Source organism: Lepidochelys olivacea, assembly GCF_965140295.1.
Source record: "Lepidochelys olivacea isolate rLepOli2 genome assembly, chromosome: 19".
NCBI lineage: Eukaryota > Metazoa > Chordata > Testudines > Cheloniidae > Lepidochelys > Lepidochelys olivacea.
The window spans coordinates 13,766,172-13,910,350 of NC_140429.1; positions in this window are offsets into that span (position 1 = coordinate 13,766,172).

A 144,179-nucleotide genomic window follows, 5' to 3' on the forward strand; every position below is an offset into this window, starting at 1 on the left:
TGCTCATTTTGGACACTGGTAAACCCATATGGGTGTACAGCTTAATGAGAAAACCTGGGGGCTGAGGGAGCTGTGTATGCAGATGCAGATAGTCATACAGAGGTGTGTGATCAAAATGAAAAATGTCTCTGAGATTCAGGACCGGGTACACTATGGCACCAATGGCCCTGCCACACCACGCCCACACTCGGAGCCCACGACGACTACATGGGGGCCACAAATATGTTTGGTTCCAGGGCCCACAAAAGGTTAATCTGGCCCTGCAGCTATTGTAATGCTGATGTTTTAAAAAGGCTCCAGAGATGATCTTGGCAATTACAAGCTGGTAAACCTATCTTCTGTACCAGGCAAACTGGTTGAAACTATAGTAAAGAAGAGAATTATCAGACACATGGATAAACATCATTTGTGGGAAAGAGTCAGATGGCTTTTGTAAAAGTAAATCATGCCTCACCAATCTATTAGAATTCTTTGAAGGGGTCAACAAATATGTGGACAAGGGTGATGCAGTCAATGTAGTGTACTTGGACTTTCAGAAAGTCGTCTTCCCTTGGATGAACGGATCAGTAACGGTTAAAATACAGGAAACAAAGGTTAGGAATGAAAAGCCAGTTTTCAGAATGGAGAGAGGTAAATAGTGGTGTCCCCCAGTGATCTGTATTGGGACCTGTGCTGTTCAACATATTTATAAATGATCTGGGAAATGGGGTAAACAGTGATGTGGCAAAATTTGCAGATGATACAAAATTACTCAAGATAGTTAAGTCCCAAGCAGACTGCAAAGAGAACTAACAAAACTGGGCAACAAATTCAATGTTGATAAATGCAAAGTAATACACATTACAAAACATAATCCTAACTATACATTGCAAAATGATGGAGTGTAAATTAGCTGTTACCATTCAAGAAAGAGCTCTTGGAGTCATTGTGGATATTTCTCTGAAAACATCTGCTCAATGTACAGAGGCAGTAAAAAGCTAACAACGTTAGCGGCCATTAGGAAAGGGACAGACACCAAGACTGTAAATATCATAATGCTGCTATATAAATCCATGGTATCCCCACACCTTGAACGCTGTGTGCAGTTCTGGTTGACCCATCTCAAAGATATATTTGAAATAGAAAGGGTACAGAGAAGGGCAACACAAATTATTAGGAGTATGGAACGGCTTCCATATGAGGAGAGATTAAAAAGTTTGGGACTGTTCATCTTGGAAAAGAGACGACTAAGGGGGGATACAATAGAGCTCTATAAAACCATGAATGATGTGAAGAAAGTGAATAAGAAAATGTTGCTTACCCCTTTACATAACACAAGAACCAGGGGCCACCCAATTAAATTAATAGACAGTATGTTTACAACAAACAAAAGGAAGTACTTCTTCATACAACCCACAGTCAACCTGTGGAACTCATTGCCAGGGGATGGTGTGAAGGCCAAAACTATAACTGAGTTAAAAAAACTAGATAAGTTCATGGAGGATAGGTCCATCAATGGTTGTTAGCCAAGATGGTCAGGGATGCAACCACATGCTCTGGGTGCCAGATACTGGGGCAGGATGACAGTGGATGGATCACTTGATAATTTCCCTGTTTTGTTCACTCTCTCTGAAGCATCTGGCACTGTCCACTGTCGGAAGATAGGATACTGGGCTAGATGGAACATTGCTCTGACCCATTATGGCCATTCTCATCTTCTAACCTAGCTTGCTTTTGGATGTGCCTTTCATTCTTCAGTTGCCTCATGGGCTTTCAAAACTCATGTCCATGTTTAGGTGGCACCCAACTCTGCCAAGAATCTACTCTGTGTGTGTGTGTGTGTGTGAGAGAGAGAGAGAGAGAGAGGGAAAGAGGCTTTTAATCTGAGCTGGAAAGGTGACTTGTGCTGATTTGCATGCAGTGTAGATGAGCATCATCGGGCTGCAGAATTCAGCCGAACCATTTTGGTGTTCAAATGGGTATTCAGGGCAAATTCAGACAAGAGGCTGCAGTATATTCCCATTGACAGATGTCAAACCCGGCCCTTGCCTTCCACATTGAAGCTCTAAAAGCCATAAAACCATAGTGTCCCTGGTGCCTGATTTGCAATTGCCCCACATCTTGGGTCCTCACCGGTGCTTAGGGGCTGCTATGATTTAGTATCAGTTTATATCCGCTTTGCCTTGGCATAAATGACTAGGCAAGGTGCAGGGGACTGGAGAATCTGGTCCCTGTGTAAAAAGAACAGGAGTACTTGTGGCACCTTAGAGACTAACAAATTTATTAGAGCATAAGCTTTTGTGGGCTACAGCCCACTTCATCAGATGCATAGAATGGAACATATAGTAAGAAGATATGGATATAGATAGATAAATACAGAGAAGGTGGAAGTTGCCCTACAAACTATAAGAGGCTAATTAATTAAGATGAGCTATTATCAACAGGAGAAAAAAACTTGTAGTGATAATCAAGATGGCCCATTTAGACAGTTGACAAGAAGGTGTGAGGATACTTCACATGGGGAAATAGAGTCAATATGTGAAATGACCCAGCCACTCCCAGTCTCTATTCAAACCCAAGTTACTGGTATCTACTTTGCATATTAATTCAAACTCAGCAGTTTCTCCTTGGAGTCTGTTTTTGAAGCTTTTCTGTTGCAAAATTGCCACCCTTAAATCTTTTACTGAGTGGCCAGAGAGGTTGAAGTGTTCTCCTACTGGTTTTTAAGTGTTATGATTCCTGATGTCAGATTTGTGTCCATTGATTCTTTTGCATAGAGACTGTCCAGTTTGGCCAATTACATGGAAGAGGGGCATTGCTGGCACATGATGGCATATATCACATTGGTAGATGTGCAGGTGAACGAGCCCCTGATGGCGTGGCTAATGTGATTAGGTCGTATGATGGTGTCACTTGAATAAATATGTGGAGAGAATTGGCATCGGGCTTTGTTGCAAGGATAGGTTCCTGGATTAGTGTTTTTGTTGTGTGGTGTGTGGTTGCTGGAGAGTATTTGCTTCAGGTTGGGGGGCTGTCTGTAAGTGAGGACTGGTCTGTCTCCCAAGATCTGTGAGAGTGAGGGATCATTTTTCAGGATAGGTTGTATGTGTATGTCACTTCTCAGGTTCCTACAGGAGAACAAGCTCACAACATGGATCACATATATATAGTGGCAACACTTAAATGCTTCCGCAGGTTTACAGATTCTGTACTGATTTCTTATCCCCATAGGGTTAGATTGTATCCAGGCTTGTGTCGTGGCTGCACAAAACAGCAGGAAGGAGTAACATTTCCTATCCCCTCTTGCATGGATCCATGACGCTGGGCACCCAGAGATGTATAGGAGCTCTATATCAGATACTGCCAGCTGGAACAACTGGGTGGGGAGGGCCTTAGAGTAGGCAACGCTATGACTCCACCCACCTCCACACTGGCCAACAACACTGACTGGTCCATATGGAAGGATATGGTTGCCACCTGTCCAGGTTTTTCTGAGGATTGTCCCTTTTCCGAGATAGCTGTCTTGGGAAATCTGTAAGGGTGTTCAGTGCACAATGCTGGCCTGCACTATGGGCTCAAGATCATCCTGGCTGTCCATGTGACCTGGATAGTCTCCATCCAAGAATATTAAAGGAACTGGCACATGAAATTGCAAGCCCAGTAGCAAGTATTTTTAATGACTTCATAAAATCCGGCATCTTACTCTATGACTGGAGAATTTTAAATATTGTACCAATGTTTAAGAAAGGAAAATAGTGATCTGGGAAACTACAGGCCTGCTAGTATGACCTCATTCGTATGCAAGGTCTTAGAACAAATTTTGAAAGAGAGAATAGTTAAGGACAGAAGGGTAAACAATAACTGGGATATTCCACAATATGGTTTACAAAAGGTAGATTATGCCAGAACATCCTTATCTCTTTCTTTGAGAAGATAACTGATTTTCCAGACAAAGGAAATGAAGAAGATCTCATCTACCTGGATTTCAGTAAAGCATTTGATATAATTCCACATGGGAAATTATTAGTTAAATTGGAGAAGATTGAGGTTCATACAAGAGTCAGAAGGTAGGTAAGGAACAGGTTAAAGGGGAGACTACAATGGCTCATGCTGAAAGGTAAATTATCAGACTAGAGAGAGGTTACTAGTGGAGTTCCTCAGGGATTGGTCTTGAGACCAATCTTATTTAACCTCTTTATTAATGACCTTGACACAAAAATAGTGGTAGTGTGCTAATAAAATTTGCAGAAGACACAAAGTTGGGAGGTATTGCCAATACAGAGGGGGACCGGAATATCATACAAGAAGAGTTGCATGATCTTGAAAATGGGAATAATAAAAATGGGATGAAATTTAATAGTGCAAAGTGCAAGGTCATGCACTTAGGAACTAACAACAAGAATTTTTGTACAAGCTTGGGAGTTATCAGCTGGAAGCCACAGAGAAGGAGAAACACCTGGGGGTACTGGTCAATCACAGGATGACTATTAGCTGCCAATGTGATGTAGCCATGAAAAAGGCTAGTGCAATCCTAGGATGCATGAGGCGAGGTATTTCCAGTAGAGATAAGGAAGTGCTATTACCTTTATACAGGGCACTGTTGAGATCTCATCTGGAATACTGTGTGCAATTCTGGTCTCCCATGTTTAAGAGAGATGAATTCAAACTGGAATAGGTGCAGAGAAGGACTATTAGGCTGATCAGTGGAATGGAGAACCTACCTTACGAGAGACGACTTAATGAGCTTGGCCTGCTTAGCCTAACAAAATGAAGGATGAGGGGAGATATGATTTCTCTCTATAATTACATCACAGGGATAAGAACCAGGGAGAGAGAGATGACTTATTTAAGTTAAGGCCCAATGCTGGCACAAGAATAAATGGATATAAACTGGTCATCAATCAGTTTAGGCTTGAAATTAGATGAAGGTTACTAAGGGCACATGACTTACGAGGAGAGGTTGAGGGCACTGGGCTTATTTAGTCTGCAGAAGAGAAGAGTGGGGGGGTATTTGATAGCAGCCTTCAACTACCTGAAGAGGATTCCAAAGAGGATGGACCTTGGCTGTTCTCAGTGGTATCATATGACAGAACAAGGAGTAATGGTCTCAAGTTGCAGTGGGGGAGGTTTAGGTTGGATATTAGGAAAATCTTTTTCACTAAGAGGGTGGTGAGGCACTGGAATGGGTAACCTAGGGAGCTGGTGGAATCTCCTTTCTTAGAGTTTTTTAAAGCCTGGCTTGACAAAGCCCTGGCTGGGATGATTTAGTTGGGGATTGGTCCTGCATTGAACAGGGGGTTGGACTAGATGACCTCCTGAGGTCTCTTCCAACCCCAATCTTCTATGATTCTATGATTCTAACCATCAGAGGGATGAAGTTCTGGAACAGCCTTCTGAAGGGGAATAGAGAAGGCAAAAAAACTAACTTGTTTTAAGACTGAGCTTGATAAGTTTATGGAGGAGTTGGTATGTTGTGATTGCCAACAATGGCACACGACCCACCGACACTTGCGATTAGCAAATGTCTCCAATAGCCAGAGAAGAGACACTAGATGGGGAGGGCTCTGAGTTACTATAGAGAATTCTTTCCCAGGTGTCTGGCTGATGAGTCTTGCCCACATTCTTAGGGTCTAACTGATCATCATATTTGGGGTCAGGAAGGAATTTCCCCCACAGTCAGACTAGCAGAGACTCAAGGGTTGTTTTTCTTTTGCCTTCCACAGCAGCGTGGGACATGCTGGTTTGAACTAGTATAAATGGCAGATTCTCTGTAACAAAGTCTTTAAATCATGATTTGAAGACTTCAGTAACTCAGCCAGAGGTTCTGGGCCTATTGCAGTAGTGGGTGGGTGAGGTTCTCTGGCCTGCAATGTGAAGGAGATCAGACTAGATGATCATGATGGTCCCTTCCTGTCTTAAAGTCTTTGAGTCTGCGTCCCACCTTTTTATACCTCTGAGGTGCCAACCCTGTGGAAGGGGAAGTATGCAGCATCCTATCAGCACATTGCATCAGTGCAATTAAAGGGCTGGGGGAATTCTGCCTCTCTGAGATGCAACCGCCTGGGGTGCCCCTTAGTCTCTAAGGTGCCACAAGTACTCCTTGGGAATAGCATGCCTGTATACCACCCTTACTACAGGCAACAGCTCTAGCACATAATGACGAATACCAGTGCAAAGCCATAGACATGTGTGAGCCATGCATGTGCCTTGCACTGCAAGTCCTATCAGGGTAGGTTGTGGTAAAAACAGATTGGTGGGTTGTTGGATGAATGGATTAACCAGCAGATTAAAAAAAAAACAGCTGTTTTTGGGTTTTTTTTTTAAAGGTGTGTTTGGTCCTCTTTAATTATAAAAGATTATAAGGTAGAATCTCACCAGTTTGGCCTAATGACTGGAAAGCCCATTGGAAAAGGACTAAGTCTGCCAAATTAATTATATATATCCCTGTCATAAATATAAAGGGAAGGGTAAACATCTTTAAATCCCTCCTGGTCAGAGGAAAAACCCTTTCACTTGTAAAGGGTTAAGAAGCTAGGATAACCTCGCTGGCACCTGACCAAAATGACCAGTGAGGAGACAAGATACTTTCAAAGCTGGAGGGGGGGAGAAACAAAGGTTCTCTCTGTCTGTGTGTTGCTTTTGCCGGGACCAGAGCAGGAATGCAGGTCAGAACTTCTGTAAAGGGCTAATAAGCAATCTAGTTAGATATGCGTTAGATTCTTGTTTGTTTAAATGGCTGATAAAATAAGTTGTGCTGAATGGAATGTATATTCCTGTTTTTGTGTCTTTTTGTAACTTAAGGTTTTGCCTAGAGGGATTCTCTATGTTTTGAATCTGATTACCCTGTAAGGTATTTACCATCCTGATTTTACAGAGGTGATTCTTTTACTTCAATTAAAATTCTTCTTTTAAGAACCTGATTGCTTTTTCTTAAGATCCAAGGATTTTGGGTCTGTGTTCACTTATGCAAATTGGTGAGGATTTTTATCAAGCCTTCCCCAGGAAAGGGGGTGTAGGGTTTGGGAGGAATTGAGGGGGGAAAGACGTTTCCAAGCGGGCTCTTTCCCTGTTCTATATTTGTTAGACACTGGGTGGTGGCAGCAATAAAGTCCAGGGGCAAAAGGTAAAATAGTAACCTAAGCTGGTAAGAATAAGCTTAGGGGGTCTTTCATGCAGGTCCCTACATCTGTACCCAAGAGTTCAGAGTGGGGAAGGAACCTTGACAGGCCCCACAATAAAAAAGCGAGGCTACTGCATCCTGCAATGTACTTTGCTCATTTATTTGACAAGTATAATTTAGTTTCAATATTGATGCTAATGATTAGTCACATACGAGCAAAAGTCCTGTGCTACAGTTTGCAAAAGTAATGAAACCTTAGTAATAGGACACATGATTAGTTCTGTGCTCTTACATCTTTGCTGTGGAGTGGGAGAGAAAGAGGCCAGCATTTCTGGTGTGTGTTACAATGATCAGGTGTGCAGATTAGTAAAGCCTCGTTTTATCTTTTACAGTCACAAGTGTTTTGCGAGGTTAAAAAGAAAAGGCTTCTGTAGATCAGTTTCAAATCTATGGCGTCTTTTTTTTAAGGAAAAGAAAAAAAGAAAGGAAGAACTTAAACAGAATTGAAATTAAATAAGTTCCTAGACTGCTTAATAAGGGGTTCCCTCCCCTCTCCTCTTGCCCATTTGAAATACCCCACAGGAGATCACATAGACATAATAAGCATAAGGGATACTGAACTGATGATTGAATCACCTTCATAAAAACAAAAGTTGGTTGGGGCTGTGCTAGCCTAGAAACATATTCTAGCTGTTTAAGACGAGTCTTTTTAATCCACTCATGAAATGGAAAAAAGAGAAAAGAACAGGGAAATCTCATTTGTAAATATATATATATATATATATAAAATCAGTGTGGTAGAAAATAGTCTGGTCACTGCATCTAACTACAGAGAAAAGCAATTCACAACAGTATTTAACTGGTGAATATATAATAAAGAATCAATAACTGTCAAATGGAAGATTTCAGAGTAGCAGCCGTGTTAGTCTGTATTCGCAAAAAGAAAAGGAGGACTTGTGGCACCTTAGAGACTAACAAATTTATTAGAGCATAAGCTTTCGTGAGCTCCAGCTTATGCTCAAATAAATTTGTTAGTCTCTAAGGTGCCACAAGTCCTCCTTTTCTTTTTGTCAAATGGAAGGAGACGCTCATGGTAGTTTGAGCACATGGCTAAAGAAACAGAAAAAGTCCAGTTGGGCTACCCAGCGCAGAGGAACATCACAGGTCTATGTACCAGTTAAGTCTCTCTCAACCCATATTTCAAGGGCTTTCGTGGGACTTAAGTAGTACCTAGGCCTCGCACTGATTTTCTGTGCAGGGGTGAATTTCACTCCTTGTGGGAACCGCCCTTTGAGGCCTTGTCTAAAGTAGGAAAGTGGGTTATGTTTGGAAACGTACTAACTAGCATGATTTTAAGCACACCAGTGCAAGTGCACCTACATGTAGGCACCGGGTATGTTTACCCTGGAGCTGGATGTGTTATTTCCAGCTTGGGAAGACATAGAGGCCATAAGTAAATAGCTAGGATTTCCAATGGGATCATATTAAGAATGGCTAACCTGTCCCATCGCTTCTATTTTCATCAGGCTAGCTTGATTATAGCTAGCACAGGTATGATCCAAACTGGAAATTACACCTCTGGGTCCAGTGTGATATACTCGCAATGTAAAACGTTTAAAACCATGGTAGCTAGGCACAGTTGACTCTGTGGGAGCTGAATTAAAGTCAACTAATTTAAGCAATATTTAAACCAATTTAAGCGGGGCTACAATTGGGGTAACTAGATTTATTTTAAATCTATATAGTTAAATCAGTGCAAGTTTCCAATATAGACAAGACATTGAAACAAACTCTTAAAAACAAACAAGAAAAGGACCCTCTGAGGCCACTCTCTGCCTTCCTTCAGCTGGGTGTGTCATTCTCCACCTCCGAGGCCTTCTCTGTCCTTCTTACTACCTGGTAGCTGTTTTGGTAGAGTTTCCTGTGGGCCTTACAGGCCCCATCACCTGCCTTTGTTGTGCCAACATGAGAGCAGTGTGGCCTAGTGGATATACAATGCTGGACGCAGTACTGCTAGGTGACCTTGGGCAAGTCAGTTCAACTCTCTATGCCTTGGTTTCCCTATCTATACAATGGGGATAGTGATACTGACCTCTCTTGTAAAGGGCTGTGGGGTCTACTGATGAAAAGCACTCCATGAAAGCTTCGGATGATGATGATTACTCACTCCTCTGTGCGACCTAATATAGGAGTTAACTCTTTGCTTGCCTGAAGTCAAATAATGTCTCTGGTCCTGATTCAGCAGAGCATTGGAGCACATGTTTCATCCCAAGCATAGGCTTAAAGTTAAACACTTGTGCAAGTGCTTTGCTGTCTGCGTGTGTTCTTAGTGAATGTGCCTTTACAACCCTAGGGGCTGGTTTCTCATGGCCTCCTATTGCTTGTGTCATTATTTTCATTGTGCAAAGTAGGTGCAAGAGGGTATTCAGTCAGAAGCTTTGCATTTTGCACTCGCTTTGCACAAGATGCACATGATGACACACATTGATAGGACACAGTAGGGAATCAGGCCCATTGATCACATTCCATCTAGTCTCTGGGAAAGGAGTGACATATTTATGCAGGAGCTCAGTGGAATCCATCCTACAGGCCCCAACACCCATCACTGCCACAGAATTCAAGACATTTCACAGGCAAGAGATGGGAATCTACATACCAGCTGTCAGTCCTCGCCAGCAACCCCTGTATGGGTAAAGAATGCTATGGCACAGTCCCCACCTCCTCTGCCTTCTTTTTATTTGCAGAGTGGGACCTTCCACTCACTGTGTGGCTGAACACCCTGCATACGGATTATAATTATACACTGTACACGGATCTGCTAGGGCACTGTCGACAGTGACGAGGCCTTAACTTCACTGCCTCTGCAATAGCAGGGCCCACAGGTGGGCCCCCGAGCAATGGAGACCATGCAGCGGCCTCATCTATTAATCTGTCCGCACTATTGGCTGGAGACAGGGAGATACACTCAGCCACAGGTTGGAAGCCAGGAAGAACTGAGAACAACGGGTGTGATTTTTCCAAAGTACATCTACACTGCAGTCGGAGTTACATACACGGGCTAGAGTCCATCAAGCCAGCGTGCTAAAAATCGCAGTGAAGCTGCAGTTTAGGCGGCAGATGGGCCATACCTAGGGTCTCAGATGAGACTATATTTGGATGGCTAACTCATCCCGTCCCCTACCCCCACCCCGCCAAGTGCTGTTTTGGCATGCTAGCACATGTACACCTATCCAAGCTCGCAGTTACAGTTCCAGCTGTGGCATAGACATGCCCTAAGTGCAGGACTGCTGGAAGCTACCTGGAAGTGGGCAGGGGGCCACCGGAGCCCGAACCATGGTCCCGCTTCCCCCTTTCCCTCCGAGGCCCTGCCCTCATCCCACCTCATCCCTCAAGGCCCAGCCCCCACCACGCCTCTTCCTCCTGAGGCCCTGCCCTCTGCTTACTCCTCTCCACCCCCATCGCTCGCCCTTAAGGCAAATAAAAAGTGGGAGGGCGTAGCCATCCCAGCTTTAAAAAGGGATGGGGCCAGGGCCTCCTGGCTCCCCCTGTTCTGGTGCCCCTGCCTAAGTGTCTTAGCAGCACAAGTACCATGATCTTTCAATAGGACTAGCGATCTGAATGCCAAATCACTTAGATGCCTAAATACCTTGGAAGATCTGGACTTGACTCCCATTCATCAGTAATACTCATAATAATGGGAGTTAGGTGCCTAAATTTCTTTGAGGATCTTGGCCTTAGACACATTTGAAAAACCCACCCAATATCTTTGCGCTGATTTATGCTTGAGGACAAGGTAAAAAGGAGCCCCCCAAAAGAGTACTCACAAACCCGCATGGCAACGCTGCGCTCTGGTGTGGGAAGCCAATGGACACTGCCATCCCCTCTGTCTCAGCTCTTCTGTTGCCTCTGTGCCTCTAGCTCTCCTTGCAACAGATTGTGAGACATGATTTATGAACGCGGTTATGAATTCTCATGATCAAATAAGTTTTGCTCTAATGTCAGAAAATATGTGTTACCAGACAGCTCACAGAAGCCATTCTTTGGGGAAATCTGCCTAAGTGAGAACTCAGCTGATGTTCGTGAAGTCGTTTATATTCATTCTCCTGTCGCTTAGAGTCAAACACAAGCTTCTCAGAAGATAGTTGTTGTAAATGGCTGACCTTGGCATAAAAATATAAAAGTTGTTTTCAGCAGTGGAATGGGAAGCCATATGCCTATGATATGTTGGATCATTTCTGCTGCTTTATTTCTATCCAGGAACAATGTCAAAGCACTTTTATTTCATGCAACCAAATAGCAAGCTATCTTCCATGCACTAAAATCAAGCCAGTTATAATAACAGTGATTTTTTCTAGCTACGTTTTCAAGAAAATATTTGGATGTCATGCTTCTCTCAAGGGCACTGGTGCAAATCAGAAGCAACTCCAATGTAGTCAATAGATGTAAAACTAGTGTGAGTGAGACCAGAAGCAGGATTTTTTAATTGAGGTGGGTTAGAACCCGCATTTCAGACACTCCAATTTAGTATCATCATTACAACAGTGCCTAGAAGCCTTGATCAGATCCAGGACCCCATTATGTTAGGTGCTGTACAGACAGAGATTGAAATATTGGCTTCATTTATGTCAATGGCAAAACTCCCACTGATTTCAATGGGGCCAGGATTTCACCCGTACAGTATAGCATGACACAGGGGTTCCCACCCCTGCAAAGAGCCTGGGGAATTAATTACATTCTTCCTACCTAAAATTCCCCTTGTACTTTCAAGTGGCTAAAATATTCTTCCTCGATCAAGCTTTTGTGCGATGTGCTGTTAAATGGCTGCCACTCCCCAGAGGGGGTTGCATTGAGTGGAGGCTAAGGGCTTGGGAGTCAATCCTGAATCTGATTAGTTCCCTGTGTGGATGCTCTTCTTCCAGAATAAAATGCCTGATTCTGAGTTAGCTTAATCTACTCCAAATTCTTCTTTAAACTCACACACTGCCTTTATTCTGGATTAATTGTCATGCATAGATAAAGCTTAAAGTGACTTCTGCACTTAATGCTTGATCCTGCAAATGCTTACTCATGTGTAGGGCCCGACCAAATGCACGGTCCATTTTGCTTAATTTCACAGTCATAAAAAGAACAGGAGTACTTGTGGCACCTTAGAGACTAACCAATTTATTTGAGCATGAGCTTTCGTGAGCTACAGCTCACTTCATCGGATGCATTCAGTGAAGTGAGCTGTAGCTCACGAAAGCTTATGCTCAAATAAATTGGTTAGTCTCTAAGGTGCCACAAGTCCTCCTTTTCTTTTTGCGGATACAGACTAAGGCGGCTGCTACTCTGAAATCTTTCACAGTCATAGGATTTTTAAAATAATACATTTCATGATTTCAGCTATTTAAATCTAAAATTTAACGGTGTGGTAATTGTAGGGGTCCTGACCCAAAAAGGGGTTGTGCGGGTGTCACAAGGTTCTTGTAGGGGGGTTGTGGTACTGCTATCCTTACTTCTGCACTGCTGCTGACGGCGGCGGTGCTGCCTTCAGAGTTGGGCGGCTGGAAAGCGGCAGCTGCTGGCTGGGAGCCCAGCCTGGCACGGGATTGCCGCCCTTACTTCTGCGCTGCTGCCTGCAGAGCTGGGCCCTCAGTCAGCAGCTGCCGCTCTCCGGCTGCCCAGCTCTGAAGGCAGCAGCGCAGAAGCAAGGATGGCCTGGTATGGGATTGCCGCCCTTACTTCTGCGCTGCTGCCTGCAGAGCAGAGCCCTCAGTCAGTGGCCGCCGCTCTCCAGACGCCCAGCTCTGAAGGCAGCAGCGTAGGCGTAAGTGTGGCATGGTGTGGAATTACCACCTTTACGTCTGCGCTGCTGCTGGAGGGGCGCTGCCTTCAGAGCTGGTGCCCAGCCAAGAGCCACTGCTCTCTGGCCATCCAGCTCTGCAGTCAGTGCAGAAGTCAGGGTGGCAATACCGTGCCCCCCCGACCCCCCAAATAACCTTGTGGCCTCCCTGCAACTCTCTTTTGGGTCAGGACCTCCAATTTGAGAAACGCTGGTCTCCCCCCATGAAATCTGTATAGTACAGGGTAAAAGGCCAGATTTCATGGCAGGAGACCAGATTTCACAGTCCATGAATCATTTTTCATGGCCACGAATTTGGTAGGGCCCTGACTGGAATCAGTGACACTTTTTAGGGGTGAGATTGTGCAAGTATTCATTTCACTGAGCACGTGCTCCACAAGTAATCTCATCAACTTCAAAGAATGCTACTGGGTGCTCAGCACTTTTTAAATCCCACCACTTATTTAGGTGGCTAACTATAGATTTAGAAGCCTAACTTTTCCCACTTGTTTTGAAAATCTCCATCAACAGGCCTGATTCTTCACTCACCTTCATGGCTGTAAATCACCAGCATCAAGAGGTAGTCAAAATGCTTTCATCGAAAAATAATTTTGAAGAAAAATAGCTTTTTTCCTTAAAAAGCAAGACTTTTCATGGAAAAAAATAATTTCTTACTATATTTTCTGTGGCTTTTTAACCAAGAAAAGAAAACAAAAATTGGTAAAAGTTTTGGCTTTTGGTAAAAATCTTCCAGTTTTGGCATAAAAAACATTTTTAAAATCAAAAATTGTTAACTGTTTTCAGTTAATAAAAACTCATATCAAAAACTGAAAGATTTTAGGTTTCAGTTCAGTTTGGGACAAAAAAGAAACATATTTTTAAAAAAGAAATTCCATGAAAAATAAAAGCCATTTTTCAACCAGCTTTTCTAGTAACTCCATTGAAGTCAAATGTAAAATTAGTATAAGTGAGAGGTATATCAGAGCCTGTGCTGTACTCCAGCAAATCCAGAGCTATCTGTTGATCATGAACAATAAAATATTCTGTCCTGTTCAGGTGGCAGACAGGGATTCAGGGGTGAGAGGGTTAAACTCAGCTTATTCAGTGGCTCAAGGATGGAAATTCACTCCTTTCATTTCACTACTGAATGAGAATGGCAAAGTGGTTTATTCGAACTCGCCTTTATCAAGATGTCTTCTGCTTGACAATCGGTTAATGACATCTTGATAGGGGTTGACTGCAGCCAAGATGTTGATGGGCTCTCACATGCATTGTGCTGACCTGTAAGTAAAACTGAAATAATTAATGGATTTTTGTTCCTGAAGTGTTGAACAATTTCCCCCTGGGATTCAATACAGCATTTCACTGTGGGCGCTGCCAGGGAAGCGCTGGACTTCATACCTTCATCACAGCAAATGCTTGTATCCCTCCAACTCTGTGAATTTTCCTTATGCATTTTTTGTGATAGTATCCAGGTGAACTCTACCTGGGAGCACCGATGAACATTTCTTAGGGTCAAAGGGGCAGATTCTCAGCTGGTATAAATTGTCATAGCTTCACTGTCTGCCCCACACTGTCAAGTTAAAAATCAAAGGAAGGGGATGACTCTGTGTTTTAAGGGTAACATTTTCAAACGGGCCCTTAGGGTATGTCTACACTGTAATGTAAGCCTAGGGTTCAAACTCAGACTCAAGCCTAACCCCCACTTCTGTCTACACACAAATCCTGATAACCCAGGGCTCAGACCCAGGGTCCCAGGACCCCAGGCAGGGTGGAGGGTCTGAGCCTGAGGCAAGCCAGACTCAGGGTTCAAACCCCTATTGGTTTGCAGTATAGATGCAGCCCTGCAGGCCTCATGCCCTGGGAGTCTGCCAAAAGTATCCCACAATCTCCTAGGGTGATTTTCTTTGTCCTCTGGGCAGTCAAGTTTGGTGGACAGTCAAGTTTTCCCACACTGCACAACAAACAAAGAGCTAGAGCGGCTGCATTTAGGGAGTGCGCTAGGAAGACTGGGATATGGGTGGTTGGGCAAGGGCCTGCAGAATGTAGTGTAGACACCAGAGCCCCAGGTTGGGACCCAGAATTCAACAGTTCCAAACGTGGAGTTATAAATGCATGTAGATGCTCAAGCCCTAGGTAAACAAACCTAGGGTCTGCTAACTTGAGTTCTACTGACTCTAGGCTTACATTGCAGTGTAGACAGACCCTAAATGACTTAGGAGCACACATCCCATTTTCAAAAGCGATCAAGGAACTTAAGTCCAAATCTTCAAAGATATTTAGGTGCCTAACTCCCATTGATATCTTTGGGAATCTGGACCTAATCTCTGAAAGTCAGTGGTACTTAGGCTGTATCTACACTTATGGCGACATGCCAAGTACAGACACTGTGCGCCCAGCTAGCACACGTATAAATAGCACAGTGTAGACAGTGAGGAACTACTTAAATGAGAAGAGTACAGACATGCCAGGCTCTTAAGGTCTATACCCTACATGCCCAAGCAGTGCCTACCACGTCTATGCTACTTTTTCAGCCACAGGGAATGACTCCAGCAGTGGTGACCTCCCCTCTCCCGGAAACTTTCCTCGCTGCCTTTCCACTACCAGAGACTTTCACTGACATGTCAGGTCATTTTTGATTGGAAGGTTTCTAAAAATGCTATGGTGTTTGGCTTATTCTATTGTATTATGAAAATGTTTATAGAAAATTTTAAATGACAATATTTTCTTTTTCTGTTACATCTGTTTTCCCTTTCCCTCCATTTCCCACTTCTTTTTCCCTATTCCTCTTTGCTGCTGAAAGGGAGGAGGCGACAGACAGAAAGAGTGGAAGAAAAGAAAAACAAACTGAAACAAAAAAGACAATTTTTTCATTTTTCCAACTTTGGCCAAAAAAACCAAACACTACAATTATGATAATTTTTTTATTCTGAAAAAAAGCTGTTTTGTCCACACACAAAAATTCAACCTAGGGGCCAAATTTTCCTCTGGTGTTGCTTCATTGATATCAAGGGCTAGAGTAGCACCAAGACCTGATCTAGGCACTGTTTTTGGATTGGTTAGACTATTTTGGTTAGGGGGTGTGATTTTTCTAATGAAATTATTAAATCGGCACAACTCCTAAGCCAGGCCTACACTGGGGGTGAGTGCACTCTACTGGCAAAGTGTTCCTAGTGTGTACGCAGCTTATACCAGCAAAACTGCTTTAGCCAGTATAGTTTATTCCAGTTCTCCCCACAACCACCCAAGTGAAACAAACTATGCTGGCAAAACTGCATTTTTGCCAGGAAACTGCATCTGCAGTAGGGCTGTTTGCTAGCACAGCTACATCAATCACAAATCTTACCTCATCGCCCACCTCGCCCACATAGCTGGGCTAAGAGAAGTCTGTAGTGTAGACCTGGCCCTAGTGTGGACACAGTTATAAAGGTGCCTTACACTAGTATAGCTTCTTCCCCTTCCCCTACAGGAATACATGATATTGGTATGAGCACCTACCATACAGATATAACTGCATCCACACTGAGGGACAGTATAGCTTTAACTCTACCAGTATAGTGTAAGTGGTGCAACATTTGCATAGAATCATAGAATATCAGGGTTGGAAGGGACCCCTGAAGGTCATCTAGTCCAACCCCCTGCTCGAAGCAGGACCAATTCCCAGTTAAATCATCCCAGCCAGGGCTATGTCAAGCCTGACCTTAAAAACCTCTAAGGAAGGAGATTCTACCACCTCCCTAGGTAACGCATTCCAGTGTTTCACCACCCTCTTAGTGAAAAAGTTTTTCCTAATATCCAATCTAAACCTCCCCCACTGCAACTTGAGACCATTACTCCTTGTTCTGTCATCTGCTACCATTGAGAACAGTCTAGAGGCATCCTCTTTGGAACCCCCCTTTCAGGTAGTTGAAAGCAGCTATCAAATCCCCCCTCATTCTTCTCTTCTGCAGGCTAAACAATCCCAGCTCCCTTGGCCTCTCCTCATAAGTCATGTGTTCTAGACCCCTAATCATTTTTGTTGCCCTTCGCTGGACTCTCTCCAATTTATCCACATCCTTCTTGAAGTGTGGGGCCCAAAACTGGACACAGTACTCCAGATGAGGCCTCACCAATGTCGAATAGAGGGGAACGATCACGTCCCTCGATCTGCTCGCTATGCCCCTACTTATACAGCCCAAAATGCCATTGGCCTTCTTGGCAACAAGGGCACACTGCTGACTCATATCCAGCTTCTCGTCCACTGTCACCCCTAGGTCCTTTTCCGCAGAACTGCTGCCTAGCCATTCGGTCCCTAGTCTGTAGCGGTGCATTGGATTCTTCCGTCCTAAGTGCAGGACCCTGCACTTATCCTTATTGAACCTCATCAGATTTCTTTTGGCCCAATCCTCCAATTTGTCTAGGTCCTTCTGTATCCTATCCCTCCCCTCCAGCGTATCTACCACTCCTCCCAGTTTAGTATCATCCGCAAATTTGCTGAGAGTGCAATCCACACCATCCTCCAGATCATTTATGAAGATATTGAACAAAACCGGCCCCAGGACTGACCCTTGGGGCACTCCACTTGATACCGGCTGCCAACTAGACATGGAGCCATTGATCACTACCCCTTGAGCCCGACAATCTAGCCAGCTTTCTACCCACCTTATAGTGCATTCATCCAGCCCATACTTCCTTAACTTGCTGACAAGAATACTGTGGGAGACCGTGTCAAAAGCTTTGCTAAAGTCAAGAAACAATACATCCACTGATTTCCCTTCATCCACAGAACCAGTAATCTCATCATAAAAGGCAATTAGATTAGTCAGGCATGACCTTCCCTTGGTGAATCCATGCTGGCTGTTCCTGATCACTTTCCTCTCTTGCAAGTGCTTCAGGATTGATTCTTTGAGGACCTGCTCCATGATTTTTCCAGGGACTGAGGTGAGGCTGACTGGCCTGTAGTTCCCAGGATCCTCCTTCTTCCCTTTTTTAAAGATTGGCACTACATTAGCCTTTTTCCAGTCATCCGGGAGTTCCCCGGTTCGTCACGAGTTTTCAAAGATAATGGCCAATGGCTCTGCAATCACAGCCGCCAATTCCTTCAGCACTCTCGGATGCAACTCGTCCGGCCCCATGGACTTGTGCACGTCCAGCTTTTCTAAATAGTCCCTAACCACCTCTATCTCCACAGAGGGCTGGCCATCTCTTCCCCATTTTGTGATGCCCAGCGCAGCAGTCTGGGAGCTGACCTTGTTAGTGAAAACAGAGGCAAAAAAAGCATTGAGTACATTAGCTTTTTCCACATCCTCTGTCACTAGGTTGCCTCCCTTATTCAGTAAGGGGCCCACACTTTCCTTGGCTTTCTTCTTGTTGCCAACATACCTGAAAAAACCCTTCTTGTTACTCTTGACATCTCTCGCTAGCTGAAGCTCCAGGTGCGATTTGGCCCTGCTGATTTCATTCCTACATGCCTGAGCAATATTTTTATACTCTTCTCTGGTCATATGTCCAACCTTCCACTTCTTGTAAGCTTCTTTTTTATGTTTAAGATCCGCTAGGATTTCACCATTAAGCCAAGCTTAATTCGCAAAAGGAGTTACATACTTAATTGCCACTTTGTCGACCTAAATCCCAGAATCAGGCCCCACTGGGTTTAGAAACCCACTGGGTTTCACAGAGGCCCTGCTCAGCTGTACCCAAACTCTGGAGGTGCCTAAAGTCACTTGGCTCCTTCCTTTGTGCAGTAAAAGTTCTCCAGGTGCCTACATTTCTGCCTTTGTGCATGAACACTGCAGCCCCATGCCAGGTGTCCAGATGTTTAAGTTCCAGAGCAATGCACAAAACAAGGGGAAGAATGGCATTCATCCACTCAACTTGACTGCAGCACCCAACCAGTAAGCATGCACAGAGCTCACCTACTTGATCTGGCCCTTATAGAAATGCTTACTCAAAACACCAGCAGGGGAAGGAGGAAACCCTCCCTCATAACTTTTAGCCTAGTGATTAAGGGGCTCACCGGGGAGGTTCATAATTCAAGACTTCTCTCCATCTGATGGGGAGAAGGGATTTGAGCTGGGCTTTGTCATCTCCTAAATGAGTGTGCTAGCTACTGGGCTATGGGATAATGTGATGGGGTGACAGTCTGTGTTCTTATGTTCACCCTTTTTACAAGTCTATGATACATTTTGTATGAAGTACAGCATGTGAGATATCATTTGAAAACTCAATCTGCTGAATGTTATTGTCCTGGTAAAATGTGTGTGGCAACATTGTATGTAAAGTTATGCAATTCTGCTGTATAAGGCATGTTCCGAGTCTGGGTAAACAGCTTTTGACCAGTTCCCCAGAGACAAAAGGCTAGCCAACACTTCAGCCAGGTGTCAACATAATCAAATGAACTATCACCTGGTTAAGCATCCATTCTTTAGCAGGAAGAAGGGTGTGAATGAAAATTTACATCTTGGCAAAGGAACAGACTTGCTGCCACCTGCACCCCAGCTGCAGATGATTCTCAAAGAGGAGAAAAATATATAAAACTGACGAACAGAGGCCCCAAATCACCTGTCTCCCCTGATCTTTAAAAAAGGGAAGAAGGAGGATCCTGGGAACTACAGGCCAGTCAGCCTCACTTCAGTCCCTGGAAAAATCATGGAGCATGTCCTCAAAGAATCAATCCTGAAGCACTTGCATGAGAGGAAAGTGATCAGGAACAGCCAGCATGGATTCACCAAGGGAAGGTCATGCCTGACTAATCTAATTACCTTTTATGATGAGATTACTGGTTCTGTGGATGAAGGGAAAGCAGTGGATGTATTGTTTCTTGACTTTAGCAAAGCTTTTGACACAGTCTCCCACAGTATTCTTGTCAGCAAGTTAAGGAAGTATGGGCTGGATGAATGCACTACAAGGTGGGTAGAAAGCTGGCTAGATTGTCGGGCTCAAGGGGTAGTGATCAATGGCTCCATATCTAGTTGGCAGCCGGTATCAAGTGGAGTACCCCAAGGGTCGGTCCTGGGGCCGGTTTTGTTCAATATCTTCATAAATGATCTGGAGGATGGTGTGGATTGCACTCTCAGCAAATTTGCGGATGATACTAAACTGGGAGGAGTGGTAGATACGCTGGAGGGGAGGGATAGGATACAGAAAGACCTAGACAAATTGGAGGATTGGGCCAAAAGAAATCTGATGAGGTTCAATAAGGATAAGTGCAGGGTCCTGCACTTAGGACGGAAGAACCCAATGCACCGCTACAGTCTAGGGACTGAATGGCTAGGCAGCAGTTCTGCGGAAAAGGACCTAGGGGTGACAGTGGACGAGAAGCTGGATATGAGTCAGCAGTGTGCCCTTGTTGCCAAGAAGGCCAATGGCATTTTGGGCTGTATAAGTAGGGGCATAGCGAGCAGATCGAGGGACGTGATCGTTCCCCTCTATTCGACATTGGTGAGGCCTCATCTGGAGTACTGTGTCCAGTTTTGGGCCCCACACTTCAAGAAGGATGTGGATAAATTGGAGAGAGTCCAGCGAAGGGCAACAAAAATGATTAGGGGACTGGAACACATGAGTTATGAGGAGAGGCTGAGGGAGCTGGGATTGTTTAGCCTGCAGAAGAGAAGAATGAGGGGGGATTTGATAGCTGCTTTCAACTACCTGAAAGGGGGTTCCAAAGAGGATGGCTCTAGACTGTTCTCAATGGTAGCAGATGACAGAACGAGGAGTAATGGTCTCAAGTTGCAGTGGGGAAGGTTTAGATTGGATATTAGGAAAAACTTTTTCACTAAGAGGGTGGTGAAACACTGGAATGCGTTACCTAGGGAGGTGGTAGAATCTCCTTCCTTAGAGGTTTTTAAGGTCAGGCTTGACAAAGCCCTGGCTGGGATGATTTAACTGGGAATTGGTCCTGCTTTGAGCAGGGGGTTGGACTAGATGACCTTCTGGGGTCCCTTCCAACCCTGATATTCTATGATTCTATGATTCTATGAAGGCATCCAGCCAGACTGCTCAGAGGCATATGGTGAGAAAAACCCTTTGCTTTAAATTCACTTAGCTTGTTAAGTTACCTATTAGCTTATGTTTACCTTTTATTTCTTCATAACTGGTTCTGACTTTTTCAAGCGCTTTTTCAAGTGCTTCAGGATTGATTCTTTGAGGACCTGCTCCATGATTTTTCCAGGGACTGAGGTGAGGCTGACTGGCCTGTCGTTCCCTGGATCCTCCTTCTTCCCTTTTTTAAAGATTAGCACTACATTAGCCTTTTTCCAGTCTTCTGGGACTTCCCCCGTTCGCCACGAGTTTTCAAAGATAATGGCCAATGGCTCTGCAATCACAGCCGCCAATTCCTTCAGCACTCTCGGATGCAACTCGTCCGGCCCCATGGACTTGTGCACGTCCAGCTTTTCTAAATAGTCCCTAACCACCTCTATCACCACAGAGGGCTGGCCATCTCTTCCCCATTTTGTGATGCCTAGCGCAGCAGTCTGGGAGCTGACCTTGTTCGTGAAGACAGAGGCAAAAAAAGCATTGAGTACATTAGCTTTTTCCACATCCTCTGTCACTAGGTTGCCTCCCTCATTCAGTAAGGGGCCCACACTTTCCTTGGCTTTCTTCTTGTTGCCAACATACCTGAAGAAACCCTTCTTGTTACTCTTGACATCTCTTGCTAGCTGCAGCTCCAGGTGCGATTTGGCCCTCCTGATATCATTCCTGCATGCCCGAGCAATATTTTTATACTCTTCCCTGGTCATATGTCCAACCTTCCACTTCTTGTAAGCTTCTTTTTTATGTTTAAGATCCACTAGGATTTCACCATTAAGCCAAGCTGGTCGCCTGCCATATTTACTATTCTTTCGACTCATCGGGATGGTTTGTCCCTGTAACCTTAACAGGGATTCCTTGAAATACAGCCAGCTCTCCTGGACTCCTTTCCCCTTCAAGTTAGTCCCATGTAGACAAGCCCAAAGAAAAAGGACTCATTAAGCATTGACTTGAGTGGGGCTATTCCAATTTTTTCCAGATGGGAAGCTGGCCTGTAGACTTTCTGGAACCAAAGGTACAAATGTTATCAAGAGTCTACGCACCCCTTCCAAGCTAACTAAGCTAATTTCCATATGCTTTGCGGGGTGTGGGTCTTGGATATATGACCTTAAAAATTAGGGCCTGTCAGCTTTCTTTGGGCCAAGCTTTCTTGGGGTTGTGTGGCTGGGTTTGCATTCCAGTCACAATTACAACCCCTTCTCCAAACACGCCTACAGCTGAAGTTACCAAATGCAGCACATGCTGGTCTGGATCCTTTAAAGACTGGAGATGTTTCCTATTCATCCAGACAATGCATCAGCTGCTCTGGATGGGAGTGTGGACAAGCATGTTTATATTAGGGTACATTATATCTCCCATTGGGCTAATTGTAATCGCAAATTACAGCACTGCCTGTGGCATCTTCTGCTTGCAGCCTTTTATGCCAACAGATTTCAGCAGCAGCTTCATTGTTACCAGGCCCATGGTTCTCCGGTTAAACGGGGATGGGCATTAAGACACTGGGGGTGGAATGCCACAGAAGGAGGCTGGTGCAAAAACTGGCAGAGCTAAAAGAAACTCTTTCCCTGGTGAAACATTGAACTCCAGGAGTTGCTGGCTAGGGCTGTCAGGGAATTTTTCAGTGAAACTTTTTTTTGGCAGAAAATGCTGATTAGTTGAAGCTGAAATAGTTTGTGGGGAAGGTACCAGGTTGGACGAAAGTTTAGTGAAGAAACGTTTCTTGGGTCTGGGATGGAATTTCTGGTCAAAACAAGAGTCAACTCACACCCACCAATAGCCTGGTCTTGGGGTAGTCACGTGGATATGGGAGCCTGACCTGGGCTCAAGGCCCTGCTCGAGGATGGGCATTTGCACCGAGATCTCACGCAGAGCCCTAATCACTGGACTCTTGGCTATGTGGGAGGTGGCGGTCTCTCTGGTTTTTCACTGAAAAACTTCAAAAGGTCTCAGGTTTGTCTGAAATCTCAAAAATATTTGTGGCACCAGAAAACCATCTACCGCCCACCGCTGGTGCTGACAATATACTAATCACAGCAGGTTCCATTATGAGGCGCTTGCACCGGGGAGTGAAGAGTCGCCAGGTGGCCACCCCTCCAGGGCTACCTGCACCACCAGTCTGTGCAAGGAGGGAGACAGCAGCTGCTCTGGGGCTGTTACTCCCCATCTCATGCAGGAAGGCAGGCAGCAGGCTGACGCTTGGCACCATCACTCACTCCACGGTGCCAGCCAGCACAGCCGAGCTGGGGGTGGAGGAGGAAGTAACCAGTGCTAGTGTATGGCCTTAGGTGAGTTACTTAATCTATCTATGCTGCAGTTCTCCATCTGTGCAACGGTGAAATGACTCTGCCCTACATCCCAGGGGTGTTATGGGGATAAATACAGTAAAGAATGTGAGGTGTTCAGATACTGTGGTAATGGAGGTAACTGTGGTAGGATAGATAAATATTGGCCTAACTCTGCTGCTATTGAAGTTAGTGGGTGAAGAGATACCTTAAGTATCCAACCAAAGAATTTCTCATGGATTGTGAGCTCTTTGAGGCAGGGACTAGCTATTTGTCCTGGGTTTGTACAGCGCCTAGCACAATGGGATTCTGGTCCGTGACTGGATCTACGAGGCACTACTGCAATACAAACAATAATAAGGATGACAATCGCTATTATTAAATCAGATATAGTGAGTCATCTTACAGTGAAATGAATTGAAAACTTGGAATCGCTTCAATACATAGCAATGCATAAATTTCACCCAAGACAGTGCGTGGCTCCCATTGTGCGAGTCCCCTTGTAATGCAGCAGGTATTATCATTTACTTTGCTGCCTGATACCAAGGCTATGGGCATATAGACAATTAGACAGGTCTTAAACTCCACTTTAACGTATGCTTTTCAGTAATGAGCTCTTCCCCTCCACCGTGACTGAGCAAAGGAGAAAAAGAGACTTTGCTGCAGTTTTTATGATAGACGTTGTGTGGAATAGACAAGGCGTCATAGAGAAGCTGCTCCATTTGAGCAGTCAAGCTGTGTGGGAAATGGCTTTCCTGTCCCATAAAATTTTTTGAGCCCACTAAGTTATGGCCCACTAAGCTACCACTGTCTGGGGCATCATACAGAGTCAATCTGTCTCTCTCAAGCGCTCATATTGGAGCTGCTTCACTTTGTGTCAATAATTAAATATGCATTACAAGATACTTTAGAGCCCAGTGGTTAAGGTACTGATGTGGGATGTGTTAACCTCAGGTTCAAGTCCCTGTTCCAATAATTATTTAATTAGATATAAAAAGGGGAACAGCAACAACAGGACACATTGAGAGAATCCTGCCCTCCCCCACCTGAGGGCCGGATTAAGGCAGGGGCTTTAGGGACTGCAGCCCAGGGTCCTGGCTCAAGGGGGGCCCCGCAAAAATAAATCACAGGCAGAGATCTCCGTGCCACTAGAAGGGGCACTCAGGCATGCTGCCTGCATGCCATGGCCCCACACCACTCCCAGAAGCGGCCAGCACATCTCTGTGGCCCCTGGCCCCTGGGAACCAGCCTACGGGGGCGGCGCTTCCTGGCATGGGCAGCACATGGAAACCCGCTGCCTCCCTCCCACCAGGGGCCGCAGAGACATGCTAGCAGCCAGCTGCTTCATGTCTATGGCAGGCAGCCTGAGCCCTGCTGCGACGCCAGCCGGGAGCCATGTGTGGTAAGAGCCTCCCGGCCGGAGCCTGTACCTCACACCCACACCCCAACCCAAGCCCGGTGCTCCCTGGGCAGGTGGTAGTGTGGTGCCTCACAGCTGTGGCTACGCCCAGGAAGGCTCACAGCACCCCTCCTCTGTTGGGTGAATGACTGCTTATAGCCAAGGGGTTTCATAAACAAAACAGCCACTTCCCTATTAGCAAAAACAACGAGGAGTCCTTGTGGCACCTTAGAGACTAACAAATTTATTTGGGCATAGGTTTCGTGGGCTTTAACCCACTTCATCAGATGCATGGAGTGGAAAATATAGTACACCGCACATGAAAAGATGGGAGTTGCCTTACTGAGTGGGGTGTTAGTGCTAACGAGGCCAATTCAGTTAGGGTGGATGTGGGCCATTCCCAATAGATGACAAGAAGGTGTGAATATCAACAGAGGGATGGGGGCTGACCTGAACCCAAGTGATTCTGCGTCCTCTGCACTGTCCTTTGTGGCCACTGCAACAAGGGTACAGCCTGCGTCAGGGGCCAAACTGGCCCCCAGCACCCTCTGAATAGGGGAGTCCTAGTTACTCCCGCGTAATCCCTGCACTAGCACAGGGAAAAAGCTGCCTCCCCATCTGCCCCCACCCCTTTATCTCTAACAGGAACCAGGAACTTGAATGTTACCTCAAATTGCCTTTACCAAAATGCATTAAACAGGCTCTGCATGAACCGTTGCCAGAATTCAAGATGGCTGCCAAAAAATCAGTAGCTCTGCATATTGCAGAGCAGTAACTAAAATTGGCAGCCATCTTTAAATAGGCTTATTCCTGATACACTCAAGAAAAGAGGCAGAGGCTGCTGACGAGAAGAAAAATAAATTCGCTATGACTGGAAAAGGAACTTGATCAAGTACATTTTTATAGTTGTAGTTATTGCTTTATAGTCTGCCTTAATGCCCTTTGACCTTCAGGGCAAAGCCATATGGAATTTATGTAATAGAGAATGATAAACTACCTACAGAATATTTAAACCAGTTTATAGCAAGGATATAATTCTCTATTAAATACTATAAGTTGCTTAAAGAATTATCCAAAAAGGATCTCATTGTCTATTCAATTCTATAGTTCTCTAGAGAATAACAGCAATACAAGATCTTACATCATGGTTTTCCTCCAGAGATCTCAAAGCTTTGATAAAGATGGTCCAGTATCACTGGTCCCTATCTTACACACAGGGAAAATGGTGCACAGGGAGATGAAATGTCCTGCCCATTGTCACACAGGGAGTCAGTGCATGTGCTGGGAAGAGAATCTAGGTCACCTCAATTCCAATCCTGTGCACCGTGTTCCACTGAATGTCAGTGGGAGATCCCTACATAGACACCCTGATTCAGCAAAGCACTTAAGCATGTGCCTAACTTAAACAGATGTACAAGTCCTTCTTTATTCAGCAAAATATTTACGCACAATCTTAAGGCCTCCTGACAGGACAGACAAAGGGTGTGAGAAAAGGACCATTGTTATCCTCATTTTACAGATGGAGAAAAAAGGCACAGAGAAATTAATGACCAGATTTTCAAGAGAACTCAATTCTCATGTAGGCAACTAAGGCAAATGACCTGATTTCCAAAAGCACCCAGCACTGAAAAGGCACATTCATGTGTGTTAAACAGATGCTTTCATTTGGAGCCTGATCCAATGCTCGTTGAAATCAATGGAAAGACTCCCACCGGTTTCAGGGAGCTTTGAAGCAGGCCATTGGGATATTCAGTGGAGCCTAAGCAAGTTGGTGCCCAATGCTAATTGAATGAAAAGATTCCACTTTGGGGTTGAAACGACTTTTCATTTAGAAATGTAAGTGAATTCATAGTAAACAAAAAAATTTAAAAGGCCAAAATTGAAACATTTTTACAATTATTAAACTGAAACATTTCAGTTGACCTGATCTGACTGGATTTTTCATTCATGACAAATTTTGAGATTTTGACTCTTTTGTCCCGATTCAAGATGGGAACATTTTTCACAATCTGAAAAGTTCTTGCAGGATGGGAAAACCATTTCCTGCCCAACTCTAGTGTTGGTCTCTTGAAAATCTAGGCCCAGTTGTGACTGCTGTGGAACTGATAGACTCTTGATCCTCCAGTTACTAGAGAGGACCAGGATATGTTGTAGTAGCAACTTAATAAAGGGAGGGACTTTTGATTGAAGGTCATTTGCTAGTGGTTTCAAACTAACAGATTCTAAACACTGGGCACACAGCCCTAAATGACTAGGCCAAGTGCAAATACGGAGTCTATAGCAGAGCCAGGAATTGAACCTAGAACTTCTAAGGCTCAGGCCAATGCTTTATAACTTCAAGACAATCCTTCCTGTGTGATTTAAATCCACTGCTGTTGGATGTTTCCCTCTCTCTGTCTCACCCACACATAGACACCACAAAAGCGAAGCTGACAGCTTAGCTCCTTCAGAAATGAGTTTCACAAACAGATTTCATATTAAATCATTTTTGTTGGGTTGCTTTCTCCATTGCAACATAAGAATAAAATAAAAAAGCACAAAAATATCCCATGAAAACTCAATACAGGAGAAACACAAATGGCATGAGGAGAAAATGCAGCTACATTCTTTTTATTGCTATTTGCCTTCCTGAGTGAAAGGAGACCAGATAACTCAAGAGAGGCCACTTGATCCTGATTCAGCCTGCCAGACGGCATGGTACTTCACTCACAACACATCAAGGGGTGAATCGTCAGCTAATGTAAATCGGCATAGTACCATCAAACACCATAGAGCTCTCACCAGCTGAGGATCTGGCCCTCATAGTCTCTCATCCTTTGTGAAGATACAGGCAATAAAAAAGCCTATCCCATTATGGGCTGTCTTTCTTTACAGCTATAATGATACTAAATACTCATTCATTTTTGAAGGCATGAAAGGTAAAAAATATTCTCCCTGTGCTGAAGAGTGATGGAGACAATTGCTTGAAGCAGATTTCACAACCAAAGTAGCTTTGATCTGAGTGGCACAATTGTGTACAGCAATTCTCCATTACTTTTATTAAATTGCACCTTTCATCTTGTTTTTAAAAGCTGTGAAAACCCTACCTGGAGAATCCTCCAAAATGGGGTCTGTGAGCTGAGTGGGCCATCTTGGTTTTTGGCCCTGCTAAATTTAATACTGGGAAAATGTGCCACACTGACTGCATGCCGTTCTGGTTGCCCCTTCTCTAAAAAGATATATTAGAATTAGAAAGAGTACAGACAAGGGCAACAAAAATGATTAGGAGTATGGAAACCCAGGGGTCACCTTAAGAAATTAGTAGGCAGCAGGTTTAAAACAAACATAAGAAAGTACTTCTTCACACCACTTACAATCAACCTATGGAACTCATTGCCAGGGGATATTGTGAAGGCTTAAAGTATAACTGTGTTCAAAAAAGAATTAGATAAGTTCACAGAGGATAGGTCCATCAATGGCTATTCGCCAAGGTGGTCAGGGACGCAACCCCATGCTGTGGATGTCCCTAAGCCTCTGACTTCCAGATATTAGGAATAGATGACAGAGGATGGGTCACTTGATAAATGTCCTGTTCTGTTCATTCCCTCTGAAACATCTGGTACTGGCCACTGTTGGAAGACAGGATACTTTACTAGGTGGACAATTGTTCTGAGCCAGTATGGCATACTTATGTTCGGAGATTGGAGGCCTCTGTTTTTCCACAGGTTAATTACTGCAGTGCAAGTTTCCTTAATGCTGCCCTGACAATGTGCCTCAGCCATGAACCAGAGAAGCCACCTCAGTAGAAGTTCAGTCCATTCAGTCCCCACAGCGCATTCCAACTTCAACCTCTCTGCTGATATTTTTGACAATTTGTGCTAAGGATGGTGGGTTTTGTGGAATGAAAACACTTATCCAGTAGGAAATGAATAGAGAAGGCACCAACTCATTACACATTGGCCACCCGTCAGCTGCAGGCGACTTTTAGCCAGTAATGACCTGAACTGGATTTAAACCAATGACCTAGAGGTAAAAGCATCATGGGTCCATTCTCAAGCCCCGAAGAGCCTTTTCACAGGCTTCTGGGTCTGTTGCTAGATTTTTCTGGGCAGAAGAGCATTGTAACTAGCAACAGCTTTTATCTTCAGCGTGGCTGGACCTGACCCTGCATGAAGCGTTGGGCCTAGAAAGTTGGTGGTGATCATGCCACAAACCCTAAAGGCAAAAGCCGTGGGTGCTCCATCTATTAGAACCACACAAGCATCTAACCCTTTGTGTGTTGACTCAGCAATGACACTCTGTGGGAGGAAGCTTTCCTTCTGGGGCTCACCAAACTTTCTTGAGCCCTAAAGCTAGCTCTTTAGAGGATTTTGGCCCATAAACAGATTCCCCAGAGACTTTGCTACAGAGCTCCTTTTGCAGGCTGAATTTTATAGGCCATTCACACTGGGCCTCATCTTCAGGGTGAGAAGCTGCTGACTGAGGCTTTTTCCATCCCAGTGCTGACTTCCTGGGACCTCCTTCCCCTAAGCCCCAGAGAGATGCCTGCCTCTCAGTCCTGCCTCCCTCTCCCCAGGCAACATCTCCCCTGCCTAATTCCATCCCCAAAGTGATGCAGCTTTCTTAGGGAAGAGACTAAGCTATTCATTTCAAAACTCCCCTCAGGTGTGGTAACTCAGACCTCGGCTGAAAAGACAGCAATGGCTCTTTCAGGGCCCAGGACAATATCGATGGTCAGTAGCATGGTGATCTTTCATAAGAAAGACTAGCTGTTTGTAATTATAAATAGACAGGTCCAAAATTCTGCCTTTGTGTCTGTAGAATTTTTGAAGGGGAATTTCCCTACAGGTGTCTATCAATTACAGACAGTTATCTATGCATTCTGTCAAGTTTATCTTCCCAACACTTGTCACACGGATTCACTATATAAAGGTTGTTTTCTCTACCGTCTAATTTTTAGGAACCTACTCGACAGATGGAGGCAGGACAATCATGTCAGCTTTTACTATCAGACAATGAAATGTTTTTCTCATGAGCATCATCACAGCACGAAGGTTAGAAGAAGAAAGGATATGAACGTACTGCTTCCATATGCTCCAGCACAGTGACCAGCTGCAGTGGCGGCAGGAGGTCACCCAAGTCTGCGTTTCTGAGTTTTTAAAAGAATTGTAAGCTTCTCTCATTTTCTTTTTTGCTGGGTGTAGTTTTTAAAGCTGGTCTTGAAACACAAACTTGGATTAAAGAACTGAAATATGGAACTGGGGGAGTGTTTGAAACCCACTAAATGATTTTGAGTATGGAGGTTCCCTGCAGAACTGGCACCCCGGGGTCTATCCCCACGCACCCCTGGGAAGTTTGAGTAGTAACTTAGAAGAGTATTTGGTCCAATTATCTTTTCTCTGTTATTAGTACAGAATCGCTACTTCTCTCTGATTTTGGTGCCTTCTGTGACACCGGATTTTATTTCAGCATGCATCCAAATTGATATTGTGCTTTTATATCCAAGTTCCTGGTTCTGAATAGAGTCATATAGCTAGATTGCAAAAGAAATGGGAAAAGAAAGTTAGTTCTCTAACAAGTCTAAATGGTAAATTTCAAGGGTTGCCAGACAGGTTGAAATGAAATGTTGAACATTTACATGTAAGTTTCACCAGAATAAGATCATAGAATCATAGAATCATAGAATATCAGGGTTGGAAGGGACCCCAGAAGGTCATCTAGTCCAACCCCCTGCTCGAAGCAGGACCAATTCCCAGTTAAATCATCCCAGCCAGGGCTTTGTCAAGCCTGACCTTAAAAACTTCTAAGGAAGGAGATTCTACCACCTCCCTAGGTAACGCATTCCAGTGTTTCACCACCCTCTTAGTGAAAAAGTTTTTCCTAATATCCAATCTAAACCTCCCCCACTGCAACTTGATATCACCAGTTGGCACTGATCTGTCTATGGAACCACAATATTAGCATCTTAAACACAAGATCAGCTTCAGCTGGTTAAGTTCTGGGAGCCTGCAAATGGTTCTGCGGATGAGTAACTTTATGTGTGTGAGAAGCCCCACTGAATTCAAATGCGTAACGTTACTTCCATGCACAGGAGTTTTCTGGATCAGACCCTTAGTCTTTTAATCAGACACGGTAAAACTGAATGAAAGCCTCAGGAGTTGGTCCTGTGTAAGCTAAATATAAGCAGGTCTATGCCATTGCCCTGCATCTTGTGTAGTTATTGACACTAGTACAAGGTTCTGTTCTAGTAGCAGTTAGCGCTCTGCGCTGGCGTCGATGGCTATCCAAGTTGCAAGGCCCAATAGAATTGCACATGACTGGAGGAGTCTCATCTACTTACACAAATGTCACTGTGGCAAGCGTGAGAACACGTATGGGACCATCAAGTGTCTGTTTTGCTGAAGTATTTTTTTCCCTTGAAAGGTGCTTACATCAGAGTGGTTAAACACAATTAACCACTTAATTCATGTGAAATTCATTAATTCATGTGAAACCTTGTCATGGAAGAGCATTGTCACTGGTGAAGAGAATGGATTGATTATATTACTCCTTCTTGAAAACACCCAGTTTCCTTATAATAGATTTGCAACCAGTGAAATCTTTTAGTAACAGAGGGTCCTTGAATTCTGAGTTTTGAAGCTTTGGACCCCACTCAAACGGCTGGCAGATGCAAGCCTTAAAAGAACAGAATAGCACCTGGGTACTAAACAGACATATGGCTGCATCCTTGGCATAGGCAGTAAAAGACTGGGAGGAGCAAGATCTGTAAAATCTGGTTTGACCTAAGGGAGTCATTCTTTCAATAATCAAATTACCCTTCACTTAGGCCTTGCCCACAGCACATCAAAGTCAATGGACAGTTCCCACTGAATGGCATGGGGTTTGGATCAGGTTTTTGTAATCTGAAGATCTCAAATGCTTTTGCCAGCATGAGTTGATTGTGAAGTAGGTACTTTTACATCCATTTGAAAAGTCAGGAAACTGAGGCACAAAGAGGTGACGTGACTGCCTGTGTCTATTCCATGAGCAAGGAGTGATGTGGTCAGCAGACAGAACTGTAGGAAAGAGATCTTTATTGAGCATATACAGAGGCTGATGTTTACATGAAACCTGACCAACCTTTTCCAGTCCCACTCATCATACTACCCAGGCCCATACAGCATGTCATAGTGGGGGGAACAGAAGCCAGGAGACCTGGTAACTGGTCCTGCGCTTTTATCACTGGGCAATATCTCCTCTCAGCTGGAATTCATAGAGACCTGATTTCCCTTTTCTGGTGGGAACCTCCACCAGCACAGGGGGCCCCCCGGCCCGCAGTCACCGCTTCTGCCCCACGCTGGACAAGGAGGCAGCCCCCATCCCTCACCCACAGTGAGGCTACAGTGAGGGGCAACAGCAGGGGAGGGGGCGCACGCAGCATCCCCCAGCACCCACCACGGGGGAGGAAAGGGAGACTCCTGGGCCTGAGAGGGGCCCTAGGAGCACATGCAGTGACAGTGGTGGGGGTGAGTGTGCTGCTGGGGGGGGGCGAAAAAGGGGGGCTCGTCCCCCAGAGCTCTCTGCTGCCGGCAGGGAAAGGGCTGGGGGGAGTCCTCCTTTCTAGCCCCTGTCCCAGAGCAGCCTGCCTGCACCCCAAACTCATCCCCAGCCCTGCCCCACCCCAGAGCCCACACCCCCAGCCAGAGCTTTCACCCCCCACTGCACCCTCAACCCTCTACTTGAGCTCTGAGCCTCTCCAACACCCCAAACCCCTCATCCCCCCACACCCCAACCCTCTGCCCAAGCCCTGAGTCTCTCTAACTTCCCAAGCCCCCCAGCCCCAGACAGAGCCCTCACCCCCCACACTCCCACTCTCACCCTGAGCCCCTTCCACACCCCAAACCCCTCATTCCCAGCCCCAGCCAGAGCCCTCATCCCCCGCATCCCAACCCTCTGCCCGAGCCCTGAGGCCCTTCCAACACCACAACCCCTCTTCCCCAGTTCCAGTCAGAGCCCTCATCCCCCTGCACTCCAACACTCGGCCCCAGTCCTGAGCCTCTGTCAAGCTTCCTCCCCGACTCTGAACTCTAGGGTACAGATGTGGGGACCTGCATGAAAACCTCCTAAGCTTACTTTTACCAGCTTAGGTTAAAACTTCCCCAAGGTACAAATTAATTTTATCCTTTGCCCTTGGAATATCCACTGCCACCACCAAACTCTAACTGGGTTTACTGGGAAACGTAGTTTGGACACGTCTTTCCCCCCAAAATCCTCCCAACCCTTGCACCCCACTTCCTGGGAAGGATTTGGTAAAAATCCTCACCAATTTACATAGGTGACCACAGACCCAAACCCTTGGATCTGAGAACAATGAAAAAGCATTCAGTTTTCTTACAAGAAGACTTTTAATAGAAGTAGAAGTAAATAGAAATAAAGGAATCACCTAAATAAAGGAATCTGTAAAATCAGGATGGTAGATACCTTACAGGGTAATTAGATTCAAAACATAGAGAATCCCTCTAGGCAAAACCTTAAGTTACAAAAAAGACACACAGACAGGAATAGTCATTCTATTCAGCACAATTCTTTTCTCAGCCATTTAAAGAAATCATAATCTAACACATACCTAGCTAGATTACTTACTAAAGTTCTAAGACTCCATTCCTGGTCTATCCCCGGCAAAAGCAGCATACAGACAGACACAGACCCCTTGTTTCTCTCCCTCCTCCCAGCTTTTGAAAGTATCTTGTCTCCTCATTGGTCATTTTGGTCAGGTGCCAGCAAGGTTACCTTTAGCTTCTTAATCCTTTACAGGTGAGAGGATTTTTCCTCTGGCCAGGAGGGATTTTAAAGGGGTTTACTCTTCCCTTTATATTTATGACATGCCCCCCAAATCTCAGCTAGGGTGAAACGCTGGCTGGGATTTCTTCCTGGAGCTCTAGGAAAAACAGAGTTAATAAGACACATGCACCTCTAAATATACTACCAAGTACATAAAGACTAACAATATTTTCCACATCTCAAGGGCGATTTTAACCAGTTGATTCTGGGAAACTTTCACGGGAGAGTGCATCAGCCACTTTGTTAGAAGCTCCTGAGATGTGTTGGTTGTCGAAATCAAAATCTTGGCGAGCTAAACTCCACCGAATAAGTTTTTTGTTATTTCCCATGGTGTTATGAAGCCACTGTAGTGCAGCATGGTCGGTTTGCAGGTGGAAACGCCATCCCCAAACACATGAGCGTAGCTTTTCCAGGGCGTAGGCAATGGCGTAACATTCTTTTTCACTGACTGACCAGTTGCTTTCCCTCTCAGACAGTTTTTTGCTGAGAAACACTACAGGGCGGAATTCTTGATCAGGTCCTTTCTGTATTAAAACTGCTCCCACACCACACTCGGACGCATCTGTGGTTACTAGGAATGGATTGTCAAAGTCTGGGGCCCTTAGTACAGGGTCAGACATAAGTGTCGCTTTAAGCTTGTTAAAGGCCTTCTGACACTTTTTGGTCCACTGAACAGCATTTGGCTGATTCTTTTTGGTTAGGTCTGTCAGTGGGGCGGCGATTTGGCTGTATTGTGGTACAAATCGTCTGTAATAACCGGCCAAGCCTAAGAAGGATTGAACCTGTTTCTTTGACTTTGGGACAGGCCACTTTTGGATAGCATCCACTTTGGCCTGTAGGGGGCTGATAGTTCCTTGACCCACCTGGTGTCCAAGGTAAGTCACTCTGTTTAGGCCTATTTGACACTTCTTAGCCTTAACAGTTAGTCCTGCCTCCCTTATGCGCTCAAGGACTTTTTGTAGATGTTCCAGGTGGTCTGCCCAGGAATCCGAAAATATGGCCACATCGTCACGGTAGGCAACTGCATATTCTCCTAATCCTGCTAGGAGACCATCTACAAGTCTTTGGAAGGTGGCAGGTGCATTTCGCAGCCCGAAAGGGAGTACATTATATTCATACAGCCTGAGATGTGTGGTGAAGGCTGACCTTTCCTTGGCAGATTCATCTAGCGGAACCTGCCAGTACCCCTTGGTTAAGTCTAAGGTAGAGATGAGCTGGGCCCATCCCAGTTTCTCTCATAGTTCATCTGTGCGTGGCATGGGATAGTTGTCTGGACGAGTTACAGCATTTAGCTTACGGTAGTCCACGCAAAAACGTATTTCCCCATCTGGTTTGGGAACTAGAACCATTGGAGATGCCCACGCACTTCCAGGGGGGGATTACACCCATCTGTAACATATCCTGGATCTCCCAGTCTATAGCAGTTTTAGCTTGAGGAGACGCCCGGTAAGGTTGGACTTTAATTGTGTGAGCATTACCTGTGTCAATGGAGTGGTATGCCCGTTCAGTCAGTCCTGGGGTGGCTGAGAATGCTGGTGCATAACTAGTGCACAGCTCCTGGATCTGCTGTTGCTGCATACGCCCAAGGGTCATGGAGAGGTTCACCTCTTCCACACCACCAGCACTTTTCCCTTCGTAGTAGACATCTTCGGCCACTCAGCTTCCTCTCCTCCCTGGGCTGTAAACTGACAAACCTTTAATTCTCTGGAATAAAAGGGCTTTAGAGAATTAATATGGTACACCTTAGGCTTTCGGTTGGAGGTGGGGAATGCTATGAGATAATTAACAGCTCCCAGGTGCTCCTGGACCGTGAATGGCCCTTCCCACGATCCTTCCATTTTATGGGCCTGGAGCGCCTTTAAGACCATGACCTGGTCCCCTACTTTGAAGGAATGCTCTCTGGCATGTTTGTCATACCAGGCTTTTTGCTCTTCTTGAGCATCCTGTAAGTTTTCTTTAGCAAGGGCTAAAGAGGTTCGGAGGGTGTTTTGTAGGTTGGTTACAAAGTCCAGAATGTTAGTTCCTGGAGAAGATGTAAATCCCTCCCATTGCTGCTTCACCAATTGCAATGGCCCCTTAACCTCACGGCCATATACAAGTTCAAATGGGGAAAACCCTAAACTGGGATGTGGTACAGCTCTGTAGGCAAAGAGCAACTGCTGCAACACTAGGTCCCAATCATTGGAGTGCTCATTTACGAATTTACGTATCATGGCCCCCAAAGTTCCATTAAACTTCTCCACCATGCCATTTGTTTGATGGTGGTAAGGAGTGGCAACCAAGTGATTTACGCCATGAGCTTCCCAAAGGTTTTCCATTGTTCCTGCCAGGAAATTAGTCCCTGCATCTGTGAGGATGTCGGAGGGCCAAACTACCCTGGCAAAAATGTCTGCTAGTGCCTGGCACACACTTTTAGCCCTGGTGTTGCTTAGACCTACTGCTTTCGGCCATCGGGTGGCAAAATCCATGAAAGTCAGTATGTACTGCTTTCCTCTGGGTGTCTTTTTCAGAAAAGGACCCAGAATATCCACAGCTACTCGCTGAAATGGAACTTCAATGATGGGGAGTGGCTGGAGAGGGGCTTTGACCTGGTCTTGGGGTTTTCCCACTCTTTGGCATACTTCACAAGACCGGATATAGGTAGAAACATCCTTGCCCATTCCCTCCCAGTGGAATGACCCCCCCAAATGGTCTTTGGTCCTGTTCACCCCAGCATGGCCCTAGGGTGATCCTGGGCTAAGCTCAAGAGCTTGGCCTGGTATTTAGTTGGAACTACCAACTGTCTCTGAGGATGCCAGTCTTCCTGATGTCCACCAGAAAGAGTTTCCTTGTATAAAAGTCCTCTTTCTACAACAAACCTGGATCGATTAGAAGAGCTGAGAGGTGGTGGGTTGCTCCGTGCCGTCGTGCAGGTTCTCTGGAGACTTTCATCTGCTTCCTGTTCGGTCTGGAACTGTTCCCTTGGTGCTGGAGACATCAGTTCCTCTTTGGATTGTGGACCTAGGCTTGGTCCCTCTGGAAGCGATGTAGGGGATGGGGCTGTTTCCGTTGACTGTGAACTGCTTTCCGCTGAGACACTATGTTGGGCTTCAGGCTCCGGCTGAGCCTCTTGTGTAGGGTTATGGGCTGCTGCCGGTTCAGGTTCGGTGGGGCCCTCTGGTGTTGAGGTTGCAAGTACTGGATTCAGTGCTGGCAATGGGTCTGGTGCTGGTTGTTCCACTGGTTCCGGTTCTGAGACTGGTTCCGTCTGGGTCTCTGGGACTGGATCCACTACTGCTGTTGCAGACATTGGCCTGGGGTCCGGGTCCATCACCTCTGACCAGGTCCTGATAGAAGTTTCCGGAACAGAGCTAGGCCTCACAGCTTGTTTAGCCTGGCTGCGGGTGACCATTCCGACCCTCTTGGCCCGCTTCACATGATTGGCCAAGTCTTCCCCCAACAGCATGGGGATGGGATAATCATCATAGACTGCAAAAGTCCACGTTCCTGACCAGCCCTGGTACTGGACAGGCAACTTGGCTGTAGGCAAATTGAAAGAGTTGAACTTGAAGGGTTGAATCGTCACTTGGATCTCTGGGTTGATTAAATTGGGGTCCACTAAGGAAGTATGGATAGCTGACACTTGTGCTCCAGTGTCCCTCCACGCGGTGACCTTCTTCCCGCTCACACTACAGTTTCCCTCCGCTCCAAGGGTATCTGGGAGGTATCTGGGCCTGTGGACCTCTGGTGTGATTCCGGTGCAATGAACTGTAATCTCTTGGGGTTCTTGGGGCAGTTGGCCTTTACATGCCCCAGCTCATTACATTTAAAACATCGTCCAGCTGACGGGTCACTGGGGCGAGGTGGGTTGCTGGAGAATGGGGTGGTGGGACGATAAGGGGTCTGGAGGGTTCTTTGGGAGGTAGGTGGGGCTTTGGGCGGCCCCCAGTAATAGGGTGTGGTCTGGGGTTGTCCCTTCTGGTCTCCGCTCCAACTGCAACCAGTTTTCTTCTTCTCTGCCACCTCCACCCATCTGGCTCCAATCTCTCCTGCCTCGATTACAGTTTTGGGCTTCCCACCTAGGATGTACCTTTCTATTTCCTCAGGAACACCCTCTCAGAATTGTTCCATTTGCATTAGGAAGGGCAAATTTACTGGAGATTCAACACTGGCTCCTGATATCCAGGCATCCCAATGTTTCACAATGTGGTAGGCATGTCGGGTAAATGACACGTCTGGTTTCCACCTTAGGGCTCTGAACCTCCGACAAGAATGCTCGGCTGTTATCCCCATTCTCACGCTCGCCTTGGATTTAAACAGTTCATACTTGTTCATGTGTTCTTTAGGCATTTCAGCTGCCACCTCAGCTAAGGGTCCACTGAGCTGTGGCCTCAGCTCTACCATGTATTGGTCAGTAGAGATGCTGTACCCAAGGCAGGCCCTTTCAAAGTTTTCTAAGAAGGCCTCAGTATCATCGCCTGCCTTGTAGGTGGGGAACTTTCTGGGATGGGGAGTGGTACCTGGAGAAGGATTGCTAGGGTTTGTTGGTATATTCTGCTGAGCCTTTATCTTCTCCATCTCCAGTGCATGCTTCCTATCTTTTTCCTTCTCCTCCATTTCTTTGTCCCTTGCTTCCATAGCTCTCCTGTGAGCAGCCGCTTGGTGTTGTTCTGCCTCTTTCGCTGCCTCCCTTTCTTTGTCCTTTGCCTCCATTGCTCTCCTGTGAGCAGCTTCTAGAGCTTTTTCAGTTTCTTTCATTGTCTCCAGTTTGACTAACTCCAGTTTGTATAGTGCCTTGGTGTCTGTCATCTTTACCTCTCTGTTTTTAAACTAACTTTACACCTGAGGGTTAGAAATAAAAACCAACAAAACTTGGCTTGTAAAATTTTGCTGTGCTGGAATATTATACCTATTCTCTGATAGTGATTGTCAGCCTACAGAAAAAGACAATTCCCTTTGTCTCTGCTCTGGCCCCAAATCAAAGCCAAAAACCTCCAACTACTTGGAAACCTGCTTACCAGGGAAAAAAGGAAAGGAAAGGAAAAAAAGGAAAAAAAAATTCCTTTTCAAACTTGTGCTCCTTGTAAAAAAATCAAAATCCTAAAACAAAAACCTCTGCCACTTTTGTCTCCAGGCAAATGGGTAGAACTTTTAGGGAAAAAAAACTCTGGTTTGGAAGACTGTGAATTTCCCTGCAGGAGTTAATGACTCTGCCTCCAGGCAAAGAAAACCTGCAATTCACAAAGATAATCCCCTTTTGTCTCTGCTCTGGCCCCAAAGCAGAGAAAAAACTAGTTGCTTTCAGTTGGACTTCCTTTCCAGCAGCCCCAAAGGAAAAAAAAAATTCCTTTTTAAAATCTGTTTTTCTGGCTTAAAAAAATCTCAAATTGATCTCAAAATGATTTCAGGTTAATCCCACCTCTACCACCATGTCAAGGTTTCTCCCCAACTCTGAACTCTAGGGTACAGATGTGGGGACCTGCATGAAAACCTCCTAAGCTTACTTTTACCAGCTTAGGTTAAAACTTCCCCAAGGTACAAATTAATTTTATCCTTTGCCCTTGGAATATCCACTGCCACCACCAAACTCTAACTGGTTTACTGGGAAACATAGTTTGGACACGTCTTTCCCCCCAAAATCCTCACAACCCTTGCACCCCACTTCCTGGGAAAGATTTGGTAAAAATCCTCACCAATTTGCATAGGTGACCACAGACCCAAACCCTTGGATCTGAGAACAATGAAAAAGCATTCAGTTTTCTTACAAGAAGACTTTTAATAGAAGTAGAAGTAAATAGAAATAAAGGAATCACCTCTGTAAAATCAGGATGGTAGATACCTTACAGGGTAATTAGATTCAAAACTTAGAGAATCCCTCTAGGCAAAACCTTAAGTTACAAAAAAGACACACAGACAGGAATAGTCATTCTATTCAGCACAATTCTTTTCTCAGCCATTTAAAGAAATCATAATCTAACACATACCTAGCTAGATTACTTACTAAAGTTCTAAGACTCCATTCCTGGTTTATCCCCGGCAAAAGCAGCATACAGACAGACACAGACCCTTTGTTTCTCTCCCTCCTCCCAGCTTTTGAAAGTATCTTGTCTCCTCATTGGTCATTTTGGTCAGGTGCCAGCGAGGTTACCTTTAGCTTCTTAACCCTTTACAGGTGAGAGGAGCTTTCCTCTGGGCAGGAGGGATTTTAAAGGGGTTTACCCTTCCCTTTATATTTATGACAGCCTCTCTAACACCCCAACCCCACCAGCCCCAGACAGAGCCCTCACCCCACACATGCCTACTCTCTCCCTGTGCCCCTCCCACACCCCAAACCCCTCATTCCCAGCCCCAGACAGAGCCCTCACCCCCCACACTCCTACTCTCACCCTTAGCCCCTCCCACACCCAAATCCCTCATCTGCAGCCACACCCCTCACCTCTGCACCCCCTCCCATACCAAACTCCCTCCCAGACCCTGCACACCAATCCCCTGCCCCAGTCTAGGTCCTGCACTCCAGACCTTCCGCACCAAACTCCCTCCCAGAGCCTTGGGCACGTGGGGGGCGGAGTTTGTGGGGGCAGAGTTTGGGCGGGGGCAGGTTCTGGGCACCACCAAAATTTCTACAAACCTGCCACCCCTGGTGACAGGGTCCCCTGCCCACCTGCCCTCCTGTGCAGGGAGTATTTGTTGCCTGTACAGGCTTCCCCAGCAGCTGCACAAAGTTGTTGCAATTGTGTCACACGCTGCGACCGTGACCCCCCTTGGGCCCCAGCCCGCCAGGGCTCCCCCAGCCAATCGCCGCCTCCCCAGCGCTACAAGTGGCCTTTGTTGCCTTTTTGTTGCTCTTCCACCTGCTGCGCTCCGGCTCGGCTGGAGCTCTTTGTGTCTGCCCTGTAAATGCCATCACATCATTAGTCAAGGGGATGTCCAGGGGGCGGGTCATAACCACACAGCTAAGGGTAGCCTAGAATTCCTCCTTACCTGTAAGGGGTTAAGAAGCTCAAATAGCCTGGTTGGCACCTGACAAAAGGGAGCAATGGGGAGAGAAGATACTTTCAAATCTTGGTGGGGGGAGGGGGGTTGCTTTGTTTGTGTGTTCTCTGGGGAAAGCAGAGAAGCATCAGGTCAAAAAAACTCCTTCTCCTATACACCAGCCTGTACAACTCTCTGATATTACAAAAAGAATAAGTAAATATGGCAAGGCGCGGCAGATTACCTTTTCAACTTGTGAATTTTCCCTTTCCTAGAGGGAGGTTTCTCCCAGTTTTTTGTAACTTTAAAGTTTTGCCTAGAGGGGAATACTCTATGTTTTGAATCTGATTACCCTGTAAAGTATTTACCATCCTGATTTACGGAGGTGATTCTTTTACCTTTTCTTTAAATAAAACCCTTCTTTTAAGAACCTGACCGATTTTTCCATTTTTCCAAGACCCAGGAGTTTGGGTCTTTGATAATTTTGTAACCAATTGGTTAGGATACTATTCTCAAGCCTCCCCAGGAAAGGGGGTGTAAGGGCTTGGGGGGATTGCTAAGGGAAGAGGAACTCCAAGTGCCCCTTTTCACTGGTTCTTTGTTAAAATCACTTGGTGGTGGCAGCGTTACTTAAACCCAAGGTACAAGGGAGAATTTGTGCCTGAGGAGTTTTTAACCTAAGCTGGTAGAATAAGCTTAGGGGTTCTTTCATGTGGGTCCCCACATCTGTACCCTAGAGTTCAGAGTCCTGGGGGGTGATTGGGGGGGGAGGGGTCTCTGAAGGGGGCGGTCAGGGGACAAGGAGCAGGGGGGGTTCAATGGGTCGGAGGTTCTGGAGGGGGGGGCCTGTTGGGGCGGTGGTGTGGAGAGGGGTCGGGGCAGGCAGGGAGCAGGGGGAGTTCGATGGGTCGGGAGTTCTGGGGGTCCTGTCAGGGGGCGGGGAGCAGATGGATAGGTGTGGGAGTCCCAGGGGTCTGTCTGGGGGCACGGGTGTGGATAAGGGTCTGGACAGTCAGGGGACAGGTAGGGGGTAGGGTCCTAGGGAGGCAGTTACAGTCGGGGGGGGTCTCAGGAAGTGGCAGTCAGGGGACAAGGAGCAGGGGGGGTTGAGGTTCTGAGAGGGACAGGGGGTGGGAAGTGGGAAGGAGAGGATGGGGGCAGGGCTAGGACGGGGCTCCCTGGGTGAACACCCTAATGAATTGTGCTGTGCATGCCTGTGTGGACCAGGAAGGGATCTGGATAATGAGGAGGCTCAGATAATAGATCAGAGACCCCTGCCCAGGCTTGTGAGGAGGAGGAGGTGGAGGACGAGCCCCCAGCTGTTGGGGTGGCCACCCGGCTGCTCAATGGTTCTTGGGCAACTCCATGCCAGCCTTCTGCAGACCACTGTCATGGGAGTGAGTTAGCAGGGCTATGACTGGAGCTATGGTGGGGGTCCCTGTACAGCTGTGGGGCTGGTGACACCCAGCCTCTGCAGGCACAAGGTGCAGGAAGGTTGTGGTCTTAGCAGGGCAGAGTCCTGACCCAGGGTCACTGCTCTGCCTCGCCAGAATAGCATCCCCTGCCCCCCAGCACCAGCTCTATGGCAGCTCAGGGAGCCCTCTGCAGCCCCACTGTCATGGGAGTGAGTGGGTGGGACAGAGCAGAGCCCCCCGCTCGCCCAGCCAGGACTGCAAGGAGGAAGAGGACATGTCCCCAGCTTCAGAGGATGCCACCCAGCTGTGAATGGCTGAAAGGTTCCTGCCCTCTCGGTTATCCAAACTCCCCATTATCCGAATAAAATCCCTGTCTCCGAGGCTATTCAGCTAATCGGGCATACACTGTGTGTCTGTGTATGAGTATATATACACGTGTGTATGGGTGCCTGTATACAGCCAGATACTCATATACACAAGGACAAATAGACTGATTAGGTTTGGGAGTTGGGAAAATAAGGAAGAAAAGAATTCAGCAAATGTCTTTCCAAAATCCTACATCAACTCGCTCTGTCTGTGTTTGTTTTACCGACCTGCTTGAGCTGACAGCACAGTTTGACCCTCATGCCCTTCAGTCCCAGGGCTGCCACGAAAACAAGAATTCTATTGTGTGGGAAATTTCAAGGTTTCAACATTCGGTTTCATTACAGTACAAAATGAAAATGAGGCTGGTCAAAATGTTTTGGGAAATAACAGGCGAGAGAGAGAGAGTGCATTACCTTAGCACAGCCAGTAATCCAGTGGTGAGGGCACTTAGCTGGGATGTAGCCAACCGACCTTCAAATTCCTGCTCTGCCACATTTGGACCATATGCACTTGTGTCTTCCACATCCCAGTCTTTCTCTCTTGCCCAGTTAATTATTTAGACAGCGTGAAACAGCTCTACCAGGTAGGGAACTGATTCTGTCCTGCAGTAGTTAAGGCACTCACCTGCAACGTGGGAGAGCCATCCTTGGGTACCTGCTCTGAATGAGCACAGGGCCCAGATAAATTCTCTAACCAACCAGCGACTGGCCATTTTGGGATGGGTCTCTCTGGTTCCGACCAGAAGTTTCATTCTGCACCTGAGAAATCTTCCCGATTAAATGTTTGTCAAAACCAAAACATTTCAAAACCATTTACAAAAACAAAACAAAACCATTTCAAAACCATTTGTCAAAACCAAAACATTGGCAGCACAGCTCTCGTCAATACTAGAGATATGAGTTAGTGCCACTTGAGCTAAAGGACCAACTCTTCTAGCTATAGCTAGAGGGCTACTCATACTTTTTCTATGCACATCAGCCAATAGAGGGGCAAGGAGACCTACACTCTCCCAAGGTTGGTTACATTTGCACCATGGTGTATTCATTTCCATGAAGTTTGTTGGCAGAAACAGTGAACTATAACCAAACACTAGAGACCATTGATAGAGAAAATCAGTTCTGAACTTGAAATCATGAGTCTTCACAGCAGAAACATGAGTGTAGGAGTTACTCTTGTCTAGGAACAGAACAGAACAGGCCATGTGAGCTACAGGACCAATCAAAGCAACCTGAATTCAGAATGAACTGCAGGCTAAAGTATTCATCACAGATAGTATTAATTTATATAACCAAGAAAATTACAGTCAACTCTGTAAGTTTACAAGCACAAAACAAAACAAAACAAAAAAGAGACTGTGTGTCACTCTAATATTCCACCTATCCTGCCTCTCGTTGTAAATTTCTATGTTATTCAGACATATACACACACAATTATATAAATAATGCATACTTATATAATCTGATCATCCCCAAGTTAGCCAATCAAAAGTTTATAGCACAGATGTATTTATTGCATCCCATAAAGACTAACCGAAATCAAGAATCATTAGAGTGGGCCTGGAAGGGACCTCTGTCGGTCATCTAGTGCAGTCTTCTGCACTGAGGCAGGTCTAAGTATCTAGACCATCCCTGACAGGTGTTTGTATAACCTGTTCTTAAAAACCTCCCATAAAGTAGATTCTACAATCTCCTTAGGTAATTTGTTTCAGTATTTAATGATCCTGACAGGAAGTTTTTCCTCATGGCTAACCTACATCTCCCTTGCTGAAACTTAAGCCCATTTCATCTTGTTCTGTCCCCAGTGCTTAAGGAGAACAATGTATCAGTCTCTTTATAATAACCTTTTACATACTTGAAGACTATTATCACGTCCCACCTCAGTCTTCCTTTTTCCAGACTAAACCAACACTTCCCCCCCACTCCCATCTTTCCCCGTACGTCATGTTTTCTAGATCTTTAATCATTTTTATCACTCTCCTCAGGACTTTCTCCAATACGTCTGCATCCTTCCCAAAGTGCGGTGGACAGAACTGGGCACAATACTCCAGTTGAGGCCTTATCAGTGCTGGGCTGTGTGCATTTTATATTAATATAAAGAGAGCAGCAAGACATCTGAGCGAAAGGTACCATACTGGATGAGACCATAGTGTCTGATTGGCTGCTAGCCTGCAGGGGGCGGGCAGTAGGGTGTCTGTTTGTTTGCGACAGGGAAGCCTGGCTGTTTAAAAATAGCCAGAGCTTCGCGAACCAGCTGAGCGGCGGAGAACCAGCTGAGCAGCGGGGACAGCAGAGCAGCACACAGCAGGAGTTTGCCTGGGAGTTCGCCTGGAGGGAGCCCAGTGAGGCTTACGTCTTGCAAACTGCTCTGAGGAAGCTCATAGTAGGAAGGTGATATGGAAGGGGGGGGTTCAGCTGTTGTGACCTGCACTGGATGTGCCATGTTTGTCTTTCTTCCACAGGACAGAAGCGACTTTGTCTGTACAAAGTGCAAGCTGGTCTCCATATTGGAAGAGAAGATTGAAGGTCTGGAGCAACAGATAACAACCCTGCGTTGCATACGGGAAACTGAGGATTTCCTGGACGAAACTCAGGATAGGCTTCTAGGGGCACAAAGCTCTAAAGATATAGAGCAGGTTGCACAGAGGAGCCAAGAGGCCAGTGAAGAAGCTTGGCAACATGTGACCTCCAGAAGAGGTAAGCGGAATGTCCGGGTTCCAGTAACACAGACACAGGTAACTAACCGCTTTCATGTTCTCTCCACAGGTATCGTTGCGGAGAGTGGACCAGACAATATGTCTGGGGCGAGAAAGCAGAAGGAGACTCCGCTGGTTGGAAGGCATGAGATGCGCTGTCCTGAGGTTGGGGGTTCCACGACCACCACCCCCAAGAGGAGAAGGCGGGTGGTGGTGGTCGGGGACTCTCTCCTCCGGGGGACTGAGTCATCTATCTGCCGCCCTGACCGGGAAAACCGAGAAGTCTGCTGCTTGCCAGGGGCTAAGATTCGTGATGTGACGGAGAGACTGCCGAGACTCATCAAGCCCTCGGATCGCTACCCCTTCCTGCTTCTCCACGTGGGCACCAATGATACTGCCAAGAATGACCTTGAGCGGATCACTGCGGACTATGTGGCTCTAGGAAGAAGAATAAAGGAGTTGGAGGCGCAAGTGGTGTTCTCGTCCATCCTCCCCGTGGAAGGAAAAGGCCTACGTAGGGAGCGTCGAATCGTGGAAGTCAACGAATGGCTACGCAGATGGTGTCGGAGAGAAGGCTTTGGTTTCTTTGACCATGGGATGGTGTTCCATGAAGGAGGAGTGCTGGGTAGAGACGGGCTCCATCTTACGAAGAGAGGGAAGAGCATCTTTGCCAGCAGGCTGACTAACCTAGTGAGGAGGGCTTTAAACTAGGTTCACCGGGGGAAGGAGACCAAAGCCCTGAGGTAAGTGGGAAAGCGGGATACCGGGAGGAAGCACAGGCAGGAATGTCTGTGAGGGGAGGGCTCCTGCCTCATACTGGCAATGAGGGGCGATCAACAGGTTATCTCAAGTGCTTATATACAAATGCACAAAGCCTTGGAAACAAGCAGGGAGAACTGGAGGTCCTGGTGATGTCAAGGAACTATGACGTGATCGGAATAACAGAGACTTGGTGGGATAACTCATATGACTGGAGTACTGTCATGGATGGTTATAAACTGTTCAGGAAGGACAGGCAGGGCAGAAAAGGTGGGGGAGTAGCACTGTATGTAAGGGAGCAGTATGACTGCTCAGAGCTCCGGTACGAAACTGCAGAAAAACCTGAGTGTCTCTGGATTAAGTTTAGAAGTGTGTGCAACAAGAGTGATGTAGTGGTGGGAGTCTGCTATAGACCACCGGACCAGGGGGATGAGGTAGATGAGGCTTTCTTCCGGCAGCTCACGGAAGCTACTAGATCGCATGCCCTGATTCTCATGGGTGACTTTAATTTTCCTGATATCTGCTGGGAGAGCAATACAGCGGTGCATAGACAATCCAGGAAGTTTTTGGAAAGCGTAGGGGACAATTTCCTGGCGCAAGTGCTAGAGGAGCCAACTAGGGGGGGTGCTTTTCTTGACCTGCTGCTCACAAACCGGGTAGAATTAGTGGGGGAAGCAAAAGTGGATGGGAATCTGGGAGGCAGTGACCATGAGTTGGTTGAGTTCAGGATCCTGACGCAGGGAACAAAGGTAAGCAGCAGGATACGGACCCTGGACTTCAGGAAAGCAGACTTCGACTCCCTCAGGGAACGGATGGCCAGGATCCCCTGGGGGACTAACTTGAAGGGGAAAGGAGTCCAGGAGAGCTGGCTGTATTTCAAGGAATCCCTGTTGAGGTTACAGGGACAAACCATCCCGATGAGTCGAAAGAATAGTAAATATGGCAGGCGACCAACTTGGCTTAATGGTGAAATCCTAGCGGATCTTAAACATAAAAAAGAAGCTTACAAGAAGTGGAAGGTTGGACATATGACCAGGGAAGAGTATAAAAATATTGCTCGGGCATGTAGGAATGTTATCAGGAGGGCCAAATCGCACCTGGAGCTGCAGCTAGCCAGAGATGTCAAGAGTAACAAGAAGGGTTTCTTCAGGTATGTTGGCAACAAGAAGAAAGCCAAGGAATGTGTGGGCCCCTTACTGAATGAGGGAGGCAACCTAGTGACAGAGGATGTGGAAAAAGCTAATGTACTCAATGCTTTTTTTGCCTCTGTTTTCACTAACAAGGTCAGCTCCCAGACTGCTGCGCTGGGCATCACAAAATGCGGAAGAGATGGCCAGCCCTCTGTGGAGATAGAGGCGGTTAGGGACTATTTAGAAAAGCTGGACGTGCACAAGTCCATGGGGCCGGACGAGTTGCATCCGAGAGTGCTGAAGGAATTGGCGGCTGTGATTGCAGAGCCACTGGCCATTATCTTTGAAAACTCGTGGCGAACCGGGGAAGTCCCGGATGACTGGAAAAAGGCTAATGTAGTGCCAATCTTTAAAAAAGGGAAGAAGGAAGATCCTGGGAACTACAGGCCAGTCAGCCTCACCTCAGTCCCTGGAAAAATCATGGAGCAGGTCCTCAAAGAATCAATCCTGAAGCACTTGCATGAGAGGAAAGTGATCAGGAACAGCCAGCATGGATTCACCAAGGGAAGGTCATGCCTGACTAATCTAATCGCCTTTTATGATGAGATTACTGGTTCTGTGGATGAAGGGAAAGCAGTGGATGTATTGTTTCTTGACTTTAGCAAAGCTTTTGACACGGTCTCCCATAGTATTCTTGTCAGCAAGTTAAGGAAGTATGGGCTGGATGAATGCACTATAAGGTGGGTAGAAAGCTGGCTAAATTGTCGGGCTCAAGGGGTAGTGATCAATGGCTCCATGTCTAGTTGGCAGCCGGTATCAAGTGGAGTGCCCCAAGGGTCGGTCCTGGGGCCGGTTTTATTCAATATCTTCATAAATGATCTGGAGGATGGTGTGGATTGCACTCTCAGCAAATTTGCGGATGATACTAAACTGGGAGGAGTGGTAGATACGCTGGAGGGGAGGGATAGGATACAGAAGGACCTAGACCAATTGGAAGATTGGGCCAAAAGGAATCTGATGAGGTTCAATAAGGATAAGTGCAGGGTCCTGCACTTAGGACGGAAGAACCCAATGCACAGCTACAGACTAGGGACCGAATGGCTAGGCAGCAGTTCTGCAGAAAAGGACCTAGGGGTGACAGTGGACGAGAAGCTGGATATGAGTCAGCAGTGTGCCCTTGTTGCCAAGAAGGCCAATGGCATTTTGGGATGTATAAGTAGGGGCATAGCGAGCAGATCGAGGGACGTGATCGTTCCCCTCTATTCGACATTGGTGAGGCCTCATCTGGAGTACTGTGTCCAGTTTTGGGCCCCACACTTCAAGAAGGATGTGGATAAATTGGAGAGAGTCCAGCGAAGGGCAACAAAAATGATTAGGGGACTGGAACACATGAGTTATGAGGAGAGGCTGAGGGAGCTGGGATTGTTTAGCCTGCAGAAGAGAAGAATGAGGGGGGATTTGATAGCTGCTTTCAACTACCTGAAAGGGGGTTCCAAAGAGGATGGCTCTAGACTGTTCTCAATGGTAGCAGATGACAGAACGAGGAGTAATGGTCTCAAGCTGCAGTGGGGGAGGTTTAGATTGGATATTAGGAAAAACTTTTTCACTAAGAGGGTGGTGAAACACTGGAATGCGTTACCTAGGGAGGTGGTAGAATCTCCTTCCTTAGAGGTTTTTAAGGTCAGGCTTGACAAAGCCCTGGCTGGGATGATTTAACTGGGAATTGGTCCTGCTTTGAGCAGGGGGTTGGACTAGATGACCTTCTGGGGTCCCTTCCAACCCTGATATTCTATGATTCTATGCACCCTCCACCCTATGTTGTTATTTGCCACTGGGCAAAGTGGTATAAAATACTGATTTGCCCTCTTTTCACTGGTGTAAATGGTGACACAAGTTGCAGGACAGGAGAGAGAATTAGATCCTGTAGGTCCATCTGATCACATGTCCTGCCCCAAGCAGTGGTTAAACACTGACACGTCTGATAAAATTGACAGCACTGCTTTATGCACCCAGCTAATGTGCAGTGCCAGCCTCAAATGGTCAACCATCATGAACCAGGCCCCCCAAATCATGTAATTGGTTTAAAAATCAGGAGTTTTTTTTAAAAAAGTAATAAATGTTGGATTCTTTTTATTTGCCTCCTGCTTTCTGAGCCTTTAGTTTACACTCAGGTCACATTTCCAAGCTTTTTCTCTGCAACCACAAGGGCTAGACACATCCTTTTATAAAAATGAAGGTGAGTTTCTCATACAAACAGCTCAGAGGACTCCAGGAGCTGCATGTTCAACAAAAGCCAGTAAAATTGTGACACATGGCAACCCTGTGAATGCTGTAAGTAGGAATCAGTAGATACTGGGTTTGCATTAATTTCCAGAAATGTAACCATTTCATTAGCTTGCTTTTCTCCTTTCCTGATGGAGGCCATCTCGGCTAATGCACCAAGGCCTGAACTGGGGACCTCCAGAAGTAAAAGCACAAGGTGCGACACGAACTCTCGCTAGTCTGGGGCTGCACCAGACTCACGTCCCCTGCAGCGGAGGCACAGAGTGAAAAACCGTAACCCAGCCGGTTATTCTTTTTTTCCCTTCTGACGTCTTTCCTGAGCTCCCTCTAGTGACCAGAAGTGTGTATTACATCGACTCACATGCCTTACATCGGTCATATTGAGAGAGCACGTATGCAAACAAAAGTTGACTTTGAGCTTGGGATAGATGGCTCTTTTTGTTATCTGTGCCACTGGATTGCACATTCCATAGGTCTCTTGCAAAGAAAGGAAATCATACATTTCAGAGCAATCAGCCTCTTGGCGCTCTGACAGACCTTCCAAAAGAAAAGGAAGCAGAGTGGAATTTCAAATCTTTTACTTTTTAAGAAAATAACTTTTCTTGTTAAATGTATGCACATCCTTCAAATATAAAATATAACAGAGGAACATTGTGACAACAGGGATACACAGTTCTCCAGGGCTCTGGTGACATCACATAATACCTGAATATTCAGATGTGATGTGACAGATCTCTCTGCATTTTAAATCCTTCTCTTGGAATTTGAAACTTTCCAAAAAGTTCTGTTTAAACCTCTGAAGTTCGAATGAATTTGATCAAATATTCAAACATAGCCTGGCATCCTTGTTACTTTGTTTAAAAAAAAGCCATCAACCAAGTGGCTTTGGTGATGATAGATAGCTTTGGAAACAGCTTCGATACAGCACAAATCAGCCGCAGCCTATCCCGGGGGAAAGATGAGTTCAGGCTCCATGGTCCAGTTGGTCCTTGGTATCTTTGCTGTGAACAGCAGCAAGAAACTCAGCTGAACCAGGTGTGTTGGGGTTCTTTTGCACATGTGCCTGTGTGCTAAATGCTACCCTGAGGCTTCCAGCTCATCTGACATGGATAGCAAACCTGCCATTCAGGGTCTTATAGTAACAGCTAAATCTGGAAATCAGTAAAGGAAATCAAAGCCTCAACGATCCAAAAGGTTCAAAGATTAGAGCAAAAATGTCTATCCATCTGAAAATTCATCACTCTCCTGATTCAAAAGTCTCAGTAATCAGGAAGAAACAATAAAGTTGGGTTAAAGTGATCAATCGCATAAGAAGAAAGAATACTGAAAAGTCAAGGACATGAATTTGCAAATACCCCATTGGCTGAGTAGCATTTGGTGAATACTGCGGAAGCGATGTCGAGACAGCAGGCAACCTGACCCTTTCGCTGGGAAACGAATCTCACAGACAAAGGACCACTTCTCTGCTGAAGAATTGCTCTCCTCTTCCATGGTTCATTGGCAACGTTCACCTAGGCGGCAAGAGACGGAAACAGCTGTTTAATTTCAAATCCTCAGAAGGGGCTTAGTGACAATGCACGCTCTGCAGAACAGGGTAGACTTTCTGCTCGTGCCTCACGCATGTTTTCGCCATTCACATCAGCAGCGTTCTATTCAGCTGAGAAATGGGCTGCATGTTCGTAAGGACGTAGGAACTGAAACAGCCCATAAAGACTGGATCAGACCATTGACGCGAAGGTTGAATGTCCTGATTTTTAAAGGTCCCTAGGCACTTCCAGCTCTCAGTGACCAGTTGTGTGGCGTTGTCCAGCACCTGGCCTCAAATACTAGCCCTCATTTTTATGGTGCATTTATACCTGCAATTTATTATTCATATAATAATAATAATTAATAATAAATTGCAGGTATAAATGCACCATGTTTCAGTATCCTTTCAGGATCCTTTCAGTGTTTCAGTATCCTTTCTGCAATTGTAATTAACACAAAAGCATAACTGATAACATTTAGCCACCTTCCTCTCGGTGCAATCAGATAGCCAGATGAGTCAGCGCTATGATGTGCAGCTGCAATTCATTGTAGGAACAAGATGTAGGTGCAATTCATTAGGGGCATAAAAGTGTAGTTGCACAATGAGGCACCAGCATTCAGAAGCAGCTCATAGCGCTGGGATCAGGTGGAAGCTGATGTTTCAGAATGAGGGAAAGCTTTTTCTAATGTACCTGATCATTTCTGTAACGCTGTAGATGAGATTCCTGCCTGATCTCCCACTGAGCAACCAGCTTATGCGCTGAAGCTGTCTGACACTTTTATCAGACATGTATGATCTGCTTCTCGATTCAAAGAGCTTGATTAATGAAGAACACACCCACCAAGAAGCATTTGAAAGGCAGGGATACTTGGGGCGTAACTAGGAACCAAGAGCAATAGGAGGAAATTATGGAAAAAGAAAACTCAGGCTGAAAAATAGCCTAATGGTGAGATGTATGGGACAGGGAATAGTCTTGTATGGAGGAGAGTGGAAGGCGGACATGCCACTGCTTGAGATGAGAGCTGTGTGGGAACCGAAATGTCCATTTCAGGGGGCTTTCTGTTATTTTTGGCATCCGTTTTCACTCTGAAAGGGGCTGAAAACAAGGAATTTCAACATTTCCGGCCAAAAAAAATTATTTGTTTTGAACCAATCAAAATATTCCATTTTGACAATACCTAAATCTGTTGTTCTAGTTTTGAATTTCTGAATTTTATATTAACTGAAAATCTATAATATCAAATAAGATAATGTTTGAAACAAAAAGCTAAAAAATTTTGAAGATAAAAACTCAAAACGGTGCATTCCAGCAAGACTGAAGCGTTCCTTGTCAGAATGCTTTGTTCTGATTTCTTCTCGAATTGAAATTTCATCAAAATCGACAGGTGCCCATGGGAACTTTTGATTTTGATGAAACATAATTTTCTAATAAAAAACATCTGCTAGGAAAAATATTCATCAGCTATAACTTGAGATATTAAAAAATGCACTGTCCAATGCACCAGAGAATATATTGTAGAGCACAGTCCTGCACTATCAAAGATAGCCTAGATATTCTAGGAGAGGGTTGTCCATTTCTATTTTCATTGATTCTTATGACAATTCTCGGGAATCAACTGGAGGAAACTTGCAGGGCATCTGTCCACATTATGCCTGCTCTAGCCAATGCTATCCTCTATCTATCTATCTATCCTCATATATGGCCATTTTCATCATAGTTTCATGAGTGCTAAGATCCTGACCCAAAGGCCACTGGAGTCAATTTCAATGAAATCTTCCCGCTGACTTCAATGGATGGATTTTGGATGAAGCCCTAAATTCACCTGTATTAAAACAAAAGACAAGCAGAGTGTTTCAGTTCTAGGTGGGCCCTGGCAGGAATGTGCTGGGGACAGCATCACTGAAAGAGTGTGCTCCTAAATTGCCAGCACTTGGGCATCATTAACCAGGGGATGCCCAAAGGGCTCAATTTCTCTTTGAGTGGAGCCTCTCAAACCACCTGGGATTACAGGAGTTTCTTGCCTAGGAAAAAATACCGGTGCTGACATTTCCCCAAAAAATACCCGCGCTGACATTTCCCACATTTCAAACCTGACCTCCAAAAGTTACAGGGAAGAAATGTCTACACTGTGGAATAAATATCAGCGGTTTTTTTGTACATAACTCTACATTTCTCTGAACCCACCCCGCCCAGGGATCCGAACTGGAGCTGTTTGTTCATGTCCTGGGGAGTTCAGACTGCAGTACAACACAGAGGCAGCTGTTGCCTTTCTCACTCAAGATGCAGAGGGCTCCAAAGACTCAGGGCAGGTCTACACTTTAAACGCTGCAGCGGTGCAGCGCTTCAGTGAAGAAGACGCTACCACGCAGATGAGAGAGCTTCTCCTATCGGCGCAGTTAATCCACCTCCCCACGAGGCAGTCGCTGTGTTGATGGGAGAAGCCCTCCTGCTGATACAGCGACGTCTACATGCTGCGGAGGGTTGACATCTGTATAGCTGTATCGCTCAAGGATGTGCATTGTCACACCTCGGAGAGATGTAGTTATACCTGTGCAAGTTTACAGGGTAGACCTGGGCTCTGTGAGGGAAAGCCTGGAGTTTCTCAGTGAGGCGCACCCAGGGCCTGCTGAAAGTTCGGCACAGCAGTTTGGAAGCGCTCTGTTGTAGCCATTGGTAGTGACCTATGCTTCGGAAAGATTCTCCAAAAAAATCTCTTAGGGTGATTTAAATCAAGCTTTCAGGGAGAAATGTTGAAGTGACCTGGAATAACATTGGATACTGTTGGGCAGATCCTCAGAAGGTATATAACACTATAGAGTCAGTGATTGGGTTGAGCTCATAAGAAGTATCTTGTTTCTGGTTGCTCACAGTAAATGCTAAAGAGGCAGCTGTAATTTCCCTACCATTGATTTTTTTTAACTACTCAGCAATTAGCCGCTGAGGGATCATTCCTCTCACAGACAGGGAGTCCAATCGTCTAGCTCTTTACTTCCACACTCTTCCTGCTCTCATCTGGTCTTAGATGGTATGAACTGGCCATGTGCTTTGGACATCTCACTGCAGGTGGATCCAGCTAGCCCTGGAGGGAGGGACATCAAACTATGGGAGGTAAGAAAAGGCGGGTGTATAGCTGTCAATTTCCGGCATGGCTCTCTTAGCTGGGATTTGGGGTGCTAATGACAATGGAACGGTTTTAATCCTACTGGCTGGTCACCTACCTTCAAGATGGAAATGAGTGACAACATGATGGTATTTTCTTTCTGTGTGTACACTCAAGGTTGTAGGAGATGCTACAGCTCATTTCTGTTCAGGCACCTTGTGAGGAAGATAAATGCTTTTTAAGAGCTGCAATGGTCAGTGTTTAATGGGTCACTTAATCCTAAAGTATAGAAGTTGCAAAGCTAGGAAACTCCATATCTGCCTGGCTGCATAGCTCACGGGGCGGCATATCCGCCCCAGGGCCCAGTTTAACCAACTGCACTAGGGATCATGTGCATAAGAAAAGGGCCATCCATACCACTAAGAAAATCCTGCGGCTGCTACTGCTACAGTGGTGGGAAAGGAAGAAGAGATTAATTTACAGATTCTCCTGGCCCTCTGCATGCCCATTTTACTCACATCTTCCGAAATCCTGCTCTCTCTCCCCTTGCATGTCTCCTCCTCTGTTTTTTATCTGCATTCTGCCATATATTTCATGTTCTAGCAGTCTCGGATGATAATTCAACACACGTAATTTTAAGAACATTTTCACTGCAGATTTGACAAAACACAAAAAATACTAATGTCACATTTCTAAAGATAGCTACAGCACTCGACCCAAGGTTTAAGAATCTGAAGTGCCTTCCAAAATCTGAGAGCGGTAGGGTGTGGAGCATGCTTTTAGAATTCTTAAAAGAGCAGTAGTTCATTGCGGAAACTACAGAACCTATACCACCAAAAAAGAAAAACCTTCAGCTAGTGACATCTAACTCAGATGATGAAAATGAAAAGGAATTGGTCTGCATTGTTTTGGATTGTTATCAAGCAGAACACATCATCAACATGGATTTATGTCCTCTGGAATGGTGGTCAGACACTAGCTAGAACAGTGCCATGCAAAAGCCTGTTCTCACTTTCAGGTGACATTGTAAACAAGAAGTGGGCAGCATTATCTCCTACAAATTGTAAACACACTTTCTTGTCTAAGCGATTGGCTGAACAAGAAGTAGGACTCAGTGAACTTGTAGGCACTAAAGTTTTACATTGTTTTATTTTTGAAGTTTTTTTTGTACATAACTCTACATTTGTAAGTTCAAATGTCATGATAAAGAGATTACACTACAGTACTGGTATTAAGTTAATTGAAAAATACTGTGCAAATATTTCTAATAAAAATAAATATAAAGTGAGGTGTACACTTTGTATTCTGTGTTGTAATTGCAATGAATACATTTGATAATATGGAAAACATCCAAAAATATTTATGTAAATGGTATTCTATTATTATTTAACAGCGTGATTAATGGCGATTAATTTTTTTAAATCACTTTACAGCCCCAGAATTATTACTTTTGCTGCAGATTGGGAAACTGAAAGGGGAAGACACAAGCCTAAGAACATTCACCAAATCAGTAACAGAGATGTGAAGAGCATTTCTAATCGATGGGGCAGGGCCTTAGTCATGGGATCCCAATTGCTACCAATACACAATGCTCTGTAAGAGTAACAAGCACAGTATAATGCAGACCAACTCCTGGAACAAGAATGAATATGATTCTTAGAGGATGGATGTTTAAGATTCAGGGAACAGAGTCAATTGCAGAGCAACACACGTCTCTTCTTGTCGCTTAGTTTCTGCTGCCGGTGGTTATTTCAACATGTCTGGGATTGCGGGGAAGACGGCGCTAATTCAATTTGCCAGTATGAATAAAGATAAGACTGTAAAGAAGGTTAATTAAACTACAGTATCACATAATTCATCTCCTAATGAAACACTGCCCTTCTCTGATCATGATAATCTTTTCCACATTCAAAGTTGTTTAAAACAGGTCTAACACATTTCATTACATCCCCTCCTTTGAAAGGCAGTTTTACTCCTGGTGTTCCCTGGACACAGAAGGGAAATTTATGAATGGTAAAATTAAGTTGTAGAAGGGATGGAAAATTTATAGATTTATATATTTCAAGGCCAGCGGGGACTGTATAGTCAACCCTCCTGTGTCGCTCAGGCCAGAGAAGTTCCACCCTCAAATTGCTAAAGCACTTATTTTAGAAACAAACCAGCCAATCCCTAATTTTTTGCCAGTGATGAAGAATCTACCATGATTTTGGAAAATTGTTTCAACGCTTTAAAACCTACACTTTTTTCCATTCTGAATTTGTCTAGCGTTAGCTTTCAGCCATTGGCTCATCTTAGACCTTTCCCTGTACCATAAATGTACCATATAGGTGCTTATAGACTATAATCAAATTTCCCCTTAACCCTCCCTTTGTTAAGCTAAATAGAGTAAACTACTTGACTCTATCACTATAAGGCAGATTTTCTAACCCTTTAATCATTGTTGTGGCTCTTCTCTTAACCCTCTTCAATTCAACATCCTTGAATTGCAGACACCAGGACTGGACACAGGATTCCAGCAACAATTAGAATTCTAGTAAAATAAGCTGTCGACTCCTAGTCATCTATGGACTGCATTAGTCCTTCTGGCCACAGCGTCGGACTTAGAGCTCATGTTCAGCGGATTATCCATTATGACACCCCAAATCTTTTTCAAAGTCACTGCTTCCCATAAAAATGTCCACATCCATGTGTGGTGGGTGCAGCTCCCCTCTGGGGAGGGTAGCCACAGGCTCTGCCCCTTCCACCACACCCACCCCACGGCTGGAGCCCTAAGACCGCCCCCTCCTGTCTCCTGCTGCAGCCAGAGCCAAAAACCCTCTTCCACGCCTTTAAGCACCCCCCGCCCACGCACCAAGGCTGCCGGAGCCCCGGGCTGACCGAAGCCCTGAGCGCACACCTCCTGGATTGGCCCCAGCCTGGAAAGTCCCCCCCATGGTACCTCCTCGAGGAGTCCTGAGCTGGCCGAAGCAACGTTGTGCCTCTCCTCCCCAGACCAAACCCACGCTGGGGAAAACAAAAACCTTCTGTTAAGATGCTTTTGATATGGCCTATTCAGGTATCGGGGCAGTTGAACTGGTGGTATGTGGCCAAACCCTGCAACCAGGGGCGGGGGGGCGGGGTCCGGTGGTTACAGCAGCTTAGGGGAGGAAGAACCTCCCCAGCCCTATTATATGGAACACCCATTCCCCATCCTGTAAGTATGTCCTGCATGCTTTGTTCCTATATGTATACATTTACATTAAGCCAGAATAAAAGCTTGCACCCAGTTTACAAAACAATCCAGATCATTCAGTGACCTGTCATCTTCACTATTTATCACTGGCCCAATTTTTTCATCATCTGCAAAGTTTATTAGTGACGATTTTGTGTTTTCTTCTAGGTCATTGATAAAAATGTGAAATAGCTTAGGGCCAACAACTGATGCCTGCATGAACCCACTAGAAAGAAACCGTTTGATGATGATTCCCTGTTTAAAATTACATTTTGAGACTTCTCAGTCAGCCAGCTGTTAATCCATTCCAAGTGTGTCGTGTTGATTTTATATTATTCTTCGGTTTTAATCAAAGTGTGATGGCATAACAAGACAGATTACGGAAATCCAAGTATATTACAGCAACATTATTAGCTTTACATCCAAATTTGTGATCTCATCAAAAAAGATATCAAGTGTGTTTGACGGGAACTATTTTCCATAAATCCAAGTTGATTGGCATTACTTATATCAGAGTCATTTATTTCTTCATTAATAGAGTCATGTATCAGCCATTCCATTATCTTACCCGGAATCGATGTGAGACTGACAGGCTTATAATTATCCAGATCATCCTGTTTAATCTGTTACAACACAGGTACAACGTTAGCTTTCTTCCAGTCTTCTCGAACTTCCTCAGTGCTCCAGGACATATTGAAAATCCACATTAATTTTCCCCTGAGCTCCTCAGCCAGCTCTTTTAAAAGTTCTGATAATGGCAGTTTGTCTGTGTAGGGAATGTGCCCAGGAATCAGACAGATATGTGCTCTCTATTCCTGACTCTGCTACTGGGTGATCTTGGGCAAATCACTTTACCTTTGCATGCTTTAGTTTCCCCATACGTAAAATGGGGCTAATGTCACCAACTGCCTTTGTAAAGCACTTTGAGATCGACTGATGAAAAGGACTAGGGACTCGTGAATCTATCTAGCAAGAGAGAGATACCCCAGCATATTCTTATACAAATCAATATATATTTCACCACCACCACCACTTATCTATTATCTTCGTTATATATACATGCACTTGTGTGCTTTTCTCTGTCTATAATATGTCTAACAGGAGAAAATAGCCGAAATTATGCAAGTAATCTATTGATAAACCTGAAGGGAGATGGCTGCCTCTGAAACCAATAAAATGTGGTATTATTCTCAATTAGTCAAATTGGAGAGTTTAGAAATATTCAAGTTCTCATCAGCAGTCGGAAGCCTCGGAGCTCTCCGCAGGATTCCTGGGCATGTGTTTTCAATGGGGTAGTGGCTCTCATGAAGCAGGCATCGCTTATCTTACAGCTGTGGCGAGAGAACAAGCATAGTTAGACATATATCGGCAATTCAATAAGGAAACAGCACATAGCATTAAAAAATAATTACTGATCAGGTCCCCGTGCCATAAATTAACCATGAGAGAAAAAGATACTGGCTAATCTAGGACCGTGGAGGACAGGAAAGTTTAATATAGTTACAAAAAAGTACATATAATGATGTTGTGTAAGGCAACTGCCTAAAGCTAAATAAGGGCACTGTAACAGTATGGTCCTTTTAAAGAGCCAGAGGCCTCGGGTCAGGGATGGGTGGCAGACCTGTTCAATTATCAGCTGCAGCTGTAAGGAATAGAAGCAGCAAGAAGTTCTCTGGGAGAGGGTAGTGGGAACCTGCGGGAGACACCTGGGCCTCCATGGGTGGTGATGCTCAGTGAACTCAGCAGGAGAGATTCCTGCAGAAAGTTGTGAAGCAAGAAGGACTGAAAGGAAAAGGGGGACAGTCCCTTGAAGCTGTTGCCGCACTGGGCTGAGGAACTCGTTTTATTACTTTTCTGGCTGCAGTAGTCGGTCCTTCCTCCCTGATTCCAGAATGCTTTACGTAAAACCCATATAGGAATAATTTCACCAACTACTGGGGGATGAGCATGATAGCTATTTCACGCCACTGCCGCAATGTCATAGCGCAGGCCAGGGCAAAAAATGAAGATGAATCCCTTGTTCAGCTGGGAGGATACAAGAAGGTAGAGTGTAAATTAGCCAAGCTTCAATTTAGCCAACATTGTGGCTAACACCCAAAACCTTACATAATGTCAGCTCTGTAAGGACTATACCAGTTGTCTCAGCGCAACACTGACATCTCTAAGAGTGCTTCCCTAGACCAAGCCTAGCCAGTGAGTCAGATTGAACAGTACTACCTAACATTTCACCAACCCCAATTTCTTTTTTAACCTGTATTTCAGTGGGAAGTTTCCATTATAGGGGCCCAGCAGGCCTGCTTTATCATGGATGACTCCATGGCACAGAGGGATACAATTTCAGACCACAAGTACCCCTTAGTGCGCTTCTGTTTCAAATCAGCCTCCCTCATCGCCAGAATAGGCCTGGAAAGCAGGAGTGGTGAAAAAGTGGTGAAAATGATGTTTATGGGACAGGTCATCTGTTTATCTCAGCAGTTCCACAACTTCTGGAAATCCCAGTTCTAAAGATTTATGGCATACCTTTGCCTCTCCCTTTCGTCTCTTTTGACTGCAGGTTTTCTTGCTCTTTCAGCCATCTACTAAATGGCTATGAATCCAGGAAATGCATGAACTCCTGGAAAGTTATAGCTCTTTAAAAAGTACTCATTAGCCATGGGAATAATGTGTTGGTGTATACCTAAACCTAGGCAATTTTATGGAGCCATTATATTGGTGGTTTGAATTGTATCGCTATATAGCTGCCTATAATTATTTGGTCTTAACTGTTGCTCAAATATTCTGTTCTATAAAGGAATAACAAAGACGCTTTTGCTTTTCTGTTGGAATTCAGGAATCTGGACCAAATATCGAGAATTACACTGGGATTAATTACACTGAGGTTAATTACATTGGGATTAATGCACTTGTTACAGTGCAGAGAATTGCCAAACTCAAATTTGAAAATCATGAGTCAGGCCTCAGAAAATCATGAGATTTGGCTTAAAAAGCATGAGAGGTTTACATGTTGATTAGTTTTATATTTGTCTTTTGGTTCTGAAATGGTTGGGTGTACTTGAATAATGTTCTCAAGGTTTTCTTTGCAACCATGCACGCCAAAAAGTTAGTTTTAAAAAAATATGAAAGGGGGTTTCTTACCTAGTCACCGGCCTCCAGGAGCTAGGTTGAGACAAATCATAGAATCATAGAATCATAGAATATCAGGGTTGGAAGGGACCCCAGAAGGTCATCTAGTCCAACCCCCTGCTCGAAGCAGGACCAATTCCCAGTTAATATCATGAGACGCTCAATAAATTTCCAAGCGTTGTCTGTACTGTGTAACTGAGTGTTGGAATCTCCTGTCCACTGCTTTGCAGCTTGTGTGACCATCTATGTAAGATCTAATAACAATTTATTATTAATGCTTATTATTATTATCTACACCAGTGCAAAATGGGTGCATGCCAGATGCAGAATAACACCGAACCAGAAAGATAATGTTCTTCACAAAATTTGCACAGGGATAAATGCTCATATACGCTGCAAAGCAGAGGAGAACCAAACCCCAACAACAGATATTAGCACTTTGCGCCCCCTTGTCTCAGGCAAGATCATCAGTTCCTTCAGAGTTCACATGTAGTCACAAGTCGACAAAACAAAATCTCTGTTCCACAAATATTGGGCCTGATTCTTCTTGTGTAAAAGCTCGTGGCTAATCCACAAACAAGTTAACAGCCTGAACACTTTTAGCCCCATTGGTAGATGTCTGCACTTTGGTGCTGAAGCAGGTTCAAAGCTTGCTCATGATAGCAGCCATTTTTAAACTATCACCTGGTCAAAAAGAGGCTGAACCATGGGGAGGGTGAATATATTACAGCTGGGCAAATGAGGGTGAACATTATCATGGCGATTTGATAGTATTTTAGACCCACTGTTCACAGACATGCAGGACCACACACGGTACAGGGCCAGGGAGAATCAGGCCCCGGGTTTTTCAGTTAGAAGATATGCCTTAAGGCAAGGTATGTTGAGTAAAAATGCACATGAATTTGGTGGTTTCTATTTGTGCACCTCATAAAACTAGAGAAATGAATGGGGATTGCTGAGGACACTGGACATTGGCTTTCCAACAGCATTCAAGGTGAAATACAAACTGTCACATTTGCATTTTTCAAGGTTAAAATTGAATCCTGTCGGAACAAAATTTCGAAAGCGACAAGATGTCCCCTGGGAATTGGTCTTTTTTTCCTTCGAAGAAGCAAAAGATAAACAATTTTTTAAAAAAATATGTAGTGAGATAGGAGAACCTTGAATGCTGAGATGAATGAGTGTTGTAGACAAGATTGTGCAGAAGACATCATGACAACTGGAATATCCATTGATTTATCTCTGGAATTTGCAGAACCCATCACTGTATACTGAAGAACAAAGAGCCAGATTTACCATCGGTATTTAGCAGGGCTTAAATTCTCAGAGACTATTTCCCAGAGCCCCACATGTCTTCCTCGCCCCCATTTCGGGCACAAGGCTTCAGCCCCAGAGGTAGTAAGTGCTAAGTCTTGGGGTTTCCGCCTTGCAGGGGATATCAGGGCTTCCGTGCATTTGGAAATATTTAGCACAGCTGCTTTTCAGGCTGAATTTAATCCTTGAAATTTGGGAACCTAAAGATGCAAATAGGTCAATGAGAATTAGTTGTATAACTCGCTTAGGGCTATGCTACACTAGAAGCGCGACAACCGTGCTGCTGAAATGTGCCTGGTGAAGATACTCTAAACTGAGGGGAGCGAACCCTCCTATCTGCATAATAAAACCAATCCCAATAGAGGTGGTGATCTTCTCCCGTCGATACAGTGCTGTCAACACTGGCGCTTAAGTCAATATAACTTTCGTCGGGCCGGGGGTTCCTTAGCCACACCCTGATCAACATAATTTATACCAACGTCACTTTTTGTGCACAGAAGCCCTTAGACACTTTTGAAAAATCTGTTGTCTTTCGTCACCTCACTATTTTTGAACAATCACGTCATAAAGCCCAGCCCACAACAGCCAGATTTTTCAAAAAGCTCAGCCTCCAACACGATGAAAATCTGGTCCCTTTTGTGAGGGAGGACCAAGCCCTTCTGAAATTTCTGCCCTCAATGTCACTCCCATTGAAGGCAGTGGAGACGTTTCAATGGCAATGGAAAGGCCCTTTACTTGCGCTGCTTGGATAAAGGGGGGAGGGGTGGTTCCCAGAAAAAAATGACAAAAAACAGCCAAAAATTGGCTATTGGCCAAGATGAGCAGGGATGGTTTCCCTCTGTTTGTCAGGGGCTGGGAGTGGGCAGTAGGGGATAATTACCTGTTCTCTTCTTTCTCTCTGAGGTACCTGGCATTGGCCACTGTTGGAAGACAGGATATTGGGCTAGGTGAAAATTTGGTATGACCCAGTCTTGCCCTTCTTATGTCAAAATTTTCAGCAGTAGTTTTAAGCTTTTCATTTAAAAAATAATTTGTTTGTTTTAACGTGTTCTACTAAGAAGTGGAATTTATTTGAGTAACGCTGACACTTTTCCTTGAAATTCTTATTTAATCAACAACATCAGAAACCCCCGTCTATGGCATTGTCATAAATATAAAGGGAAGGGTAAACCCCTTTGAAATCCCTCCTGGCCAGGGGAAAGCTCCTCTCACCTGTAAAGGGTTAAGAAGCTAAAGGTAACCTCGCTGGCACCTGACCAAAATGACCAATGAGGAGACAAGATACTTTCAAAAGCTGGGAGGAGGGAGAGAAACAAAGGGTCTGTGTGTCTGTCTATATGCTGGTTTCTGCCGGGGATAGACCAGGAATGGAGTCTTAGAACTTTTAGTAAATAATCTAGCTAGGTATGTGTTAGATTATGATTTCTTTAAATGGCTGAGAAAAGAATTGTGCTGAATAGAATAACTATTTCTGTCTGTGTATCTTTTTTGTAACTTAAGGTATTGCCTAGAGAGGTTCTCTATGTTTTTGAATCTAATTACCCTGTAAGATATCTACCATCCTGATTTTACAGGGGGAATTTCTTTATTTCTATTTACTTCTATTTTTATTAAAAGTCTTCTTGTAAGAAAACTGAATGCTTTTTCATTGTTCTCAGATCCAAGGGTTTGGGTCTGTGGTCACCTATGCAAATTGGTGAGGCTTTTTATCCAACATTTCCCAGGAAAGCGGGGGTGCAAGTGTTGGGAGGATTGTTCATTGTTCTTAAGATCCAAGGGTCTGGGTCTGTAGTCACCTAGGCAAATTGGTGAGGCTTTTGACCAAACCTTGTCCAGGAAGTGGGGTGCAAGGTTTTGGGAAGTATTTTGGGGGGAAAGACGCGTCCAAACAGCTCTTCCCCAGTAACCAGTATTAGTTTGGTGGTGGTAGTGGCAAGAACAAAGGGTGGAATATTTTGTACCTTGGGGAAGTTTTGACCTAAGCTGGTAAAGATAAGCTTAGGAGGTTTTTCATGCAGGTCCCCACATCGGTACCCTAGAGTTCAGAGTGGGGGAGGAACCGTGACATGGTGGCATAGTGGTGGGATTAACCTGAAATCATTTTGAGATCCAGTTGAGATTTTTTGAACTAGAAATACAGATTTTAAAAAGGAAATTTTTTTTCCTTTGGAAAGGAAATCCAGAAAGCAGCTGAAACTGAAAGCAGCTTGTTTTTTCTCTGCTTTGTGGCCAAGCAGAGACAAAAGGGGATTATCTTTGTGAATTGCAGGCTTTCTTTGCCTAGAGGCAGGGTACTTAACTCCTGCAGGGAAATTCACAGTCTTCCAACCCAGAGGTTTCTTTTTTCTTTTCTTCCTAAAAGTAAATAGGGGGTGTGTGTTCTACCCATTTGCTTTTTCTTTGGGCTGGGTAAGCAGGTTTCCAAGTAGTTGGAGGTTTTTTGCTTTAATTTGGGCCCAGAGCAGAGACAAGGGAATTGCCTTTTTCTGTAGGCTGACAATCACTATCAGAGAATAGGTATTCTATTCCAGCACAGCAAAATTTTACAGCCAAGTTTTGTTTGTTTATTTCTAAACCTCGGGTGTAAAGTTAGTTAAAAACAGAGAGCTTAGAATGACAAAATCCGCAGCTCGACTACAGCTGGAATTAGCCAAATTTCAGGCTGAGGAAAAACAAAGGGAACATGAAAGACAGATAGAACTCATGCGGCTGGAGAAGGAGGTACAGGAGGCTGCCCACAAGAGGGAAATGGAGGCAAGGAAGCATGTGGAGGAGGAGAAGGAAAAAGAGAGGAAGCATGTGGAGGAGGAGAAGGAAAAAGAGAGGAAGCATGTGGAGGAGGTGGAGAGGATAAAGGCCCAGCAGAATATACCAACAAACCCTAGCAATCCTTCTCCAGGTACCACTTCCCATCCCAGAAAGTTCCCCACCTACAAGGCAGGTGATGATACTGAGGCCTTCTTAGAAAACTTCGAAAGGGCCTGCCTTGGGTACAACATCTCTACTGACCAATACATGGTAGAGCTGAGGCCGCAGCTCAGTGGACCCTTAGCTGAGGTGGCAGCTGAAATGCCTAAAGAACACATGAACAAGTATGAACTGTTTAAATCCAAGGCGAGAGTCAGAATGGGGATAACACCCGAGCAGTCTCGTCAGAGGTTCAGAGCCCTAAGGTGGAAACCAGACGTGTCATTTACCCGACATGCCTACCACATTGTGAAACATTGGGATGCCTGGATATCAGGAGCAAGTGTTGAATCTCCAATAAATTTGCCCTTCCTAATGCAAATGGAACAATTCTTAGAGGGTGCTCCTGAGGAAATAGAAAGATACATCCTAGACGGGAAGCCCAACACTGTAATCGAGGCAGGAGAGATTGGAGCCAGATGGGTGGAGGTGGCAGAGAAGAAGAAAACTGGTCGCAGTTGGAGCGGAGACCAGAAGGGACAACCCCAGACCACACCCTATTACCGGGGGCCGCCCAAAGCCCCACCTACCTCCCAAAGAACCCTCCAGACCCATTATCGTCCCGCCACCCCGTTCTGCAGCAACCCTCCTCGCCCCAGTGACCCATCAGCTGGACGATGTTTTAAATGTAACGAGCTGGGGCATGTAAAGGCCATCTGCCCCAAGAACCCCAACAGATTACAGTTCATTGCACCGGAATCACATCAGAGGTCCACAGGCCCAGATACCCCCCAGATACCCTTGGAGCGGAGGGAAACTGTGAGTGTGGGCGGGAAGAAGGTCACCGCGTGGAGGGACACCGGAGCACAAGTGTCAGCTATCCATGCTTCCTTAGTGGACCCCAATTTAATCAACCCAGAGATCCAAGTGACGATTCAACCCTTCAAGTCCAACTCTTTCAATTTGCCTACAGCCAAGTTGCCTGTCCAGTACAAGAGCTGGTCAGGAACGTGGACTTTTGCAGTCTATGATGATTATCCCATCCCCATGCTGTTGGGGGAAGACTTGGCCAATCATGTGAAGCAGGCCAAGAGGGTGGGAACGGTCACCCGCAGCCAGGCTAAACAAGCCGTGAGGCCTAGCTCTGTTCCGGAAACTTCTATCAGGACCCGGTCAGAGGTGATGGACCCGGACCCCAGGCCAATGTCTGCAACAGCAGTAATGGATCCAGTCCCAGAGACCCAGATGGAACCAGTCCCAGAACCGGAACCAGCCGAACAACCAACACCAGACCCATTGCCAGCACTGAATCCAGTACTTGCAACCTCAACACCAGAGGGCCCCACCGACCCTGAACTGGCAGAAGCCGATAACCCGACACAAGAGGCTCAGCCGGAGCCTGAATCCCAACATAGGGCACCATCGGAGAGCGGTTCACAGTCAACAGAAACAGCTCCATCCCCTATATCGCTTCCAGAGGGACCAAGCCTAGGTCCACAATCCAATGAGGGACTGATGTCTCCAGCATCAAGAGAACAGTTCCAGACCGAACAGGAAGCAGATGAAAGCCTCCAGAGAGCTTCGACGGCGGCACGGAGCAACCCACCGCCTCTCAGCTCTTCTAATCGATCCAGGTTTGTTGTAGAAAGAGGACTTTTATACAAGGAAACTCTTTCTGGTGGACACCAGGAAGACTGGCATCCTCAGAGTCAGTTGGTAGTTCCAACTAAATACCGGGCCAAGCTCTTGAGCTTAGCCCATGATCACCCTAGTGGCCATGCTGGGGTGAACAGGACCAAAGACCGTTTGGGGGGGTCATTCCACTGGGAGGGAATGGGCAAGGATGTTTCTACCTATGTCCAGTCTTGTGAGGTGTGCCAAAGAGTGGGAAAACCCCAAGACCAGGTCAAAGCCCCTCTCCAGCCACTCCCCATCATTGAAGTTCCATTTCAGCGAGTAGCTGTGGATATTCTGGGTCCTTTTCCGAAAAAGACACCCAGAGGAAAGCAGTACATACTGACTTTCATGGATTTTGCCACCCGATGGCCAAAAGCAGTAGCTCTAAGCAACACCAGGGCTAAAAGTGTGTGCCAGTCACTAGCAGACATTTTTACCAGGGTCGGTTGGCCCTCCGACATCCTCACAGATGCAGGGACTAATTTCCTGGCAGGAACAATGGAAAACCTTTGGGAAGCTCATGGGGTAAATCACTTGGTTGCCACTCCTTACCACCATCAAACAATTCGCATGGTGGAGAAGTTTAATGGAACTTTGGGGGCCATGATACGTAAATTCGTAAATGAGCACTCCAATGATTGGGACCTAGTGTTGCAGCAGTTGCTCTTTGCCTACAGAGCTGTACCACACCCCAGTTTAGGGTTTTCCCCATTTGAACTTGTATATGGCCGTGAGGTTAAGGGGCCATTGCAGTTGGTGAAGCAGCAATGGGAGGGATTTACACCTTCTCCAGGAACTAACATTCTGGACTTTGTAACCAACCTACAAAACACCCTCTGAACCTCTTTAGCCCTTGCTAGAGAAAACTTACAGGATGTTCAAAAAGAGCAAAAAGCCTGGTATGATAAACATGCCAGAGAGCATTCCTTCAAAGTAGGAGACCATGTCATGGTCTTAAAGGCGCTCCAGGCCCATAAAATGGAAGCATCGTGGGAAGGGCCATTCATGGTCCAGGAGCGCCTGGGAGCTGTTAATTATCTCATAGCATTCCCCATCTCCAGCTGAAAGCCTAAGGTATTTTGGGGGGAAAGACACGTCCAAACAGCTCTTCCCCAGTAACCAGTATTAGTTTGGTGGTGGTAGCGGCAAGGACAAAGGGTGAAATATTTTGTACCTTGGGGAAGTTTTGACCTAAGCTGGTAAAGATAAGCTTAGGAGGTTTTTCATGCAGGTCCCCACATCTGTACCCTAGAGTTCAGAGTGGGGGAGGAACCTTGACAGGCATATTCTACACGAGGTCCTACCCCCCTGCTCAGAGAGGAGTAAGCCGTCATGAAGCACTTAGATGGCTGCTCTAGCTGTCCCAGGCAGGAAAAATTCTTACTCCCCTCACATCCATGTGCCGGTCTGATCACATACTCCCAGGTAGATCAGAATGACCTGTCCTGTCAACCACTGCAGTGGAGGGGAAAAGTAAGGCAGAGGTGAAACAGTTTTTAAAACACATTGGTCTATTATACCAGCAGACCCCCTAAATTACAGCCCTTTCTCGTTCTCTGTGAATATTGGTGCTCTTCATGCCCACAGACTTTTAGACCAAAGAGTGGGAGGCTCTTTAAGCAGGAAAGCCTCTACCTGTATTCTCCAATGAAATAGGCACATTATCGCCTTGTCATGGGCTGCGTTGGTTAACACTCCCTGCAAAACACTTTCCTCTCGTCTTGACTCCCCTACAACTGACTGAGCATTAGAAGAGCCTGTATTATCTAGGGCCCCAGATTCCTCCCATTCCCAGCATGACACCAGCCACGCCTCCCTTCCCTATTCTACTGCGGGGGTGGGGACACAGATTGCATGGCCTATTTCTTGATTATTTTATCTTAAATAAAATCAGTAGGATAAAGAAGAGGGAGACTACGTTCAGCTACTTACAGAGCATGAGGTTTTCTTTTCTTCCCCCTTATTCTTTCTCCTTGGATAGTTTTCTGTGACAGCACGAATCTCTCCCAAGTCAAAATCTAAATACGAAGTCATTACCTTAATAACAAAATTAAATGAATTCAGTTGGTCACTTCATTGTTTAAAAAACATCAGAAAGAAGCTTACAGGAAGGAAGAGGAATACTCCGATTAGGCCGATGTTTGGATCTTACGAGGAAGATGATTTGCAACTGAATAGAGTGGAGCAGGCAGAAGCTTAAAACAAGATAGTTTTAGGATAAGAGACTCAATTCAGGGTGGAATGGAACGAGTCTGACGCTTCAGTGGTGACACTGAAAAGGAGAGAATATATTTACTACTGTTTCCCAGCTGCTCTGTCAGATTGATGCTGGAATTTATCAGAGAACTCTCTCTTCCCAGCTTACACCTTCATCAACAGCCCAATCTGCACCTGTCAGACCGACATTATCTTTGTTCATTTGCAGAACAATTCTGCAGAGTTATTAAGAAGGAGCTTTGCCAAGTTAATGCTCTTGTGCTTTGAGGCACTGGCAACTAGAATAGATAGACAATGTTCTTCGTGCATGAGCACAAACATGATGAACTCAGAAGCCAACATTAATACCTTAGCTCTCTCTTTTTTGTATTTAAATGACCAGACTGTGCTATTTCTTGTGGAAATAATTTACAATGTAAATTTCTAGTGGTATGTGGAAAAATATCTATCTGTCTCTAGACATCTCTCTTTCTCTCTCTCTATACATGCCACTCCTGTCTAGCTGCCTGGTTGGACCTGCCCCACACCCCAGCTCTAATCTCCCCAAACACAATGAAGTTAAATCTGGATATGTGTTACACTGTCAGACTCTATCGCTGTAATGATTTCAGTGGAATTTCTCATAGCAGAAAGTACACAAGAACAGCCATAATCGGTCCATCTAGCACAGTATCCTATCTTCCGCCAATGCCAGGTGCCCCAGTGGGAATGAACAGATAATCATCAAGTGATCCACAGAAATTAGGGACACCATCCCTGCCCATTCTGCCTAATAGCCATTCATGGACTTATCCTCCATGAACTTATCTAGTTCTTTTCTTAATCCTTTTATAGTCTTGGCCACCACCATATTCTGTGGCAGAGTTTTAAACCTCCTGCTTATTCATTTCATTCAGTGACCCCAAATATGAGAAGGAGTAAATAGCACTTCCTTATTTACTTTCGCCACACCTGTCATGAATTTACAGAGCTCAATTATAGTCTCCCTTACTCATCTCTTTTCCAAGCTGAACGTGCTCAACATAGCCCAGATAATGAAGATCCAAATACCGCACGCACTTCATGATGTCGAGCCAGATATAAATTGTCCAACTCGAAAAAACGATAATATTTATAATGCAAAACACCTTTTGTTTTTTCTACAGGGCGCAGGAAGGAATGTCATTGCCTAATGACTCTCAAGGGAATTTCAGCCACTCTCCATTTAACATTGGGGAGATCCATTTTTATATAGGAACATAGCAGTTGCCACATCAGAACAGGTCAATGGCCCACCTAGCCCAGGATCTTGTCTCCAGCGATGGCCAGTATCTGGTGCTTCACCGGTGGTCAATACTCCCCACTCTACACTTGACAAATTGCAGTATTATACTATGGATGGCCATGGGTGTGCAAGAACAACCTAAAGCTAGTGCTGCGAGTGGGCTCCACAACTCCAAAAGGGAGACGAAAGAGGCTGCACCAGTGGAGAGCAAAGGTGAGCATATACTATACCACTGTATATGTATCCTCAGACCTGCATAATAGATCCCTAAACCTTATCCGTAACTCATGGGGCCAGGGAGAAACATCTGGGAGTTCATCATCCCAAGGCTGTGGGGCTCCTGCTGTTCTCCTTGTCTGCAGCTAGGGATGGGGATCAACAGGACATTCAAGATTTTCGTTTGCAGCTTACATGTGAGAATATCCCTCATTAACAAGGAATGAGGTAGCGTAGATCAAGTGGTTCTCAATGGTTCGTTCATGGGCCAACGCCGGTGCCTGAGATGTCCTTGACAACTGTTAAGGTCCCTGATATTAAAAAAGTATAGAAACACTGGCTTAGAGGATTTAATTAGATGGACTGAAAAACGAACTCTGGGATTTTTTTTTACCGAAGGCTCCAAACTATACATTTTGGCTCTGGATCTGGCTTTAAATGGGTTTAAAGGCCAAAGTGGCTCAAGTCCAGGATTTTGGTTTGGTCTCAGCCACACGCTTGGTTGTCAAATAGGCTTGTGTCTAAGGCAGCAGCATAGGACTCTTAGAGACTGTAGATTCAATTTCCATTCACTTTATTGGCTTTGGCAAATCACTTACTGTGTGCTTCAATTATTTATCTACAGAATGGCAGTGACAATATTTCCTTTCTCTCATAGTTTTTCTCTGCTGTCTATTAAAATGTTAAGCTCTTCGAAGGGGTAGCTGTCTTTTACTATGTATACCGTGCCTAGCACAATGAGCCCCATATCTCAGTTAGGTGGTATTGTAACATACATAATAAATAACAAAAATGCAAAATTTGCATTCCAATTTGAACTCTTTCCAATTCAGCAATCAGAAATGAACACATACTGTGAGTACACACAGGGCACTCTGCTAATCAGTTTCAGTGCTCGGTAGTGGTTGGTCAGTCAAAACAATTTCCACCATAGCTGTCAATAGCACATTTTAACTAGGGATGAGCCTGTGTGAGCTGGAACACCCGAAAGTAGTTCTCGTGTAGAGCCAGCTGGGATTGTTTCACCAAAATGTTCTTTTCCATTGAAAAAATGCGGATTTGTCGAAAGTGGAACCTTTGGTGGGAAAGACTCGATTCGGATGGATTTTGCCTCTTGCAAAAAACTAGGAAAATGTTTTGGAATTACGGAAAGAGCCTGTTCTGACAATTTAGGGGGAAAATGTTTTTTGGGGTGTGAAAAGACTTTTAATTTAAAAGTTGATGCTAATTACAGCACTTTTTTGAAAAAAATCAGACATTTTGAAATTAAATAAACGGGATGTTTCAAGTGATCTGCCTGGAATATTTTTTGGATTTTGACATTTCAACTTTTCATCCCGATTTAGGATAGGAAAGAAATGTCAAAAAAAAAAAATCTTAATGAAATGGACGAACTGTTCCCAACTCTACTCTGGTGCCATGTTTCAATCCCATGTCCAGCTTCAGCCATATGTCAAGCTATGTCCACAGCTATAGTTGCATGTAAAGTACAGCCACTGCACACGTAGCCACGCCACTGCGGTGAAAGACTCCGGCAGCGGCAGTGGGGAAGCTCGGGCATTGGAGGGGCAGGAGGACACTACACTGCTAAAAACAGCTTTGTAGACATGGGAAGCACTGCTTGGGCATGTGGAGAACACATGGAGGGTATATACCCTAGCGATTCAGGCATGTAGAGAAATCTACACTACTCCCCTAAGACATGCCTCACTGTGTACTCCGCTACTCACACCCATGCAAGCTGGGTGTGCAGAATTTGTACTCTGCACACTATCCTAGGTATAGACGTAAATTGTATAAGGACTAAGGCTGGGATTTTCAAAGGCACCTATGGGGTTTATGACACGGATCTCCCCTTCTAAAGCTTTGAAAAAAAAACAAAACCCATCCTAATTCTCCAGCTGTCACTTTTAAGAAGAACCCACAGGTAGCACAAGCTTGTGTTTGAGATACTGCAGTAGTTCATAATAAATAAACACGATAACTGCGCATATATCTGTTTGGAAATGTCAAGGCTTCCATGAAGACCTTTGCCTCTGGCCGAGCATAAACACACACGCATGAAGTAGCCTTTGGAAAACTAGTCCCCTTTCTCTGTCTATCTGTAGCGCTCATTACATATGAAAAATCTCTTCTCCTTTTCATTGCCAAGAATAGTAGCTTTCAACTCTCTGATTCCAGTGAACTACCATTATCTAATACAAGAAATGAAAGAAAGTCAAAAGGGAACTCAGCAGCCAAATGTAAGCACAAACAGTCGGTCAGTACGTCAAAGCTATATATATATATATATATATATATATAATATGCTTTAAGACAGAGGACAATCCACAATATTCGGTCATATGCAAATGCAGCTATCTAGGAAGATATGTAGTTAGAAATAAATTCCATCTCTGGATTCATATCCCCACTTATCGCCTCTGATAAATCAATTAACTGAAGTGAGACGGACCATGCTCTGGAGAGACTCTTATGGGGGATTCTAGAAAAGCCTGCAGTGTAAGGGATTGGGCTGGAAGCACTGCAGCCACGTGGACGGCGCAGAGAACAGGGTTTAATAAAACTACACTTGCTCAACTTAATTTGAATTCTGCTTCCACTCTTTGCAAATAAAATATCTCTCCGTCTTTCTAGCTCACCAAACAGGGTTTTTCGGGAATAGACATCAAGATACGTCCATTTAGAAATCTTTCACTTAATCTGTCTTTACTGCTCTCTGTGAAAAGTTGTATCAGAGCGAGAGTATAGTCTTTGCTAGACCTCAGCTTGGCAACTGGAACCGGGTGAAATAGTTCCAATCTTCAAACAAGCCTTGGCGGGGAGAAGAAAGATGGTCTTTAAGCAGGCTTGTGGGCTAGTGAGTTATAATCCAGAGGACTAGAATGGGAACAGCCCCAGAGTGTTGGAAGTTTACGGGTACTGGACTTTGAGGCGTTTCCCTTTGTCCCACTGCTGCCTAAAGAAGAGCTTTGAAAGCTTGTCTCTTTCCCCAACGGAACTCAGTGAACATTGCTTCTAACCCCACATTGTCGCTCCAAAATGGGACTAGAAGCAAGTTACCTGCTCCCCAAAATATCAACAGCAGGTGGATTTTGGCCATTCACTACCTTCTTGAGGTTCTGGAAGATGACAGTGAAAGGATATAGGGTTCCGCTATGGAGGAAAACTAAAGGTCCTCTAAAGGTAAAGAGGTTTCGTGGTGAGGGGAGAATTGAGTGGATGTAGTCAAATTTATTCAGTTTAAAAAATGATGATCAGAAGGCCCATGAAATATTCGGAAGATCCCATAGATGCAAGATGCAAGATCTCAAGATGCAATTTGAGAGTTAGGGAAAGTTTGTGAACTTATCTTGCTGCTTTGGTTGGAGGAAAGCAAAGAAATCAGGATTGGGAAACTATGATAGTTTGGGAATGGAGTTGAGGCTGCAGGCCAGAACGCCTCTGTTTCTGTATGACATTAGGGAAAGCGAGTAGGCTCACTTACCCTGGTAAGGCCTGTTATCTTGCAACTTAATACATCTTAGTCCATATCTAAAGGTACTGCTTTATGATTACACTCTGTTCTGATCTCTCATCTTCAGGCCCATATGCATTACTCTCTAGCTCCTGCCTCAGTCTCTCTGTGTCAGAGTCTCACTCTCTCTCTCTGAAGTTTCCTGTGTTGCGTGATTCTTATTATATTTAGCTCTTGTATATTGATTTTCACTGATACATCTCAAAAGGAGAAATTCACCTCTGTATAGATCATCAATGCAAAACCGAAATCCTTAAGCGGGGACTGAGTTCTTCATAGGTCTTGGCCTAGCTGTATACAGAGGTGTGAATTTCACCCAGAATATTTGCCTGACAAAGAAAAGTAACGATCATTACTTCTATTTTACAGAATCTGCCTACCTACCCTACCTATCTCTCCAGTGATGGTTTCAATATTGCTTGCAGTCTTTATGTCAAAATTAGATTTCTTTATAAGCGAGAAAAGTGTTTCAACAATTCGAAGCAGGAATTACTGGATAGAAAATCATAATGGTTTCTTCTGTCTTTAAATCTCTTTCTCTAATCTTTTTGTAGACCTCTGTTTGTAAGATCTCACTGACCCTGGAGTCAGTTTACTCTTGATTTATACGAATGCACTTGTACTCAGAATAAAGTTTTCTGGCTCGTCTGATACTTCTCTTTCGGAAAGCTCTCTTCAAATTATAAGATAAATACAATAATAATGAATAATAAATAATTCATAGCCATACTATAGAGACCTTTACTGAATGTCTCCAAGTACATAATTATCAGACACTGCCCCTTGCCATTTTGGTGAATATTGTTATGCTAATTGGTGATAATTCATTACAAGTAAGATCCAGCCTTCATTTTCTTATACATGCTCCTAGAGTGTATTACTCCCTGAGTGGCAAATAGATTCTAGGAATCTACATATATACAGGGTTTTTTTATCTTTCACAGACTGAGACACTGAGCAGATGGATAAGTGAGTTGCCTGAGGATACAAATGGAGACAAGGGTAGCAGAATCAGGAATTCCCAGTCCTGTGTTCTAACAACTATCTCACACCTCTCTTACTGCAGCTCCTGTATTTCTGTCCCCTGATTTGACCACTGGGATTTGGACATCTAACTTCCATAGCCTACTTTGAAAATCCCAAGCTAAACACACTCTCTTTGTTAGTCTTTTCGGGTTTTTTTGGTCTGATAGCTTTTCCCTAGGAAGATTCTTATACTCAGTAATCAATTTACATCTCAATCTTCTTTTTGATAAACTAAACAGTATGCACTGTTTAAGTGTCACTGCAAGGCGTTTTCTCCAGCCCTCACATCTTTTCGTGTTGGTGCTTATAGTTGGGCACTCAAAAATTACTAGTCACTTATGAAAATTTAGGGCTCAGAGAATATCTTATTGACCGTGAAATGACGCTTATCTGTCTGGATCAATCAAAGTGATCCCTTTCAGTATAGTAACCTGATCATGAATAATAAATAAATAATATGCAATGTAGTATGCTAACATTTGATTGCAACTTTGTCTTAAAAAGTCTTTTAAAATTCCTTGGCTTTTTCCCCCTCTTTAATTTGATTGAAATGAGAGGATTTCTGGGAGCCAGTTCTCCTTTGTTTTCATATATATGCCAGAGATGATATAGGCATGCAGGTAGTGGGATAAGGAGTCTAGTCTGGACATCTGGCTTCAGCAGTGATAGTGAGCAACCTCAATCTGTGTAAGTATGGCCAGTACAAGCCAAGAAGCAAATTGGAAGGGGTCATTTGACCCCCTCATTACACTCCCCCCCAATGTGTCGCCGCTGCAATCTGCCACCTTAGACGGGGCTCGTGCTTTTTTGCCTCTAAATGTAATCCTGGTCTGTTAGATGAGTGGGGGTAAAAAATAGAATGGATTAATAGTAAACTGTTCACCACAGTAAACAGAGAGTGAGAGTAAAAATGACAAACTATTCTCAATGCTGAGAGCCTGCTCAGAGAAAAGAACTATCTACACTTTGAAGGTTCTTATTTGAACAACGTTTGGGTTTCAAACCATTTATGAGGTGTTTACCATACCCTTATGCATTTCAAGTATCGTATAATGCTGCACAGTGAAAGGCAGAGTTCAGCCCTGGAAAGTTTCTCTGTAATTTCCCTTAATTTTCTGGATATTCTCTACAAGGGCGCAATAGTCGTCTTGCATCTGAGCTGATGGCGTGTTCCCTAAATGAGACTGTCAAAATATTGTGTCAGAAATCCTAAATAAAGGCGCTTTCCTTCGCTGTCACTCATACTTGCTATCTCAAACAATCTGGATACCATTAATAAATACATTCTCAGATAAATAATCTCAGTAAGAAGATAGAGTTCAGGTAATAAACACACCTATTATAGTAAATTACAGCAGTGTTGAACGAATGGAAACTCAAAGATAATAAAATAAAACACGTCCACTTTTGAAATTCAGGAAATTAGTACTCAAAGTTAAATAACGTTAACTCAACGTCTATGTTCTACTTTACCACCTATCATCCACAAATCTCTGACAGGACTCTCCATGACCTTTTGAGAATCCTGAGGGGCCCCTGATTTGCCTCCTTTCTGTTCTCTAGCCTTTCTATTCTCCATGTCACAGCTCCCAGCCTTCCCGCTGAAGAAGGGATACCCCGTGGGATCCAGCAGCTGCTGCTATTTAATCAAGGAGTTGAATCACTGTTGACCAACACAAGGCATTACTTTCCTTCTCCTCCACCCTCCTTCAAAATGAGCACATTGTCTCCTCCACACTGGTAGCTCCCCTACACCCCCCCCCCAGTGCCCCAGTAAGCGTTCGCTAACACAGCTATGCATGAATGCCCCCATTAGGCCTCACTGCCCCATTGGTCTCACGTAGTAACTTCACTCTCATAAGTTCTAAAAATGCCACAAAGTAGGATGTCCGTCCAGCACTTGCATCTTCACCTAGAAGCAGAAAGAACCAAGTTTATTATGGGATCATCTCATGGGGGTTTCCAGCCATTTGACTGGATGTGATTTAAGTAATAAAGAAATTGCTGTATATGCTGTTTAGTGAGTATATAGGGAGCTGGGAAAAGCAAAGTCTTGAGTGGAAGGCAAGTCCATTAATCTTTCCAGCTTTCATGGAAGGAAACATCATAGGCTCTAACCTGTTCTTTATTGCTATTACAGCCTTCTGGGTGCTAGTTTTCAAAAATAACCTACTGAAAGGGAGGGGGGGAAGATCCAGAAGACTGTCCATTTACATACTTTAAAGTGATGTTAGAGTGTCTGGAATATATCATTGTGAGCTTTCATATTTCTTCACGTAGAGAACAAAATGTACCAATGTGTAGAAGGCAGTGTTGCTTTTTTGTGATTTTGCCATCTGTTGACTACCCCTGCATTAGAGGAACCACTGCAAAGTTTTGGAAAACAGTTTTTTCCCTTTGTCCATTAACTTTTACCTTTTTAGAAAGGTAATTCAGGAAGCTGCATGCAGGGAGATGGCAATTCATATACGGGGTGACTCGGCCTATAGCTTAGCGAGATGTTCCAGCGATATGAAGTTGTCAGAAGAGTTTACTGCAAAAACCTGTATGTGCACAAACAGAATGAGCAGCTGGAACCATGTTAACCCCTTTGGTTTGTGGGTTTGTGGGCTGAAGGAAGGAGCATCTTTCTAGTCCTTAGCGTTATCACTCCATGAGCACACAAAGACTATTCCGTTCACCTCCTCAGCTTTGGCCAAGACTCACTGTTTAGGAATAGAAGGAACTGTTATAAAACAATCCTTCTTTTAGATCTAGTTTTACATATGAATGATTCCAGGGTTCCAAAAACTAAGATCACTTACAGCTTAATTTTTAGCCTCCATTTTCTATTTGACAAGGCATTTCAATGTATTACACACAGCATTGTTACTAGCTTCGATGTATAGATACTCTTTCTTCCGAAGGCATTTTTCAACCTATATACATTAGAGAAGCCTCACTCTGCCAGTGAAATGCAGTTATCTCTGGGTTGAAACAAAGGGGTTGTTTAATAACACACAGCAACAATGCACAATGACATACTAGTTTAGAACAAACAGCAAAGAAAGCTGCACCCAAATGAAAACTAGAGGGGGAATACACAAGAATTTAGTCAGGAAACTGAGCCTAACTTTTCTGCATTTGGAAAAAAAATATTTTTAATTGTCACCAATTGTCAGGGAGGTTGTAGGCTTCATGTCCAATCTTAAAGATGGCTTTCAATAGCTTCCGTAGAAGTAAAACAAATATAGTCATGATGCAATTCAGCTAATAATAATTCGTTAATTAAAGTAACCCACATTTTGTCAGTGACTGGAAACTAACAAGCCTTTCAGGTAATGAGTTCCACTCAGTGATACAGTAGTACTGCGAAATAATGAGTTTTGGAAACGATCTGCAGCTACTGACAAGATATTGATATTATAAGCCCGGTGACCTTGTTACCATCGGGTCGTGTTTTTCGCAGAGCAGCTGCCCTATAGGTGCAGCCTCCTTCTCAGCAGGATTGCAATGTGAGGATTACAATACATTCAGACATGCTGAGACGCTCTTTTTTTGGCTTTATTGTCATGGTAGGCTTCCAGAACCATTGTTCTGCAGTGCACACATTTTGGGTATAAAATAGAACCTGGCTCTGAATCCTCCTCTGCTTTTGTCTGGTGACAAAGCGGAACGAGAATCAAAATAACCAACCACAATTTGTCCCTTCCCAAGCACTGGGTTTTGATTGTTCAGATACAATGGAAACCAGCTTGGAATCCCCCTTGATGGTTCCTTTCCTAAACCCATCCATCAGTGTAGGTAATCCACCTCTCCGAGAGGCAGTAGCTAGAGCAATGGAAGAATTCTGTCTAAACTGCTTAAGTCCTAACTACTTGGGGGGGGGGTGGATTTTTTTAATCTGGATCAACATAACTTTTTAGTGTAGACCTGGCCTTAGGGACACATTATACGGAAAGCGCCTCTTTGCCCAGTTGGTTCCACAACATACAGCCCAAGGAAGCTGTTGGGAAAGCTGCCATTCCCTGTAAACCAGGGCATATCAACATGACGCCACTCCTGAGAGCTGTAGTAACTTCCAATGGAACTACAGAGAATGATTTGAGGTTTTTTTCCCCAATCAGGACATCCAAATCGACATATTTTACAGAGTCAGGTAATCATCAGCCTCACAGGTTAAATTGTGCAAATTGTAGAGTTTGGAAACTTGATGCATGTGGGTGCACAATTGCATTTGGTTTACTGCCGTAGCTCTCAGCAGCAGTGAGGTCACCATCTTCCGTGGAGAAAATGGAAACGGTGGACGGAAGAGAGATGATTTCACCTTGGATGATGCAACTTTGCTCATTTGCCTCTCCAGTTTTGCCAAAGCGTATTCTCACCTTCTTCCGTCAGAGAATTTTGGCTGTTCTTAATCGGCATCTATGAGCCGAAAACCAAACGATATATCAGGGGAGTAGACCAAAGGCAAAGGGAAAAGACTCCCTAATCGAGAGACAGGAAGAAATGAAAAAAAGTCACTTGCAGCAGCTGACAATCAAGATCGAACCCAGAAATTCCTGTAATGTGATTTTGGGTGGCAGAACCAGATGAGCTCCCCAGAAAAAAGAAATCAAAACAAAATAACCAGAGCTAAATGCTAAATTAATGCTCCTGCGCAGAGAAGACGCCATGGCGATGTGAGAGAGAAAGGGCGTTAATGAAATGCAGGGAGGCAGCTGGCGCATCTTCAGAGGTCCTTAGTCACCCCAGTGTGATATTCAGCCAAGCTTTTAATTGGAGGACTCCGCATCTTTTTCCTATGACGTGTGTGTGACTAGAGACAAGAAAGTGAGGGACAGGGAGAATCTATTTATTTTCCTATTTAAACACAGCTGTGGGTATCCAAAATTACAAGCCATCTTTTCAAAGTGTTGAAAAGCTTTCACAGTCCGTGACACGTTTTTCATGGCTGTGAATTTGGTAGGGCCCGACTGATAACGTAATCAAAGAAGATGCAGTTTATTCAGAGAGCTAGTAATTGGCAAGCCAGCCAAAATGATGTTTCCTCTACAGATTAAGAGAATAAGTGGAAAGGATTATAATACAGCAATTAAAAATTATTTCTCCTCTTTTGAAGGTACTAACAAACCACATTGTGGAGTCCTGTCTCTTTAATGAACGCAGCCTTTTTTAATTGCACCGATTAATCTTGTTCTGTGTAGATTGGCTCATAAAGCAGACACACTTAGGAATTGACACTGGCCTGGACCTGACTGCAATATCCTCTGCTACTTCCTGCCTCAGGACTGCCTTTGTGGGCTCCTGACAGGGAAGGTATAGCTTCATTGGAGATGCAAACATTTTCAGCACTTTAGGATCTGGCTTTAAGAGACTATTGTCTGGATTGCACTCATCTCCATAAGTGAACATTAAGGGAGAATGGGTGATCTGAACAGGGCTGCAGCCCTTCCAAAGAAGGGAAGAAGTTATTCAAGTAACCATTGCCCTTGTTCTCTGGGTGAATAATAATAAATTGGTCAAACACTGTCCATCAATTTTTGTGTCAGAGAATCTTATATCGTATATTAGATACATGCACAGGCAATTAGGGATTTGCCTCAATCAAAATCTTTGTTTTTTCTGTCTTTTTTATGAGAAATTAACCACTTTCATCGGAAAAGTGATTTTACTAGCACTATTAGCAGTTTTTAATAGCTTTTGGTTGCGAATTTTCAGGTTGTTGGTGAAAAGGCCATTTCCGCTGAAAATTGCAATGACAACCAGGTTTTTTTAGATTCCTGATTACATTTTCTACAGCTTCATGCCTCAGAATGGCCAATCCAGCACCTTTAGCTAGCACAGGAGTCGCTAAATAAGAAAATGAACGGACCTAGCTTACACAACACAAAATAGATAAGCTAACATCAGTACCAGTCCTTAAGCAATTGGATTTTTTTTTTCATGATAAGTACCAAGGATGAATTCAGGATTTCGTCTTTGAGAGAAACAAGTTGGAAGGGGAATAGTAATGAACAGCTTGGAAACAAGGTACGTTAGAGACAAAATAAGATATGCGGTAACTGATCTGAAATTTGGTCCAAAGAGTATTTTCCATACAAAAAAAAAATCAAATAAATGAAAATGTCATGGTTTTGTCTCAAACTTTTCATGGATATTTTTGTTTAATAGTCAGTTTCACAAAATAGGGGAAATGGTTTCATTTTTTCCCTGCTCCCCCCACCGTAAGACAGAAAGTGCAAAAGAACAAAAATGAATATTAGAAAAGCGTGTATTTGGGGGGAAGAGTGGAGGTGAACAAAAAGAACCAACATTTTCAGTTGTTGAAAACAAAAAAAGCCAACTGAACTGAAACCACTTTATGCTGATACTATGATTTGGGTCATCACCTTCAGCTGCCAGATTCCAGCTACTTGGAACCACCAAAGAAAAGTCACCCGCCCCCAGAAAATCAAAGTTCACTTCCTTGTAAAATTCTTTGCTTACCCCTGAAACCTCCTTCTACCCTCTCTGTGTGATCTGACGACTCAATGGTCTGATACATTATGGAGAGGCCTAGGTTCTTATGTCAATCTAGTTAAAACCTTTCGTAAGAGCTTTAAACTTTTCCTGCAACCGCTTTAAGTTTCCTAATTACAGCAATCCACAAGCTACTGTACTGTTTTTAGAAGGGCAATTTATCTTGGAATTAGGCTGCCATCCTCCTTATACAATAAGTTTTAAAAAGCACCCAGTATGAACTAATAATGAGAAACCATTCTTACCGTTCAATTTCCCAGCCATTATTATATAAAGAAATATAATCTCAGTTCAGATGGTTTCCATTTTCTAAACCTAAATAATTTAAAGAATGGGGCATGACCCTGCACGACATCATATAGGATGTGATACCAGTGCTGTGTAAAATTATAGCCAGCCTATCAACAGACTTCAGTGTCAGTTTTCTTAGTGAAATGAATGCTTGCAATAGTGCAAAGAATGGACCCCAGAATGGTATAATGGCTGTCAGTGTCGATACCCCTTTATTGGCAAAATATGTGCTTTAGTCCTTTGCCGACTCGGGGCATAGATGACCTACACTTTATGAGACAAGGTATCTCTTCATTATTCTGGGACCAACACGTCCCCAACGAAACTGTACACACTACATTCAGTGATCATTTTTCACAACCTAACGCGACAGAGCTTTCCCCAACGAATTTCCTAGTGTAGACCAGGACTAGGTGATGTAGGGGTGGTCTGGAACGATGAAGGGACAATGAGTATAGAACCTTACAATGTCAAATTTATGGTCACTTTTTCTGGGCGTAGACAATTGCGTAACATTCTTTTTCACTGACTGACCAGTTGCTTTCCCTCTCAGACAGTTTTTTGCTGAGAAACACTACAGGGTAGAATTCTTGATCAGGTCCTTTCTGCATTAAAACTGCTCCCACACCACGCTCAGATGCATCTGTGGTTACTAGGAACGGTTTGTCAAAGTCTGGGACCCTTAGTACAGGGTCAGACATGAGTGTCGCTTTAAGCTTATTAAAGGCCTTCTGACACTTTTCGGTCCACTGAATGGCATTTGGCTGTTTCTTTTTGGTTAGGTCTGTCAGTGGGGCGGCGATTTGGCTGTATTGCGGTACAAATCGTCTGTAATAACCGGCCAAGCCTAAGAAGGATTGACCCTGTTTCTTTGACTTTGGGACAGGCCACTTTTGGATAGCATCCACTTTGGCCTGTAGGGGGCTGATAGTTCCTTGACCCACCTGGTGTCCAAGGTAAGTCACTCTGTTTAGGCCTATTTGACACTTCTTAGCCTTAACAGTTAGTCCTGCCTCCCTTATGTGCTCAAGGACCTTTTGTAGTTGTTCCAGGTGTTCTGCCCAGAAATCCGAAAATATGGCCACATCGTCAAGGTAGACGACTGCATATTCTCCTAATCCTGCTAGCAGAACATTTATAAGTCTTTGGAAGGTGGCGGGTGCATTTCGCAGCCCGGAAGGGAGTACATTAAATTCATACAGCCCGAGATGTGTGGTGAAGGCTGACCTTTTCTTGGCAGATTCATCTAGCAGAACCTGCCAGTACCCCTTGGTTAAGTCCAAGGTAGAGATGAACTGGGCCCATCCCAGTTTCTCTAATAGTTCATCTGTGCGTGGCATGGGATAGTTGTCTGGGCGAGTTACCTTTTTGCGTGGACTACCGTAAGCTAAATGCTGTATCTCCCCATCTGGTTCGGGAACTAGAACCACTGGAGATGCCCATGCACTGCCAGAGGGGTGGATTACACCCATCTGTAACATATCCTGGATCTCCCGGTCTATAGCAGTTTTAGCTTGAGACGACGCCCGGTAAGGTTGGACTTTAATTGGGCGAGCATTACCTGTGTCAATGGAGTGGTATGCCCGTTCAGTCAGTCCTGGGGTGGCTGAGAACGTTGGCGCGTAGCTAGTGCACAGCTCCTGGATCTGCTGTCGCTGCATACGCCCAAGGGTCATGGAGAGGTTCACCTCTTCCACACCACCAGCACTTTTCCCTTCGTAGTAGACATCTTCGGCCACTCGGCTTCCTCTCCTCCCTGGGCTGTAAACTGACAAACCTTTAATTCTCTGGAATAAAAGGGCTTTAGAGAATTAATATGGTACACCTTAGGCTTTCGGTTGGAGGTGGGGAATGCTATGAGATAATTAACAGCTCCCAGGCGCTCCTGGACCGTGAATGGCCCTTCCCACGATGCTTCAATTTTATGGGTCTGGAGCGCCTTTAAGACCATGACCTGGTCCCCTACTTTGAAGGAACGCTCTCTGGCATGTTTATCATACCAGGCTTTTTGCTCTTTTTGAGCATCCTGTAAGTTTTCTTTAGCAAGGGCTAAAGAGGTTCGGAGGGTGTTTTGTAGGTTGGTCACAAAGTCCAGAATGTTAGTTCCTGGAGAAGGTGTAAATCCCTCCCATTGCTGCTTCACCAACTGCAATGGCCCCTTAACCTCACGGCCATATACAAGTTCAAATGGGGAAAACCCTAAACTGGGATGTGGTACAGCTCTGTAGGCAAAGAGCAACTGCTGCAACACTAGGTCCCAAACATTGGAGTGCTCATTTACGAATTTACGTATCATGGCCCCCAAAGTTCCATTAAACTTCTCCACCAAGCCATTTGTTTGATGGCGGTAAGGAGTGGCAACCAAGTGATTTACCCCATGAGCTTCCCAAAGGTTTTCCATTGTTCCTGCCAGGAAATTAGTCCCTGCATCTGTGAGGATGTCGGAGGGCCAACCGACCCTGGCAAAAATGTCTGCTAGTGCCTGGCACACACTTTTAGACCTGGCGTTGCTTAGAGCTATTGCTTTCGGCCATCGGGTGGCAAAATCCATGAAAGTCAGTATGTACTGCTTTCCTCTGGGTGTCTTTTTCGGAAAAGGACCCAGAATATCCACAGTTACTCGCTGAAATGGAACTTCAATGATGGGGAGTGGCTGGAGAGGGGCTTTGACCTGGTCTTGGGGTTTTCCCACTCTTTGGCATACTTCACAAGACTGGACATAGGTAGAAACATCCTTGCCCATTCCCTCCCATTGGAATGACCCCCCCCCCAAATGGTCTTTGGTCCTGTTCACCCCAGCATGGCCACTAGGATGATTCTGGGCTAAGCTCAAGAGCTTGGCCCGGCATATAGTTGGAACTACCAACTGGCTCTGAGGATGCCAGTCTTCCTGGTGTCCACCAGAAAGAGTTTCCTTGTATAAAAGTCCTCTTTCTACAACAAACCTGGATTGATTAGAAGAGCTGAGAGCCACGGGGGGTTACCCTGTGCCGCAGTCCAAGATCTCTGGAGGCTTTCATCTGCTTCCTGTTCAGTCTGGAACTGTTCCCTTGATGCTGGAGACATCAGTTCCTCATTGGATTGTGGACCTATGCTTGGTCCCTCTGGAAGCGATGTAGGCTATGGGGCTGTTTCCGTTGACTGTGAACTGCTCTCCGCTGAGACACTATGTTGGGCTTCAGGCTCTGGCTGAGCCTCTTGTGTAGTGTTATGGGCTGCTGCCGGTTCAAGTTCGGGGGGGGCCCTCTGGTGTTGAGGTTGCAAGTACTGCATTCAGTGCTGGCAGTGGGTCTGGTGTTGGTTGTTCGGCTGGTTCCGGTTCTGGGACTGGATCCACTACTGCTGTTGCAGACATTGGCCTGGGGTCCGGGTCCATCACCTCTGACCGGGTCCTGATAGAAGTTTCCGGAACAGAGCTAGGCCTCACGGCTTGTTTAGCCTGGCTGCGGGTGACCATTCCCACCCTCTTGGCCCACTTCACATGATTGGTCAAGTCTTCCCCCAACAGCATGGGGATGGGATAATCATCATAGACTGCAAAAGTCCATTTTCCTGACGAGCCCTGGTACTGGGCAGGCAACTTGGCTGTAGGCAAATTGAAAGAGTTGGACTTGAAGGGTTGAATCGTCACTTGGATCTCTGGGTTGATTAAATTGGGGTCCACTAAGGAAGCATGGATAGCAGACACTGGTGCTCCGGTGTCCCTCCACGCGGTGACCTTCTTCCCGCCCACACTCATAGTTTCCCTCTGCTCCAAGGGTATCTGGGAGGTATCTGGGCCTGCGGACCTGTGGTGTGATTCCGGTGCAATGAACTGTAATCTCTTGGGGTTCTTGGGGCAGTTGGCCTTTACATGCCCCAGCTAGTTACATTTAAAACATCGTCCAGCTGACTGGTCACTGGGGTGAGGTGGGTTGCTGCAGAACGGGGTGGTGGGACGATAAGGGGTCTGGAGGGTTCTTTGGGAGGTAGGTGGGGCTTTGGGCGGCCCCCGGTAATAGGGTGTGGTCTGGGGTTGTCCCTTCTGGTCTCCGCTCCAACTGCGACCAGTTTTCTTCTTCTCTGCCACCTCTACCCATCTGGCTCCAATCTCTCCTGCCTCGATTACAGTTTTGGGCTTCCCATCTAGGATGTATCTTTCTATTTCCTCAGGAACACCTTCTAAGAATTGTTCCATTTGCATTAGGAAGGGCAAATTTACTGGAGATTCAACACTGGCTCCTGATATCCAGGCATCCCAATGTTTCACAATGTGGTAGGCATGTCGGGTAAATGACACGTCTGGTTTCCACCTTAGGGCTCTGAACCTCCGACGAGACTGCTCGGGTGTTATCCCCATTTTGACTCTCGCCTTGGATTTAAACAGGTCATACTTGTTCATGTGTTCTTTAGGCATTTCAGCCGCCACCTCAGCTAAGGGTCCACTGAGCTGTGGCCTCAGCTCTACCATGTATTGGTCGGTAGAGATGGTATACCCAATGCAGGCCCTTTTGAAGTTTTCTAAGAAGGCCTCAATATCATCGCCTGCCTTGTAGGTGGGGAACTTTCTGGGATGGGGAGTGGTACCTGGAGAAGGATTGCTAGGGTTTGTTGAAATATTCTGCTGAGCCTTTACCTTCTCCATCTCCAGTGCATGCTGCCTCTCTTTTTCCTTCTCCTCCTCCACATGCTTCCTTGCCTCCATTTCCCTCTTGTGGGCAGCCTCCTGTACCTCCTTCTCCAGCTGCAGGAGTTCTCTGTCTTTCATGTTCCTTTTGTTTTTCCTCAGCCTGAAATCTGGCTAATTCCATCTTTTGTTGTGCCGTGGATTCTGTCATCCTAACCTCTCTGTTTTTAACTAACTTTACACCCAAGGGTTAGAAATAAAATAAACAAAAGTTGGCTTTAAAATTTTGCTGTGCTGGAATAGGATACCTATTCTCTGATAGCGATTGTCAGCCTACAGAAAAAGACAATTCTCTTTGCCTCTGCTCTGGCCCCAAATCAAAGCAAAAAACCTCCAACTACTTGGAAACCTGCTTACCAGCAGCCCAAAGGAAAAAATTCCTTTTCAAACCTGTGCTCCTTGTGAAACAAAAAAAAAAAAAATCAAAAGCCTAAAAAAAAAAAAAACTCTTGCCACTTTTGTCTCCAGGCAAATGGGTAGAAACCCCCCCCCCCCATTTACTTTTAGGGAAAAAACAACTCTGGTTTGGAAGACTGTGAATTTCCCTGCTGGAGTTAATGACTCTGCCTCCAGGCAAAGAAAACCTGCAATTCACAAAGATAATCCCCTTTTGTCTCTGCTCTGGCCCCAAAGCAGAGAAAAAACTAGCTGCTTTCAGTTGGACCTCCTTTCCAGCAGCCCCAAAGGAAAAAAGAATATTTCCTTTTAAAAATCTGTTTTTCTGGTTCAAAAAATCTCAAATTGATCTCAAAATGATTTCAGGTTAATTCCACCACTCTGCCACCATGTCAAGGTTCCTCCCCCACTCTGAACTCTAGGGTACAGATGTGGGGACCTGCATGAAAACCTCCTAAGCTTACTTTTACCAGCTTAGGTTAAAACTTCCCCAAGGTACAAATTAATTTTATCCTTTGTCCCTGGATCTCCACTGCCACTACTGAACTCTAACTGGGTTTACTGGGAAATGTAGTTTGGACACATCTTTCCCCCACAAAATCCTCCCAACCCTTGCACCCCACTTCCTGGGAAAGGTTTGGTAAAAATCCTCACCACATTTGCACAGGTGACCACAGACCCAAACTCTTGGATCTGAGAACAATGAAAAAGCATTCAGTTTTCTTACAAGAAGACTTTTAATAGAAGTAGAAATAAATAGAAATAAAGGAATCACCTCTGTAAAATCAGGATGGTAGATACCTTACAGGGTAATTAGATTCAAAACATAGAGAATCCCTCTAGGCAAAACCTTAAGTTACAAAAAAGACACACAGACAGGAATAGTCATTCTATTCAGCACAGTTCTTTTCTCAGCCATTTAAAGAAATCATAATCTAACACATACCTAGCCAGATTACTAACTAAAGTTCTAAGACTCCATTCCTGGTCTATCCCCAGCAAAAGCAGCATACAGACAGACACAGACCCTTTGTTTCTCTCCCTCCTCCCAGCTTTTGAAAGTATCTTGTCTCCTCATTGGTCATTTTGGTCAGGTGCCAGCGAGGTTACCTTTAGCTTCTTAACCCTTTACAGGTGAGAGGAGCTTTCCTCTGGCCAGGAGGGATTTTAAAGGGGTTTACCCTTCCCTTTATATTTATGACAGACAGACTCAAGGTAGCAAGGCTTGTGCTTGTCCTCTTAAAACAGCTGTGTAGAAAGCCCTTTGAAGTTGCAGCTTGAGCTAGAACTTGGGCTCTGAAGCCCCCTTCTTCCCTAGTTTCCTGCCACAACTTCTAAATGCTGTCTACACAGCTATTTTTAGAGCGCTAGCCCAAGCCCCACTAGCTGAAGGCTGTTGACCCGGGCTGGGACGCTCACCCCAAAAAGCTGTGTAGCCAGATCCTCCAAGTCCCACTTACGTCCTTTTCTGAGGACTGGCTTCTGTGCTGCACAGGCCCTGTGCTGGCATGTCTACCTTCTTTTCAGAACTGGCACCTGTGCTGAAGGCCTTGATTGGAACTGTCCAATATTCAAATCTGGGTCTGCTCACTGTGGCTCTGGGCTGTAGTCAGATTTGCCCATTCCTATTCCAAGGACCAAATCCTCAACAGGTGTAAATTAGTAGCGCTTGGTTGACCTCAGTGAACTAACACTGTTTTACACCAGTAGGGAAGTCAGCCTGGAATTTCTTGCTTCCAGCTCAACACTCTGTAGTCAGACATTTGCTCTTTGAACTCTCCATTGCGCCCGGAACAAAAGAGCTTTTAAAAGACGGGCACCACTCCTTCTGTGACCAGTGTCTGCTCCATCCTCCTGCTAGCGATTGGATATTTTGTCTTCCCAGTTATCACTGTGGAAATTCAAAACATGATATTAGTTTAATTAGAGATCAACTCTTTTCATGCAATGCAAATGCCCTGTCTCGGTAAAACCCCTTCTGAAGTTGGCAGATGCTGATTAAGTTCTGTGCACTGGATTTGAACCATCTGAAAGTGGGTGGAGGGGATTTATAATTATATGGTAAAAATGAGAAAAAGCAAGCTATTGTTCAGTAATAGCGTGCTGTCACACTTTTGTATTTTTATGTTTGTTTTTGTAAGCAAATAGTTATTAAGTGAGATGACACTTGGGGTACATAAGACCAATCAGACTCCTCAAAGGGGTTCAGTAGTCTGGAAAGGTTGAGAACCACTGATCTAGACTGTCCCTGACAGGTGTTTGTCTAAACTCTTCTTAAACACCTCCAATGACAGAGATTCCACAGCCTCCCTGGGTAATTTGTTACAGTGCTTAACTACTCTGACAGTTAAGAAGTTTTTCCTGATGTCTAACCTAAATCTCCCTAGCTGCAATTTAAGCCCATTGCATCTTTTCTTGTCCTCAGTGGATAAGGAGAACAATTTATCAGCCTCCTCTTTATAACAATCTTCCACATATTTGAAGACTATTATAATGTCCCCTCCTCAGTTTTCTTCAGATTAAACAAATCCATGTTTTCAATCAATAGCTCACGTTTTCTGGACCTTTAATTATCTTTGTTGCTCTTCTCTGGACTGTCTCCAATTTGTCCACATCTTTCCCAAAGTGTGGTGCCCAGACCTGGACACAACACTCCAGCTGAGGCCTTATCAATGCTGAGCAGAGAGGAAAGAATTACTTCTTGTATCCTGCTTACAACTCTGCTACTACAGCCCAGAATGATGTTTACTTTTTTTTTTTTCCAATTGTTAACTCATATTTAGTTTGTTGTCCACTAGAACCCCCTGTCTCTTGTCTGCAGTACTCCTTTCTGGGCAGTCATTTTCACATTTTGCATTTGTGCAATTGATTATTCCTTCTTCGGTGCAGTACTTTGCATTTGTCTTTATTGAATTTCATCCTATTCAGTGTCCAATTCAGAGAAGCCCTCCACTCTGTCTCTGTGATTCTCTCTGGCTTACTTCTTGCTAGAGGCCTGTAACATCTCCATGGAGTGAGTTATAGGATTTCCTGGAGGAATTGAAATCACTGGGGAGGAGGTTGGGTGGCAGGCAATTAATGCAACTCCCTAGGCAGTTAACAAGACTGGAGAAGTCTCACCTCCTGCATAGACTAGTTTGACTTGGTTCAAAAGGCTGGCAAACAAAGAATTGAAAACAGTATAAGAGGTCTTCAAATGTTCTTTTGAAATTAAAAACTCTAAACCTTCCATTCTGATCAGCTCAAAATCGAATACTTTGCCCTTACTGGAATGCTTGGTTACATTTTTTTAAAAAGTGTTGATTTTGACATTTTGTTTTTGGGGGAAAAGTATCAATTTTGTCCAGAAAAACCCAACTTTCCAACCAGCTCTACCCACTTACAGAATTGTGCAGAATGTGTCTCGCTACCCACAGAACAAGTTGGCCAGGTTGCAAGAAAAATACCAAAATCCTTCAACATTGTCATCTTGCATTAAAACATAAAAATCACAGTACAGTTAGTGCAGGGGAAACTGCCTGGTTGGAGGCCAAAGAACTGAAGTTCCTTTACACACAGAACAGGCAAAGCATGGTCTGTGGCACTGTGAGCATCTTCCATAGGTTTCACCACTTGAACTCAAACCCTGCACTGGAACATCTGTCTCCAGAGCCAAGAGGAGTTTGGTTTCCATTGTCCATTCAATGCCTGGCATTTCTCATGGCAGTGCCAGCCAGGGCATGGCTTGTGTGAGCCAGAAAGTTTTGGGCAATATACATGATTTTTTGGTTCACAGAAAAGTATCTTGCTAGGGTCATAATCACTGGAGAGATAAAGGACCTATAGAGCTTCTGAGCCCCTCTGCACTCCTATATGAACAGGATATAATCCTCTGGTAAAGCACATTCAGATAATAAACTGATATCTACTGTGTCCAATTTTCTCAAGGACCAAGACAAATACAGATGTTGGGTCCAACGGTAAGTTGACGTTGACTTCAGTGGAAATACACCCCTGTATACCACGGATTTCTGCATCACAGCTCAGTCATGATACATTATAAGCTGAATTCATCCCCAGAGAATTAACTCGAGGTCATATTCATTCCTTTTTCCACAATGTGAATCTGTCCCTATGTATTTTCTTTGCACATCATCAAGTCCATAGCCCCAGCTCCAATTTCCCCACAGCTATCTCCCAATTCCTTCTCCTCTCTCCTTTGTACACGATCACTTTCCCAGAATCACTGAAATGTAAGGCTGGAAATGGATCTTGGGGGTCATCTAGTCCAGCCCCCTGCACAGAGGCAGGATTAAATATACCTAGACCATCCCAGACATACTGTTTTAAAATTATTTTCTTATGGTTTGCCCTTATCTCATGATTTTCATCCAATAACCTCAAGCTGTTCCATACACTCCCATTTAAAGACGTTCAGTACCTCTGTGAACAACAATATTGTCTTCAGAGGTGGAAACTGAGGCATGGAGGTTCAATGGTTCACATTTACACAGTGAATCAGTGGCAGAACTTTGAATGAACCACAGAAGTCTGATGCCAGTTCCCCACTCCAACCACTTTTTGGGGTGCCAGTCACGTGCCGCTTGACCTGTGGCAATGTGAACTATGACAGCATCTTTAGGCAATAAGCACTTGATCTCTCCCAGAAATGCAATTCTGATGACTGAGCAAACACGTGCCTTTCACTTACATTCTGTTTCACACAATCCCTGCTTATGCTTTATAACAATGGCTTTGATTCCGTTAGCTGCAAACCTCTTGATCCAAACGTTTAGGCCAGAGAAGCAGATTTGTTGAAATTATTATTATCTAGAGCTGATTTGATTTGCTAGGAGCAGGCAATGAATGGCCCTTGAAATCCAACTGGGATAAATTCATCCCACCAAAGTGAAATCTACTGTGAGACTATATTGAATTATGACAGGTTTCAGAGTAACAGCCATGTTAGTCTGTATTCGCAAAAAGAAAAGGAGTACTTGTGGCACCTTAGAGACTAACCAATTTATTTGAGCATAAGCTTTCGTGAGCTTCATCGGATGTTCATCCGATGAAGTGAGCTGTAGCTCACGAAAGCTTATGCTCAAATAAATTGGTTAGTCTCTAAGATGCCACAAGTACTCCTTGTATTGAATTATGTTACATTTATAATAGCATTTCACTCCATTACTTAACTACAGCAGAGGCCAAATTACCCACAGAGAGAAATGATTTTCCCTTTGGAGGGCTGCCTGCCCTCCAAGTAGGCCTGTGACACAGTTATAGGAAACGTCGGGTTCCCTCTTCGAGAAAGAAATAGTATGGCAGGGAGTCATGGACACAGGGCAATGAGATCTTTGGTGTTTACACGGGTTCCTTTGGGAATTAGCGATGGGGTTTGGATACTTCTGGCTCTAGGCCCCCCACAAATCCAGCATCAGAAAGTCTCGGTGGCTAAAGTGTACTGTCTGAGTACAGCATCAAACCACAATTGCTATTGGCACCTTTGCGAGAAATCAAGGGTTCTCCCCCCGCAGAGATAGGCTCAACGTGTCAGATTTGAAGACCCTGATCTTCACTGCTTCTAGGGTTAGCAGCTTCTTTTACTCGGATTTCTCTTTGTTGAGGTCTTTGTTGACCTGACCCATGACCCATCTAGCCTGGTATCCTCTCTCTGGCAGGGACACACAACAGCTGCTTCAGAGGAAGATGCAAGAAGCCCTCTAATGGTCATCTGTGGAATAACCTGCCAGGACCTTTTTTCTTAAGGCCATGCAGAGTCTTAATCTCTTTCTCCCCTTCTCTTTCATTTTGTTTTTGCAGGCAGGTTTGTGCAAAGAGGAGTGTTTTGGGTTGCGGCAGGGAATACTTGTTATCTATCCTGTGCAGCAGCTTGTCTGATTTCTTGGGCAGAAGGTCACCTAGAAAGACCTCATCCATCAAACTGTTCCCATCTTTTAATCTATGAATCAGATGGGGGAGAAGGCCAATGATATAAAGCACAGACAAGGATGGGTAGCAAAGCATGCACTTGTCACACAATTAGTGCCAGAAATATATGGGTAATCAATCAAAGTTATGGCACGCTCTCCTTGTGGTTAGTTGATATATAATGCCCCCAATCAATAATGGAGGGGAAAAAAGTGGCCTGATTTAATATTTGCCCAGACTTTCTGGAAAAGTAAGATTTATTGCAACATAAAAAACAAATTTAGCCTCTAGCTTAATAGCCAATTGGTCCATATGATATTGCTGAAATCATATTTACTATGCACCTTAATGCAAAGACATTAATATCTTTGTACCTACTCAGCCATGTCATGCTGGATATTAGCTTAGGGTGCAGCATCCATCTATTCTTGACTTGAAACCAGCTTGCTTAAGAAAATAATTTCTTTAATGCATTTAAAATTTCCAATCAGTGAGCAGGTTACAAATTACTACCAGTAGATATGTAAAGAGGAGGAGATTTCAGGGTCTGTTCCTGCTTAGGAAGTTCTAGCTGGGGCTGATTACTGGACCTCTGTACCTAGGCACTGAGTTTTTCTTTTCCCCGCAGGGTGCTCCACCCCTGCATTGCCCCAAGGCCCCGCCCCCACTCCACCTCTTCCCACCCCTGCTCTGCCCCTCCCCCAAGGCCCCGCCCACTCACTGCTCTCCACCGTTCCAAGTCTCTCCCCCAGCCAGCTGTTTGGTGGCACCTCTAATCAGCTCTTTGGTGGCCGCCTTGATCTGTTAAGCGGGTGCACTGCCAAACAGCTGATTGGGGGAGGTGCCAAACTGCTGTGGCTGGTGGGTGCTGAGCAACCACTATTTTTTTTCCCATGGGTGCTCCAGCCCCAGAGCGCCCATGGAGTCAGTGCCTATGCCTCCATCTGCTGGACTGAGCAGTGAAGAATCCTTCCTGAGGGTGAAATTCACTTCTGAACAAAGGGTCAGCAGCAGGTGTACTCATGAGCTTAAGTGTAACTATTAGCACTGATTGTGGGTAGTCCAGTATAACCCCTAGGAACTATTCAGTGTACAAACCCAGAGTTAGAAACAGTCCCTACTCCAGATAATTAAGATTCTGTAGAGACAAAAGATGGGAGGGGACACCGAGAGGGAAAGTGACTTTCCCCAAGGTCAACCAGCAGATCAGTGGCAGAGCTGGGAACAGAATGGAGGTCTTCTAACTCAAATGCTACACCACCGTCTGAAGCAAGCTCTATGCAACACTGGAGTAGTTGCATAGAGCTTGTGCTGGCTTTCTACAGGGACTTTCACTCCCCGTAGGAATCCACCTTCCATTGAAATCAATGGGAACCTTTCCATGGACTCAGTAAAAGTTGGATGGAGTCTGAGGGCTGTGTTTTACATAGCTGTGTTTTCAGAGCAGAGCTGCCCTCTTACAAGAACTCCTTGGTGCTTGGGATGCCCTTTGCAGTTTTGTTCTTTAACAGTGTGTTATGGATTTATTTTAAATATTTGCAAATGCTAAACTTCCTGGCTCCAGCCTGCAAGCCAGGCTATTTACTAGAGCCCTGTGCCTTAGCAGTGGTACCAGTATTCAGTGTGTATGGCTAGTCAGCACTGCAGCCAAACACAGCTTTCTGAGAAATGTCGTTTTAAAGCACCCATAACAAAGTCCTGGGATGGGAAGGAACAGGAACTCATTTAAAATGTACAGTGAAGCTAGCTTGTAAGCAATTTGGGTCCAGGGACTGTTGTTTGTTTCTGTGTTCGTACAATGCCTTGCACAGTGGGGTCCTGCTCCATGGCTGGGGACTCTTAGGTGCTGCCACAATACAAATAATAAAATGATGATGAATTACATAAGATCCACATGTAAGGCTCAAATATAGCTTTGCTACAAACCCTGAGCAAGGGGTAATACATAGATATGCTTATCCGAGCACCAGACAAGTACCCAGACAGAGTCACAGCTGATTCCTGGTTCCCACTTGGTTCTAATCCTGACACAGATGATCTCTAAAAATCAGTTACTCAACTGTTCTCTCACTGTTGTTCTTTGAGTTGTGTTGCACATGTCTACCCCACTTCAGGGGCGTGCATGCCCTGTGCACTAGTGTGGAGATTTTCCTCTCAGCTTTACCTGTTGGGAAGGCACATATGCCCTGGGCTGCTTTGTGTTATAAAGGTGGAGCCACCCCTGATAGCCCCTCCGTTCCTTCTTATCAGATTGACTCTGCTATTAAGGGGAGGGAGGGTGGGTCATGGATATGTGCCACACATCTCGAAGAACAACAGCTACAGAACAGGTGACTGACTGCACCTGTCCATTGCACTTCAGACAACTCACAAGCAGTTCAAACTGGATGTGGGATCAGGCTGTACCTGAACAATGATTGGAGGACTACCCGACCACACTGGGCATCATCTCTAAAGCGTTGGCAGATGGCATAATAAATCCATTAGGTATGAATCCATGACCAAGTAACAGCCCTACAGTGTAGAGGCACTTGAACTAAAAAAAGTGGTGGAAGCTGCCTGGGATCTTGTACATTGTGCTATCACTCTGCAAGGAAGAGTTATATTGGCCATGTCATAACACAAATGGATACAGGCAGAAATCCACAACAAAATTCTTTGAGATGAAACCAGAAGGCCCTGTATCGTGTCCACAACCACCACGAACAGCAGTGAGGATGACCTAAAGGGTGTAGTCCCATCCAAGTAGAAAGCTAAAGCTCTCCTGAGATCCAATTACTGAAGCCTTTCCTCCTCTTTACGAGTGTGAGGGGCTTAGGGAAGAATGTTGGTAGATATACTGCCTTATTGATATGAACATTCGACAACACTTTGGTACAAAATGTTGGGTGTGGTCATCAGGACACCTTGTCCTTGTAAAAAAACTGCATGCAGAGGGTCAGACACCAGGACTTACAATTCCTCTACTTTTCTCGCAGAAGAAACTGCCACCAAAACTGTCGTAGGAAGATGAAGCGACGAGCAGATAGCTAGAGGTTCCAAAGGCAAGATCCATCAGAGCTGTTAGCATTAGCTAAAAGTCCCAAAGGGTGATAGGATCCACTATCTAAGGACACAAATGTTCCAGACCTTCTAAAAGTCTGATTGCTAGGACTGGAGAATACAGAATGATCTGCAGTCCTAGGATGGAAAGTGGAGATAATCGCTAAGTGAATTCTGATGGAACTAATGGAAAAACCTTGATGTGTCAGCTGTAACAAATCTAGAACACGATGACTAGGAGCTTGAACTCAAGAAACACCTTTCTGTGGTAACCACAAAGAGAATATTTCCATTCCAAAAGGCAGATGTACCTAGGAGAAGGCTTCCTGCTATTCAAACGGATGTTCTGTACAACGCTCAGAGTCCCTCCTGTCGCATTAACCAGGAAACAACTAAGCTGTATGAAGCAGAAACTGGTCTGGGATGGAGAAGGCAACCGTGATCTTGTGAGATCAGGTCTGGTTCTGGGGATAATGTTAGAAGAGTCCTCAAAAAGAACTCAGGAGTGGGTGAGGCTACGCGAGAGCTATGAGGATTATGTAAGCATGATCCTGTTTGACGTTTAACACCACCTTGGGAATGAGGGGAATTGTAGAAAAAACAGAGGAGTTTGTCCATTCTGGTTTGATTGTGGCATTTTAAAATCAGTCCCAAGAGCAATGAGTAAGTAAATAAAAAACATTATTGTCAGCCTAAGGTTTGGGCCCAAACATACACAAAGCTTTCCGGGTGTGTGGCCTTTGGTCACATTGCATCGCTACTAACACACAGCCCTCCCTCACGGGCATTGCAAAGCTGCAAATATAAATGGATAGTCCAATCCTTATGTAAGCTATACCTGCTCGGCGTAGCACTCTCTCCCCCTCTAGTGGTGGGGAGGCCAGCTAAAGATTGATGAGCTTGCTACAGCCTCAGCTGACAGAGGTGTGTCTTTTTAGCTCAGGTCATAGAGGCTCATGCAGTAAGATCAAGCAGTCCCAGGTTTGATCCTGGCTGGTGATGACTCACCCAGGGGCATTGGTATTACGCTGATTATAACAAATCCCGGCCCTATGGACAGCTAATGGAGCTTTCCCATGGATTTCAGTGGGATTTTGCTTATTGTCATACTGTATTCCTAAAGTTATTTAATTTATACTGAGTGATGGGGAACCTAAAAAGTTTTGGAGCTTGGGTTCTGGTCACACGCGTCTCTGAATTCTCAGGGGACTGGTTGATTCTGCAGAAGTTGGCTGGAACAGTGTCTCTTATGAGATTGATGGTCATGTGCAGGAGCAGATTTACCATGAAATAAACCATGCTGTGGCACGGGCGCCCCCAACAACAGGGGGCCCCCCAAAATGCAGGATAAACATCTGACAACCTGACCCCGAGTCCTGGCCAGAGGTGCAGCAGGGCTTATGCAGGCAGGCTGCCTACATGCTGTGGCTGGTGGCCCCATGCCGTTCCCGGAAGCGGATGGCTGCTGGCAAGTCCCTGCCCACTCTGCCTCCCTTCCTCCGCACTGCTTCACTCACGGAAGCAGCTGGCATGTCCCTGCAGCCTCTGTGGGGGGAGGTGTCTCCGCGTGCTGCCCCCACTCCAAGCACCGACTCTGCAGCTCCCATTGGCTGGGAACTGCGGTCAATGGGAGCTGCGGGGGTGGTGCCTGCGGGCAGCAGTGTGCAGAGACCCCCCCTGCCCTCCCTCACCTAGGAGCTGCTGCTGAAGGGGGTGTGTATGCCGGTTGCTTTGGGAGCCGTGCACTTCTCACCCCCCTCCCACCCCCAATCCCTTGCTCCAGCCCGGAGCCCGACCCCTCATCCCTCCTGCATTCAAACTCCCTCCCAGAGCCCACCCCCCCCCACTCCTGCACCCCAATCCCCTGCCCCAATCAAGGTACCTCACTTTATTTTCATTTACTTCCCATTACTTATAGTACAGGAGGAGGAGGAAGAAAAACAGAATGAAAAATGAGGGGGGGGAGGGAGATAAGAGAAAACGTTTTTGCTTGGCTGGGTCCCGGGGGAGGGAGGGCAGGATCGAAAATGAAGCTGTGCACAGGGCCCTTCTAACTCTAAATCTGCCTCTGGTCAGGTGGGAAATATCACAACAGTAATTTGTCTCATGCTAGTCATGCAACGTTGAGTCACAGTCCCCGCCAGAATCTGGACCTTCACAGCCCCCGTCCTTCCCTGCTTATAACATCTACCAGCACTGAGCTTCTCAGAACCACTAAAGTGTTTAGAATCAGGCTCAGTGGCAGAAATGGTCTGATGTCTGGAGTCAAGTTCGCATGCATGTGTATTCATGAGAAATACACGTTAAAGTCACTCAGAGATTCACGTCGGAAGCACGTGTGCACTCAGCCATCCAATCAAAGCACACATAGAACACAGTCTGACATCAGGCACAAGTTATCAGCTGAGATACTGTTACTTGCATAATGGCGAAGAATAATTCCCTCCACTGTCGGAATTATGGAGCGGAATTCTGTGGCCTCAGTTATGCGGGAAATCAGACTGGATGATCATAGTGACATAGTCTGGCCTTAAAATCCTTGGGCCAGGGTTTTCTTGCCCTGCACCTTGGGCAGTCATTTATACCAGTGCAAAGTGAGTGCTAAGTGGCTCTCAATCATTACCATTCTGATTTAGTAGCATTTTACGCCCACTTTGCACTAGTATAAATGACTACAGAAGAATGACTGACTGCATGCAAGGAAATGGAGAATCAGACCTTATGGCTGAGCTAGAATTCTGAACAGAGTTTTTACTGTTGATCTACAGAGGAAATTTGCTGAATACCTTTGAAAGTTAAATAAATGTGTGGGAATCACAATCTGCTTGCGGATACTTCAAGAGCAGAAATATAGGTTCGCTTTGTCAAATAAAGGATATTTTAGGAATAATTTCCTCAGCTCAATTTAATTGTTCATACTCAATTATTCCTATTACATTTCTTAAAATGCATGATCCCAAAACAGAGGCCCAGGTCTAAACATGCCTGACCTCTAGTTTTAATCTAGATCTTGCTTATCTGGACCATACAAGAAACTCAGCTAGGTCTGAATGAACCTAAATGAGAGTAAATATTCCCATGCTTGGAAATGAATTTGTGTTTACTACATGAGAGGCTGGTGTTCCCAGCCATTCACAGCTTGGAGAACAGAAGACAGGAGATTCTTCAGAAATAAAACCAAACAACACAGCCGCTGTATCTGCAGAATATTTCTTTCAGTAAGCTCTCCAGTAATTATTTTTTCTGTTATCATGAAAGCCATTTCAGTCACCAGGAAGACAGACCCCGCTTTCCTCACAGGCCTGGGTGCTGATCCCAGAATCTCAGCCTGTCTCATGCAAAGGCTGCTTCCGAATAGAGAAGTCACTTGAGACCCTCCCTGCCTCAGCCATTCACTAGCAAAGGCCTGAAGCCCCATTGTCTCCCTGCCAAGAGAGAGGTAACAATAAGCTTTTCTCCAACAAAAGCGAGTTCAAAAAAGCATTTACCTGTTACAACAAAAGCAGGAGGATAAATGAGAAGAAAGCACACGGGGTGTTTAGGATAACATGCAATTAAAGGATTAAAAATTCATACATTTCGATGGGAACTAGCATTGAAATCGCTGAGCCATTAATGACTTTGAATGAAAGGGGGGCTTATCTATTCACTCAACCGGAGTGTTCGGCATGGAAGATAGACCCTTTATCATTTTTAATTGTCTCATTCGTGGCACACCAGGGATGTGCGTCTGTCAAGGAAGTTTCGCTATTACAGCAACTGAAGAGAACTTTTCTACCTCCACTGCTGTCTTCTTGGGCAGTGGGGCTATGTATCAGGGAGCAGAGGTTGGAAGGAAGGACATGGATGCACACAAGTCTTTCTAACCAAAGACTCCACTCAGCTCCCACTGGAGTCCATGGTTGTCTTTCATTGACTTTACTAGGAGTTGGAGCAGACCCTATGTGCACTCTCATGGAGAGAGTGCAATCCTGAGACACTTAGTCATGTTCTTGGGCCTTATTTACACATGGAGTGCCACCAGCGTCATTAGAGGTGGATACTTTTGTGCCCAAAGGTTGCATGGTCAGGCCCTTAGTGCTCTTATTGGGAGTAACTCATCCCTGCCCAGAGGCACAGCACAAGGCTTAAGCACCACTCGGGTCCCACTTTGAAGGGCTAAAGTAGGATTTAAATGGAGCCAAGTTCTTATTCTGGTTCTCTGTGGGCAGGGCGGAGGGGAGGGGGGACTTCATCCTCCATGCATTATGGGTGGATGGATGGAGTTGTTGGTGACGCTGGGCACTACACTAGGTAACTCGGGAGGGTGGAAGGCCACGAGTGTCGATGAAGCCCCCTTGCTCTAGGCCCAGGCAAACTGAGGCCCCTCCGCTCCGTGAACTTTCTGTGACCCTGCACAACTCTGAGGAAGGTAGCACAGAAACAGGCAGGTTTGCACACGGCTCGCTAGCCAAGGCCAGCTTCGGCCTGGGAAATGTCTAGATAAGGCAGGAATGTTTAGCAAAAACCAGTAACAAATAGACCCAAATAAGGCAAGGCTCGAGCAATGCTACTGAGGAAAAACACAACTGGCTGCTTTAGCTGATTGGCTACAGTATGGTACGGGGCAACAGGTAATTGGTTACATAAGCTTGTGTAGTGAAGTAGGCAAAGGTATAAAAAGTATACTGGAATCTGCATGCGGGCTGCGCCCTATTTGGAGCTCCAGATAAATCTCTCTGCTTCTCCACCCCGTTGTGGTCATTGGCGCGACGCATACAGAGCAACGAACCCAGCTGTTGCTTGCCTGGGGCACTCTGTGCCGGCAACAGATAGAATCTATCTGAAGAGCTCTGTGCAGCTCAAAAGCTCGTCTCTTCCACCAACAGAAGTTGGTCCAATAAAAGATATGACCTCACCCACCTTGTCTCCCTAATATCTATGTCTTACACTTCTCACCATGCTATCTGCCCCCAGTAGATTCCAGCCTGACTAGTTACGTTACAGCGGCTCAGGTCCCATTGTCATTACCTAGGAGATTTGCTCAGGTAACAGTCCTGTGTCTTGCCAATGAGTCTGTATAGCAGCACCACACGCTATCATTAACTCCTGCTCATCATAAAGTAGCACTGGGCCCTGTCACTGAACATGGTTTTAGTGATGCCTGGTGAGTAGACACCCAAGCCTGGGCAGAACAGGACTGGAGTATGTCACCAAAACCCAGGCACTGCACAGTTGCACCACATAATGTTACCGGAACATGGTCTGCAAATACCCTGTCACTGATATCCAACAACCGAGTGTGGCCACCCATCTATCAATGCTATGCTCACTGCTCACACCACCATTCTCAGTCACCTATGGGCAACATCCAGTCTCCAAGCTCCCATTCACCACCTGGTAGAACCAAGCCCTCATGCCGGAACCCTTTCACAGTATGGCAAGAAAAACCCCTTTGGCTGGATGCAAAGGACCCCCTTTTTAGTTTCCTTAAATGCCAACATTTAAGGAAACTAAAAAGGGGGCTGGTTATTACAGTGGCTGGTTATTACAGATTTCTTCCCCCACTCACCCGACCTGAACACTTCCAGGAAGCAGATGCTATAAGCAATGGGACAGTCTTTTCCAAGAGCACTCTGTTTGATGAGATGCACAGATCTGGGAAGTACTCCACTGATTGCTCCCTTTTTCTCGAGTTGTTTTTTTTTTTTAAATGAATCAGGTTGGTTTTAGAAAAACTTCCTTTGAAATGCAAGGCACTGAGAGGAAAAGACTGAGAGCGAGTTACTTCCCTCAGCCCAGGAGAAATTGTTTAGTTGCAAATTCTGGGCTTTCCCCCACCCTTCTTTTATACCACTTTAGGAAATAACATTTAAAAATAATAAAACCCAATTCCTACATCAGGAGAGGAGAATGAAGACTGTTTATTTTCCTTTCTGTCCCCATCTTTAAATATTTATAAACATTTAAATATTCCTTTCACCTTTCTTGTACATATTGACGCACAAAAGCAATTGCTGCTTGAGGGGTGTGTGTGTGTGTGTTAATTCCCCTGCCTGACCAGAGAGGCACCGAGAGCAAACACATGTTGATATTTCAAAGTAACACTATATAGCTATAAATTTGTCCATTTTCCATTTCCTTAGTTGGCACATTTTTGGCCTACAGAAAAAAGGCATTTCCCTTTAGACTTCTTCTCTGTTTATACAAATATATAATACTGTTCCTTGCAAAATTACAATGTGTGAGTCAAATGCAATCAGAGATTTGTTTGTGGTTTGCACATAAAGCACAACGTGCCTATATTTTGCACGGAAAACAATAGAGACAGTAGAGAAACTTAATTTGTTTCCACAAAACTTTCAATCAAAAATTTTCCATCCAAGTTGACAGCTGGTTGGAAAAGAGAAATATTTTTTGCAGAAGAATGAAAATGTTCTACTTAAGTCTCAAAAACAAAGAAACACATCTATCTATCCTCTGTATCCCATATATATGTCGATGATGTCCATGTGAAGGACTGCAGATACCTGATAAAGCACATTTATCATGCACTTTTCATCACTGTAGATGCACTCTGCCATGTTTGCTGGAACTTTCAGCATTTTCCATACCATGGAGCAGCTTCAAATAGCTGCCACTTTAAAAATAAAAACAAAGAAAGAAACAAACAAACAAACAAACCCCCAACCTGTCAAATGTGGTATTTCCTCCCAAAAAATTGACAATGATCCTAGGCAAAGAGTTTGTCTTTTTAGCTCAACTGGTAGCAATTCATGCTTTTAGATCTGGCGTAAAGCTGTGCAAATAACGGATTTTTCAGTTTGCTGGCAATAAAAAAAAAGTTTTCAGTCAACTTGAAAGTGTTTTTTTCCCCAAAAAATTGTCGGTGAAAATGAAAATAATTAAAATTAAAAATTAAATTAAAATAAAAAAATTAAAAAAAAATCATTTCAGGCCAAACACAATGTTTGGTTTTTAACAAAATCAAAATTTCATGTTTCAATTTTGACCCTTTAAAAACTTTTTTGATTATTTTTTAAAATAGAATTAAAGGAAATTTTGAATGAAAAAAGTAGTTTCAAACTGAAAAATCAAAACAAGGAGGATTCACAAAATTTTCTGTTGTTGCCAAATCTGTATTTTTCACCCCCCTGCCCCTCCCAAAAAAGGTGGAGTGGTGGAGTAGTGAGACCAATGGAAAACCCCCTTCCATCAATGTTGGAAGAATCCACAATACAGCATCACAACAGCCTAGCTGCTTTAGCTGTGCCACTGTAGTGTAGGCATATCCTCAGTGTTGGATATTTATCTACTTAAGCACATAAATAGCTTCCAAGTCTGACCTTAAGTGCTTTGCTGAATAGGGATGATCCACTGAAATGGGGCCAGAGAGGCTGCAACTGATGTGACTGCTATAATAAAGACAAAAAGAAAAGGAGTACTAGTGGCACCTTAGAGAGTGCATCCCATGAAGTGAGCTGTAGCTCACGAAAGCTCATGCTCAAATAAATTGGTTAGTCTCTAAGGTGCCACAAGTCCTCCTTTTCTTTTTGCGGATACAGACTAACACGGCTGTTACTCTGAAACCTGTCATAATAAAGACAATTTGTCTTTGTGTAGAGTTTTAACATGTAGATACAACATCTCTGCTGTTTCTCCATTTGTGATGGAAAATACCAAGAGGTGATTTTTATTTTAAAATTACTTTTTTATTGGCATTTTCATTTTTAAACTACAAACATCAGCTGGTTTACGTTATCCAGCCAGCCACACAGGAAACCGTACTAAGTTTTGTTGATTCTATTTTTCACCAAGGGATTAACAAGTATAATATTTATATACGTATAACAGATTGGTGTATGCTCATGGGCGTTTGCAAAGAGAATGAGACATATCAACAGCATTGAAGCAAGCCTCAGGTAGCCGACCCCATAAAAGGCAGTGATCTCCAGTGGTTAGGGCAGGCACAATGAGGCAAGACAAGATTTCTGGTTCTGGCTTTGCTCTTGGAGCTCTGGTCCTGTGAGAAGAGCTTTACAGATGAGCTTAAGGAGTTTTACTGGCTATACATGGGAATTTGGGGCCTAGTTGCCCTTTGTCTTTGAGACTCTCCCTGCTATGCATGTACAACTTGCTACATTGGGTAGCCTCATTGAAGCTATTGGACCAGCAGTGTAGTTGGGGATAAACTGAGTTTACCCACTTTTCATTTGGGGAATATGAAGTTTAGTTTAGGTTAGTTTACCCACTTGTTTTTTTTTTTTTTACCACTACACCGCTGCATTGGTATATTCACAGGAGTAAAATTCACACTAGAATAAATGCTAGAAGGATTGGGGTCTTAATCTCAGTCCATGCCTCAGTTTCTTCATCTGTAAAATGGGGATGATAATACTCATCTGCCTCATGAGAAGGCAGGGGTGAAGTACTCATTTAAGTCAGATTTTAAAGTGCTTTGAGAACCTTGTATAAATGATATCAGAGAAAGGCAAAATTATTATTGTTAATACTATACATAATGGGGTTTAGGAAGAAATTTTCCCTATGAACAGACTGCAGCATTTCCAGCACCAGCATTCCTTTAAAGCCTCTGGTTTTGGCTTCTGTTGAAGCCAAGATACTTGCTTAGATGAACCATTAGTCTGATCTAATATGGCAATTCTTGTGTTCATTATCATCTGTACTACAGAAATGCTGAGAAGCACCAACCAAGGTCGGGGCCTGGCACAGGGATTACTCACTGTTATGGTGCCCCCTTGTGACTGCATTTGGGGATTAGCTCTGCCAGGTCTGATGCCCCCTTCTTTCACTCGTTCACGCCACGGCCCCTCTTGTTCTCTGGAAGTCACAGTGCTTCCTCTTTGTGCCTTAGCCCTCCGGCTGGGTCACTCTACAGTTTTCCCCTTCCAGAGTAACAGTGTCTCACAGGACCTGCTGTCCAGGTGCCATTCCCAATCAAGACAATGCCACTTTCCCAGTGGCTGGTAGGGAACCCGGGCCCACCCACTATTCTGGGTTCCAGCCCAGGGACCCTATAATCAGCACCCAAGGTTAGAACCATCTCAACCCTTGCTGCCATTTCCCCAGGCTTCTTCAGACTCCACCCTCTCCTGGCTTTCTTCTCCATCATTCCTCTGGGTAAACCCCTTCCCTCACCGCCAGTATCCCAGGGCTTCTGCTCCTCCCTGTGTTTCCTCCTTCTCTCCTCACTAGGCCCAGAAAGTGACTGCAGCCTTCCACACTGCAGCCCCCTTCTGCTCTCACTTCCTGGCTTTATGCAAGCCCCTGCCTCCTTCTGCCCAGATGGGCTTCATCATCAATCTCGTCAGTCAAGCCTATGTCTCACCCCAGGTGCAGCCTACCAGGTTAATTAGCCCCTTCTGAGCCACCGAAACCCTTTTGGGGATGGTGTGGGGTGAACACCCCGCAAAAGGCCCCATGGTGCAAGTCGCTCTGCATGCACATAGTAAGAGACTCCCTGTCTTGAAGAGCTTATGGTTTATATGCACAAGACAGACAAAGGGTGGGATGGGAAACAAGGCCCAGGAGAGAGGATCTGACTTGCCCAGACTCACCCAGCAGGTCAGTGAGAGAGCTGGGAATAGCACGCAGGTCTCCCAAGTGCCAGTCCTGGAAAAACAAGAATTTAGGGGCAAATTCTGCTCTCCTAGGCATGCATAGAACACCAGATCTCTGAGCCACCCAGTTCTCCTGTCTGCCTTCTGGAATTGCAATGTTGTTAACTCACGCTGGGTCTGTGTAGGATGGAGAACACTGAAGGAAGGAAACAGTGTACATTAGGGCTCACAGAGAAAGTGGTAAGGTCTGATTGATGCCTGTAACAGTAATGGCACAAATCATAGAGCAGAGTGGAACTCCTATAATTTAAGAGGGAGATAAGAAGGGAACCAGTATGGCCCTGTCTGTTGTTGTTATAAGACAAACATTGGGCAATCAGTTTGACAACAGGGCTGAAAAGAAAGGTCACGCTGCGGAATTACACATATTGTAAGGCCAGATCCCCTCCCAACCTCCCCCACATGAGTGGGGCTGCAGAACCTGACTCTGTGAGACACCATAGGAGGTAATGGATCTAACTTGCTAATGATTTTTTTCCAACATAACTGCCTTAAAATATTGCCTTTTTACTCTGTATCCAGAGATTCTGACTGCAGATCTGATCCAAACCCCACTGAAGTCAATAAGGTGGATGCATTGCCATTGACTTTTATGAATGAGCTTTGAGTGTGGCTTTAAATCCTTTCTCAGGCAATTTCCCAAAGACGAGCCCAATCCCCAGCTCTGCACTCCTCTGAGCAATGCAAGCAGCTTTAAAGCCAGCTTACCTAGTCAGTGAAAGTTCCCTTGTGTAGGGGGATACTTGGGTAGCATAGGGCCATCTTAATGCTCCTACATCATAGTGCAGGGTGTGTGTCTGGGGAAAAGAGGGCATGGTCAGGGCATCTCCATGAGCTGGCAATCCCCAGTTGCCAGAACTGCCCCATGAAGGCATTGGCAGATGGACGTAAAATAGAGCAGCCACAGGGCTGTTCTACTTTAAACCAAGGCTCACCCAGGTGACAGAGCAGAGGTGGGAGGGGAAGCATAAAGGTGATTTAAAGCAACCTTTGCACAGAGTCGTTAGTGCAGATTGAAATGGTGGTGATCGTGGGGGAGGGGGGAACTTCACACCTTATTACCAGCCCAGGAGAGGGAAAACTGTATGGCAGCATTGCTGACCCGAGCTAAGAAGGGTGGGGCTGCTCTCCTCCATCTGCTCCCCTTTATTCTAACCCCTGCTTGCACCTTCATTCCCCTTGCTCTGCTGCGTGCAGCTTGGACACAGCTCAGGATTTGGACTGCAGGCTATGGGGCAGATGCTGCTTTCAGTTACACCTGTGTAAATCTGGAGTAACTCCACTGAAGTCTCTGAGGCAGGAATCTGGCCCAGTGGGAACTTGTCTGGAGTAAGGACCGAGTAACCACTGAGTAAGGGCCTCGGGATTTGGCTCCTGATCTGGTTTCATCAACTTTAGGAAAACCTTTCAGATGTAAAAACAAAAGGAAAAGCCCAAGCTGTCTCCTTCACTTTCCACCCATCTAGTCATCTCATCTGCTCTTCCCACAGAATCAGCTCACGCTGGCCTGACCTTGGAATGTGACCATTCTGTTCAGCTCAGAGAAATAAATATGATTTGCCCCTCTGTGTGTTACACAGTGCGTTAGTAGTTGCCGCACTCTTCCAATCTGTTTGCTTCAAGCCCAGGGCTCCCTAATTACATTCCAGTGGAGACAAATTTCATGATTAAAACTCAAACTCAAACACGAGCATTTCCAAGCGTTAGCTGCTCAGAGACTGGAAACCCTGAGATTGCAAACTAAATCTTTGGGCTCCTTTTTGTCACCGTTACGGAGGGTATAACAGCATATCTCCTTCCCCTCCCACTCCTGGCAATCCCCTCGTTGCTGAACAAGGCTCAGAGTGGCTACAGCAAGGAGAATATTAAGACTAGATGGGAATTATATGAAACAATAAGGGGGCTGGAGTATAATCTATTTGGCATTTGGAACCTGTCAGAATGAGCCTTAGCACATTCACACAGCAGAATTGCTGTCGTATTCTAGGGAATGGTTGCATGTGCATGGATTTGTGCGCCTTTAGTGCTCTGTTTGATCATTCCAAGAAATGCAAAGAAGGGGAAATTTCCCCTTGTACAGAGTGTCAGCACACAGCTTAGGAACTACCGGCAAAAAGCCAGTCCAGCCACGGAATAGTTTGTTTACTGGAGTTCATGGTCGTCAGCTTCTCCTACATTGCTCTGAACTCTACATTGCAACATCATTGGGGCAAATTCTGGAGTCTTGGGGTTCAACTCAGTTTTCAATGTAGCCAATCTCCCACTGAAGTCCATAAGCATTTTGCCTGAATAAAGATCTCTATAAAAAGTGGGTAAGGACTTTGGAATCTGGAGAATTGTTAGCAGGTTCAGGATGGTATTTATAGGCCCAACTCCCATTGAATTTCACTGGGAGTTGAGCTCCTTTCAAAATCCCAAAAGATCATGGCAGATCCCACTATACCAGGCTCAGAGTGAAGATAATCACTAGATGTGCCTTGTGAATGCGTCAGTGATGTTCTTATTCCAGCAAACTCCCATTGAACTCTGGGTGGTTTGTCTAAATCAGGATTAAGGACTTCAGCAATAGTCCCAGTACTGGGAGTATACAGACTAGCCTAAAGTAAACCCAAGGGCCAAACACCTCTGAACTTTGGGAAAGTTCAAAAAAGGCTCTGAACTTTGTGGTCTAGGCCCATCTCCACTGGAATATAAGACAGTGATTTGGATCCCAGCCTAAATCTTTGCCCCCCCCTCCACCAAATGACTGAAAATTTTGAGGGTAAAATCCTGGCCCCATAGATGTCAATGGGAGTTTTGTCATCAATTTCACTGTGGCCAGGATTTCAATGATGTGTGTAAACTCAAAGAAACACACACACACACATTCCCTTCTACCATATCCCAACTCTCCTTCTTTTCCTAGGTAATCATCTCAACTACCGATGCTGATGACAGCATCATCTCTCCTTTGCCAGCCTCTTTCTCTGGGTCTTTCAGTTCAAAGTGCGTTCATTGTCATACGCTCGTTCCCTGCCCAGTACGTGTCTCCTAGCTGAGCTATTACAGGTTATGATTGCAGAGCAATTTAGCTGTGAAATTACCCCAGAGAGCAATGGATCATTTTTCACCTGGAAAATGCGCAATAGTGCATCATGCATAGATGCCATAGAAACTATACAGCGCAGGCTGGTTTTGCAGAATTGCTGAGCACCTGCAGCTCCCGTCTACTGTAACAGGAGTTGTGGCTACCCGGTATTTGTAATCATCAGGCAGTATAACATCATGGCTAGAGTAGGGGAAATGGCATTTGCATTTCACATTCACCCCCAAAGTATCCTTCAGGATTACAGCTTCCCACATTTCTCTTTTCCATTCAATATCTGTGCTTTAGGTTATTTCTCTCATTAGAAGAATTACAATCTTCCAAGCTGAATATCATGTTGTTAAATACTGGTCATGAAATCAGAAGACTCTGTGAACCTCACCTAGAAATATAGCCTTCAAAGTTTCCCATGGGGTTATGAACCTGGTTTGAGTGAATCTGGGCTGATTTATGGAGCTGACGCGAAAGCATGTGAGACTCAGGGGCCTTGGCTGATGTTCCCTTTGAGCTTCTGGGTTCATTCTAACTCACCACTCAAAGTGAGGCTTATGGAAAAATGAATCCATCTGAACTGAAAATGCATCAAATGTTCACAGGAACGTATGCAAAATGATACTGTCAGGGTGTTTCCACAGCTCTAGTCAGGATCTACATCCTTTATAGCACAGGTGAGCATGCTGCATGCAAAGCCCAAGGTTAAGAAGTGATGAGAGCCTAAGAAAGGTGTTGGAAGGAGACTGAACTTTATATCTTGGCCTCTGTCCTATGATATGGCTCAGGGTTACAAAAGATTGCATCCTGTCACATAGCAGGGGTCATTATCAGAGGTCAGTGGGAGACATTTCTCCTGTCCATGAGGATTTTCAAGATTTCCATTTTTTTCCTTTCCTGAATCAGGATGAAAAGTCAAAATCTCCAATATTTTTAGGAACTGATAGTCCAATTTTTTTTTGATCAGGTCAATAGAAATGTTTTGTTTTAATAAGTTTTAATCATTTTGTTTTGATTTTGACCTTTTAAAAATGCTTGTGGTTTTTTTAGTGTAAATTTGGCTAAAATTTCAAAATGAAAAATCTTTTTGAACTGAAAACCAAAGCGTTTCATTTGAAAATTTCAAAACATGACAATTTGGCAATTTCTAAATTTCGTGTCAAATTGGGACTGGGGGAGCAAGAGGTGCTCCTGGCTGGCTGCAGAGGCTGAAAGGGCTGGACAGATCAGTTGCTGGTAGGGCCGGGGGAGCAAAAGAGTAGCTTCTGCCTGGCTGCCGGGACGCAACTAAGATAGGTTGAGGGGAAGTGTGCCCAGGGAAGTGTACAGCAGCAATTAGTAAAGGGATGCAGCCCATGGCTGCTATACTTAAAAGGTCCCTGGGTTGGGACCTGGAGCAGTGGGTGGGACCACGTCTCCCCCCGCCACACACCCCTGCCAGCCGCTGGGAGAAGTGGCTATGTCCTAAGGAAGGAAATTAGAACTGTGGCACCCCAATGAAGGAGGCTGCACTGGGACTGACTCAGCAGGTGGTCAATGAACTGAGTCTAAGGGCAGGACTCATTGAGGACTCCAGTAGAGGCAAGGAATGCCCAGGGAAGAAGCCCTCAGGGTGCTGCTCAAAACCAGAATAAGAACCTTGCAACCTAGCCAGACCAACCAAGGGTACCGCGATGGGGCCTGTTGTACTGTTAGAAGACTGAACCCAGGGAGGGCTGCATGACATTTTGGGCCCTCTACCATGGAAGAGGTTTGTTTGTTTTGCACACGGATTGTGTGTGACTCGTTCAGAGGGTTGAGTCACTTAAGACCTTCCTGACAAGTGCAGTGGGCCACAGCGGGCACCGTGAATGGAAAATACTGTAGGCATGCACACACTCAACCCAGGGGCATTCATGTGAGGTTAGGGTGACCAGATATCCCGATTTTATAGGGATAGTCCCGACATTTGGGGCTTTGTCTTATATAGATGCTTATTACCCCCCAGCCTCTGTCCCGATTTTTCACATTTGCTGTCTGGTCACCCTACGTGAGGTGAGTGCAGCCCATTATACACACCTATGCTCTGCTGCTTAGCTCCTTTGCCCTGCATGAAAGACTACACATCTCCAGGCTCCCCTGACATCTGGGAGGTTTTGCCATTGATATCAGTGGGGCCAGAATTTCACCCCATGTGTTAGGCAACACACAAAGGGTTGTGCAGTCGGGGCTTCATTTCTGTCTGCTCTTGTTTGCAATGCACCACCTCTAAAGGATTCTTAGTCCTTCTTTTAAATTACATGGAAGGGCAGGTAGCAGGAAAACATACAAGTGAAAAAGCCATAGGAAGTGATCCACCGTTGCCCCACCCCTTGTATTGCCATTTATGCCCAGGCAAAGCAGGTGCAAAATGCTCATTTTACCCAAGTATAAATGGCTACAGAAGAATCGGGGCAAGGGTGAATAGGGGTCTTTTAGGGTGAAATAATCCGAGGATATATTCAGGCCTTGGATTAGCAAGTGCAGCTCCATTCACTGCAACCATTGATACCAGAGCTGCATTTGGCGCTCTGTTCTGAAACCCTGATGTTGTCCTTTTAACCAAGTATGAAGATAATTAAATTTTGCACTGTTTCGTTGCACCTCAGTAAATACTGTCTATAAAAATCAATTGGCATTGACTGTACTTAATGTATAATAACGATTCTTATAACTCTAAATTATCCTTATAAATCTAAATTAAATGCCTAAGTTTAAGTGTATTTAGGGCATTTAATTAATAAAGTGTTACCAAATAACCATTACTAATCTGTTTACTTCAAGCCTGATTTCCATTTCCAAAGGATTTATTTCTTGGCTGTGTGTGTGGGAGGCTATGAATGAGAATGTACGAAGAGTTTTTAAACAGCTTCTGCAGGTATCAGAAATACCAAGCGCTGGTCAGGAATTTTTCAGTGAAATCCTTTTCTATTGGAAAATGCAGCTTTCCTTGAAACCAAAATATTGTGTGGGAAAGGGTCAGTTTCTGTCCCTTTCCTATTTTGAAAAGTTTTGAAATTGTCTTTTGACATTTTTGAAAGAACCCATTCCATTTTTTGGTGCAAAATGACTTTTTGTTTCAAAATTAAAAGTTAATTTAGAATAAAAACAATCAAAAGAAAATATTTAAAGGCCCCCAACTTTTTTATTAATTATTATTATTATTATTGGTTCATAAAAATCTGTGAGATTTCAACTTTTTGAGATGGGAGAAATTTTTGAAATCTCAAATATTTTCCTGGGATGGGAAACCTGGCTTCCTGCCCAGCTCTCGAAACAATCCATGAAATCTCCTTGTGCGAAGCCAGTTATTTAATATGTTTGCCAGCCCATACAGACGGGCAGAAGGGTGGTTTTGTGGTTAGGACTCCAGCATCAGACTGAGGAGACATGTGTTTAGTCTCTGGCTCTGCTACTGATGTCTTCTGTGACCCTGAGCAAGGCTCTTATCTCTCTGTGTCTCAGTTCTTTCCTTTGTCTGTTTAGCTTGTAACTTTTTCAAGGCAAGGGCTAGCTCTCACTCTGTGTATATACAGCACCCAAAACCATGGAGCCCTGGTCTCAGATATGCCCTCTCAGGTGCTACTGGGATATAAATAATTAAGATGGCTCCATTGCAGAGCTATCACCTGTAATTTCTATTTTATACCTCTTCAGTAGATTTTCCAGTGGCTCTGGAACATGCAGATGGTGGCACCTTTGGGAAAAATCTGGACCCAGGGAAGATTAGCCATTATGTGTGCTGATTTATAGGGAAAGCTCCCTGCCCCAGGAAAGAGTACAAGTACCGTGAGAAAGCAACCGTTTCTGGCTGTCTAAGGCCTTACATGGCCCGCATTACTGTAGTATCAGAGCCGCTCCTAATCATCAATGTATTGAGCCCCACAACACCTCTGGGAGGTAGAGAGGTATTATTATCCCCATTTTACTGATGAGGAAACTGAGAGCTGAGGTAACTTACCCAAGGAGTCTGAGGTAACTTACCCCAGGATAGTATCCTAAGCACAGGACCTGCTTTCCTTCTTGCCTTCAGCTAAAATGCAGGCTGCAGTGAGAGGGAGTTCTCTTCTCCCAGGATAGTGAGTGGGCTGCAGAAAGATGCTTACTCTAGTGTAAAATCTGGCTCAAAAAATGCGATTAGGAATCATGTGAATCCATAATGTAACCCAGAGCGCTTTCTGGGACCCTGATGCTGCTTAAGACAATTCTGATGAGCCTGCATCTCCATTGGTATCACTACCTACCAGGCAGGGAGCCGGCTGGCTTTCCAAGAACCTCTCTAGGTCAGCAGCTTGAATCCAGACTGGGACAATACTGACTGAAAGTCACCACAATCTTACACCCGTCCAGTGCCCTATAGGATATAAGCAAGTGGTTGTAGTCCAGTTGTTGGGGCACAGAGGCGTTCTACATCAGAACAAGCTATTGCCAGTTGCCCTTCTTGGCAGGCTCTGCAGATAATTCAAAGCAAATGAAATGCACCCCTTTGCAGAGTCCGTACAAGGCCTATGCATCACTGAAGCCTAGAGTTTAAGCAAGCTTTAAGTGATGCATAGTTCTTGTTCTTGCTCTCTGCATGGGGTGAATGAAATCCATATTTAATGGGCTTGGAGACTGAATTTCTCTTCCAAGCTAAGGAAGTCCCAGTTCAGATCAGAGCAGGGTCAGGGCAGCATGCCCTGTGGTTCCCCTTACGGAGCATATTCCTTCAGAGAGATATGTAGAGCAGGGACTTCAGTCTCCAGGGCTGTTGATGGGATACTTTTAGCCAGCGCTAAATCAACTAAGGAAGAATAATGTACAGGAAAGTACCTTCTAGGGATACTGGGTATTCTATAGGCTGTCTGTCCTCTAGTGTTCACTTCAGATTGAGCGTGGCAGATGGAAGCAAGATGAATTCTAAAGAGGGAAAGAAAACTGAGAAAATATTTTGAAATGAAGCCCTGCATCTCTGCCGTAACAACGACTCATCTTTTGGAGTGACATTTGCCTTTATTTGTCTAACTAGTTTGACAGTCTCTCAGTATTTCTTCCTGATTGGGATAATTTATTTGTTTTCATGTTAAGTTTTATTGCTTATTGATTTTCATAGTCATTCCAAACCCATGTCAGTTTTTATCTGCTTAAAGTAATAGAAAGCATTTGGCAGAAGATGCAGCATGTAAAATCATATTGCCAGCCAGACTGGAATCTACAAATATTGTTAATTACCATCATTATGATCCCCTCAGATGACAGATGCAGACCTGAGACTACAGTCTCTCAATTGCATCGCAGACCCACTGTAAAGAATTCATGTGCTCTAGACAACAGACACAAACATTATTTAAATCACACGCACCAAGGATAAGCTGGGAGTGAAAAGCTGGCCTTCAGCTTTCAAAAGCACAGCCCTCTACTTTTAGTGGTAGATCTTTTATCCACTCAAGGGAAGCCTCACTTAGTCACACATGCACAAAGCCAATTCAAATCAGCCATTCTGGTCTCTATCTATCTTCAGTGACTTCAACTGGATCAGAATAAGAACAAGAAAACAAGTAACAACCAAAATCTAGATAGTATGAGTGGGTCATTTATGTGCAAACTATCTCCAACCCATCTTCATTTTGGGTTTCTTTCTAGCTTCAGCTGCAATAGGTGACAACGGAGACATAAAAATTATTTCTATTACATATCTAAGGTCAATAAGCGCTCCACCTTTCTAAAAATCAGCCCCAAGCAATTTGCTATTGTCAAGGTTCCTCCCCCACTCTGAACTCTAGGGTACCGATGTGGGGACCTGTATGAAAAACCTCCTAAGCTTATCTTTACCAGCTTAGGTCAAAATTTCCCCAAGGTACAAAATATTCCACCCGTCGTCCTTGGATTGGCCGCTACCACCACCAAACTAATACTGGTTACTGGGGAAGAGCTGTTTGGACGCGTCTTTCCCCCCAAAATACTTCCCAAAACCTTGCACCCCACTTCCTGGACAAGGTTTGGTCAAAAGCCTCACCAATTTTCCTAGGTGACCACAGACCCAGACGCTTGGATCTTAAGAACAATGAATAATCCTCCCAACACTGGCACCCCCCCTTTCCTGCGAAATGTTGGATAAAAAGCCTCACCAATTTGCATAGGTGACCACAGACCCAAACCCTTGGATCTGAGAACAATGAAAAAGCATTCAGTTTTCTTACAAGAAGACTTTTAATAAAAATAGAAGTAAATAGAAATAAAGAAATCCCCCCTGTAAAATCAGGATGGTAGATATCTTACAGGGTAATTAGATTCAAAAACATAGAGAACCCCTCTAGGCAAAACCTTAAGTTACAAAAAAGATACACAGACAGAAATAGTTATTCTATTCAGCACAATTCTTTTCTCAGCCATTTAAAGAAATCATCATCTAACACATACCTAGCTAGATTATTTACTAAAAGTTCTAAGACTCCATTCCTGGTCTATCCCCGGCAGAAACCAGCATATAGACAGACAGACAGACCCTTTGTTTCTCTCCCTCCTCCCAGCTTTTGAAAGTATCTTGTCTCCTCATTGGTCATTTTGGTCAGGTGCCAGCGAGGTTTCCTTTAGCTTCTTAACCCTTTACAGGTGAGAGGAGCTTTCCCCTGGCCAGGAGAGATTTCAAAGGGGTTTACCCTTCCCTTTATATTTATGACACGCCCCCCAAATCTCAGCTAGGGTGAAACACTGGCTGGGATTTCTTCCTGGAGCTCTAGGAAAAACAGAGTTAATAAGACACATGCATCTCTAAATATAATACCAAGTACATAAAGACTAACAATATTTTCCACATCTCAAGGACGATTTTAACCAGTTGATTCTGGGAAACTTTCACGGGAGAGTGCATCAGCCACTTTGTTAGAAGCTCCTGAGATGTGTTGGATGTCGAAATCGAAATCTTGGAGAGCTAAACTCCACCGAATAAGTTTTTTGTTAGTTTCCTTGACGGTGTGAAGCCACTTCAGTGCAGCATGGTCGGTTTGCAGGTGGAAACGCCGTCCCCAAACATATGGGCGTAGCTTTTCCAGAGCGTAGACAATGGCGTAACATTCTTTTTCACTGACTGACCAGTTGCTTTCCCTCTCAGACAGTTTTTTGCTGAGAAACACTACAGGGTGGAATTCTTGATCAGGTCCTTTCTGCATTAAAACTGCTCCCACACCACGCTCGGACGCATCTGTGGTTACTAGGAACGGTTTGTCAAAGTCTGGGGCCCTTAGTACAGGGTCGGACATGAGTGTCGCTTTAAGCTTGTTAAAGGCCTTCTGACACTTTTCGGTCCACTGAACAGCATTTGGCTGTTTCTTTTTGGTTAGGTCTGTCAGTGGGGCGGCGATTTGGCTGTAGTGCGGTACAAATCGTCTGTAATAACCAGCCAAGCCTAAGAAGGATTGACCCTGTTTCTTTGACTTTGGGACAGGCCACTTTTGGATAGCATCCACTTTGGCCTGTAGGGTGCTGATAGTTCCTTGACCCACCTGGTGTCCAAGGTAAGTCACTCTGTTTAGGCCTATTTGACACTTCTTAGCCTTAACAGTTAGTCCTGCCTCCCTTATGCGCTCAAGGACTTTGTTTAGATGCTCCAGGTGGTCTGCCCAGGAATCCGAAAATATGGCCACATCGTCAAGGTAGACGACTGCATATTCTCCTAATCCCGCTAGGAGACCATCTACAAGTCTTTGGAAAGTGGCGGGTGCATTTCGCAGCCCGAAAGGGAGTACATTAAATTCATACAGCCCGAGATGTGTGATGAAGGCTGACCTTTTCTTGGCAGATTCATCTAGCGGTACCTGCCAGTACCCCTTGGTTAAGTCCAAGGTAGAGATGAACTGGGCCCATCCCAGTTTCTCTAATAGTTCATCTGTGCGTGGCATTGGATAGTTGTCTGGGCGAGTTACAGCATTTAGCTTACGGTAGTCCACGCAAAAACGTATTTCCCCATCTGGTTTGGGAACTAGAACCACTGGAGACGCCCATGCACTTTCAGAGGGGCGGATTACACCCATCTGTAACATATCCTGGATCTCCCGGTCTATAGCAGTTTTAGCTTGAGGAGACACCCGGTAAGGTTGGACCCTAATTGGGTGAGCATTACCTGTGTCAATGGAGTGGTATGCCCGTTCAGTCAGGCCTGGGGTGGCTGAGAACGTTGGCGCGTAGTTAGTGCACAGCTCCTGGATCTGCTGTCGCTGCATACGCCCAAGGGTCATGGAGAGGTTCACCTCTTCCACACCACCAGCACTTTTCCCTTCGTAGTAGACACCTTCGGGCCACTCAGCGTCGTCTCCTCCGTGGGCTGTAAACTGACAAACCTTTAATTCTCTGGAATAAAAGGGCTTTAGAGAATTAATATGGTACACCTTAGGCTTTCGGTTGGAGGTGGGGAATGCTATGAGATAATTAACAGCTCCCAGGCGCTCCTGGACCGTGAATGGCCTTCCCACGATGCTTCCATTTTATGGGCCTGGAGCGCCTTTAAGACCATGACCTGGTCTCCTACTTTGAAGGAACGCTCTCTGGCATGTTTATCATACCAGGCTTTTTGCTCTTTTTGAACATCCTGTAAGTTTTCTCTAGCAAGGGCTAAAGAGGTTCGGAGGGTGTTTTGTAGGTTGGTTACAAAGTCCAGAATGTTAGTTCCTGGAGAAGGTGTAAATCCCTCCCATTGCTGCTTCACCAACTGCAATGGCCCCTTAACCTCACGGCCATATACAAGTTCAAATGGGGAAAACCCTAAACTGGGATGTGGTACAGCTCTGTAGGCAAAGAGCAACTGCTGCAACACTAGGTCCCAATCATTGGAGTGCTCATTTACGAATTTACGTATCATGGCCCCCAAAGTTCCATTAAACTTCTCCACCAAGCCATTTGTTTGATGGTGGTAAGGAGTGGCAACCAAGTGATTTACCCCATGAGCTTCCCAAAGGTTTTTCATAGTTCCTGCCAGGAAATTAGTCCCTGCATCTGTGAGGATGTCAGAGGGCCAACCTACCCTGGCAAAAATGTCTGCTAGTGCCTGGCACACACTTTTAGCCCTGGTGTTGCTTAGAGCTACTGCTTCCGGCCATCGGGTGGCAAAATCCATGAAAATCAGTATGTACTGCTTTCCTCTGGGTGTCTTTTTCGGAAAAGGACCCAGAATATCCACGGATACTCGCTGAAATGGAACTTCAATGATGGGGAGTGGCTGGAGAGGAGCTTTGACCTGGTCTTGGGGTTTTCCCACTCTTTGGCACACCTCACAAGACTGGACATAGGTAGAAACATCCTTGCCCATTCCCTCCCAGTGGAATGACCCCCCCCAAACGGTCTTTGGTCCTGTTCACCCCAGCATGGCCACTAGGGTGATCGTGGGCTAAGCTCAAGAGCTTGGCCCGGTATTTAGTTGGAACTACCAACTGTCTCTGAGGATGCCAGTCTTCCTGGTGTCCACCAGAAAGAGTTTCCTTGTATAAAAGTCCTCTTTCTACAACAAACCTGGATCGATTAGAAGAGCTGAGAGGCGGTGGGTTGCTCCGTGCCGCCGTCCAAGCTCTCTGGAGGCTTTCATCTGCTTCCTGTTCGGTCTGGAACTGTTCTCTTGATGCTGGAGACATCAGTCCCTCATTGGATTGTGGACCTAGGCTTGGTCCCTCTGGAAGCGATATAGGGGATGGAGCTGTTTCTGTTGACTGTGAACCGCTCTCCGCTGGTGCCCTATGTTGGGCTTCAGGCTCCGGCTGAGCCTCTTGTGTCGGGTTATCGGCTGCTGCCAGTTCAGGGTCGGTGGGGCCCTCTGGTGTTGAGGTTGCAAGTACTGGATTCAGTGCTGGCAATGGGTCTGGTGTTGGTTGTTCGGCTGGTTCCGGTTCTGGGACTGGTTCCGTCTGGGTCTCTGGGACTGGATCCATTACTGCTGTTGCAGACATTGGCCTGGGGTCCGGGTCCATCACCTCTGACCGGGTCCTGATAGAAGTTTCCGGAACAGAGCTAGGCCTCATGGCTTGTTTAGCCTGGCTGCGGGTGACCGTTCCCACCCTCTTGGCCTGCTTCACATGATTGGCCAAGTCTTCCCCCAACAGCATGGGGATGGGATAATCATCATAGACTGCAAAAGTCCACGTTCCTGACCAGCTCTTGTACTGGACAGGCAACTTGGCTGTAGGCAAATTGAAAGAGTTGGACTTGAAGGGTTGAATCGTCACTTGGATCTCTGGATTGATTAAATTGGGGTCCACTAAGGAAGCATGGATAGCTGACACTTGTGCTCCGGTGTCCCTCCACGCGGTGACCTTCTTCCCGCCCACACTCACAGTTTCCCTCCGCTCCAAGGGTATCTGGGGGGTATCTGGGCCTGTGGACCTCTGATGTGATTCCGGTGCAATGAACTGTAATCTGTTGGGGTTCTTGGGGCAGTTGGCCTTTACATGCCCCAGCTCGTTACACTTAAAACATCGTCCAGCTGATGGGTCACTGGGGCGAGGAGGGTTGCTGGAGAACGGGGTGGCGGGACGATAATGGGTCTGGAGGGTTCTTTGGGAGGTAGGTGGGGCTTTGGGCGGCCCCCAGTAATAGGGTGTGGTCTGGGGTGGTCCCTTCTGGTCTCCGCTCCAACTGCGACCAGTTTTCTTCTTCTCTGCCACCTCCACCCATCTGGCTCCAATCTCTCCTGCCTCGATTACAGTTTTGGGCTTCCCGTCTAGGATGTATCTTTCTATTTCCTCAGGAACACCCTCTAAGAATTGTTCCATTTGCATTAGGAAGGGCAAATTTATTGGAGATTCAACACTTGCTCCTGATATCCAGGCATCCCAATGTTTCACAATGTGGTAGGCATGTCGGGTAAATGACACGTCTGGTTTCCACCTTAGGGCTCTGAACCTCAGACGAGACTGCTCGGGTGTTATCCCCATTCTGACTCTCGCCTTGGATTTAAACAGTTCATACTTGTTCATGTGTTCTTTAGGCATTTCAGCCGCCACCTCAGCTAAGGGTCCACTGAGCTGCGGCCTCAGCTCTACCATGTATTGGTCAGTAGAGATGTTGTACCCAAGGCAGGCCCTTTCGAAGTTTTCTAAGAAGGCCTCAGTATCATCACCTGCCTTGTAGGTGGGGAACTTTCTGGGATGGGAAGTGGTACCTGGAGAAGGATTGCTAGGGTTTGTTGGTATATTCTGCTGGGCCTTTATCCTCTCCACCTCCTCCACATGCTTCCTCTCTTTTTCCTTCTCCTCCTCCACATGCTTCCTCTCTTTTTCCTTCTCCTCCTCCACATGCTTCCTTGCCTCCATTTCCCTCTTGTGGGCAGCCTCCTGTACCTCCTTCTCCAGCCGCATGAGTTCTATCTGTCTTTCATGTTCCCTTTGTTTTTCCTCAGCCTGAAATTTGGCTAATTCCAGCTGTAGTCGAGCTGCGGATTTTGTCATTCTAAGCTCTCTGTTTTTAACTAACTTTACACCCGAGGTTTAGAAATAAACAAACAAAACTTGGCTGTAAAATTTTGCTGTGCTGGAATAGAATACCTATTCTCTGATAGTGATTGTCAGCCTACAGAAAAAGGCAATTCCCTTGTCTCTGCTCTGGGCCCAAATTAAAGCAAAAAACCTCCAACTACTTGGAAACCTGCTTACCCAGCCCAAAGAAAAAGCAAATGGGTAGAACACACACCCCCTATTTACTTTTAGGAAGAAAAGAAAAAAGAAACCTCTGGGTTGGAAGACTGTGAATTTCCCTGCAGGAGTTAAGTACCCTGCCTCTAGGCAAAGAAAGCCTGCAATTCACAAAGATAATCCCCTTTTGTCTCTGCTTGGCCACAAAGCAGAGAAAAAACAAGCGGCTTTCAGTTTCAGCTGCTTTCTGGATTTCCTTTCCAAAGGAAAAAAAATTTCCTTTTTAAAATCTGTATTTCTAGTTCAAAAAATCTCAACTGGATCTCAAAATGATTTCAGGTTAATCCCGCCACTATGCCACCATGTCAAGGTTCCTCCCCCACTCTGAACTCTAGGGTACCGATGTGGGGACCTGCATGAAAAACCTCCTAAGCTTATCTTTACCAGCTTAGGTCAAAACTTCCCCAAGGTACAAAATATTCCACCCTTTGTTCTTGCCACTACCACCACCAAACTAATACTGGTTACTGGGGAAGAGCTGTTTGGACGCGTCTTTCCCCCCAAAATACTTCCCAAAACCTTGCACCCCACTTCCTGGACAAGGTTTGGTCAAAAGCCTCACCAATTTGCCTAGGTGACTACAGACCCAGACCCTTGGATCTTAAGAAATCCCCCCTGTAAAATCAGGATGGTAGATATCTTACAGGGTAATTAGATTCAAAAACATAGAGAACCCCTCTAGGCAAAACCTTAAGTTACAAAAAAGATACACAGACAGAAATAGTTATTCTATTCAGCACAATTCTTTTCTCAGCCATTTAAAGAAATCATAATCTAACACATACCTAGCTAGATTACTTACTAAAAGTTCTAAGACTCCATTCCTGGTCTATCCCTGGCAGAAAACAGCATAGACAGACAGACAGACAGACCCTTTGTTTCTCTCCCTCCTCCCAGCTTTTGAAAGTATCTTGTCTCCTCATTGGTCATTTTGGTCAGGTGCCAGCGAGGTTACCTTTAGCTTCTTAACCCTTTACAGGTGAGAGGAGCTTTCCCCTGGCCAGGAGGGATTTCAAAGGGGTTTACCCTTCCCTTTATATTTATGACAGCTATGGTCATAGGTGGGGTCAGGAATTGAAACCACATCCCAGTCCCATTGAAATCACATAACCCGACTGGGCCAATTTGAAAATACCCCAAAGCACCAGGCTGAAACTTTAGGCACCTAAATCAAGCTGACTGAGATATTTGGGGGGAATGTAAATGCATTTTTCAGGGCACGGAAACTGTGTGTGAATCTGGGTCAAATTGGTGAATAGTTTCAGCAGAAAATAAATGGAAAAATGTTTCAGAAATGTTGGAACACTTTCTTTTGACCCAAACACATCTTTGCCTTGTTTCAGTGAAAAAGAAAACTGAAAAATCAGTTTTGGGTTGAAAGAAACCTAATTTTTCTTCCTCACAAATTTTTCAGCTTGGCTATCAAACCGAAAAATCAATTATATGCTCAAATCTACATCTAAACACTTTTGGAAATCTGATCCCATGTCCCTTGGGAGGTCTGCCATGCCTGCTCTGGGAAGAATAGGTTTCACTTGCACCTCCCACTCCCGATCTACGGGTCCAGATGCACTTCCTGTACTAGTGCTGCCATTGGCATCGTCTGCCAGCCGGTGGAAAGGAGAACTTTCTTCTGTAGGACAAAGTGGTCGCGGGCGGTATCCATCACTGTTTATTCACTGAACCTCTGTCTGGAACAGTCGTCACTCAACAGCCAGTGTATTATTTCTGCAATATTTCTCCTTTCGGGCTTGTCCTGTGTGGCTGAACTGAGGCTCGGACGAAAGAGGGTGCAGGGAATCGCTCCTTTGCCTTGTGCCAGTGTGTGGGAGCCGGGCAGAATGCTGACCCCTTTGTCTCCTCCAAAGCTCACTGACCTCAAGTGGGATTGACATTGTTCCTTGACTTCAGCTGGGCTTTGGCCCAGGCTCCAGGCAATGGTTGTGGGAGGCTGACTAACATAGAGGACTTGGGCCTCCCCGGACTTGGGAAACACAGTCTAAAGGGGAGGACACGTGACCGCCCCAGTTGTTTCCTCTGCCCAGTGACCCACCGCCCTGCCCTGTGCCCAGCCCAGGACTGCAGCGCTCTTCCCTCCTTATGTTACTTGCAGTGGCGAGGTGGTGGAGCGCTGTCCTTCTCTCCCTGTGCCTCCCCCGGCACAGGTTCGGCCGCTCTCCCTGGCAGCCTGCCGGGGAGCGGGATGGAGCATGAGAGAGCCTGGCTGGGAGACAGCGAGAGCTGACTCCCTGGGGGGCAGGGGCTGAGCATGGGGGATGGGGAAGTGGAGGGGGACTCTGACTCACCTATCCCCGACAGCAGGGCTCGGGCTGGCAGCTGCTGCCCAGCCAGGCTCTCTCAGGTAGGAGCGGCCGTCTCCCTCTCCGCCAACAGGCCAATCTGGGGGTGGTGGGCACTTGACCTCCCCAGGCCCATCCTACGCATCACCTCTGATGCCCGGCAGCAACTCACGGTCCATAGGAGAGACCTGCACAGCCAGGTAAGGGGCCTGGCCAGCTCTGCGCTCCACCTCTCCTGTGGCTGATCCTAGCCGAGGGGGTGTGTGTGTGTGTGTGAGTGCATGTGGCTCTCTGCTGAAGCTCCTTTCCCCAGCCTCCCTTCCTGCATCTCTGCTCCACAGGCAGCCCCCACATAAGCCATGCTGGGGTGGGCCGGGCGAAACCTGAATTTGGCTCCACGCCTTTTGCTTCTAGCCATAAAGGAGAGGAAGATCCTGCCCCGAGCCCGGGAACTCTTCATCGCTCGGGTTCCTGAGCGTGTTTGACAGTGCAGAAGCTGCAATGGTGCAAATCATGGAGCGGCAGGGAAAGTGCGCGTGTGTGTGTGTGGAGGGGGTGAGGGGGAGCGTTTCTCTATTTAGAAAGTAATAATGTGGCTTAATTATAGCAGCAGCTGGCAGTGCTAGGCTGAGTGAGGTGAGGCCTAATTATTGCACGTGGCAGCTGTCTACTCTGTGCAGCCCGCTGCTGGGAGAAGTGAAGACTCCTTCCAGCAGACAGGTCGGAGGACGGAAGGAGGAGCGAGGCAATCCCCGGGCCTGCTGCAGAGCTATGGAAGAGTGATTATGAGAGAGGAGAGGGAACATCCTGCCACGCCCCAGCACTGGGCACAACTTAGCTCTGTAGGTTAATGGCCAGGAGCATCAGAAACCAGAAACCCTTTGTGGGGAGGGATAGCTCAGTGGTTTGAGCATTGGCGTGCTAAACCCAGGGTCGTGAGTTCAATCCTTGAGCAGGCCATTTAGGGATCGGGGGTAAAAATTGGGGATTGGCCCTGCTTTGAGCAGGGGGTTGGACTAGATCAGTGCTATTCAAAGTGCCGGTCCGTGAGCCATCAGCTGCTGGTCTGTGCGCACATTGGAAAAAAAAATTGCCAGTTCCCCCACATCAGATAGCTTGAGAAGCACTGGACTAGTGAGGTCCCTTCCAACCCTGATATTCTATGGTATTTACACTGACCTAGCTTTCAAGGGTAGACCAGGCCTCTGTCTGCACTCAGACAAACCCCTGTTGACTCTTTGGAAGTAGAACTAATTAATAATTGAGCAGGGCCATTGGGATTTGCCCTGTAACAAGCTCCTACTAACAATGCCCCTATACTTGCCAAAAGAAAAGGAGTCCTTGTGGCACCTTAGAGACTCACAAATTTATTTGAGCATAAGCTTTCGTGAGCTACAGCTCACTTCATCGGATGAGCTGTAACTCACGAAAGCTCATGCTCAAATAAATTGGTTAGTCTCTAAGGTGCCACAAGTCCTCCTTTTCTTTTTGAGAATACAGACTAACAAGGCTGCTACTCTGAAACCTATACTTGCCGTGTCTCCTGGCTCATTGTCAGACCAGATTCTAGTAGGTTCTCAGAGATGTTTCAAACTTCCTTTGCTGTTAGTCTGTTAGCTCTTTGAAGAGACTTATCTGTACTCATGTTCAGAGAGCAACAACCAAATTCGATTGGTGATGAGGGAAAATGGGATTCAGAGCTTTTTGACTCCTGCTCCCTAGCCAAAGCGACTGTAGACTGGTGGTGACAGATATGTTATTCTCTGCTTGCTTGGTGGTCTAGTATCTGAAATGATTCTGGTGGTTTTCAATCTAGTTTCTAGTGCCCATGGAACAATATCCACCACACTATCAGCCTAATCCAAAGTCCAACTGAAGCCAATGGGACATTTCCAATAAGCTTCATTGAGCTTTGGATCAGGCCCTACGTGTACTTTCTGAAATTACAGGGTAGGCCCTAGATACTGCATTACCAAAGTACATTACACAGAATAAAGCAACAAAAAAGGCCCAACCCCATTTTCTCCTCTTTGCTGGTCGTCTTTAACTCTCTTCACTGCCAGAGGGATATAAAAGCGCCTTGGCATAACAGAGAATACAGCCCTTCAGTCCACATTTCTCAGTTCACCATCATGCTGAAATTGTTGATCAGCAGACAGCCAACACTTAAATGTTACAAGCTTTTATTATTTATTTCTACAATGGACAATTACCACAATGTGTTATTTTTCTTTACTGATCCAGCTTCTGAAACCACTTAAAAAGCTTTCCATCAAAGCGATACAGTGGTGCTGACAGACCAGAGAACAGTTTACACTGGGGAAAGCCACGTTAATTATCAGACTTACAAGCAGAGCTGATAGCACACACATTTGATTTTCATTTAATGTTTAAATAAGCTCACTTACAATGGCAAAGTGCTTCTTGTTTAATTGAAAACTACCAAGTTTTCTACCCCTGTCTTTCTCTGTTTCATTCTGGCCATGGAAATGAAATGAAAGATGAACAGAAAAAGCCAGCATGGAATAATCAGAGACACGGGGCTCACTGGACCATCCACTAATGCTACTGTTGAGTTTGCTGCAGTCCTCCAGAACTAACTTGTCTTTTAAAGGGTATCCTTGTCCTTCAGAATTCCTCCTGTGCTGGGTATCTGTCTATATATCACCATATGCACCCCTCTATCTATGAGTATTATCTATTTATTGCCATACGTATCCCTCTATCTATGGAGGAGATTCCTCTGAAAGGTGAATTCCATTGAAAAACACTGAGTTCCTGCTAAAAAAAAAGGCACCCTTCCTGAAAAGAGAGAAGGGATTTTAAGGGTCTTGTCTGTCTGGAAAATGCATGTCCCTTGTTTGTGTGGACATCCCTGGATTTTCTGGCTGGCATAACACACAGCAGTGGCTGATATTTTTAGTACCTCCAGACATCTGATGCCTGCCAAGGTCACTTTCTATCAAAAGTGATGATGAGCCAACATGGCAGAATGTAACAACGCAGTCACTTCCCAACAACCTGCTTTAACATGCATTGCAGCCTCTTGCCAAGGAGAGAGATAAATGAGGTGAGAGGTATGGCAGAGCTACTTAGATTGTTTTATACTCCCTTTGCTCTTTCCTCAATGTGTTGTCATGTCACATACTCACCAAGCTGTACCTGGCAAGAGAAACAGAAGCTGATTGAGTGTTTGTGATGACACAGGTTGGGGGTCTCTCACCATGCTGGCACCTCCTGTGGGCCATCTTGGGGATTAGCTCCACAGGTCAGTACACCCTCTCCTAATGGTGCCTTGCGCGCCATCACTTCTGCTCCCAGACCCATGTCACTCCAAGGACTGCAGCATCCTTTTTATGAACAGCCCTCTGGGCGTGCCAAAATCTGTGCTCACCCCTTGTGCTCCCAGTGGCGAGTGGGTGGACCTGGGCCTGCCCACTACTCCAGGTCCCAGCCTAGGGACCCTGTAGATGGTAGACATGTGCAGCATCCCCTCCAACCTCTCAGTGCATTTTCCTGGGCTATTTCCCCATGACCGCAGAAGTTTCTTTGCCCTTACCTAGGGCCTAAATATGCCAGGCCTAGCAGCTAGCCAGGAGCTCTCTCTTGCTCTCCTGTTCCCTCCCAGCACTGCTCTGTCCAGGGTGCTAGGTTCCTTCCACCTGCAAGGCACCCAGTTCTTCCTCCTTGAGCTCCAGGGATTAACTGACACTGCTCTGTCCTGAAGGTCTTCTTATATGGGCCTACTAGGTCCTGACTGGCTGCTCCTTACAACCGCTCTCTGATTGGCTGCTTCCTGTGCAGCCTCCCTAAGGCTGTATTAACCCCTTGCATGCCACTGTGAGGCGGACGCCCCATCAAAAGGTCTGCAAGCGTTTGCTGACTGGACTGGCTACGACTTCTAAAGTAGAACCAACAATGGATTAAGGTTATGCATGACATGCAAAAGTCTGGGGATAGAACCTGGTCACGATTTCTTGTCTTTTAAAGGGTATCCTTGTCCTTCAGAATTCCTCCTGTGCTGGGTATCTGTCTATGTATCACCATATGCACCCCTCTATCTTAAAGAAGCCCAAACTCACTCAGGACTCAGACCTTCTCATGAATTTCAGGGAGATTAAAGCAGAATTTCAGGGGAAAAGAGACAGGTTCAGCTGTAGCCCCCTGGACACTGGAATCTGTGTGTCTCCGGTAAGGTCATCATTGCACAATGAATATCACTTTGCACAACTTTCTTGTTCAGGGGGAAGGTTAGTTGTCTGTAACTTTAAGGCCAAAGGCAGGCTCCAGAAGCCACTGTCTGTGTGGAATGCCAGGGGCTTCACTGGGTAATTCAGTATGGATTGAGCGGCTTACATGTCCAGGCCCAGAGACCTACTATAGAGAAACTCAAGAGTTTGGGTCCATGGACTCAGCAAAAAACTCTAAATCAGAACCAGCTGTCTCAAAACTGGACCCCAAATCACTGGAAAATGAACTTAGAGAATCTTTCAGCTAGAGATGGCTCCAAAGCAACCCATTCTCAGATCTGGACTCGTCAGAATGGTGACAATTCAGCCTGATCACTACTGTTGCTGAAGCTGGGCTGAATTTTGACATTGGGCCATAGCCTCAGCTGGCATGGGCCAGCACACAGTTGGTTGATTTCAATGGAGCTGTGCTGATCTGTGCTAGCTGATGGGCTGGCCTTCAGTTTGTATTGTAACCTACACCCATGGGATGGGGAGGTTGGGGGAAATCCTGGTGAACTTCACGGACTCATGTGCACCAACTCTTTGTGCATTGGCCAAGCAGACAGCAAGGTATTGAAGTGACTGCCTAGCACGGAAATTGTGGCCAGGGACTTTTCCCTGCATCACTCGCAATTTACCTTGGTGGTGCAGCCAGAGCAAAGAATTACCAGAAAAAGAAACAAATATGTTATGCGCTTATCATCATTCAAAGTTGTGCTGTCCCCACACAGTGGGCTGGCATTTCCCTTCCCTGCTGGAGCAGCAGGGATGTTGTAAACTGCTCTGAGAACAAAGTCATGGCTCTTGGAGACACCGAGAAGAAAGACAAGGAAAGGAATATATGTAGGTATATTTCTTTAATTGTTGTTTGGAAAACTGAGGCAGCCATTGTCAATCTTGTTGACTGGGTCCCTGCAGGTGGCTGAAAAGTGGTGGCTGTAGTACCCAGCGCTAATTTTGCTGTCTAGACAGAGCAGGATCTGCAGACTTCAAAACCTGCACTCACATCAAAGCCACGTATTCTCAGCCAACGAGAAATGATGGGCTAGGTCCTCAGCTGGTGTCAATTAGCGCTACGCTGATTTACCGCAGCCCAGGATGTGGTCCAACGTACCTGGGTTTGCAGGCACCATCTATAATCCAATGCTCTGTGTGCAATGCATCGCGTGGATCAGGTTGCGATACACGCTCGTGCAAGTGGGGTCAGGGGACACAGCTTCAGTCTCCCCATCTTGCGCAGCACACACAAGGCACAATCACAAGGGTAGTCCCTGTGAGCATGGGCTGCTTGTGCCTTGCTCCCTGTGGGAAGCAAATCTCTGCCTCACTGGGGAGGGGTGCGGAGAGGGCTGAACCATGGCTCGCTTCTCTCTAGCTGCATGGGCCCATGGAGTAGGGCCAGTGTACCAGAGAGGAGCAAGGGGCTCTATCCTAGTGGAAGGAGCAGTTTATACATCTCCATATGCACCAAGCAGCCAGGAAGAGACACAACCCTGGGGCCGTGCAGCTCTACACTGGCTGCTATCTATGGCTTTGCATAAGCTTCCCAATCAAGCCCTATCTGTATATCATAATCATATGTGCATTCCCCTCACTGCTTAGTTATTATTAATAACTATTTGTATTACCATAGTGCTTAGGAGGCCAGTCCTGGGAGAGGATACATTGTGCTAGGGGCTGTATTCACCTTGTTGTTTCTTGTCTTTGTCTGCAAGTTCTTTGGGGCAAAATTAATCTTTTTTGCTTTGTGTGTATACAGCCCCTAGCACAATGTGGCCCTGATTCCTGATGTGGCCCCTACACACCACTCATAACATCTCTCTGAAGGAGTTAAGTGGTGTGATCTCTATCTTACACCATGGGGAAAATGAGGCCATGAGAGGTGATTTGTCCAGAATCACAGGAGTCACTGTAAGAACTGGCTCATCTATGCAGGAGTAATGCGCTCTACAGGGGTCTGATTTCTAAAATGCACCACCATGTTATGCATTAATTGGCCCATGCAGAACCTGCTGGTGCACACCAAAGGTTCCCTCGTGTGTTGTAACACAGTGCTGTTTGAAGCAGTACTATGTTAAAGTGCACCAGCAGGGTCATCATGGGTCCATTAATATACAACACAATAGCACCCTTGAAAATCACCTCCCACAGAGCACTACCCCACCATGAAACAAAGCCCTGGGTGCAGAACTCTGGAGTTGCCTGCACCATCCCAGTGTTTGCACTGACCACAGTGCCATGTATCTCTCTCAGATACAGTATGAATGTGTATGTGCGTGTGTGTGTGATTGTCTGTATATCGTTGCAAATGCAGCAGCTACCAACAGTTAGCACAGTGCTATCTGAGACTGCACAGTTAATTCCTGTGCAAAGTACCAGGAAAATTGGGATTTCAGATTCACTTTCCCACAGTGAGTGCCATTTCCTCTTTAATTACCATTGTCTTTAGTAGTAGCAAGTTATCATTGCATTCCCCTTTTAAAGACAGGTAAACTGAGGCACAGAATAGCTCAGTCTTAAAGCCAGGAAGGACTCATTAGATCATCTAGTCTGGATAGCACAGGCCCTAGAATTTCATCCAGTTACCCCTGTATGGAGCCCAATCACTTGTGTAATTGTTAAATGACTTTCCTCAAGTTAGTCAGCAAATCATTGGCAGAGCTGGGAATAGAAACCCAGAGTCCTGGTCATCTAACCACTAGATCACAAACTCTCATTATAAGCTTCCTTTTGCTAATGAGCTGAAGGGAGCTGGTTTTAACACAATGTGTATGGTAAAAACTGCTGATTCTGTCAATTGTGTGTGTGTGAGAAACAGGAGTAGGAGCATGAGCTGCCCTTGGTGCTCTCTGTGCTGCAGCCACATTTATCTGCACGAGAGTATTTTTGGATCTAATGATCTACTAAACCCCTCTGACTGGTGATGGAAAAGAGGAGTCCATCACCGTGGTTCCTGGGATTCTGTGTGAACAGAAATGTAACCGATCTGGAGTGCAGTAATTGTTTCCCAATACAGCTTGACTAGGTCTGACTGATGAGAGCAATCAGTGCAGTAACAGAGAATGGGAACATGAAAAGGAGACTCTGGTGTAATGTTCTGACACACGGAACCTGATGCATTACAGTACGTGAGGAAATCAATACAGGACGGAAGACGTGGAGCATTAAAGAATTGCATAGGGCCTACACAGTAGGCTTGATTTTGATCTCACTTACACTGGTCTGACTGGTTTAACTCCTTTAAATGAATGAAAGTCCTGATTAACACTGGTGTAACTGCCTCCTTCCCCCCAGCGTGCACACCCCCCCTCCCCCATAAAGTGTGGCTAGGGACAGGGAACTCAGTGAGAGGAAAGGCATCACAGAATTTTCCATGCATTCTTCCATGGGAGCTGGGGGGTGGGAATAGAATTCCCCTTGCCCTGCAACAGAAAGCAAGGATCTGCCCCACAAGCTCTGCAGATACCCTGAGACCCATAGGGATCTTCCAGCTCCAGGCTTCCAGTGCCATTATATTTCAAGGGGACTCTCTGTTGTGCTTATGGGTGGGGAGAACATGCCCATTCTGCCCAGCTCCACTCCTGGCCTCCTGTCTGTCTTTCCCCTTCCTCCTTTTTGATTGCTGGCCCATCAGAGAGCCTTCTGCTGGGCCCCGGTAGAGTGATGACACAGAGGCAGCTGTACCCCTTCTCCATGGGTTGGAGGAGTTCTGTCCTCAGATCAAAAAGCCACAATCTAGCCCCCCGGCCGAGATCAGACACCTGCTTGTTATGGGCCATCTTCCTCCCTCCCTCATTTAATGTAGAACAGGGTGTTGTTATTTTCACTGAATAATGTGGAACAAACTTAAAATGCTTAAGTGTTGATGAAAAGCTTGGATCTCCGCAAGTGCGATTAATGTCCTTCTGCCGGAGGAAAGTCACTTTGAGAAATGTGGATGCTGATTCTGCATAATCCCCCCATTAATCCCATGTCAGATATCGTGTTCACTAGAAAAACACAATGAGGCTCTTCTCTCTCTCGCTTTCTTTTTTAAAAAAATGAACTGTCCTGGGTCTAGTGCTTTCAATGTAGCTCATTGGAATCAGACACTTGCTGCCTTGGACACCTCTACCCTGTTATAACGCTGACCTTGGGAGCCAGAAAATCTTATCGCGTTATAGGTGAAACCACGTTATATCAAACTTGCTTTGATCCAGGGGAGCGTGCAGCCCTGCCCCCCCGGAGCGCTGCTTTACCCCGTCATATCCGAATTCGTGTTATGTCGGGTGGTGTCATGTCGGGGTAGAGGTGTATGTTCCTTGCCTTGGTACTGGCTGCTTTCCCCTTCCATTGTCTGTGGCACAGAGCAAAAGGAGAGTGAACTGGGTACTCCAAGGCTGTGCCTGGGTGGGGGTGGTGGGGAAAAGCTGGGTTTCACAGGGTAATACAAGAGTCACATAGGCAGGGGTCACTCTGAGATAAAGCTCTTTGGCTCTAGTTAGATGAAAACAGTATGGTCCAGTAGGCAGAACGCTGTTCTCCAATTGGTGAGATTGTTCTCCAGTTGGCTATTCCTGACTCTGCCATAGGCCCGCTGGGTGACCATGGGATAAAGTCCCCCCCCCATGCCTCAGCTGTGAAATAGGGATAAAAGCACTGACCTTCTCTGTAAAGTGCTTTGAGATCTTCTGATGAAAATCACTGTAGAAGAGCTAGGTATTAATATCATATCCCAGTATTTGTTTAATCAGAGTGCACATGCATACCTCACTTTCCTCTGAGACATCTAGTCCCAATGGAGCATTGAACATATGACCTACGAAGGAAAACAATGCCACAGAACATTCTTAGCCAACCCTTTTCCCTCTCTCTCCTTCCCATTCTGGTGGGGCTTGCATTGCACATAGGTTATTGCTGTCATCTGTTGTAAACAGTGGTAGTGTATCCACTTTCCCATATTCATGCTAGTGGCAGAGTGTCTCTACAAAAGTTTAAATATAGAAGAGGAGGATGTTTTCCTCCCGACAAGGACAGCACAGTGTCCAACCACCCCACCCACTAAACTCCAGACAAAACTGTGTATTGCAGGGTGATTTGAAATCCTCCATGGAATCTGTTTAATGTAGGCGCATAGCATCATGACAAAGGCTTGCAATTAGTTCCTGTAGAAACCATGCTTCTTAGAGTTCCTTCTGAGGGAAAGGGAGTGAAGATGTGACCAGATTAGCACATCACTTCCCCATTAATTCAGGTACAGAACAGCTATTTTAGAAACTGGGATTCCAGATCTGAATACCTGAGCTGGGTCAGATTTCGGAGACCGGGCCTTTCCCTGGAGACAACTTTTGGGTCAGGCAGCTGGGCAAGTAGCAAAGACGCTGGGACCTCATTTTGGCTTCTTAACGGAAGGATCGGCTAGACACTGAGTGCACCAAAAATGTCACTAAGGACCCGCTGAGTAATAATTAAGAAAATTAATAATTATTAATGATAATGCTTGATTGCAAATGCTTTATGGCAAGGACCACCTTTTCACATATTTGTACAATGCCCATCACAAGAGGGGCTTGCTCTTTGGTTGGAGTCTCTGTAATAAATAATAATGCTTTGCTGTAGTTTCTTTCATCTGAGGCTCTCAAAACTTCATTAGCTGCTACATTCCCTTCTGGTGAGATTGGCATCACTAGGTTCATTTTACTTAGGAACTGAATGAGACTTGCCCAGGTTTTCTGGGTTAGTTAGTGGCAAATATAAGGAAACAAATTGCCAGTGACCCCCCTACTCTAACCATTAGACCCATCAATGGAAACTTCCCCTGAGCAACAGATCACAAGTGTAACACATACATACCTCTGTCTCTCTCAGTCACAACAAGATGCTGACGAATACACCTCTTCCCCATTCTTGAGAGACTAATGAGAACATTTTCCCATGATTACCTCACTTAGGCACTCCCTTTCTCTCCACAGCAAAGGGGCTAATGGTAAGGATATTTAACAATGTGATATCACTTTAATGTGGAGTGTGTAAATAAAGCTCTTATAACTCTGTAATTACTTCTGCATTGTGCATATGAACTGTTCATCTGCATAGAAGGGTCTACAAAGAGACAGGCTGATCTCAGAGACCTTTCCATCCTCTAAACTGGAGGGTCAGTGTGAAATCCTGAAAATCTGAGGCTACAAAAGGGCTGCAAGTCACCCTCCAAAAAAGGTGTAGTTTTCCATGCAACACAAACTGAGAGCAAGATGCAGGAGGGTCAGACTATGGAGTTACTGGTGGGACTGCAGAGTTGGAGATGTTTAGAGATCTGAGAGTTGTTTAGGTGTAAGACAGTAGAGCATATGGGAGAAATTTGAGAGATTGTGACCCTACACTGAAAACTGACATTTAAATCTGATCACTGAAGTGCCTTAGCTGTCTCCTCGGCCCCATACGATGAGATAGCTAGTGCTCAGACATCATCCAAACCATGGTGGACTTTATAGATCAATGCCAACTCCTGGAATTGTATAAGGAAGTGAGTAGGGAGCCAGAGGAGAGGTGTAGTCACACATGGAGCTGGTGGGGAATTGTCCAACAAAATGGTGTTTTGGCCAAAAAATACAGGAAATGGAAATATTCTGAGGGAATGTTTCCTTTTCAATCAACAAAAAGTCCACGAGGGAATGGGTTCTCAGGTCTAGGCTGGAATTTCTGATCAGACGAGATAGAGAGACTATGACAATGGTAGGCGATAGCTCAGTGGTTAGGGCTCTCCCCTGTGCCCTAGAACAGTGGTTCTCAAGGGAGGCGTGAGCTGGGTGCTTTTCTGTTGGCCTTTTTTTTTTTGAAGAGCTTTGGCTGTCAGCCCTGGGTGGCTGGGGCTTGTGCACTAGGGTTACGCACACCTGGGAGGTGGCGGGGGATAAAGGGGCAGATGGACCCCACCCTTCCAGCTGGGGGCAAGACCCCCTCACCCCAGTCTGGCTCCCCTCCCCTCAGTCCTTCATTGGAGATAGCCTGGGCTCTCCTTCCCCCTCTACCCGCCATCCTTCACCTGGAGGCGGTGGCGGGACTCCCGCCGTCAGCCCTGGGGCAGCAGGGCTCTGGCTGTTAACCCCGGGGTGGCAGCAGCAGCCCAGAAGTAAGGGTGACAATGGGACCCTAATTCTGCTGTGAAAAGTGATATTGACACATTGCTGCCCTTACTTCTGCACTGCTGCTGGCAGGGCGCGGCCTTCAGAGCTGGGCAGTGGCTTGTGTGCTTTTGTGGGAGAGCAGGGGGCGCAAAGGATGACAGCCACAAAGAAAGAGGGCATAATGCAATAAGCTTGATACCCATTGCCCTGGAAGACCCAAGGTCAAGCCTCTTCTCTGCCTGAGTCAGACCAGGAGCTGGAAGCTGGGTTTCGCGTTGCCTGGGTAAGTGCCCCTAACCACCGGGCTCTTGGTTCTCCCTTGCTCTCCTTTCATTGCCGTACAGAACGGTGATGGGGGAAACAGCCAAATGTTTCATGGGACGGAAAACTTATGGCTGAGTTTCCTATGGCTGAGTTTCTGAGTGAGCAGGAAGACACATTGTGGCCTGGCCATATGGTCTTCAAGGCTACCACATATGGGTGAGTCCAGCTGAATGTCACAAAGCTCTGGATAATTGTGGCTACATCTGTCTCAGAGAAAAAAACAGTGGCAGTCACCTTTCTTGGGGGGGCACATGAAGAAAGTGCATTGGCCACCCGTGCCATGTGAGAAGCTAAGAGCAGAGTGTGGGAACAACTTTTGGTTCCTGCCAACCTGAACCAGTTCCAAAGAATGGACAGGCCATTAGCCCAAGATTTAGGTTTCTTCTGTTGCCCAAAATAGCTCTTTCCATTTCATTTTTTTACTTTAAAGTTTCTTTGGGCCAGAACAGAAGCTGCACCCATGTAAAAAAGTGGTCTTTGGCTTTTAGTGATGATCACATCACATGCTACTTAACATGACAGGAAACCCTCCCTTAGCAGCTACTATCAGTGGGGGAAAAAAAAGAGCATGTAACAGCTGTTCTCAGCTATTGCTGCCTCAGGAAATCTCTTTGTATAGTTAAGAAAGGCTGGTTGTCAATAGGTTGCACACCGCATAAAATATTAGCCCCAAATATAATTTTATCATTTATGAAGCAAGTATGTTTTGCAAGCCAAGACATGCAATCTTCTGGAATTGCTTTAGGACTTTGGATGCTGCACGCCAACATTCTGATGGGCTCTCAGACCTATGCTTAACACATTTGGCACTAGGTTAGCTGTCTCCCTTGTTTCTTTAACCTATGCACAAATTCCATCTCCTCAGAACAATGGGGCACTGCCAGCAGCAAGAACGATTGTCCTTCAAGGTTCATGAAAGTCACTTGGCCTTGAGTCTTCTGTAAAATGACACCACCAAAGTGTCAGTGAAAAGCATAACTGCCTCTCTGCAGCTGGTGCTGAGTATATAAATTTGGGGTGGAATTCACCCTGGTGCAGGAGAAGTTCTTGGGACTAGCGGCGCTCAGGATTTTCCAGCCGCTATGATGGTTTTGGGGGCCTGACATGATTTTTCAACACTCGGGGTTGGCACTACCAGCCATGGCAGCATTTGAACTGTTGGTGAATCTGAAGTGGTCACAAGAAAGAGTATGGATGGTTTGCACTATGCCACCTCTTATAAGGACTGCTCCAAACTGCCAGCCCAGAACTCAAGGCAAATCTGGACCCTCTTCTGTAGCCTCACCTTCGTACCTGTCAAGCATAACCATTAAGGTTAAGCCCAGCTCCCTGGAGCCATAAAGACCCAGCCCTGACAGATGTGCTGCTCACTCACAGCAGCGTAGATCCCCACCAAAGTCAATGGAATATGTCATAAATATAGAGGGAAAGGGTAGCAACCTGTATATCTCCTTAGCAACTGTACTGGATTGCCTTACCTGTAAAGGGTTAAGCAGTTCAAATAACCTAGTTGGCACCTGACCAGAAGGACCAAAGAACATATTTTCAAATCTGGGGGGGAAGAATTTGTTTGTTGTTCTGTGGGTTGTTCCCTCTCTGGACGGAGGGAAAAGCCAAGCAGGTACAATATTTCCTGAAAATATACTTGGAATAATCTATCTAAAATCACAGAAACTGTGAGTAGGGCAAGAAAATGCGCTAGGTTATCTTTTGTTTTGGCTTGTGTCCTAGGCTACAGGCTACATTCCTGTTTTTGTAACTGTGAAGCTTGAGCCCAGAGGGGAATCCTCTGTCTTTTAAATCTTTTTATTACCCTGTAAAGTTACCTTCCATCCTGATTTTGCAGGTGTGAGTCTTTTATTTTTTTCTTTATAAATAAAGATCTTCTTTTAAGAACCTGATTGATTTCGGTGTCCTGAAGACAAAGGGTCTGGTCTGTGCTCACATTGCTAAGACAACTGGTTGGTAGTTTATTGTCAGGCCTCCCCAGGAAAGGGGGTGAAGGAGCTTGGGGGATATTTTAGGGAGACAGGGATTCCAAGTGACCCTTCCCTGAATATTTTGTGAAAATCACTTGGTGGTGGCAACAATATCAGTCTAAGGAATTAGTGCCTTAGAGAAGTTTTAACCTAAGGTGGTAGAATATAAGCTTAGGGGGTCTTTCATGCAGGTCCCCACATCTGTACCCCAGAGTTCAGAGGGCAGGGGTGGAATCCCTTACAGAGTGACACTGGTGTAAAGAGTAAGGGAGAGGAGAATCAGGTCTATCCTGTAGGCACGGTAGCTGTTGAAAATCTGTGTGTTGTGGGCCTCCCAGTACTGAGAGCCTTAAGTGAACTCACCAGGCCTGACTTTCACCTGACACCCACTTTACATCAATGTAACTCTCTTGGCTTCTGTAGTCACTCCTGATTTACACCAGTGTAAGTTTTATGGTGAAGAGCTATTCTCTTTAGTGGATGAATACACCCTATCAACCTGGACGTCTATATGGTACTAACCAGTCTCCTGAAGTGTTGTCCCAGTATGCAGTTAGGCAAAGTACCTGAGGACATGCAGAACTTTAAGCATGTTAATCCCATTGAGTTCCATGGGGCTATTCATGGGTTTAAAGAATATGACTGTGTTTCAGTGCTTTGCTGAGTGAGAGCACTAGTCTTGCATAAAACCTCATAGCATGTGGGATTTTCGGCTTCACTTGTTCTCAAGTCCTGAGGCCCAATTCTGTCCTTAGTCAAATTGGTGTAAATCAGGACTAAAAACCCGAAGACTTCAGTGGAGTAAAAGGGAGCTCAGAATCAAGTTCCTGCTCTGTGATGCTGATGCAGTTCTTCATGGCTTGAAGTTGGAAGAACCCTGAATATGAGAAGGTAAATAACACTAATTAGTCTAAACCTTATTTTGAGGCTGCAGCAAGGAGCAAATTACCCCAAAGGTCACAATGATTAGCAAACAATTAAGCCCAGTGTTCCATCTTAACTGACTCTATCGTAGTTAGAGGTGGCTAATTTCCAGCATCAAGAAAGGGAGAGATGCGGTGGGGGGGAGAGAATGGGATTCTAAGCACACAACCTGCAAAATTAAACTAAGAATTAATTTCCTCTATTATAACTGATTATTGTAAATTAAAACTAGAAGAAAATAATTGGTAGCATGTAGCTTTTAGTGTTTGATGCAGATTAGGAGAATTAAATTTTTTTATTAGGAATGCTAAACTCATCTGCCACACTCTTGCGTCTTTAGCAATATACGTTTTTCCTGATTACAGCTAATGCAGCCGGTTGTCAGAGTGGCTTCATTAAGCCACTGGTATTTATTTACTTCACTGAGGCTTGAATCTTTATCCCAGCTCTCAACCTGGGCACTGGGCAGATGAACAGGAGGTAAATTAGGATGGTTCTTCCCCCAACCTCTTTCCCATCTAAGGAGCACTGTAGAGCTGCTCAGTGTGACAATGTGTATTATGTTCAACCCTTTTATAAGACTATGATAATTGTTTTTTTACAAAGTATGCCTTGTGAGGTATCATTTGAAAACTCATAATTTGCTGGTCATTGTTGTCTTGGTAAAATACGTGTGGCAACATTGTATAGAAAGTTATAAGATTCTACTGTCATTGGCAATCCTTTGGCATTCTAAAATGACTGTCCTCCAATAAAATGACAGCCATTTCTCGCTGGTGGATCCGCAGGTGATTAATGAGACCTATCTGGGATCCACAGACTTGTCACATTTGGAGCAGACATTTCCCAGTGGAAGGGGTGGACATTTCCCAGTGGAACAGACTGCAGAGCATTCTTTCCTTCTTTTCTGTTTCTCCATTTCCTGTTGTCTCCGTTGGATCTCAGAATACTGGCATCCTTGCCACAAAGTCCTTTTCCATTCTGGTCGATAGAGGGCTTGGGTTTCCCATGAGTTTATCTCAATATTGCGTTTCTTCATGTTGACTTTGAGGGTGTCTTTGAAGCGCTTTTTTCACCTTCCCCTTGACTGTTGGCCATGGCTCAGTTGTGAGAACGTGACCTGCGTCAGAAGTCTACATTCTGGCATTCAAAGAAAGTGACCAGCCCAATGGAGTTGGTGGCTGATGACCACAGCTTCAATTGCTGTCTACTGTGTGACATTGCTGAGACATGTTCCAAGTTTTGAAAAGCAGGCACAAATCAGTTCCTCAGAGACAAAGGCAAACTGATGCCTCAGCTGGGTGTCAACAAAATCAAATGGACTATCACCTGGTTAAGTGGCCATTCTTTGGCAGGATAAAAGGTGTGAGCAAGAAATGCACATCTTGGCAAAGGTTCCTGTCTCTACAAACTTGCTGTCTCCAGTACCTCAGCTGGAGATGATTTTCAAAAAAGAGAGAACTAGAAAAAAGGGGAACAGACACCTCCAAAAGACTCCTCCCTTTCTCACTGCCCATGGCATCAACAACACCTGAAGGACAAGGAAATTCATACTGAACTGGGAGAAGGGTCCTGGGTGAAAGGATTCGAGCCAGTAAGACTGCTGGCTAAAGCATGTGGTGAGAGAAACTTTTGCTTTGAATTCATTTAGCTTGCTAGTTTAGATATTGAGTTTTACCTTTTCTTTTCTTGTAACCAATTCTGACTCTTGTGCCTCATTACTTTTAATCACTTAAAATCAGTCTTTCTGTCGTTAATAAACTTGTTTTATTGTTTTATCTAACCCAGTGGGTGCTTGGATAGAAGTGCTGGCATAGCAGAGTGCCAGGACCATGACCCAAACAGAGGAGAGAACTGGGGAGACAGAAAGTGACCAAGGAGAAGCTGGTCTGGGGTATCAGCAAGAATGGCCTGAAACACTCCTTACCCTACCCCCTTGGGCCGGGATGTCCCAGGTCTCCTCCCCTCTCTTCCCCCTTGGCCCAACCAAGGGAACTGGGGGACGACAGACTGTCACTTGGCCACCAGAGGAGCCACAGCCTGCCCACTAGGCCTGCTGGCCCGGAAGTGAAGCCTGTTACAGGCTACTACCATACTGATAAGAAATGTTCTTATATCAGTGAAGCTTATTCCCACGCAATGTATGGAAATTTAAAGCTTCAGCTAACCCAGCCATTACCACCCATGCATATAAACTGGCCACAGAGTCCTAAGGGCTAAATGTACGTCCTCTTCTCCTGTATCTGAAGATGTTTTTCTACAAGACACCTTTTCCAACTGGAGTTCTAGAAGGAGCAGGTTTTCTGCTCTTGCAGATTTTATAGCATGGCTGAACATTAAGTTACATCTGAGCAGCTAGGTTTCCCTGCCAGTTATTTATATATATTTATTTAACCAATTTATTTGGATTATATGAATAATAAGATCTTGCACTTCTATAGGGCTCCCCTTCTCTAGGCTCTCAAAGAACTTTACAAGAGCTACATATGCCTTGCAACATTAGCAGCTGCTCAGCAGCAAACAAGAGAACATTGTTTTTAGGACAGAAAGTGAGGGACATCACCCACCATTGAAACTGCAGGGGGCATTCAAGGAGGTGGAATACAATTACCCTAGATGGAAATGGGCCACAGCACCAGATTTTACACGGGATTTTTGATGATCACATGCGGTCAGGACCTCTGTTTTACATCTCATTTGAAAGATTACCCCATCACCAAGACAACATCCCTCACCCCATCCCATGGCAGTCGGGGGTCAGAGAGAACAGTGCCACCTACTACGCCATCAGCTGTGCTTTCTGCGGCACTCAGGGTTTATTTTGAAAGTCTCCCTCCTAAGAACTAAAATAACAGTCTCTTGTTTTGTACTCAAAAATATAAAGAGCAGAAAAACAACCTAAAAAAGGAATTTGCTGGATGGCATTTTGGTCAGAATGCGCTTTATAAATAGCCAGTGTGACGCTGTTCTTTTTGAGAGCCAGTTGGAAATAGTTCCTATCAGCAAAGAATTCTAGCCACAAGTAACAATGCATGAAATATATCAATATGAATACAAAGCACTAAAAACCTTTCCAAGTGGAACTGACATCAGATTGTGAAACTTGCATCAAAGAGACTGAATTAGCAAACACATTTTCTAATTACAAATTCAGATTTACAACAAATCTGTGTTTCTAATGAAGTCTTGCTCATTGGTCCAGATGGTAAGGATGAGACCTGATATCCTGCAGCACGCAGGAGCACACCGTGAGTGCCCAAAAGCCCACCTGGTGCTCAAGAACCAGCTTTGTCTGCTTGTTTACCCTGCCACCTTAATTTCTTCCTGGTTTCTTATGCATATCCCATAAAGTTCCAAAAGTTCCTTAGCCAAGAGCTGGTGAAAACAGGTGCAGATAATTGCTACTATATGAAAACAATATATAATCCCTCTCTTCCAGGCTAGTCAATCCATAGGTTATTATTTTCCTTTAAAATTTTGATTTTTTTAGGGGTATTATTTTTTGTAACCTTACCCAGAGACATTTTCACAGGCATTGCTTTTAATTACAGAAAGAAGCTTCCTGTAAACTGCTCATTGCTGTTATACACTGTTCTCCACATTAATCATTCCAAATGAAATTAACACAATACTGTGGGTTTTATTTCTAGCAGGAGACAAGATGCGGAAAAGGGGCAGGGTGAGCACAGAGCTGCATGTGGGTGAGATGACAGTTTTGTGTTTTTAATGTACTCCTTGCAAAGTGTCAAATTCACGCCTGTGGAGGGAGCCAGCATAAAAACCGCGGCAGCACTTACATCTACAACTGTGCAACTAACTGCTTTTTCAGTCTGTAGGCAATTCTGGAAAAATCGGGGAGGGGGGAGTGATTTGAATCAAACTGAAAATGAAATATTTTGAAATTTTCATTGAATTGCTCATTCAAAAAATTTGTTTTGGGTCCAACAAAATGTTACATTTTGACAAAATTGAAACATTTCATTTTGATTTTGACCATTTCAAATGTTTATTAAAAAAACAACTAAAGGAAATTTTGAAACAGTCATTTTGGACGAAAAAAATTGAAACTTTTGATTTTCCTGGATTTTTTTTAGGCTTTTTTCTTTCCCAAGAGAAACAATTTGGTTGAAATTAACACATTCCAAATGGTTCGATGTTGCATAGTCTGTATTTTTCACCCGAAACCGGGGAAAAAAAGTTTTGCTCAAGAATTTCACTCAGCTCCACTTATATTCCATTTAACCCTTTAAAATAAGGGTCAGATGGGAACACGGCGATGCACAGACCTTTGAAGAGAGGTAAACGTCATCACGGTCACTGCAGTCACATTTGCATTTAGAACCATAGCAGCATCCAGCAAACTACTTCTGGCACATCCCAGGGTATGTCTACATTGCAATTAGACACCTGCATCTGGCTCAGGCCAGCTGACTCAGCCTCGCAGGGCTCAGGCTGTGGGGCTGTTTAATTGCATTGTAGACTTCTCGGCTCTGGCTGCAGTCCAAGCTCTGGGACCTTCCTACCTTGTATAGTCCTAGAGCCTGAGCTCCAGCCAGGGACTGGAAATCTTCACTGCAATTGAACAGCCCCCACAGTTCAAGCGCTTTAGTCTGTGCATGGGTCAGCTGTGTAGACACACACCCAGTGGGAAGTCACCTCCTGCTGGTTGGACTGGTATGAGCTACAATCAGCTGGAAGCCCCCCAGTTCTAGGTGAGCTGGTAAGCATCGGAGTGATTTTCTCTCAGATGAATGTTATGGTGACAGATACGGCAATTTCCCGCCATAACTTTAGGAGATCTTACTATGTTACATGTATGTATCATTGTGGGAAAGGGACTGTGTGTAACCCCCTGTGGGAAGGGGACCACTGCTCCTCCAGGGACTAAAAAACATTGGGGAGGGGGGGATTAGGCAAATCCAGACGGGTCGCAACACATCTGGAGAAGTATCAGTAGCTGGGGACGCTCGCCTATACCGATGCAGACTGGATTCTCCAGAGATCGACAGGCAAAGAAATGACTCCTGGATAAACAGCCTGAATTTACACAGCCTCAGGGCCTTCTTTCTGATCCAGCAAACAGACAGGACCTTCTGTCCAAAGGGGCCCCCCACTTCTTTCTGGGAAGGGCTGGAAAGACTTTGGGTTACTGAGGCCCATAAGACTGATGGGTGACCTCTGGTGAGCTTTTAGCATGTATATAGGAACTTTTATTGTTTTTATAGGTTTTCTCTGTCATGCTTGCACATTAAGAATAAACATGCTTGCTTAGAAGGGGCTGGGTGAGAACTTATAATGAATGGCAGTGAAATTGTTCATAGCCTTCAGAAAGGAAGCAAAGCACAGATGCTGGCCTGTCAGGGCAGTCTGGCTTGCTGGGGATATCACAGGGTAGGCGAAGAACTGTGCAGGTTGGAAAACCCCTGGTCGGGAGGGAGTCAGATGCAGGTATCCACCTAAGGAAGGTGATGGCTGAGGAGAAGTTAGCCTAGAGTCAGTGCCTTTGGTGGGCCATGAAAGGAGAAAGGAAGTGCAGCTGCCCTGAACCGTGAGAGTTACTATGTTTATTATCCCGTTGATCAACTCATAGGTGCTGACTCTGTGGGTGCTCTGGGGCTGGAGCACCCATGGGGGGAAAAATGGTAGGTGCTGAGCACCCACCAGGAGCCCTGCTGATCAGTACCTCCCCCTCCCTCCCAGCGCCTCCTGCCTGTTATGATCAGCTGTTCTGCAGCGTGCAGGAGGCACTGGGGAGGGGAGGGAGGAGTGAGGGTGGGGCACACTTGGGGGAGGGGGTGGAATGGGGCAGGAAGAGACAGGGCTTGGGGGAAGGGGTGGAGTGGGGGCAGGGCCTGGGGCAGAGTAGGAGGTCGAGCATTCCCCGGCACATTAGAAAGTTTGCGCCTCTGGAATGGCTCCATCAAGTTCTAACATTATTATCTATATTTCAGAATTGTCTATAGGCCCCAAAGAATATCAGAGCCCCCTTGTGCTAGCCACACAGAAAAAGGCAGTGTCTGTCCCAAAGAGCCTGTGGTCTACGCAAGCACAGCAGACACAGTGTTGGAGAAAGGAAGTGATATTATTGCTCCTTATAGAGGGAGAACTAAGCACAGAGAGATTAAATAACTTGCCCAATGTCAGACCTGCATGTCTGTGACAAAGACAAGAGTTGGGCCAGTTTCTTCTGGCTCCCAGCCACATGGTGGCATCACTCTCCCTTTGAGTCCCGTCTTTAATGTGTCGTGTCCTTCATGCATTTTTAAAAGGTCTGCAAGGGTTGCCAATTCTCGTGATTTTATCATAAGCCTCATGATATTCAGTTTTCTTTCTTAAAGCCCCAGCGCCTGAAAAACTCGGATTACATGAGAATCTCAGCTTTCATATATAAAACCCTGATGGTTGGAGAGAAAAAGCTTGAAAACATGACTCAGGTGTAGCCTAAAGACTTAGAAGTTAAAGGGAAAATAAAAAGAACTCCAATTTTCTTCATAAAACCCTTGTTTATAAGCAAATCTCAGGATTTTCTGAAACCTGACTCCCAATTTTGGACACCTGGGATTAGCAATACCGAATAAGCCTTAGTCAAAAGGGCTTGCCTCTCCCATCATTGATCTAATGACTGTTCCCAGTTGTGTCAGTCTGAAATCCAGACCCTTTGTTCACCCATTCAAAGCAGTAGCTACACACTGTCAGTGGGACTGAGACTTCTGCCTCTTTGGCAAATGAAGAAATTATTGAATGGCTCTTAATTGAAAACATGACAAAAACCTTGGTGGATTAAAGGAGATTAATAGAGGAGGATAGAGATTAGGTATTTGCTTCACGTTTCCTACCCTGAGTTAATACACTGGCTGAGTTCTCTAAGTAGATGGAATGCCACTCCTTGGCCAGGGTGCACTGATTTTCAGAAGAGGTTTTCATAAGTGTTCTTTGCAGATAATATTTACTAATTTACTAAGATAAAAGACTAAAGAACTGAGAGATTTTAACACAGCACAAAAGGGACTGGCTAGATGGATGTTTAAGCTAGATGGATGTCAACGCTGCAATATATTGTTTATACAATGCCTGTATTATAAGTCTTAGCTAGACTTGACAGACAAGGTGGTGACCTAATATCTTTTATTGGGCGAACTTCTTTTGCTGAGGGAGACAAACTTTCAAGCTTAAACAGAGCTCTTCTTCAGGTCTGGGAAACCTACTCCTATGTCGCAGCTAAATACAAGATGGAACAGATTGTTTAGCATAAGTAGTTCACACATATTTCATCTTGAATGGTCCCTTGAAATATCTTAACAACTTATGTTAAACACTCTGTCCCACCTTGTATTTAGCGGTGACACTTCGAGTAAGTTTCCCAGACCTGAAGAAGAGCTCCATGTAAGCTTGAAAGCTCGTCTCCCTCACCAACGGACATTGGCCCAATAAAAGATATGACCTCACTCACCTTGTCTCTCTAATATCCCGGGATCATCATGGCTACAACAACACTGCATACTAGTAGACTTAGACAGTTTGGAGCTACATGAGGTGGGAAAGGAGGGAAGGGCATTTTCATAAGGTTCTGATCCTACAAGGTGCTAAGCACCTTCAGTCTCTATTGTCATCAATGGGAATTGGGGCAATTTGCCACCTTGCAGGGTTAGATCTATGAAAAAGACAAGGGGTGAAATCCTGGCCTTACTGACGTCAATAGCAAAACTTCCACTGTCTCCAAGGGGACCTAATCCTTGGGTCCAGCCAAGCCATGCTCAGTGCAAGACCTGAGAATAGAGAGGGGCAAAACTGGCTTTAGGTGCCTGGCTATTTCCCAGTCCTGAGGCTGGTTGGGGGCCAGTTTGCCCCCAGCATAACCATGAGGCTGCTCTAAGTAACACTTGACTGCAAAGGCTTCTAGATGCCATTTTGGAAGCTGGGGATCTTGGTGGTGCAACGAAACGGTGATCATCCTGTCCCCAACAGACCCCCTATGCCAGGAGCTGTGGGGCAGGAGGCATTTTGTTGCACTACCCCACTGAAGTATTTCCTTGCATGTGGGC